At 44.2% G+C, this 128,556-nt stretch overlaps 6 protein-coding genes across 14 annotated transcripts; 2 read left to right on the top strand and 4 right to left on the bottom strand.

The window, feature by feature from the left end:
• Window positions 1–4,487: 4,487 nt before the first annotated feature.
• On the bottom strand, window positions 4,488–35,252 carry LOC139625729 (NACHT, LRR and PYD domains-containing protein 12-like). The gene is made up of 24 exons (XM_071485909.1): window positions 35,194–35,252; window positions 34,785–34,904; window positions 33,964–34,083; window positions 33,143–33,262; window positions 32,322–32,441; window positions 31,501–31,620; window positions 30,680–30,799; window positions 30,437–30,556; window positions 30,000–30,196; window positions 26,005–27,793; window positions 24,883–25,059; window positions 21,366–21,539; window positions 19,478–19,654; window positions 18,810–18,983; window positions 17,536–17,709; window positions 13,755–13,931; window positions 12,798–12,974; window positions 10,319–10,495; window positions 9,360–9,536; window positions 8,402–8,578; window positions 7,811–7,984; window positions 7,215–7,391; window positions 6,261–6,434; window positions 4,488–5,307 (listed from the first exon to the last, which is right to left on the bottom strand). Exons 1-24 carry the CDS (start codon window positions 35,250–35,252, stop codon window positions 5,298–5,300), a joined length of 5,181 nt encoding a protein of 1,726 aa, XP_071342010.1. The 3' UTR covers window positions 4,488–5,297.
• Window positions 34,985–39,824, bottom strand: LOC139624901 (serine-rich adhesin for platelets-like). Its single transcript, XM_071484298.1, has 7 exons — window positions 39,564–39,824; window positions 39,133–39,271; window positions 38,890–39,009; window positions 38,069–38,188; window positions 37,248–37,367; window positions 36,427–36,546; window positions 34,985–35,725 (listed from the first exon to the last, which is right to left on the bottom strand). Exons 2-7 carry the CDS (start codon window positions 39,261–39,263, stop codon window positions 35,602–35,604), a joined length of 735 nt encoding a protein of 244 aa, XP_071340399.1. The 5' UTR covers window positions 39,264–39,271; window positions 39,564–39,824; the 3' UTR covers window positions 34,985–35,601.
• A 3,777-nt stretch (window positions 39,825–43,601) lies between these two features.
• On the bottom strand, window positions 43,602–46,998 carry crygn2 (crystallin, gamma N2). Its single transcript, XM_071484302.1, has 5 exons — window positions 46,863–46,998; window positions 45,864–45,955; window positions 44,839–44,995; window positions 44,297–44,442; window positions 43,602–43,826 (listed from the first exon to the last, which is right to left on the bottom strand). The coding sequence occupies exons 1-5, from the start codon at window positions 46,881–46,883 to the stop codon at window positions 43,691–43,693; spliced, it is 552 nt and encodes a 183-aa protein (XP_071340403.1). The 5' UTR covers window positions 46,884–46,998; the 3' UTR covers window positions 43,602–43,690.
• Window positions 46,999–48,547: 1,549 nt separating this feature from the next.
• rheb (Ras homolog, mTORC1 binding) lies at window positions 48,548–56,311 on the bottom strand. 6 transcript variants are annotated; one of them, XM_071484293.1, is made up of 9 exons: window positions 54,260–54,377; window positions 53,821–54,227; window positions 52,718–52,789; window positions 52,579–52,646; window positions 52,269–52,351; window positions 51,861–51,903; window positions 51,250–51,297; window positions 49,719–49,800; window positions 48,548–49,494 (listed from the first exon to the last, which is right to left on the bottom strand). In XM_071484293.1, exons 2-9 carry the CDS (start codon window positions 53,870–53,872, stop codon window positions 49,202–49,204), a joined length of 741 nt encoding a protein of 246 aa, XP_071340394.1. In that variant the 5' UTR covers window positions 53,873–54,227; window positions 54,260–54,377; the 3' UTR covers window positions 48,548–49,201. The 6 variants fall into 6 exon arrangements, 5 of the variants coding, with proteins under 5 accessions (XP_071340394.1, XP_071340396.1, XP_071340395.1 ...); XM_071484295.1 differs by lacking the exons at window positions 53,821–54,227; window positions 54,260–54,377 and adding an exon at window positions 55,390–56,311; XM_071484294.1 differs by lacking the exon at window positions 54,260–54,377 and having other exon boundaries at window positions 53,825–54,202.
• On the top strand, window positions 54,742–61,510 carry eci2 (enoyl-CoA delta isomerase 2). Of its 3 annotated transcripts, none has more exons than XM_071484286.1 (11): window positions 54,742–54,893; window positions 56,350–56,411; window positions 57,238–57,341; window positions 58,183–58,281; window positions 58,517–58,708; window positions 59,170–59,239; window positions 59,475–59,574; window positions 59,681–59,801; window positions 59,873–59,962; window positions 60,248–60,391; window positions 60,503–61,510. In XM_071484286.1, the coding sequence occupies exons 1-11, from the start codon at window positions 54,838–54,840 to the stop codon at window positions 60,656–60,658; spliced, it is 1,194 nt and encodes a 397-aa protein (XP_071340387.1). In that variant the 5' UTR covers window positions 54,742–54,837; the 3' UTR covers window positions 60,659–61,510. The 3 variants fall into 3 exon arrangements, with proteins under 3 accessions (XP_071340387.1, XP_071340389.1, XP_071340388.1); XM_071484288.1 differs by lacking the exon at window positions 54,742–54,893 and adding an exon at window positions 54,995–55,163; XM_071484287.1 differs by lacking the exon at window positions 54,742–54,893 and adding an exon at window positions 55,019–55,156.
• A 36,231-nt stretch (window positions 61,511–97,741) lies between these two features.
• Window positions 97,742–122,565, top strand: inhbaa (inhibin subunit beta Aa). Of its 2 annotated transcripts, XM_071484271.1 has the most exons (3): window positions 97,742–100,829; window positions 101,216–102,023; window positions 117,900–122,565. In XM_071484271.1, the coding sequence occupies exons 2-3, from the start codon at window positions 101,474–101,476 to the stop codon at window positions 118,718–118,720; spliced, it is 1,371 nt and encodes a 456-aa protein (XP_071340372.1). In that variant the 5' UTR covers window positions 97,742–100,829; window positions 101,216–101,473; the 3' UTR covers window positions 118,721–122,565. The 2 variants fall into 2 exon arrangements, with proteins under 2 accessions (XP_071340372.1, XP_071340371.1); XM_071484270.1 differs by having other exon boundaries at window positions 97,742–102,023.
• Window positions 122,566–128,556: the final 5,991 nt, after the last annotated feature.

Genomic DNA, 128,556 nt, shown 5'->3' on the forward strand with positions numbered 1-128,556 from the left:
AGACAAGACAAGACAGACATGGGGAGATGGACATTGGGAGACAGGCACGGAGACAGACAAGACAGACATGGGGAGACAGAGTCTGTTGTGCTCCTATATTGTACTGGTACATGTCCTTCCTGTAAAGTCAAGTGACTTCAACATTGAGTTATTGAAAGCAGAGATGTAGTTTTTGTAAAGCAGTGGTTCTCAACCAGTGGTCTGGGGACAACATTGGTCTTTGAGGGGGTTCCAGTTCCCAACTTAGCTAAATGATAGAGAGTTAGTTGGACGGTGCAGGTTCATTTGGTTACAGTTTTAATGATTGTTAATAAACACTGCATCTGCAACATCTGCTGTCCTCTTATGATCCCATTCATTGTATTTGTTCTTATAGGTGTTTCTGCAGGCTTTATAAAACACTGTGGTTCTAAAAGCAAGCACATCAGTGCAGGTGGTTTCAAAGAGTTAATTCTCTGAAACAAGACTTAAAAGGTCCTTAAATTCATTTAGAAAAAATTATAGTAATTCATTGATGTGAAAAATAAGAAGTTTACTCTTACTCTTACTCTTACTTTTACTTAAAGTAAATTTAAAAGCATGTACTTTTGGATACTTAAGTACCTTTAAAAGCAAGTACTTTTTTACTCTTACTCGAGTAACATTTAGACTGAGCTACTTTTACTTGTAACGGAGTAAATTTTGACCGGTAGTATTTGTACTCTTACTCAAGTACTGAGGTCGAGTACTCTGTCCATCTCTGGGGGGGGGGGTTGACATGAGCTGCAGTCAGTCTGGAAAACACCAGCTGAGAAATGACCTGGACTTGTGGCTGGAGCCTGAGAGGCAGAAACATCTGCTGTCTGTTCAAATGCCACTTAAATGCAGTTAAAGACACAAACAGCCCCATGTACTGAAAACACAAGATGAACTGACAGTTAGTGTGATGAAGAAACTTTAAACACAAACTCAAAACCTTCCTCTTCAGTCTGGCTTTTAATTCAATCTGGTTTTTAGTCACGAGTCCCTTTGTTTTATTCACAGTTAATTTATTGTATCTGTGTTGTAAATTGTTTTTTATTCTATTTTTTAATTAATTTTCTTATATGTTTTTGTTGATTCTTATTTGTAAATCTATTTTATTGTATCTCATTGTCAGCTTTCTTATTTGATTTGCTCTTTTCTTTTAGCTCATCAGGCATCTGAAGCACAAACCTGTATGAAAAGTGACATATAAATAAAGTTTGATTGATTGATAAACTGTATTCCCACCATCTGACAGTGGATTAAAGGGGGGGGGGTGGGGGGGGGGGGGGAGGATGCGTTTACTGTCATTTTCACTGAGGCCAGAACATGGTTCATCAGGTCCGTCTGCTCAAACCAGCTCCAGGTCATTAGATGACATCTGCATTTAGAGAGACAAACCCTTCAGACCGTCAGTATATTACACATAGAACAGGACACACAGTCACGATTACTTCACTCAGTGTTCCTCAAATTACAGCCTCATCTTCAACTGTCCTGCTTTTACTGTTTACTGTGGAAAACAGAGAAGCAAGAGAATCTAAAACCAGAGAACAGTTTCTGCTTCCTGCCTAGAAAATGACGTCAACCATGAGTGGATAATCAAAGCAGCTGCTGATTTTGTCAAATCGATTAAGTTTATAAACCCTTTGAATCTTTTACATTATGCTGTCACTATTTTTACAGAAGTAAATGATCTGAACACTTTTTCCTCCTCAAAGTGTCCTGTCTGACGTGCCTTTATTTTGAAATCTGCAACAGGACGTGTTGTTTTTGTTGACGTTAACTCGTCGTGATCCTGAAAAGAGAAATAAACGTATTTTACGTTGGTTTTAAAGCAACATTTTCTCCCGAAAGCTGAAGTTTTTCTCCACGAACTCGAGACTTTCCGGCTTTTATTCCCAAAAGAAATCCGTTTCCGGTCGAACGGACTTTCTTGCCGCCACGAGTCTGACGCAGGTAACCGGACTTCCGCTCACCTGTCCTGAACAGCAGCAGCTGAGTCTGTCTCCTCCGTGTCTCTCTGCTGCTCCTGTGTCTGAGCAGAGACACGTCCATGGTCCTGCTGCTCCTCCTCCTCCTGCTCCTCTTCCTCCCTCCTCCTTCCTCCTCCTCTGCTCCAGAGAAACAGAGGCTGCAGAACTTCATAGAGAAAACTCCTGTTTTTAAGTTTCCTTCAGCATCATGAGGGGCTTTGGGGGCGTGGCTGAGGGCGGTGACTGCTTTGTTGTGACATCACAAAGTTGCAGAAGTCCTGACGGCTGGTTTTAAGGCTCAGTGTCTGAATACAGGCTGTGTGCATTTCTCTGTGGACTGAGGCTTTGATACTTTTCACAGTATTAATATAGAACCTAGACCTGCTTTATAATCACAAACACATGGACATCTGCCTTTAGACTGTGTGGAGCTCTAATGTTTCCATCTTTCAGATCAGGAAACATTTTCTCACTAAAGTCAAGTTTCACACTGAGCTGATAAAATGCAGCTGAAAGGAGAAAACTCATGAATCTGAATCGGTTTTGTCTTGTAATGTTTACATGATTGAATTAAATATGTGAGATTTTTCCTGTGACTCACTGAACATAACATTATAATAATGAATTATTTGACACATCTGGAAACTTTTATTGTAACTTTATGATAAAAACAGCAGCTTTTTCCTCATGAATACCAGCTGCTGTGACATTTACCTGAAAATCATGTGACCTTCAGGTTCATTCAAACTCTCTGCTCATATAAATCAGGAGTGTGTGTGTTGTGTATTAAAAGTGTGGAGTTTTTACCCTCCAGCAGCCCCCGCTGGGAGTCACACAGCAGCATCAGCAGCAGCAGGACATCCTGTTGGCATCAGCAGCGTCACACCTGCTGCAGGTGTTTTTATTCCCTGGTCAGTGAACCCAGCATCCACTTCCTGCTCCATATGGACTGAACGGTGCGTTTAAAAAAAGCTCCATCAAAATGCATCCAGACTGGGGGAAGGCTGCAAATACGACGATGTGGAGGAGAAAAACGTGGCAGACACGTTTCTGTGGCGTTATCGTGTCAGACAGGAAGCTGGACTGATGAACACACACACACTCTGACTGATTGGTGTGTAAACAGTGAAGGACAATGTGCTGCGTTGACCTTTCTATTCACACAGTCACATCAGCTCGTTTGACCTGAGTGAAGAACACAGTGAGACTGAGGTGAAACTGGATCATACAACAGACTGAGGACTGTGAGGCTGCAGCAGCAGGAGGAGCAGGTTTCACCGACTGGCTCTACACACCAGTTTACACCAGTACAGACCGGTCTACAGCAGCTCGAACCAGCTCATATACTGTGTCTGCAGACGGGTTCAGAGTTTTGTGAAGCGTTTGTTTGAGGAAAGTGAAATGACGTCTGTCTGAAGGCAGAGAGCAGGAGGATTTCCCAGAGTCCTCAGAGTGAAGGGAGAACAGCGACAGGATCTCTGGCAGCACCGACACCTCCACTCATGACTCCTGTGGAGCTGGAGGTGGAGGAGAGGTCCCACCCTGCTGGCAGCGGCAGGGTTTCTCCTGCTCAGAGACCTGAGGTCCAGCTCTTCTTCTCTCAGATCATCAGCGTCAGTGTTCACGTCAGTAGAGCTGGAACCACCTGCATCGACAGAGGACTTCATCTTCTGTCGCCTTTAAGGCACAAATGTCAAATATCCTCTGGTTCCAGCTTCTCAAACCAGTTTTCTTCTTCTTTGCTCTGAAAAGTGTTAAATACTGTTTTCACTAAAATCAATGAATCAGTCAAATAACGGGCAGATTAACTGACATGAACAGACTCAGCTTGAACTTGTGTCAGAGACAGCGTCTCCATCACGTCGTCTCTGACAAGTTAGTGTTGAGTGTAAAATGTCCCGCTCACTGCAGATCTGAGTCACTGCTCTTAACAAACACACCGACAGGATGTGGATCAGATCATCAGATTCAATCTGTATCCGACATGAAAATAATACTGAAGGTCCTGATCAAAACTATGACACGATCAGATTCAATTATTGATCAGATGCAGATCAAAGTGTAACTGGAGAAGTGAAAGATAAAAGTGAAAATCTGAACATCTGTGTGAACATCTGGGTGACATCAACAAATCAATGAAAAAGTGGAAAAGTTCAGGTTTGAAGTTCAAAGACAGAAGGAGAGACGTGGGCTAAATACACTGAGGTGACAGGGACAGGTGTGCGCAGGTGTTGTAAACAGGAAGTGAGTTATTGTAGTTCAGTCAGATCATGAGGAGAAAACTTCAGAGTCCAGACTGACACAGACCTGAACATGCTGATCTGGTCCAGTGTGACATCACTTCCTGAGGATATCGTCATCTCTGATGTCCCTCCAGAATAAAGCTCCAGAGGAAGAACAGGCTGCAGAACTTCACTGAGAATCCTCCTGTTTTGAAGTTTCCTTGACGATCACAATGATCCAGTGCAAACAGGAGGTCAGTTCATACTCATCAGAACCAGTCAACTGTTGCATTATTCATTACATTATTTATTATGATTTATTACACATTGATTTGAATATTTCACACAGAGAAAAGGAGGAATTCAGAGCGTTTGAGGCAGAATCTGATCTGATGCAGAAAACGAGGAGAGAACGAGACAAACAGGAGAAAACATCTGAATCCATGAGGAGAGATTTTGGAAAAGAGTAAATACAGAAAACTACTGGGAACCATCTCTGTCAACAGGGCTCTGCCACCTGAAGGGGGGGGGGTCTGGGGGGGGGAATCTAACATGAAACAGTTTGGTGGATGAATTGTTACTGTTCCCTCTGAAACATGAACACACTGTTTGTCTCACTGTAGTTTCAACAGAAGAAAGAACCAAAGGTACAAACTCAGTTTTTATGAATTTTCCATTTTTATGCCCAAAAAGTAAATGTAAAGAATATGATCAATTCTCCACTGGTTCCACTGGTGTTGAGGTCACTGAGGGTGGAGCAGGTGGTGGAGTGAGGAGCAGGAGCGGAGGAGTCTCAGTGTCTCTGCAGAGACTGTGCAGAAGGACAGAGGAGCAGCAGAGACACTGATGATGCTCTGTCAGATCCAGAGGAACACACAGGGATGACGGTGGAGCTGTTCTCAGATCAGTTCAGATGCAGCACTGAGAGTCATCTCCACCTCTTCTGGTTCCTCTGTCAGTCGCTGCTGGATGAAGCTCTCCTCTCCTCTCCACCTCCCAGTAACATGGACCAGTCAGAGCCTCTCTACACACAAGCTGCTGCTGCAACATCTGGATCATCAGGACACAGCTGATCCTCTCAGCTTTAGAAAGATCATCACTTCCACCTGTGCAGAGAAGAAGAAGATTAGAGGTGATGGATCAGTGTTCACAGAGACTCACTTCAGCAGCTGTCAGTCAGTGATGCAGCACATCAGGATAAAGAGCAGCAGGGACTTCGGTCCTGTTCAGAACAGATGTGCAGCAGCTGCTTCCTCTCAGCTCTCATGTTAACGTGTTGGAGTGAACACACTGAGCTGGAAGCTCACAGACCTGCAGAGACTTTTACCATCAAGTCTGTTCACTCTGCACATTTCACTCAGTCCACATGGAAATAAACTGAGAGTCATGAAGCTTCATTACTGCAGCAACACTTCAGTGATGGACTCACTGTTGTTACATTTAAACAAAGAGTCTGTGTGTTGATGAACATCTGATCTGACTCTGAAACATCAGCTGACAAATCAACATGGAGGCTGTCACTGAGAATATCTGACAGGTGGACAGATACAGATGTGAGGACTGGACTTCAGCAGAGCTCCTGGTCTGTATAAAGACCACATGGTCACAAACTGTCCTGATGAGTCTCTGAGATAAGAAGCAGTGATGTGCAGGCTTCAGTCAGACTGATCTCAGAGCTGTGACAAACATGAAACTGATCAAAACTGAGAGAACAAACAGTCTCAGATCAGATTGGACAGTTTGATGAATGAGGACACTGTCTCTGTCCCTCTGTGAGGCTGTCAGCTGGAATCAGCTTTATTTCCTGTTCACATGAACCAACAACAGTCGTCTTCACATCAACTCAGACACATGATCACAACAAGCTTCTGGCTGCTCTGATTGGCTGACTGTTGTCTCTCTGTCTTTCTGTCCAATCCTGAAGCCTGTCCCCGTTCTCCTCTCACAGCTTCACTGAGGAGGTTGGAGGTTCACAGGAAACACTGGATCTTTGCTCTGATACTGAGTTTAGTACAAAACTGATGGAAGCAGCATGGACAGACTCCGCCCCTCTACTGACCTCAGAGTCTCCAGTCTACAGTCTGGACTCTCCACAAGGTCACACAGATCCTTCACTGATGGATCCTGCAGCTTGTTTCCACTCAGGTCCAGGTCTCTCAGATGGGAGGGGTTGGACTTCAGAGCTGAGACCAGAGAAGAACAGCTGATCTCTGACAAACTGCAGCTCTTCAACCTGAATAAAGAATAAAAGATGTGAGTTTAGGAGACAAAGCTGCTGCTTGAAAGCGTTCAGTGTTTCATCATCTGTTCAGAGCTGAAGAAGGTTTAGAAAGTAGAAGTTTAGAAAATGAAAGTCAAACACCTGAACCAACAGGAAGCAGGTTAAAAACAGTCAAATACAAACAGTGACAAACAGTTCTCATTAACATTAATGACAACAAGCTGCTGCTTCAATAAAGACGTAGTGACTCCACCTCTTAGACTCCACCAGCTCCACCTGTGGCTCCATCTATACAAACTCATGTTTATTAGAGATTCTACTAAAGATCCTTAAGTTTCCAAAGACAACAAAAATGTCAGACTCAACTGTGGAGAAAAGTCAACACATGATTCAACAACATGTGAAACATTTTCCCTTCATTCAGTGGTGACCACGTTTAACACACGGAGAGTTTGGTCTGAACATCAGTCAGTCTCACTTTGGTCACGTGACTTTAGAGTCGTGTTGGAACAAGAAAACACTGAATATATATTTGTTCATGTCAGTGTGGAAAAAAGCTTCATGTGATTCAAACAGTGAAGGATTTTTCTTGTTACATGAAAGTTTTCAACCTGTAGCTCAACATTTCTCTGCCACAGTCACTGGACTAAACCAGAGAAGAAGAAAACAGACTTTACCATGAAGATCCTCAGTGTGGATCAGTATAATATCAGCCTGATGTCTGCAGGTTAGAGTCAGCACAACTTTAACATCAGATTCATCTCAGCACAGAAATAAAACATGGAGTCTGACCTCAGAGTCTCCAGTCTACAGTCTGGACTCTGCAGAAAACCACACAGCTCCTTCACTCCTGAATCCTGCAGGTCCCAGTTTTCAATCAGGTCCAGTTCTCTCAGATGGGAGGGGTTGGACTTCAGAGCTGAGACCAGAGAAGAACAGCTGATCTCTGACAACCTGCAGCTCTTCAACCTGAATAAAGAATAAAAGATGTGAGTTTAGGAGACAAAGCTGCTGCTTGAAAGCGTTCAGTGTTTCATCATCTGTTCAGAGCTGAAGAAGGTTTAGAAAGTAGAAGTTTAGAAAATGAAAGTCATACACCTGAACCAACAGGAAGCAGGTTAAAAACAGTCAAATACAAACAGTGACAAACAGCTCTCATTAACATTAATGACAACAAGCTGCTGCTTCAATAAAGACGTAGTGACTCCACCTCTTAGACTCCACCAGCTCCACCTGTGGCTCCATCTATACAAACTCATGTTTATTAGAGATTCTACTAAAGATCCTCAAGTTTCCAAAGACAACAAACATGTCAGACTCAACTGTGGAGAAAAGTCAACACATGATTCAACAACATGTGAACACAGAAATAAAACATGGAGTCTGACCTCAGAGTCTCCAGTCTACAGTCTGGACTCTGCAGAAAACCACACAGATCCTTCACTCCTGAATCCTGCAGCTTGTTTCCACTCAGCTCCAGTTCTCTCAGATGGGAGGGGTTGGACTTCAGAGCTGAGGCCAGAGAAGAACAGCTGATCTCTGACAAACTGCAGCTCTTCAACCTGAATAAAGAATCAAAGATGTGAGTTTAGGAGACAAAGCTGCTGCTTGAAAGCGTTCAGTGTTTCATCATCTGTTCAGAGCTGAAGAAGGTTTAGAAAGTAGAAGTTTAGAAAATGAAAGTCAAACACCTGAACCAACAGGAAGCAGGTTAAAAACAGTCAAATACAAACAGTGACAAACAGCTCTCATTAACATTAATGACAACAAGCTGCTGCTTCAATAAAGACGTAGTCACTTATATTTTAACATTTCTCTGCCACAGTCAATTGACTAAACCAGAGAAGAAGAAAACAGACTTCACCATGAAGATCCTCAGTGTGGATCAGTATAATATCAGCCTGATGTCTGCAGGTTAGAGTCAGCACAACTTTAACATCAGATTCATCTCAGCACAGAAATAAAACATGGAGTCTGACCTCAGAGTCTCCAGTCTACAGTCTGGACTCTGCAGAAAACCACACAGATCCTTCAGGTCTGGATCCTTCAGGTTGTAGTTTCCACTCAGGTCCAGGTCTCTCAGATGGGAGGGGTTGGACTTCAGAGCTGAGACCAGAGAAGAACAGCTGATCTCTGACAACCTGCAGTCACTCAACCTGAATAAAGAATAAAAGATGTGAGTTTAGGAGACAAAGCTGCTGCTTGAAAGCGTTCAGTGTTTCATCATCTGTTCAGAGCTGAAGAAGGTTTAGAAAGTAGAAGTTTAGAAAATGAAAGTCAAACACCTGAACCATCAGGAAGCAGGTTAACAACAGTCAAATACAAACAGTGACAACAGCTCTCATTAACATTAATGACAACAAGCTGCTGCTTCGATAAAGACGTAGTGACTCCACCTCTTAGACTCCACCAGCTCCACCTTTGGCTCCATCTATACAAACTCATGTTTATTAGAGATTCTACTAAAGATCCTCAAGTTTCCAAAGACAACAAACATGTCAGACTCAACTGTGGAGAAAAGTCAACACATGATTCAACAACATGTGAAACATTTTCCCTTCATTCAGTGGTGACCACGTTTAACACACACGGAGAGTTTGGTCTGAACATCAGTCAGTCTCACTTTGGTCACGTGACTTTAGAGTCGTGTTGGAACAAGAAAACACTGAATATATATTTGTTCATGTCAGTGTGGAAAAAAGCTTCATGTGATTCAAACAGTGAAGGATTTTTCTTGTTACATGAAAGTTTTCAACCTGTAGCTCAACATTTCTCTGCCACAGTCACTGGACTAAACCAGAGAAGAGGAAAACAGACTTTACCATGAAGATCTTCAGTGTGGATCAGTATAATATCAGCCTGATGTCTGCAGGTTAGAGTCAGCACAACTTTAACATCAGATTCATCTCAGCACAGAAATAAAACATGGAGTCTGACCTCAGAGTCTCCAGTCTACAGTCTGGACTCTGCAGAAAACCACACAGATCCTTCACTCCTGAATCCTGCAGGTTGCAGTTTCCACTCAGGTCCAGTTCTCTCAGATGGGAGGGGTTGGACTTCAGAGCTGAGGCCAGAGAAGAACAGCTGATCTCTGACAAACTGCACCAACTCAACCTGAATAAAGAATCAAAGATGTGAGTTTAGGAGACAAAGCTGCTGCTTGAAAGCGTTCAGTGTTTCATCATCTGTTCAGAGCTGAAGAAGGTTTAGAAAGTAGAAGTTTAGAAAATGAAAGTCAAACACCTGAACCATCAGGAAGCAGGTTAAAAACAGTCAAATACAAACAGTGACAAACAGCTCTCATTAACATTAATGACAACATGCTGCTGCTTCAATAAAGACGTAGTGACTCCACCTCTTAGACTCCACCAGCTCCACCTGTGGCTCCATCTATACAAACTCATGTTTATTAGAGATTCTACTAAAGATCCTCAAGTTTCCAAAGACAACAAACATGTCAGACTCAACTGTGGAGAAAAGTCAACACATGATTCAACAACATGTGAAACATTTTCCCTTCATTCAGTGGTGACCACGTTTAACACACACGGAGAGTTTGGTCTGAACATCAGTCAGTCTCACTTTGGTCACGTGACTTTAGAGTCGTGTTGGAACAAGAAAACACTGAATATATATTTGTTCATGTCAGTGTGGAAAAAAGCTTCATGTGATTCAAACAGTGAAGGATTTTTCTTGTTACATGAAAGTTTTCAACCTGTAGCTCAACATTTCTCTGCCACAGTCAATTGACTAAACCAGAGAAGAGGAAAACAGACTTTACCATGAAGATCTTCAGTGTGGATCAGTATAATATCAGCCTGATGTCTGCAGGTTAGAGTCAGCACAACTTTAACATCAGATTCATCTCAGCACAGAAATAAAACATGGAGTCTGACCTCAGAGTCTCCAGTCTACAGTCTGGACTCTGCAGAAAACCACACAGATCCTTCACTCCTGAATCCTGCAGGTTGCAGTTTCCACTCAGGTCCAGTTCTCTCAGATGGGAGGGGTTGGACTTCAGAGCTGAGGCCAGAGAAGAACAGCTGATCTCTGACAAACTGCACCAACTCAACCTGAATAAAGAATCAAAGATGTGAGTTTAGGAGACAAAGCTGCTGCTTGAAAGCGTTCAGTGTTTCATCATCTGTTCAGAGCTGAAGAAGGTTTAGAAAGTAGAAGTTTAGAAAATGAAAGTCAAACACCTGAACCATCAGGAAGCAGGTTAACAACAGTCAAATACAAACAGTGACAAACAGCTCTCATTAACATTAATGACGACAAGCTGCTGCTTCAATAAAGACGTAGTGACTCCACCTCTTAGACTCCACCAGCTCCACCTGTGGCTCCATCTATACAAACTCATGTTTATTAGAGATTCTACTAAAGATCCTCAAGTTTCCAAAGACAACAAACATGTCAGACTCAACTGTGGAGAAAAGTCAACACATGATTCAACAACATGTGAAACATTTTCCCTTCATTCAGTGGTGACCACGTTTAACACACATGGAGAGTTTGGTCTGAACATCAGTCAGTCTCACTTTGGTCACGTGACTTTAGAGTCGTGTTGGAACAAGAAAACACTGAACGGGTTTTTCAAGATGGCGGCGGGAGCGAAGGTCATGTCCGGGAGAGCTGGCGCGCTAACCCGCTAATTTCCTCATTTAACCCTGAAAAACAGCACTTCAGCCCCTTCTTGATGCTTCATCAGTCTAACATGAACATGGACAGCTATTTTCTGAGACGGTCCGACGCCATGCCACGTAAGAAAAACAAAGCTGCTGATTCTGACTGAACAGCAGGCGGTGCTGGAGCTAGCCCCTAGCCACCAGCGCAGATGCTACTAGCTAACCGGCTCTTCGTGAGGCCGTGAGCGGGACTACAGCCAACACCTCCAGGGTTATCCACGAAGAACTCAGCCCATCAGAGCTCTTACAATACATCGGGAGGAGCTCGACAGCCACGACAAGCGCATCACCGAAGCCGAACAGAGGATCTCGGTGCTGGAGGACACAACAGACCCGGTGGACGGGAAATTAAAGCGCGGGAGAAGGTGGTGAGTGAACTCAGGGAGCGGGCTGACGACCCGGGGACAGGGGGCGACGGAAAACATCCGGATCGGACTCCCAGGAGAGAACCGACTCAGTTCTTCCAGACCTGGCTCCCTGAAAGCCTTCACACTGAAACGGAGTCGGGACGGGTGAAGTTGGAGGGAGCACACCGCTCACTGGCCCCGAAGCCCCCGGCCACCCAGGGGCCACGGCCGGTGCCGGTTCCATAACTACCAAGATAAACAGCTGTGATGAATGGTGGAGATGGGAGATCATACACCTGTCAAACGGAAAAAGATCCTAACTCATCTTCAAAGGGAATGTGTTGACATAGCGCTGCTGCAAGAAACACACTTAAATGACTGAACATTTGAAATTACAGCACTGACTCTTTTAAGAAAGGTATTTTACTGCAGTCTGAGAGAAGCGCATGTCTGTCTCATTTTAAAAAAGGGCAGAATCATAGTTTCACTCTCAGTGTCAGCAGCTTCATGTTGTCAGTCACTGAAGTTTGTCTCCACAGTTTAGAAGCTGCAGACCTTCTGCACATGTGCAGTGTGATGACTCAGAGATGACATCACATCCCAGTCATGTGACTTTAGTCCAAAGCAACTTCAACATCATCAACCTCCTTTGTTCACAGATTAAAGCATTGCATTCTGGGACTCCTAACAACTTCAGAAGCCCCTCCCCCCACACCTTTGTGATGTCAGACCGGGGGCGGGGTCTGCCGACAGTCACACCCAGCTCCCTCTGCGATTGGTCGGCTGTGTGGAGGTGAGAAAGGAGCCAGGGTGTGAACTTGTCTCTGCTGTTTTCATGTGTGACACAAACCTTAGTGTCAGTCTTCATGTGGACACCTGAGTGTGACACTATGAACGTGTTCCAGGAGAGACTGTGTGAACACGTCACCTCCAGGTTTCAGTGAGGATCCCGTCTCCTCTCTGACAGCAGCTTTTCTCTCTGCCTCTGACTGTGGCTGTTGGAGCAGCTATGAACACTTTGCCTTCAGACCTGCTCACAACATGTTGTACTAATGAGTTCATGTCAGAGATCCTGATCTCACTCAGACTTTCACAATAAAAGAGCCTGAACTAAGTCAAACTGTGAACATTGTAAATGGAAACTGTGAGTGTGAAATTCAAATGTCATTTTCAAATGATTCAAAATCAGGTTTCAAAAATTACTTTCAACCATTGAACAGTTTAAATGTTAAAAACCTGAAGAGGATTTTACCTCAAATATCAACCTGTCTGCAGGTTAGAGTCAGCACAACTTTAACATCAGATTAATCTCAGCACAGAAATAAAACATGGAGTCTGACCTCAGAGTCTCCAGTCTACAGTCTGGACTCTGCAGAAAACCACACAGATCCTTCAGGTCTGGATCCTTCAGGTTGTAGTTGTGACTCAGGTCCAGTTCTCTCAGATGGGAGGGGTTGGACTTCAGAGCTGAGGCCAGAGAAGAACAGCTGATCTCTGACAACCTGCAGCTCTTCAACCTGAATAAAGAATAAAAGATGTGAGTTTAGGAGACAAAGCTGCTGCTTGAAAGCGTTCAGTGTTTCATCATCTGTTCAGAGCTGAAGAAGGTTTAGAAAGTAGAAGTTTAGAAAATGAAAGTCAAACACCTGAACCATCAGGAAGCAGGTTAAAAACAGTCAAATACAAACAGTGACAAACAGCTCTCATTAACATTAATGACAACAAGCTGCTGCTTCGATAAAGACGTAGTGACTCCACCTCTTAGACTCAACCAGCTCCACCTTTGGCTCCATCTATACAAACTCATGTTTATTAGAGATTCTACTAAAGATCCTCAAGTTTCCAAAGACAACAAACATGTCAGACTCAACTGTGGAGAAAAGTCAACACATGATTCAACAACATGTGAAACATTTTCCCTTCATTCAGTGGTGACCACGTTTAACACATGGAGAGTTTGGTCTGAACATCAGTCAGTCTCACTTTGGTCACGTGACTTTAGAGTCGTGTTGGAACAAGAAAACACTGAATATATATTTGTTCATGTCAGTGTGGAAAAAAGCTTCATGTGATTCAAACAGTGAAGGATTTTTCTTGTTACATGAAAGTTTTCAACCTGTAGCTCAACATTTCTCTGCCACAGTCACTGGACTAAACCAGAGAAGAAGAAAACAGACTTTACCATGAAGATCCTCAGTGTGGATCAGTATAATATCAGCCTGATGTCTGCAGGTTAGAGTCAGCACAACTTTAACATCAGATTCATCTCAGCACAGAAATAAAACATGGAGTCTGACCTCAGAGTCTCCAGTCTACAGTCTGGACTCTGCAGAAAACCACACAGATCCTTCAGGTCTGAATCCTGCAGGTTGCAGTTTCCACTCAGGTCCAGGTCTCTCAGATGGGAGGGGTTGGACTTCAGAGCTGAGACCAGAGAAGAACAGCTGATCTCTGACAAACTGCAGCTCTTCAACCTGAATAAAGAATCAAAGATGTGAGTTTAGGAGACAAAGCTGCTGCTTGAAAGCGTTCAGTGTTTCATCATCTGTTCAGAGCTGAAGAAGGTTTAGAAAGTAGAAGTTTAGAAAATGAAAGTCAAACACCTGAACCAACAGGAAGCAGGTTAAAAACAGTCAAATACAAACAGTGACAAACAGCTCTCATCAACTTCAGTCAGTACAAACAGTCACAGTAGGGCTGGGCGATATGGCTGAAATCTGTATCACGATATAAGTGTTTCATATTGGTCGATATCGATAATTATTGAAACATTGTATGACCTATTTAATTAAGGACCAGGAGGGAAAAATACTAAATTTAAACATTTTTATTTTAAACGTAACCTTCTGTTCAATGTTACAATCACAATGAAAACTGTACTGTACAGGTGAGCGCGGCTAAGATGGTAAAACAAATTGGTGGTATTACCACTCTTGGTCGGGACCACGTTCTTGCATAATTTGCAGACAACATTTGTCTGACTACGATCAGATTTGTAAAATCCAAAAAACTCCCATACTGGTGAGCCGACCGTTCCGTTCTTATCCACAATTTCCTCCTCGCTCGTTGCAGCACTCATTCTTCGTTTCTTGACCACGAGACGAGATTGCGCAATCAAACTGATACTGTTACATGATTGGCTATTAGCCTGTCACTCACGTCGTTGCTAGGCACCAGAAGCTTGCTTCGCAACAAAGATTCAAGCGGAGCTAAACTTACGCTGGTTTCTTGAGGAAAAAAAACATTCCATCGAACGCATTTTCTATTGATATCGAGTACGTGTCTATTGAGATCAGAATCAGTTTTATTGCCAAGTATGTTTTCACATACAAGGAATTTTTTCAGGTGATTGGTGCAATTGATCAGCAACAGTGGGGCTCTCTAGCCTTGTTGATGAGGCTAATAGCAGATGGGAAGAAGCTATTTTTGTGGCGAGAGGTTTTGGTCCTGAAGGACCGCAGCCTCCTGCCAGAGGGGAGTGTCTCAAAGAGTTTGTGTCCAGGGTGGGAGGAGTCAGCTACAATCTTCCCTGCACGCCTCAGAGCCCTTGAGGCGTACAGGTCCTGGAGGGACGGAAGATTGCAGCCAATCACCTTCTCAGCAGAGTGGATGATACGCTGCAGTCTGTTATTGTCCCTCTCTGTGGCAGCAGCGTACCAGATGGTGATGGAGGAGGTGAGGATGGACTCAATGATGGAGGTGTAGAAGTTCACCATCATAGTCCTTGGCAGGTTGAACTTCTTCAACTGCCTCAGGAAATACATCCTCTGCTGAGCTTTTTTGATGAGGGAGCTGATGTTCAGCTCCCACTTAATGTCCTGTGTAATGGTGGTTCCCAAGAAGCGGAAATGCTCCTCGGTGGCCACGGGGGAGTCGCACAGGGTGATGGGGGTGGGTGGGGCCGGGCTCTTCCTGAAGTCCACTACCATCTCCACTGTCTTCAGAGCATTTAGCTCTAGGTTGTTCTGCCTGCACCAGGTCACCAGACGGTCAGTCTCCCACCTGTAGACAGACTCATCGCCATCAGAGATGAGTCCAATGAGAGTGGTGTCGTCTGCAAACTTCAGGAGCTTGACAGACTGATGGCTGGAGGTGCAGGTGTTGGTGTACAGGGAGAAGAGCAGAGGAGAAAGAACGCAGCCTTGTGGGGATCCAGTGCTGATGGTCTGGGAGTCAGACACAGCTTCACATGCTGCCTCCTGTCAGACAGGAAGTCGGTGATCCACCTGCAGGTGGAGTCAGGCACGCTCAGCTGGGAGAGCTTGTCCTGCAGCAGAGCCGGGATGATGGTGTTGAAGGCAGAGCTGAAGTCCACAAACAGGATCCTGGCATAGGTCCCTGAGGAGTCCAGGTGCTGGAGGATGAAGTGGAGAGCCATGTTGACGGCGTCATCTACAGACCTGTTGGCTCTGTAGGCGAACTGCAGGGGGTCCAGGAGTGGGTCAGTGATGGATTTGAGGTGGGACAGGACAAGGCGCTCAAATGATTTCATGACCACAGAGGTCAGGGCAATGGGTCTATAGTCATTTAGTCCTGTGGGCCTTGGTTTTTTGGGGACAGGGATGATGGTGGAGGATTTGAAGCAGGCTGGCACGTGGCAGGTCTCCAGTGAGGTGTTGAAGATGTCCGTGAACACTGGAGACAGCTGATCAGCACAGTGCTTCAGGGATGATGGAGAGACAGAGTCAGGGCCGGCTGCTTTGCGGGGGTTCTGCTTCTTAAAAAGCCTGTTGACATCTCTCTCCAGGATAGAGAGAGACGTTCCTTTGGTAGGGGAGGAGGAGGGGGGTTCTGATGTGGCTAGTTGTGGAGGTTAGTGTCAGGCTTGTCCCATTGTCTTTCAAAGCGGCAGTAGAACTCATTCAGATCGTTGGCCAGACGGAAGTCGTTAATGGAGTGGGGGGGTTTAGGTTTGTAGTTAGTGATCTTTCTGAGCCCTTTCCAGACAGAAGCAGAGTCGTTGGCTGAGAACTGGAGCTGAAGTTTCTCAGAGTACAGACGTTTAGCTTCTCTCACCGCCTTGCTAAACCTGTGCTTGGACTCTTTAAACGTGTCCCTGTCCCCACTCCTGAAAGCTTCCTCCTTTTGCCTCCTGAGCTGAGTGAGCTTAGCTGTGAACCAGGGTTTGTCATTGTTATAACTCACCCTGGTGCGTGATGGGATACAGCAGTCCTCACAGAAGCTGATGTATGACATCACAGCCTCTGTGAACTCATCCAGACTGTTGGAAGCAGTACATATACATATCGAGATATGTATGTGTATAGTATCTCAAAGATATGCTTTGAGATACATATCGTTATCGTTTTATCGCCCAGCCCTACGTCACAGATCATAAAACAAATAGTGAATCAATATTTGTGACTGTCTCAGTGAGGAACATTTTGTTTGTATCTGAAGAAATATGAGGATATATTTAAGGTGGAAATGAAACACAAGGAAGCAGGTTAAAAACAGTCAAATACAAACAGTGACAAACAGCTCTCATTAATATTAATGACAACAAGCTGCTGCTTCAATAAAGACGTAGTGACTCCACCTCTTAGACTCCACCAGCTCCACCTGTGGCTCCATCTATACAAACTCATGTTTATTAGAGATTCTACTAAAGATCCTCAAGTTTCCAAAGACAACAAACATGTCAGACTCAACTGTGGAGAAAAGTCAACACATGATTCAACAACATGTAAAACATTTTCCCTTCATTCAGTGGTGACCACGTTTAACACACGGAGAGTTTGGTCTGAACATCAGTCAGTCTCACTTTGGTCACATGACTTTATGGTCGTGTTGGAACAAGAAAACACTGAATATATATTTGTTCATGTCAGTGTGGAAAAAAGCTTCATATGATTTAAACAGTGAAGGATTTTTCTTGTTACATAAAAGTTTTCAACCTGTAGCTCAACATTTCTCTGCCACAGTCACTGGACTAAACCAGAGAAGAAGAAAACAGACTTCACCATGAAGATCCTCAGTGTGGATCAGTATAATATCAGCCTGATGTCTGCAGGTTAGAGTCAGCACAACTTTAACATCAGATTCATCTCAGCACAGAAATAAAACATGGAGTCTGACCTCAGAGTCTCCAGTCTACAGTCTGGACTCTGCAGAAAACCATACAGCAGCTTCACTCCTGAATCCTGCAGGTTGTTGTTGCTCAGCTCCAGTTTTCTCAGATGGGAGGGGTTGGACTTCAGAGCTGAGGTCAGAGAAGAACAGCTGATCTCTGACAAACTGGAGTTCTCAAATCTGAATAAAGAATAAAAGATGAAAGTAAAAATCACTGTTAATCAATCAGATGTTCAGAAGCCTTGAAATCCAAGAGAGAACAGATGTTTGTGGATGTTAAAGTGTTGATTTTGTGTAATTTCAGCCACAAGAGGCTGAAGTTCACCACCACCCTCAGTCTGAATTGGAATCATGTTTTCTACCAGGTGGTTTTTAATTTCTTCAGTATTTCAGTAGAAACACAAGGTTCATATGATTCATTGTGTGATGGGAGTTGCTGTGTCACTGTTGTGTCTTTGTTTTGGTTAGAAATGTATTTGAATCTGAATTTCATTGTGTCTTAAAGTGTAGTTGTGGTTGTTTGTTGTGTGGTTGTGTAAGGTCGTCGGTCACAGTAAGTGTGTTACCTGTAGATTCAGATCAGCAGCAGGAACACGACACGCTAACAGAGCCACGAGCTGCTGCGTTCATGGTCAGCAGGAAAAAACAGTTTCAGACTCTTTTAAAAGACGCCACTGAAACGATCCAACATCTGTTTAAATGTTTGCTTCATGTAGAAGATTTTCAGAGCTTCATCTTCCCGTCAGTCAAAGTGAAGTTTAGCTCTTTGTGATTCCCTCAGCTGACCTGAGGCTGCAGCTTCAAACAGTGAGCCCTGTAGGTGCGCTGGTGCGTAGGAATACGGTAGTTCAGCGGCTGAGAAAAGTAGTACCAGAGTAAAGTGCTGCTCTGACGGGTTTGCAGAAGATCTGAACCTACTGCAGGTAACACACTGACTATGACTGACAACCTCACACAACCACACAACAAATAAGCACAACTACACTTTAAGTGAGGTCACTGTGCTGCACGTGCACTCTGCTCAGTGCAGGGAAACCCGTCCTGCTGTGGTACAATCCATTAGAAATACTGGGTTTCAGAGCACAGTGGTGCCACAGTCACGTTGTGTCTGAAAGCCCCATGAGGGCTGGGGTCTCAACAACCTGTTGTCCAAACCACCTCACAGTCCACACACAACTGACTCAGGTCCTCAGCTTCGCACCCTCCAGGTCTGAAGACATTTATAGGACATTAGAGTCAGTGGTGGATTAAAGACAGAAGATCTACAACAGTGAACTGACCTCAGAGTCTCCAGTCGACAGTCTGGACTCTGCACAAGATCCAGCAGATCCTTCACATCTGGATCCTGCAGGTTGTTGTCACTCAGGTCCAGGTCTCTCAGATGGGAGGGGTTGGACTTCAGAGCTGAGGCCAGAGGAGAACAGCTGATCTTCGTCAACAAGCAGTTCTTCAGTCTGAATGAGGAATAAATCATGCAGATAAAACGATTGATAATGACGTGTAGACAATGATCAATAATCAATCAGATTAAAAAACAACCACCTCAGAACCTGAACCCTCCAGAAACCCTGAACTGATTCATTCTGAACCCTGACCAACCAGCCTGTCTTCCTGTTACTGGTCTGTTTCCCTCCACTCTGACAGCAGTATACAGTCCTACTTCCTGCAGTAGTGTTGTCATGGTGATGGTCAGAGCTGTAGTGACACGGGTTGTACAGACAGAGTTTGTCCGTCATCAACCTGGAGAACTTGTTTGCTTCATTTACTTCACTGCTGCAGGAAAGATGGAAGTTTCTTCATCCCTGAAAAAAGGTATTTTTTAACCTCTGACCTTTAACCTCTGTTCCATTGAAGGTTTGATGCTGGAGCTGAGCTGCTGAAATTAAAACTGTTATAATGGAGGTGATTGAAACCTCTAAAGATATCAGATCTACAGCAGTGAACTGACCTCAGAGTCTCCAGTCTACAGTGTGGACTCTGCAGAAAACCACACAGATCCTTCACTGCTGAATCCTGCAGACCCCAGTTTTCACTCAGGTCCAGGTCTCTCAGATGGGAGGGGTTGGACTTCAGAGCTGAGGCCAGAGAAGAACAGCTGATCTCTGACAACCTGCAGCCACTCAACCTGAATAAAGAATAAAAGATGCAGATAAAATCAGTGATAATCAGTCAGACATGTCCTGATCCAGTGGTTCTCAACCTTTTCCAACTCATGATCACTTGAAAACCTCAAAAATGTTGGGGGGTGATGTCAGACCCCCAGAGGTCAGTGCCCCCTATGTTGGATATGGTTAACTCATTTTCAGATATATCTGGATACATCTGACACACACACACACACACACACACACACACACACACACACACACACACACACACACACACACACACACACACACACACACACACACACACACACACAATGTCTCCTGAATAGTCTTAAAGGAAATGAGAGAATAAGTAGGAAAAGAGCCCAGTGGCTAAAGGTAGCACTCACTACTGCTAAGAGAGTCATACTGAGACACTGGGCAGGAGGAAATAACCCGACCCATTTGTATTGCTTTTGTATAGAAATATTTGTACCTATTGGTTTGCTTTCTGTTCTGGAATCCATTTGCTGTGTATTTTTCAGCCATTCATGAGTTTGATCCATGGTTTGAATTGTTGGACATGTACATTCTTGTAGATATTTATTTCGTTCGATTGTCTTGTTGATTTTTTGGTTGACTGTTTCTACTGCTGTTTTGTTGTTTTATTTTTTGGTGTCTGTTTCTGGTGGGATCAGTGCTGATGTGGTTTTCTGTCTGAATGCGACATTGTGATTTTTGGTTTTGGTTTATCTCCTGCAGCTTGTGTTTGAATGGGACGTTTACACCTGTTGTAGACTTTACTGATTTGCCATCTTTCGCTGATATGAAGGAATCTAAAAAAAGTATAATTCAAAAAAATAAATAAATAAATAAATATTGCCGGCCAAAATCCGACCCCGTAACAACACAGAGGACAAATAATGACGTGTTTTCGTGGCCCAGCAGTGGGCCCCGGTCCACAGGTTGGGAACCACTGTTCTAATCAAAGATCTTTTGTCTAAATGAGCAGAGTGACTTTGTCCTTCAGTTGTTGTGGATCATCATCATGTCAGACTTCTACACACATCATCCAAACACCAGCACAACATTCATACAGCTGTTGAGGTCCACACAGGTTCATCACCTGCTGCTGACCTCAGAACAGTCTGAACTGGATCAAACTTTAACCTCCAGTCCTGATCCAGCACAAAGGTCTCACTTGGTCCTGGTCTCTGTCCTGCAGATCAGCTCAGGAAAACTAAACTAAACATAAATTCAACTGAACAAAAACTGTTTTCATCACAAATGACACAACTTTTTGCAGAAAACCACGTGAGCTCTGACAAACGAGGCGTCGCACTGCAGGACACACGTCACTGGTTCGTCTTGTGTGTCGGTTTCTGGATAAATCGACACACAACCCTAACACCCGGCACTTTGTGGGTTGTTGTTGCTGGTAGTTTGATCCACGAGTCGTCAGTGTTGAGTTAGTGGCAGCAGAGTTTGGTTTAGTGGATTATTTAGTGGAACCTGAACTAAGTCAAACTGTGAACATTGTAAATTGAAACTGTGAGTGTGAAATTCAAATGTGATTTTCAAATGATTCAAAATCAGGTTTCAAAAGTTACTTTCAACCATTGAACAGTTTAAATGTTAAAAACCTGAAGAGGATTTTACCTCATAAATATCAACCTGTCTGCAGGTTAGAGTCAGCACAACTTTAACATCAGATTCATCTCAGCACAGAAATAAAAGATGGAGTCTGACCTCAGAGCCTCCAGTCTACAGTCTGGACTCTGCAGAAAACCACACAGATCCTTCACTGCTGAATCCTGCAGCTTGTTGTCACACAGGTCCAGTTCTCTCAGATGGGAGGGGTTGGACTTCAGAGCTGAGGCCAGAGAAGAACAGCTGATCTCTGACAAACTGCAGTTCTTCAACCTGAATAAAGAATAACAGATGAAAGTAAAAATCACTGATAATCAATCAAATGTTCAGGAGCCTTGAAACCCAATTGAGAACAGATGACAGACAGACAGACTTTAGTTTGTTACAGTTTGAACGTCTGTGGCTTCAACACTGACGTGAAAACAACAGTAACATCTGTTGTCAACGACAACTTGGAAACAGCTGTTTTTAAAGGTTGTTTGTGCTTCTGTGTTAAAGGCGACGTCGTAGCTCACGGCGGCTGTGTGCAGAGACTCCAAGGTTACGCTGCAGGCTGTAGCGTACGACTCAAGTACAATGTGCACCTCCTAAAAAACGTAGCTACATGTCGGGCTCCAGCGTTGGTGGAGACACCGTGTGGGGACAGCACCAACTGTGATTGGCGCTCTGAGGAGCTCTGTGGACGTTTCTCTTATAATTGTTTGCAGCATGTTTACGTTTGTTTTCAGCTCTGTTTGGATCCTGAGTCCTGACAGGAGCTGAATCAACCAATCAGCTACAGGTACAGGTGTTCACGCCGGCTCCTCAGCAAGCCTCTGTGACCAACGATTACCCATAAGACCGTTGTGTGTGTAGGCCTGTGGTGGCCTGTAGGTTCGTCTTCAGGAGCGTAGCTCCACGGTGACAGAGCAGACGAAGCCGTAACAGGTGGACAGCAGATGCACAGAGGATCAGACTGGAAACTGCTGCACTGCTCAAACAAGGACACAACTGAAGCCGAGCTGAAGTCGTCTCTCAGTGGGACTCAACATCTGGAGACTGAACCTTCAAGTTTCAGTTGTTTAACATTAGAACTCATCAACTGTTCAGTATCAGTCTAATGAACTCTGTGCTGAATTTACCTGAATTAACGAGGTTCAGTTTTAATAGTTAGATCTCTGAGTGTGAAGGGTCCCGACTGTCACTTTAACCATGAACCATTGTCTCACTGTCCCAGGTGACAGGTGTGTTACTGAGATTGAATTATCATTAAGCTCTGATGTTTGATTAAAACTGTGTGGACTGCAGAATGTTTTATTCCAATTAACATGACCAATGAAAACAATAATAACTTAAATATTGTACAAAATAACAAGGAGCTCTCTGAACGACTGAAGGCGGAGCCTCGTTTATCTGCAGAGACAAATTTTATGATAATGAGCTCATGTTTTATTCTGGTGTCACAGCTCTGTTCAGTGCAGCAGTGTTCAGCTCCTCCCCCTGTAGCATCAAGTCAAACCTCCTCAGCTTTTTGTCTGCAAGTCTGCGGAAAGTCCAGTCTCACAGCAGACCAGGTCCAGGTCCAAGTCCAGGTCCAGGTCCAGGTCAAGTCCAGGTCAAGTCCAGGTCCAAGTCCAGGTCCAAGTCCAGGTCTCAAGTTTTCAGCTCAGTTCAGTTTCGAACCATAAAATCTTATTAATTAATTTTGGAGCCTCAGCTTTGATGGTGTGGTTCATGATCCTCACTGATGCCACTTTAACAGGTTCAACACCTGTTTGTTGGAGAGTCTTCAGGTGAGCAGCAGTCCAGAAGATCTGAGAGCTGTCGCTGCAGGTTGATCTTCAGACTGTGGTAAAGATTCACTGACATGTTCATGAATAACTGCTGAGTCACTGTTCAACTGCCTTCAGTAAAAACTCCTCAGCTCATGACTTCAGACGTCCAGTCATGGAGACCGTAGAGGCTCAGTGTGTGAGGTTTGCTGATTGTGAAGTGTTCCCACTGGACTCTGTTGTTTAGAGAAGAGACTTTGACCTTGTCCTCATTTCAGTTTGGTGGAACAGGCTGGTGGGGACGGACAACTTGATGTCTCTTATATGTAGAGTCCAGAATCAAGACTTCCATTGAACTCAACAGAGACTGATCATTATAGATCTTTTCAAACTTTTCCTCTATGGTCTCCTCATATACAGTCATGTGAAAAAGAAAGTTCACCCTTTTTGAATTCTATGGTTTTATCAGGACATAATAAAAATCATCTGGTCCTGAGCAGTCTCAGTCTTAAAATGAGGTAAATACAACCTCAGGTGAACAACAACACATGACATATTACACAGTGTCATTATTTATTCAACAAAAACTCGGCCAAAATGCAGAAGCAGTGTGTGAAAAATGAAGTTCACCCTTACTGCTACCACAGGAATTAAGAGGGTAAGTAGCAGCCAGGTGCTGCTCATCAAATGTCCTTGATTAACGGATCATCAGCAAGTGTGACCACTTCTATAAAGGCAGAAGTTCTGGCAGGTTGCTGGTCTGGAGCACTCAGGTGGTTGTTAACACAATGCCAAGGAGGAAAGACATCAGCCATGATCTTAGGGAAGCAGTTGTTGCTGCCCATCAGTCTGGGAAGGGTTAAAAGGCCATTTCCAAACAATTTCTCCTCTGGATACCAAAGTCTTCTAGAGTCAAATGTGAGGCCGTCTGTCCGACAGCTAAAGCTTAACTGGGTCATGCAACAGGACATTGATCCCAAGCACACCAGCAAATCTACAACAGAGTGGCTGAAAAAGAAAAGAACCAAGGTGCTGCAATGGCCCAGTCAAAGTCCAGACCTCCTCCTGATTGTACTGCTGTGGCGGGACCTTAAGAGAGCTGTGCATAAACAAATGTCACAAACCTCAATGAACTGAAGCAACATGTAAAGAAGAGTGGGCCAAAATTCCTCCACAACGATGTGAGAGAGCGAGAAAGTCAAACAGAAAACGATTACTTCAAGTTATTGCTGCTAAAGCTGGTTCTACAAGCTAATGAATCATGGGGTGTACTTAGTTTTCCACACATGGCTTCTCCATTTAGCTTCATTTTTGTTCAATAAATAATGACACGGGAATCTGTTGTGTGTTGTTACACCTGAGGTTCCATTTAAATAATTTTAGAACCTGCTGAGGACCAGATGAGTTTTCATTAGGTCCTGATACATAAAACCACAGAACTGAAAAAGGGTGTACTTTCTTTTTCACATGACTGTACTCCATGTTTACTTTCTCAAAGATGAAGAATTTAGATGACTCTTAAAGTTTGATTTGTCAGGGAACAGAAGCTTTTTATAAACTAAATCCAGTGTGTAGCTGCTCTGAATCACAAACAGAACTTTCTCCTGTCCACAAGCTGCAGGAGAATTCATGTCCCTCACACACTCCACAGCCTCATCAGTCCTGACTTCATCTTCACTGACTGATGGACGACATGAACCTGTGGAAGCTGGAAATCTGTCAATCACGTCCCTGTCATGACTCTGCTTCTGTCGGCCTCTGAATAAACCCTGCTCCAGTCTTTAAGTTTCATTTGGAGCAATAAAAAAACTGTCAATGATATGAATTATCTAAAAAACTACACCAGCTCCAGTCAGTGAACTGACCTCAGAGTCTCCAGTCCACAGTTTGGACTCTCCAGTCCAGCACACAGAAGCTTCACTCCTGAATCCTGCAGGTCCTTGTTGTCACTCAGGTCCAGGTCTCTCAGATGGGAGGGGCTGGACTTCAGAGCTGAGGCCACGACTTCACAGTGAGTCTCTGAGAGTCCACAATCAGCAAGTCTGTGATGACACACATTACACAATATGTCATTATGAGACGACACTTTATATTCACTTCAAGCATTTGATGACAAACAGTTTGACACGTGTTGATGAATATTTTCTCTTTTTCAGTGAATCTGATTTCACTGATTTTGAATGAAACAATAATTCTCATCACTCTCTCTCACACCTGCAGAGTTTGAACCATGGTTCAGGTGAAGACAGAGAAATTTGGTCACAGTTAGTCTTCCATTACGTCCTCAGTCTGTCAGTGATCTGATCCCTCTGTCTCCACACAGTGAAAAACTTCTTCACTTAAAATGATGAGGTTGAATTATCTTCAACATAATGTCAGACAGATGTTCTCAGTCTTTAGGATATCCATCTCCAGACTCATATGAAGGGTTATTAAGTATTCCATCATAAAAACAATTAACACAGGAATTCATGAAAGATTTTACAAACGAATGAATGAATCCTGAAATAGACTCAATTAGTAGATTTATTAGAACAATTTCATGAACTGATATTTAAATTAAAACAATTCACTGATGATTATTAATCCATCAGTAAATCAGTCAAATTAAAAAAGGATTCAGAAAAAACAACATTAAAACAAACCAATCATTTAAAGTAGATAAAATGCTGCTGTGATAAAACCTCAACCAGTTCTTCATTTGTTTTAACAGGTTTGCATTTTGTCTCCATCACCCAGAGGAAGATGAATAAAAAATCTAACAATTATTAGACATAAATAAAATAACTGTTGATTAACTTGACGACTACAAACACAGCTAACTGAACATTTAGCTCTCAGTGTCTGAAACAGCTCAACAACATCTGTGACTAAATACAACTGACACAGTGGAACATTATTTTATTTAGAAGGATTTTATAGTGTTTATTAGAAAAACTTCACCACTAATCTACATAATGACTCATGATAATCACATGTGGACTCACCGAGCCTTCCTGCAGTTCCTCACAGATGGGATCAGTCTCAGTCGTCCCTCCTCTGATGTGTTGTACTTCTTCAGGTCCAACTCATCCAGAACCTCCTCTGACATCTGCAGCATGTAGGCCAGAGCTGAGCAGTGGATCATAGAGAGTTTCTTCTTTGATCTGGTCTCTGACTTCAGGAACTCTTGGATCTCCTGATTAACTGAGTGGTCCTTCATCTCCATCAGACAGTGGAAGATGTTGATGCTTCTGTCAGGAGAGATATTGGTCTTCTTCTTCTTCTTCAGGTTCTTCATGGCTCTCTGGATAGTTTCTGGACTGTTCTCTGTCTGACCCAGCAGACCTCCTAAGAGTCTCTGGTTGGACTCCAGAGAGAGGCCATGAAGGAAGCGAACAAACAGGTCCAGGTGACCATTTTTACTCTTGAGGGATTTCTCCATGGCTGCTCTTAGGAAGACATCCATGGTTGAATCAACATGTTTTCTCAGGAAGTTCTTCAGGACCTCTGTCTTCCTGTTGGTGTAACAGTGGAACATGTAGACTGCAGCCAGAAACTCCTGAATGCTCAGATGAACAAAGCAGTAGACAGTTTTCTGGAAGATCACACTCTCTCTTTTGAAGATCTCAGTACAGAGTCCTGAGTACACCGAGGCCTCTGTGACATCCAGACCACACTGCTCCAGGTCTTCTTGGTAGAACATGATGTTTCCTTTCTCCAGATGTTCAAACGCCAGCCTCCCCAGCTTCAGAAGAACTTCCCTGTCAGCCTCCGTCAGCTCCTGTGGACTCGCCTCATGTCCCTCATCATACTTGAGCTTCTTCCTCTTTGTCTGAACCAGCAGGAGTTGTGAGTACAGGTCAGTCAGGGTCTGGGGCAGCTCTCCTCTCTGCTCTGTAGTCAACATGTGCTCCAGAACTGTAGCAGTGATCCAGCAGAAGACTGGGACTTGACACATGATGTGGAGGCTCCTGGACTTCTTGATGTGTGAGATGATTCTGTTGGTGAGCTCTTCATCACTGGATCTCCTCCTGAAGTACTCCTCCTTCTGGGCGTCATTGAAGCCTCGTACCTCTGTTACCCTGTCAACACATGTAGGAGGGATCTGATCGGCTGCTGCAGGTCTGGAAGTGATCCAGACCAGAGCCGAGGGAAGCAGGTTCCCCTGGATGAGGTTTGTCAACAGCAGGTTGACTGATGACGTCTGTGTGACATCAGACACAACCTCCCTGTTGGTGAAATCCAGTGAAAGTCTGCTTTCATCCAGGCCGTCCAAGATGAACACAACTTTACAGACAGCGAGCTGCTCTGCTGTGACCTTCTGTAATGTTGGATGGAAAACATGGAGCAGCCTGAGAAGACTGCACTGCTGCTCTCTGATCAGGTTCAGCTCCCTGAACGAAAGCAGAACCAGCAGACTGACATCTTGGTTCTCCAAGCCCTCTGCCCAGTCCAGACTGAACTTCTGCACTGAGAAGGTTTTTCCAATGCCAGCAACGCCGTTGGTCAGAACCACTCTGATGTGTCTCTGTTGGTCAGGTAAGGCTTTAAAGATGTCCTGACACTTGATTGGAGCGTCATGGAGGGTCTCCATCTTGGAAGCTATCTCCAGCTGCCTAACCTCATGTTGGGTATTAACCTCTTCACTCTGTCCCTCTGTGATGTAGAGCTCAGTGTAGATCCTGTTGAGGAGGGTTCCACTTCCTGTTCCATCAGTTCCTTCAGTCACACGTTCACATCTGCTCCTCAGACTGATCTTATGTTGATCTAAAACCTCCTGCAGACCACTATCTGCTGCAAGAGAAGAGACAATGTCAGACTGAAGACACAGAATCTGAGAATCTGCTGATTATTTTCATCAGCTACAGAAAAACTAAAAAGCTTTTTAAACAGAATCACAACTGTGTCTCCACATTGTCACGTGCACAGGCCTCCTACATTTTCCTCCTGTCAACACCAACATGTGGCTTGAGTTACTAAACGAGGTGGGGGTGTGGCATTAATCTCTAAATCTATTTCAGTTTAACCTCTTGAAGTTACCTTTAACTCTTCTGAGGCTCTTGTATTTAAACTATCCTCACACTTATGACTGAATGAGGTACTCTACAGACCACCTGGCCCTGGTTCACAACTTTCTCTCAGGTCTCTACACCACGACCAGGTTCTAACTATAGATGACTTTGACATTCACCTGGATAAGGCCTGTGATCTTCAAAGTAAAGCCTTTCTAGCACTTACTGATTATTTTCATCCAGTCTGTGGCTGAACCTTCTCACTGCAGTGGCTTTTGCACATGCCTGATGAAAGCATTGTCTGGGCTGCCTTCACAGCAGCCAGGGCTGGATAAAGGAGGTTCAATTACAGTAGAGAAGCAGTGGTAAAATAAAAGTAAAGTAGAATCACCAGCTCAGAAGTCGCGAGTGATGACTAAAAAGTGATTTGTAAGGTCACCGTGACCTTCGACCACCAAAATCTAATCAGTTCATCCTTGAGTCCAAGTGACTCAACTCAGGTCTGACCTGTAAAGAGCCTGGAGATAATGTCGATTATGATTTGGTGCTATACAAATAAAACTGACCTGAACTGAATATGAATGTAGTTAAACTACCAGTTTAATTAACACTGCAGCCACAGGGCAGTGAATGAAACACAGCTCTGACTGGTCTGTTGGATTCAGTTGCTCCTCTCACCACCAGAACTTGATGGTCAAAGAGGTCTACACCCTGGTTCACTGAGGAAACTCAGGCTCTGAACTGAGTGTGAGAGTAACTGAGTGTGTGTTGAGACAGAAGCGTCCTCTCTCCACTGCTGGAGCAGCCCAGTTCTCTAACTTCACAACCTCACAATAAACACAATCCTAGACTTTTATTTTGACGCTGTAGCCACACTTACTTCCTACTTACAGTTCTGGGACCTTCAGTGCTGAACATTATTAATTATCATTAACTACTGAACTGTCCCCACTGGCTTTAAAAATGCTGTGGTTAAAACTTCACTGAAGAAACCTCCCCTTCATCAGCCAGTCTCAAACCTTCCTTTCTATTCTAAAGTACTGGACAGAGCTGTGTCTCAGCAGCTTTCGTCTCACTTGTCCATCAATAATAACTCTGGACCTGTTCAGTCAGTCTGCAGGGCCCCTCAGACTCCACCTCTGTGCTCCTCTTACTGGACCTCAGTGCAGCTTTTGATACCACAGATCATTATATTCTCCTTTACTGACTGGAAAGCCAGTTCAGCGTCTCTGTTCCTGACCTGATTCAAGTCTTACAGTGTGTCTCCTGTAATAACACTATATCAACCTATTCTGATGTGAAATATAGAGCACCCCGGGGGTCTGCTCTCGGCCCTCTGCTTTTCTCTCTTTGTGTTTTACTTCTTGGCCAAACCACCTGCAGTCATGGAATTAATTTCCACTGTTACACTGATGATACTCAGCTGTATGAGCCTATAAAAGCTGAGGCTTCCTCTCAAATCCTGAAGCCAGAGATCTGTTTGTCTGCTGTGAAAAGCTCTGTGAAAATCTGGGTGTCACATCTGATCCTCCCCTCTCCTTCCATCAGCACATTAAAGACCTCACAGAGACGTCTTCTTTCACCACATAGCAGCTAAAATTCTGTCTTTTCTATAAATTTATATGTTATATATCAGATCAGACATTAAGGTTCTTTTAATGACTCTTCTAAATGGACTTGTTCCTTCATACCTGTCTGATCCTTAAACCTTATTTTCCATGTCCTGCTCTCTGTTCTCAGAGTTAAAAAGATGTCAACCGGCTGCAGAGTCTTTTCTTACCCCCTCCCTGCTTACATCAGACTAAACTTTCTGAAAACCACTGTATCACTCAACCTCTCTCTCTCTCTCTCTCTCTCTCTCTCGTCTGGATCTGTGACTCCAAACCACCTACTGCCCCATGATCCTGCTCAACACCTGCTGCTACAATTATTGTTAGTTGTCTTGTTAGTTTTGTAACATTAATAATAATTATTATTGTTATTCTTACTATTGAATCTGGGTCTTTTTCCACACTGGGGACAGGAGGGGACTCCTGAAGAACCAGACTGGTCCCAGTAAGAGGTGAAGCACTGTCTGCAGAACCAGTGTCCACAGCTGGTAGAGACTGGATCCTTCAGGACGTCCTGACACAGAGCACAGCAGGACAGCTGCTCCTCCACATAGACATGGCTCCTCCTCTTCTTTCTGTGAAGACGTGTCTGTGTAACTACAATGATTTGTTGACTGTTGTTTTAAAAGGTGAAAATAGGTTTTATTAGAGAAATAACATCAGTAGTTTCTGGTGATAAAAGCCTGAAGATCCATCTTAGTGTGAAACAGTATCTGCACTAATGGTTCAGCATCATGAATATAAATTTATTAGCAGATTTTTATTCCCAGAGCATCGTCTTCTATCAGCTCAGTTTACAGTAGAGACTCTCTTACTGTGTGACTGAAGGTCCAGGTCCTTTACTGAAGAACAGAGGGTCATCTTTGGACTGGTCACTGCTCAGAGACGGACAGACTGATCCTGGAGACTCTGCTCTCAGTCTGTGGCTCTGACCTCTGCAAACACAAACATCATTTATTCATATCACATCAATCACTGATGAATCTACTCATGAAAACCATTTCTGTGGCTCTAAAGAAACAAACAGGTACGTGGTGAAAATGAGTTTGTTCTCTTACTGTGTGACTGAAGGTCCAGGTCCTTTACTGAAGAACAGAGGGTCATCTTTGGACTGGTCACTGCTCAGAGACAGACAGACTGATCCTGGAGACTCTGCTCTCAGTCTGTGGCTCTGACCTCTGCAAACACAAACATCATTTATTCATATCACATCAATCACTGATGAATCTTCTCATGAAAACCATTTCTGTGGCTCTAAAGACACAAACAGGTACGTGGTGACGTCTGAAGGACCGGGTCCGTTTGTCAACGTGCTTCCATGTATGTGTGAGAGAGAGAGCGAGCAGTAATTAAAGGTTGAGTGAATCAATGCGTTGCTTTCAGCTCCACAGTGAAATCAGGTTCTATCCATTAGAAATAGTAAAATATTTCCTGTTTACTATGAAACTGTGACGAGACTCATCAGACTGTGTCAGAGACGTCAGTAGAGGAGGCCGTCCTTCAGTCGGACCAGGACGCATTTGCATGGACACTGCTAAAAGAATGTGTCCACATGTGGCCCAGACCACCTCCCAATGTGGTCTGAGAGATCGGATCTCAAATGCTTCCTGAACGCGTCCTGGGTGCCCTCACACCTGAAGCTAGAGCTGAACACCTGTGATGGGATCACCTGAGACAGATGTTAACACCAGGTGTGAACAGGGCCAGAGACACTAACAGGAAGATGAGCTGAATTATTTCTCTTTGTCTCCGTCCAGACAAGTTTCTTAGATTTTAGGTAAAAAATAGATTTTCGTAGAAAGTTTACAACACAAACACAAAATTAATTTGAAAAAAGTGTCACTGGCAGCGGGAACTGAAAATGAGTTTGTTCTCTTACTGTGTGACTGAAGGTCCAGGTCCTTTACTGAAGAACAGAGGGTCATCTTTGGACTGGTCACTGCTCAGAGACAGACAGACTGATCCTGGAGACTCTGCTCTCAGTCTGTGGCTCTGACCTCTGCAAACACAAACATCATTTATTCATATCACATCAATCACTGATGAATCTTCTCATGAAAACCATTTCTGTGGCTCTAAAGACACAAACAGGTACGTGGTGACGTCTGAAGGACCGGGTCCGTTTGTCAACGTGCTTCCATGTATGTGTGAGAGAGAGAGCGAGCAGTAATTAAAGGTTGAGTGAATCAATGCGTTGCTTTCAGCTCCACAGTGAAATCAGGTTCTATCCATTAGAAATAGTAAAATATTTCCTGTTTACTATGAAACTGTGACGAGACTCATCAGACTGTGTCAGAGACGTCAGTAGAGGAGGCCGTCCTTCAGTCGGACCAGGACGCATTTGCATGGACACTGCTAAAAGAATGTGTCCACATGTGGCCCAGACCACCTCCCAATGTGGTCTGAGAGATCGGATCTCAAATGCTTCCTGAACGCGTCCTGGGTGCCCTCACACCTGAAGCTAGAGCTGAACACCTGTGATGGGATCACCTGAGACAGATGTTAACACCAGGTGTGAACAGGGCCAGAGACACTAACAGGAAGATGAGCTGAATTATTTCTCTTTGTCTCCGTCCAGACAAGTTTCTTAGATTTTAGGTAAAAAATAGATTTTCGTAGAAAGTTTACAACACAAACACAAAATTAATTTGAAAAAAGTGTCACTGGCAGCGGGAACTGAAAATGAGTTTGTTCTCTTACTGTGTGACTGAAGGTCCAGGTCCTTTACTGAAGAACAGAGGGTCATCTTTGGACTGGTCACTGCTCAGAGACAGACAGACTGATCCTGGAGACTCTGCTCTCAGTCTGTGGCTCTGACCTCTGCAAACACAAACATCATTTATTCATATCACATCAATCACTGATGAATCTTCTCATGAAAACCATTTCTGTGGCTCTAAAGACACAAACAGGTACGTGGTGACGTCTGAAGGACCGGGTCCGTTTGTCAACGTGCTTCCATGTATGTGTGAGAGAGAGAGCGAGCAGTAATTAAAGGTTGAGTGAATCAATGCGTTGCTTTCAGCTCCACAGTGAAATCAGGTTCTATCCATTAGAAATAGTAAAATATTTCCTGTTTACTATGAAACTGTGACGAGACTCATCAGACTGTGTCAGAGACGTCAGTAGAGGAGGCCGTCCTTCAGTCGGACCAGGACGCATTTGCATGGACACTGCTAAAAGAATGTGTCCACATGTGGCCCAGACCACCTCCCAATGTGGTCTGAGAGATCGGATCTCAAATGCTTCCTGAACGCGTCCTGGGTGCCCTCACACCTGAAGCTAGAGCTGAACACCTGTGATGGGATCACCTGAGACAGATGTTAACACCAGGTGTGAACAGGGCCAGAGACACTAACAGGAAGATGAGCTGAATTATTTCTCTTTGTCTCCGTCCAGACAAGTTTCTTAGATTTTAGGTAAAAAATAGATTTTCGTAGAAAGTTTACAACACAAACACAAAATTAATTTGAAAAAAGTGTCACTGGCAGCGGGAACTGAAAATGAGTTTGTTCTCTTACTGTGTGACTGAAGGTCCAGGTCCTTTACTGAAGAACAGAGGGTCATCTTTGGACTGGTCACTGCTCAGAGACAGACAGACTGATCCTGGAGACTCTGCTCTCAGTCTGTGGCTCTGACCTCTGCAAACACAAACATCATTTATTCATATCACATCAATCACTGATGAATCTTCTCATGAAAACCATTTCTGTGGCTCTAAAGACACAAACAGGTACGTGGTGACGTCTGAAGGACCGGGTCCGTTTGTCAACGTGCTTCCATGTATGTGTGAGAGAGAGAGCGAGCAGTAATTAAAGGTTGAGTGAATCAATGCGTTGCTTTCAGCTCCACAGTGAAATCAGGTTCTATCCATTAGAAATAGTAAAATATTTCCTGTTTACTATGAAACTGTGACGAGACTCATCAGACTGTGTCAGAGACGTCAGTAGAGGAGGCCGTCCTTCAGTCGGACCAGGACGCATTTGCATGGACACTGCTAAAAGAATGTGTCCACATGTGGCCCAGACCACCTCCCAATGTGGTCTGAGAGATCGGATCTCAAATGCTTCCTGAACGCGTCCTGGGTGCCCTCACACCTGAAGCTAGAGCTGAACACCTGTGATGGGATCACCTGAGACAGATGTTAACACCAGGTGTGAACAGGGCCAGAGACACTAACAGGAAGATGAGCTGAATTATTTCTCTTTGTCTCCGTCCAGACAAGTTTCTTAGATTTTAGGTAAAAAATAGATTTTCGTAGAAAGTTTACAACACAAACACAAAATTAATTTGAAAAAAGTGTCACTGGCAGCGGGAACTGAAAATGAGTTTGTTCTCTTACTGTGTGACTGAAGGTCCAGGTCCTTTACTGAAGAACAGAGGGTCATCTTTGGACTGGTCACTGCTCAGAGACAGACAGACTGATCCTGGAGACTCTGCTCTCAGTCTGTGGCTCTGACCTCTGCAAACACAAACATCATTTATTCATATCACATCAATCACTGATGAATCTTCTCATGAAAACCATTTCTGTGGCTCTAAAGACACAAACAGGTACGTGGTGACGTCTGAAGGACCGGGTCCGTTTGTCAACGTGCTTCCATGTATGTGTGAGAGAGAGAGCGAGCAGTAATTAAAGGTTGAGTGAATCAATGCGTTGCTTTCAGCTCCACAGTGAAATCAGGTTCTATCCATTAGAAATAGTAAAATATTTCCTGTTTACTATGAAACTGTGACGAGACTCATCAGACTGTGTCAGAGACGTCAGTAGAGGAGGCCGTCCTTCAGTCGGACCAGGACGCATTTGCATGGACACTGCTAAAAGAATGTGTCCACATGTGGCCCAGACCACCTCCCAATGTGGTCTGAGAGATCGGATCTCAAATGCTTCCTGAACGCGTCCTGGGTGCCCTCACACCTGAAGCTAGAGCTGAACACCTGTGATGGGATCACCTGAGACAGATGTTAACACCAGGTGTGAACAGGGCCAGAGACACTAACAGGAAGATGAGCTGAATTATTTCTCTTTGTCTCCGTCCAGACAAGTTTCTTAGATTTTAGGTAAAAAATAGATTTTCGTAGAAAGTTTACAACACAAACACAAAATTAATTTGAAAAAAGTGTCACTGGCAGCGGGAACTGAAAATGAGTTTGTTCTCTTACTGTGTGACTGAAGGTCCAGGTCCTTTACTGAAGAACAGAGGGTCATCTTTGGACTGGTCACTGCTCAGGGACAGACAGACTGATCCTGGAGACTCTGCTCTCAGTCTGTGGCTCTGACCTCTGCAAACACAAACATCATTTATTCATATCACATCAATCACTGATGAATCTTCTCATGAAAACCATGTCTGTGGCTCTAAAGACACAAACAGGTACGTGGTGACGTCTGAAGGACCGGGTCCGTTTGTCAACGTGCTTCCATGTATGTGTGAGAGAGAGAGCGAGCAGTAATTAAAGGTTGAGTGAATCAATGCGTTGCTTTCAGCTCCACAGTGAAATCAGGTTCTATCCATTAGAAATAGTAAAATATTTCCTGTTTACTATGAAACTGTGACGAGACTCATCAGACTGTGTCAGAGACGTCAGTAGAGGAGGCCGTCCTTCAGTCGGACCAGGACGCATTTGCATGGACACTGCTAAAAGAATGTGTCCACATGTGGCCCAGACCACCTCCCAATGTGGTCTGAGAGATCGGATCTCAAATGCTTCCTGAACGCGTCCTGGGTGCCCTCACACCTGAAGCTAGAGCTGAACACCTGTGATGGGATCACCTGAGACAGATGTTAACACCAGGTGTGAACAGGGCCAGAGACACTAACAGGAAGATGAGCTGAATTATTTCTCTTTGTCTCCGTCCAGACAAGTTTCTTAGATTTTAGGTAAAAAATAGATTTTCGTAGAAAGTTTACAACACAAACACAAAATTAATTTGAAAAAAGTGTCACTGGCAGCGGGAACTGAAAATGAGTTTGTTCTCTTACTGTGTGACTGAAGGTCCAGGTCCTTTACTGAAGAACAGAGGGTCATCTTTGGACTGGTCACTGCTCAGAGACAGACAGACTGATCCTGGAGACTCTGCTCTCAGTCTGTGGCTCTGACCTCTGCAAACACAAACATCATTTATTCATATCACATCAATCACTGATGAATCTTCTCATGAAAACCATTTCTGTGGCTCTAAAGACACAAACAGGTACGTGGTGACGTCTGAAGGACCGGGTCCGTTTGTCAACGTGCTTCCATGTATGTGTGAGAGAGAGAGCGAGCAGTAATTAAAGGTTGAGTGAATCAATGCGTTGCTTTCAGCTCCACAGTGAAATCAGGTTCTATCCATTAGAAATAGTAAAATATTTCCTGTTTACTATGAAACTGTGACGAGACTCATCAGACTGTGTCAGAGACGTCAGTAGAGGAGGCCGTCCTTCAGTCGGACCAGGACGCATTTGCATGGACACTGCTAAAAGAATGTGTCCACATGTGGCCCAGACCACCTCCCAATGTGGTCTGAGAGATCGGATCTCAAATGCTTCCTGAACGCGTCCTGGGTGCCCTCACACCTGAAGCTAGAGCTGAACACCTGTGATGGGATCACCTGAGACAGATGTTAACACCAGGTGTGAACAGGGCCAGAGACACTAACAGGAAGATGAGCTGAATTATTTCTCTTTGTCTCCGTCCAGACAAGTTTCTTAGATTTTAGGTAAAAAATAGATTTTCGTAGAAAGTTTACAACACAAACACAAAATTAATTTGAAAAAAGTGTCACTGGCAGCGGGAACTGAAAATGAGTTTGTTCTCTTACTGTGTGACTGAAGGTCCAGGTCCTTTACTGAAGAACAGAGGGTCATCTTTGGACTGGTCACTGCTCAGAGACAGACAGACTGATCCTGGAGACTCTGCTCTCAGTCTGTGGCTCTGACCTCTGCAAACACAAACATCATTTATTCATATCACATCAATCACTGATGAATCTTCTCATGAAAACCATTTCTGTGGCTCTAAAGACACAAACAGGTACGTGGTGACGTCTGAAGGACCGGGTCCGTTTGTCAACGTGCTTCCATGTATGTGTGAGAGAGAGAGCGAGCAGTAATTAAAGGTTGAGTGAATCAATGCGTTGCTTTCAGCTCCACAGTGAAATCAGGTTCTATCCATTAGAAATAGTAAAATATTTCCTGTTTACTATGAAACTGTGACGAGACTCATCAGACTGTGTCAGAGACGTCAGTAGAGGAGGCCGTCCTTCAGTCGGACCAGGACGCATTTGCATGGACACTGCTAAAAGAATGTGTCCACATGTGGCCCAGACCACCTCCCAATGTGGTCTGAGAGATCGGATCTCAAATGCTTCCTGAACGCGTCCTGGGTGCCCTCACACCTGAAGCTAGAGCTGAACACCTGTGATGGGATCACCTGAGACAGATGTTAACACCAGGTGTGAACAGGGCCAGAGACACTAACAGGAAGATGAGCTGAATTATTTCTCTTTGTCTCCGTCCAGACAAGTTTCTTAGATTTTAGGTAAAAAATAGATTTTCGTAGAAAGTTTACAACACAAACACAAAATTAATTTGAAAAAAGTGTCACTGGCAGCGGGAACTGAAAATGAGTTTGTTCTCTTACTGTGTGACTGAAGGTCCAGGTCCTTTACTGAAGAACAGAGGGTCATCTTTGGACTGGTCACTGCTCAGAGACAGACAGACTGATCCTGGAGACTCTGCTCTCAGTCTGTGGCTCTGACCTCTGCAAACACAAACATCATTTATTCATATCACATCAATCACTGATGAATCTTCTCATGAAAACCATTTCTGTGGCTCTAAAGACACAAACAGGTACGTGGTGACGTCTGAAGGACCGGGTCCGTTTGTCAACGTGCTTCCATGTATGTGTGAGAGAGAGAGCGAGCAGTAATTAAAGGTTGAGTGAATCAATGCGTTGCTTTCAGCTCCACAGTGAAATCAGGTTCTATCCATTAGAAATAGTAAAATATTTCCTGTTTACTATGAAACTGTGACGAGACTCATCAGACTGTGTCAGAGACGTCAGTAGAGGAGGCCGTCCTTCAGTCGGACCAGGACGCATTTGCATGGACACTGCTAAAAGAATGTGTCCACATGTGGCCCAGACCACCTCCCAATGTGGTCTGAGAGATCGGATCTCAAATGCTTCCTGAACGCGTCCTGGGTGCCCTCACACCTGAAGCTAGAGCTGAACACCTGTGATGGGATCACCTGAGACAGATGTTAACACCAGGTGTGAACAGGGCCAGAGACACTAACAGGAAGATGAGCTGAATTATTTCTCTTTGTCTCCGTCCAGACAAGTTTCTTAGATTTTAGGTAAAAAATAGATTTTCGTAGAAAGTTTACAACACAAACACAAAATTAATTTGAAAAAAGTGTCACTGGCAGCGGGAACTGAAAATGAGTTTGTTCTCTTACTGTGTGACTGAAGGTCCAGGTCCTTTACTGAAGAACAGAGGGTCATCTTTGGACTGGTCACTGCTCAGAGACAGACAGACTGATCCTGGAGACTCTGCTCTCAGTCTGTGGCTCTGACCTCTGCAAACACAAACATCATTTATTCATATCACATCAATCACTGATGAATCTTCTCATGAAAACCATTTCTGTGGCTCTAAAGACACAAACAGGTACGTGGTGACGTCTGAAGGACCGGGTCCGTTTGTCAACGTGCTTCCATGTATGTGTGAGAGAGAGAGCGAGCAGTAATTAAAGGTTGAGTGAATCAATGCGTTGCTTTCAGCTCCACAGTGAAATCAGGTTCTATCCATTAGAAATAGTAAAATATTTCCTGTTTACTATGAAACTGTGACGAGACTCATCAGACTGTGTCAGAGACGTCAGTAGAGGAGGCCGTCCTTCAGTCGGACCAGGACGCATTTGCATGGACACTGCTAAAAGAATGTGTCCACATGTGGCCCAGACCACCTCCCAATGTGGTCTGAGAGATCGGATCTCAAATGCTTCCTGAACGCGTCCTGGGTGCCCTCACACCTGAAGCTAGAGCTGAACACCTGTGATGGGATCACCTGAGACAGATGTTAACACCAGGTGTGAACAGGGCCAGAGACACTAACAGGAAGATGAGCTGAATTATTTCTCTTTGTCTCCGTCCAGACAAGTTTCTTAGATTTTAGGTAAAAAATAGATTTTCGTAGAAAGTTTACAACACAAACACAAAATTAATTTGAAAAAAGTGTCACTGGCAGCGGGAACTGAAAATGAGTTTGTTCTCTTACTGTGTGACTGAAGGTCCAGGTCCTTTACTGAAGAACAGAGGGTCATCTTTGGACTGGTCACTGCTCAGAGACAGACAGACTGATCCTGGAGACTCTGCTCTCAGTCTGTGGCTCTGACCTCTGCAAACACAAACATCATTTATTCATATCACATCAATCACTGATGAATCTTCTCATGAAAACCATTTCTGTGGCTCTAAAGAAACAAACAGGTACGTGGTGAAAATGAGTTTGTTCTCTTACTGTGTGACTGAAGGTCCAGGTCCTTTACTGAAGAACAGAGGGTCATCTTTGGACTGGTCACTGCTCAGAGACAGACAGACTGATCCTGGAGACTCTGCTCTCTCCTCCTCTTCCTCCACACGACCGCTCATCTTCTAGACTGAGAGGGAAACAGCAACTGACTGTAACTGACTGTGAGCTCTCTCTCTCTCTCTCACACTCACACACACACACACACACACACACCAGATAACAGGGTATAATATAATATAAACCTGCTGCTCAGTTGTGGGTCTGTTGTGTTGACTGAGAACAGGAAGAACCACACCTCATGTCGTTCCTCCTTCTCTGTCTGTGGACAACTTCACTGTGACTCCTCCACGGTCCACAGGGACAAACCCACTCACACTGTGACGGTGAAATAATCACAATAATGTTGTGTTAACACTCACCTGCCTCAGCCCCGTTTCCCGCTGCTGCTCCGTCCAAGATGGCGCCTGAACCACAGACTGTTTATAAGACTCCTGAAAGTTTCACTTTCACTTAGAAAAGTCTGTTTACGTGTCGGAGCTACGGTGGGCGGGTTGGTCCAAAAAGCCTAATTTGATGTCCGCGTCTGTAAATTCCGTCTGAAGACGATAAAACACCGTGTTGATCATAAACCTGTAAATAAAAACATGCGTCGACACCAGCTCCGGGAAGTGAAGCCGGAAGAGCCTCAAACCTGCATCCTGTGTACTGACCATGGATGTATTATAATATAATATATATTATATTATAATATATATTATATTATAATACATCCTGTGTACTGACCATGGATGTATTATAATATAATATATATTATAATATAACATATATTATATTATAATACATCCTGTGTACTGCCCATGGATGTATTATAATATAACATATATTATATTATAATACATCCTGTGTACTGACCATGGATGTATTATAATATAATATATATTATAATATAACATATATTATATTATAATACATCCTGTGTACTGACCATGGATGTATTATAATATAATATATATTATAATATAACATATATTATATTATAATACATCCTGTGTACTGCCCATGGATGTATTATAATATAACATATATTATATTATAATACATCCTGTGTACTGCCCATGGATGTATTATAATATAACATATAATATAATATAATATAATATAATATAATATAATATAATATAATATAATATAATATAATATAATATAATATAATATAATATAATATAATATAATATAATTTATATCTTACTGACCCTCAGGGCGGCCCCACTGGCTGCAGACAGAAGTGCAATTGTATGGAAGCCTGTGAGGAAATGACCCCACTTCTCACCTGGTCTGTGGCCCAGGAAACGTTTTCATAACGAGGTTACGGTCTCAGCCGCTGTCAGGTCGACAGCTTAGGGTCAGTGAGATGACTATTTACCCTTTGTACAAAGTGTGTGTGTGTGTGTGAAACTACTTTGACTTTGTTATTCATGCAACACCTGAACACTTAGAAATACACAATAAAAACAAATCAGGCGACAGTCAAGTTCCATGCAAAAGCTTTTAGTGCAAAATATTATAATAAAAACATTTTTAACAATACAGAAAAACTCAAAACAATATTTTAAAATGATATAATAAAGGCTTATAATAAAGATTAAAGTTGTTGGTCAGTAACACTGTGTCTTGTTTTAGTGCAAATTTTAGAGAAAAACGTTTCACACAAGAATATTTTGATAGAAAACTCAAAAACAATAGTTCAAGTATTAGAAAAATAGATAAAACTACAATAAATTATCAGAATCGGAATCGCCTTTATTGTCATTATACATAGTACAACGAAATTTGAGCGCTGCTCCCTTGGTGCAAACAGTGGTAATTAAATAAAATAAATAGAAACCTAAAGAGAACACAAAATTAAAATAAAGGAGGTATAAAAAGGCAAGTAATATGTACAGATATTTACACGTGGTATGAATGAAAACCCGATTATTGCACTTTAGGCCCAGTTTTATTGCACAGGTAATTGGTAGTTATTAGAGAAATGTGCATACAGCCCACTAGTACCACTAATACAAACTGTACAATGGACTAGTGAGCTGTCCTGAGGTGCATACAGTTGCTTTGTAAAAAAGTAAAATAAAAATAGAGCTCAACCCTGAGGAGGACTCCTGAACTGTCCTCGGGTGAATAGTAGCCTGTACCTGACCTGCAACAACAGGAGATCAGCCCCTTTACTCTGAACCATAACCCCAAGAACAAAATAAAGGGTCAACAAAAGAAATGACACTCCCAAAGTAATAAAGCAGTTCCATGCTTCATGGCCTCTGCTTCTTGTCCTTCGGCAAATTTGCATTGAGGAAGACAAGTGATCTGTCTGCCTCGAGCGAAAGGTGCATCCAATGCTGCTCCTCCCCCTCCTCCAGGCTGCTGCCGACTCCGAGGCGCTCAGGTGAAGGGAGCGTGCACAACTCATAAGACATTTGCATATGAAATCAGCTCCTCCCCATGCTCCTCCCCACGCTCCTCCCCACGCTCCTCCCCATGCTCCTCCCCACGCTCTCTCCGCCTCTCTCAGGGGAGGAGCAAGGAGGAGCTTGTGTGAACCACAGGTGTGAACTCAGGGAGAGAGAAGAAAGAACGGCTCTCAACCATGGATGTTTTATCAGACCTGGATGACGGATCTAAAAATGGCGCCATTCAGTTCAATACAAGTTGCTCGCCTGGTGCATAAAAAAAAAGTTTCTGGCTTCCGGGTTACTTCCGGGTTATGCGGCCCATAGAGACTGCGCAGTAGCGTCTCTCCATCCCGTGGTTTAAAGGCCCGGAGCTTTAAACACGCATTAAACAGCAACAACATTCAGCCTGAAGCTTCAGAGCCTAAAGTCACACTGGATCAACATTTAAAATAATCATAACCAGGCAAAAATATTACGATTAAATTGTCTTTCAGGCAATTTTAATATATTGATGCTGCATGTGACAGAAAACTACAACTCATCAGATAAAGTTATCACGTTTACTTTCTGTCATTGAGGAGCAGATTTATGCGGCATGTCTTCTTTAAAAAGCTTCATGTCCCGTCACTGCTCTTTCTGTGTTTCACTGTTTCACAGATACTTGATCTGAAAATGAAAAATATATCAACATTATTTTCTATAAAGATGTAATCTAAATGAAGAATGCCTCTGAACATTTACTGCACCCTGAGCTCACACTGAGGGAGGTAGAGGCGGTGATGAGGACGGTTCCTCCCCCAGGGACAGAGAGGGGCCGCGGGCTGCAGCGGCTCAGGCCCCCGCTGCTGACCCGGAGGACGCTGCGTCCAGGCCGGACTCAGTTCTAGTTGAACCCGCTGACACAGTGAAGGTCCCTCATCTATAAATAATGAGGCGGTGGTTGTTGATGACAGGTGGTGACCTGCAGTCAGGAGGAGACACTGCTGCTCACACATCACACAAACTATCACAGAAGCTCAGGGACTTAAATTAAAACACCTGAAGAAACTGGAGGAAGTGATGAACAATCATGGCGGCGTCTGAACCCAGTGATGAGAACATGTCGATTAAAAACTACTTTCCTGAAAAAAGTGGAAAAGTGACGAATAAATGCGACAAAAATCACAAAATGAATGAACCTGGTTTGTGTAGAAGAAAACTCGCCTTTGTGTTTATTCACTTTTCATTAACTTAAGAAAACCATGAGTCTGTTTATGTGTGGGAGCTACGGTGGGCGGGTTGGTCCAAAACAGGAAGTGCCGTCTGTATTTCCAGTTCTGTCAGCTCTGAACGTCCTCAGGTTCGGACCTGCAGCCTCTGTACACCTGTTTGCTGTGATGAAAACACCTGGTTCAGTCATTTTACTCACAGGCAGACACAGCGGTGCTTTTATCACCATCTGCTTAAAGCTGATTGGTTAGAACACCGGAAGTGTGAAGGTCCTCAGTCGTAGCTCAGCAGTGAAAGATAAAAGTCCAATGTGTTTATGATAAAGTCTGAAGCGTTTGAGAGGTGGTGGAGGGTTAGAACAAAGTCAGAGCCGATCTCTGGCCTCAGCCGCTGGAACAGTCTCCACAGATCATCGGACAGAGCTGACAGCGGAACTGACTGGAAATATCTAGTGTTCTGCTCTTGAAACACACAGAGGGTCTGATCAGTTTTCATCCAGGACAAAGTTACAATCATCGTGGAAATATATGAATATGATCTGTTTTTGGCTTTGACTCATCACCATCTGCTGCAGAGTCTGACTTCTTTCCATGATAACTTTAAAAGTTGTCAAATTATTCAAATATGTACAAGAATAAAACAGAAGAATTAGAGGGAAGTGTGTAGTTTTCTCCTCTTTTGCTCATTAAAACCCTTCAGATTTATCTTGCAGCTCCTTGTTGGGGTCCTGACCCTCAGGTTGGGAACCAGAGGTCTAAATATCCAGTGTACTGTGGCCACACAAAACAACACACACTCAGAAAGTGTTTGATAAAAAACCTGTTTTCTTATTTTAGTTTGGCTTTATTTATTGTACATGATTACAGCGGGGGTCAGAGGTCAGAGGCGGGGTTTTAGAAGTAGTTGACGACTCTGCGGATGGACTGGATGTTGGGGTTCTGGGCCTGCCACTCGTTGTGGCTGCAGTAGTCTCCACGCTCCACGATGTACATGCGGCCGCGGAAGTTTGGCTCCTCGTACATCACCCAGCTGAAGAGAGAGGTTGGAGAAGTAAATCTGTTAAATGTTGTAATTATTGATTCATCTGATTTTCCTGATTAATCGTTTATTTGTTTGAGCTGTAAAATATCAGAAAATATAAAAATGCCAAACCCATTTTCCCATCATCCAAGTTACACATATAAGACATATTTAAATAGATTTTGTTTTCTGGGCAACAGTCACAAAAGACTCATCAGTGAAAGAACCAGAGAATTTGTGACACTTTGTTTTGCTGAGAAAAATGAGGACAAATCAATGATTCAAACTGTTCCTGGTGAACTAACTGATGAAATGTTTCAGCTCTAAGTCCTGAGGATGTGCAGGGAGTTGACCCAGTTGTTCTGCTGGATTTCTGGCCTGTTCTCTGTGGATGTGTCACTGTGCATCACCTGTGTGCAGCAGGTCCACAGACCTGGACCCACGGTCGTGTAATAAAACTGTGTCTGTGTTAAACTCACGCTCCGTCTCCGTAGACCTTGACGGAGTTGATGCAGTTCTTGGAGAACCCGCGGCTCTGCAGGAAGGGACAGTCATCGCAGATGTCCACACACTGACCGGAGAAGTTACAGGCCTCGAACAGCTCGATGCGGTAGTGCTCTCCGTGCTGACGGAGACACAGGGAGGGGGACAGACACGCAGCAGGTTAGTGTTCAGGACAGAGAAGGACCATCACTATATTCAGCTGTTTTCTCTGACATGCAGGAGTCTGGTAGTTTCCTCCCAGGGAGCTCTGCCTCCATCACTGTTTGTCCTCTGTCTGTCTCTGGTGGATGGAAAAGACTCATTTCCTCCTCCAGTTCCACCACATTCAGATGGAGATGTGGGGCAAGTTTGAAAAGAACTTTATTGAATTTGTTTTTTTTATTTGCGATATTTTGCCTTTTTTCTCTTGCTGGTATCTGACGCTTCCACTCACACAATGTGCATAAAAACTGGTGCCGAGGAAATGCGTGACCCGACAGGCCGAACATTACAAACAGACCCTGTCAGAGGTGTTTACCATGCGGATGGGCTTGCAGGATCCCATGTGGTCGTTGTGGGAGTTCCACCTCTGGAACTCTGGGTACTCTCCGTGCTCCAGGATGTACTGCTGGCCCTTAAAGTCGGGGTGGTCGTAGCAAATCCAGGCTCCGCTCTCCACACGGATGGAGTTCACCCTGAAAATACACCAAAGATGAGGCTCCAGAAACTCCCACATCTCCTCCATTCATACGAGCTCCCACTGTGTTCACCTGCTGTCTTCATAAACTCAGAACAACATCCGTGTCCACGGCACTAACTCGTCGCTGCTGCAAGAGGCAGGTTTCACACGTTTTCTCAGAATGAGGAATCTACACTTTTCACAAGTCCTGTGGTGTTTCCTTTATAAGCGGGCTTTTATTGTGAAAAATCAGTGTCTTCACATCCACCAAAAAATAAAATATAATATGAAAATGTTATTTCTGTTCTAAATGTGGAGTGTTTTGAGCAGAGTGGTGAGTATGAACAGGACTGTCAGCTGTTGTAGGAGGCTGCAGGTAATCCCACCTGCCTCAGTGTTGTTTTATCATGTGTTTCATTATTTGAGGAGCGACAGAGGTGAGCTGTAAATATCATGAGGAAATAACCAAACACCAAATATCCTCCAGAATATTTCTGTTGTTCAGATGTGAGGCTGTCACATGTCAGATTCAGGTTGAGTTTGTCAGTTCTATTTGAAACCAGATCACATATTTACAGTGTTCAACTCCACTTGTGTGATAAATCTGTTTTTTTCGACTGTGACAACAGGGAAGTGAAAGTTCTTCATTTAAGAAGAGAAGTGTGTCGCTGCATTGAGTCAGACACTGAGGTCGTTAATGCCACGTAACTGCAGCGAGGCTGGTTCTGCATTAGGTTTTGATTCTGTTGCTGAGAGAGTAACACGAACCTCTGCAGCTCATTAGCAGCGGAGCCTCTGGACCACAGCTGAAAATCCCTGCTACTGTTTTCATGACAGTCAGGAAAACATGAAGGAAATAAAATGGTATTTTATTTTTCTGTCACCTGTTCATGAAGCCGCGGTCCTGGAAGTTATCACAGTCTCCTCTGACCTCCAGCTTCCTGCCAGTGAAGCACTTCCCCTCATAGAAGGTAATCTGGAGGGAAAATAAAGACATACGTGATCACTCACCTGTGGCTGCTGCCTCTACAGGTAGAAATCCTCTCACGTGAGGAGATGTGTAGATTTACTGAATTGATTGTGGAGATTTAGAGGCAGAACTGGATGATTGAGTTGAAGCCAGATGTCTAATGAGGTCTACATCTCAGTGAGTTAAGCAGGATCAACTCATTCAGACAGTATCTGTGTCAGACCAGAAACACACAGGACTCAGCAGAAGTCCGGACTTAAGACTTGACGGGGATCTGCTGCCTCCCACCAGGTGGTTAAATAACGCATCATTGAATTCAGTTTCATCCTGACAGAGAAAACAGTCTGTAAAACACTGGGCAGCATCCAGCCCTGTTTTCAGCCTGTTGCACCTGTAACCACGCCCAGCAGTGATGTCACAGTGTACTGCCACACCCTAAAGTACACGTCCACGTCACTACAACATGGTGAGAAGGGTCACCCTGACTGACTCCAACTCATCATCATCTATAAACTTTAATCTGTTTTTCTGTAGAAGAGAATAAAATCTCTCTAATTTCATTTTTCATTCTCTTGTGTCTTGAGGACCTTTTGAAAATAAAGTGACGTTGTGGCTCGACCAGTCAGTGCAACAGGAGCATCGCACCAAACTCCATTCAAAAGTCCAGCAATTTAAATGACTAAATTTGAACAGAATTTCTGAATTGATTTCCAACATCAGACCCATAAAAAGTAAACTTTAGAATTAAATCAAATGTTTGGCTCAGTCCTGTATCAGATGTAGCAGAGCACCCTGTTGATCCACAGACTGTAAAGTCCTGAAGTCTCAGTCTCCACACGATCCACCGACCAGCTAAATCTCCACACTTTCAACTGTAAGTTCTGTGGTTTTCACCAGCGGCCGTCTTACTCACCTTTCCAGAGTACTGTGACATTTTTGCCCACTGGATGTCGTCCAACCAAGCCCACAACCACACACACAGTGTAACAGAGAAAAAGTTGGACACCCCAATATATACGGCAGGGGGGCAAGCGAGGGGCGAGCGAGGGGCGAGGTCCAGGCTCAGAGGACAAAAGACGAGGCTTTAAAGGTTTCTGCTGCCTCGACGCTTTCCCTTCATCCTGATGTGTCTGCTGATTCTGCTGTGTGTGTGTGTGTGTTGTCTCAATAGAATGTGCTTGGCCTGAGCTTTGCAGGGTCAGTGATACTGCACATACCACGTTTCTATAGAGACACAGAGACAGTGACAGGATTCATACAGAGCTCCGACTGTCACTGCTTTGTACAACATTTCTCACAGTTACACTTCAGCTAACGGTGTAGACGGGAAACATGAGGATCAAGACAGAGGCAGAGAGGAAAAGAGTGACACCTCAAACTCTCTCACAGTAACTGGTTTCACAGGTTTTCCTCGAGCCGGGATCCGAACCCCTGATACTACTGTCAGTGTGAAAATCATTTACATCATTATTCACAATCTCATGTTCCACCAGTGGTAGAAGAAGAAGAATCTTTCACTTAAGTAAACACATGAATGTAAACCTACTCCATCACAAGTAAACGTCCTGCAGGTACAGACGTATTATCAGTGAAATGAGTGTGAGAAGTGACTGATCTCTGATCAGGTCATTGATCCTCTGGTCATTTTACTGCATCACATACACTCAGAGAGTTAAGTCCACTGGTTCTGGACTAAATCTGAGGTGACTGATGGGGGGGGGGGGTTAAAAACAGAACTTTGTTTCTTCTCCTTTCCCATGAATCATCTGACGACCCCTCAGGTTTACCTGAGGCAGGTAAAGTATCTACAACAGAATTCAAGGTACTTCCAGCTGATTGTACTTGGACTGTAGCACTGACAGTAAAAGCTCTAAATATATCAGTTCACTCATCACACCACCAGGTCCTGATGCTGCCGTCTGCCCTGATGAGGCGGCCCTCTGCTGGGCGCAGTGCTCCCAACACCACCACCTGTGGAGCTGCAACGATTCATTGATTCATCGATCAAAAAATAAAGAAATGAAGTAATGAAAAATAAATTAATAATAATCAGTAAATGGAAGATTTCACTGTAGCCTCTGAGAAACTGTGAATCCCATTTTTTTTGTAGACTGAACAGTTCATTGAGAATTTAACTGATAATGAAAATATTCATTATCAGAACTGATGAACTGAGGGGGGCTGCAGCGTACATTCCTAAACTGTACGTGAATAAAAGTGTTTCTCTTTAGCAGCTTCAATGAAAGACACAGAGCAGATTTTTAGCCAAACAATAGAACACAGCTTTAATGAGAACAGTCATAAAAACAGAAATATTTATTCTTTTTCTTCTTTCAATTTTTTTCTTTTTTTTTAACATATAAAAGTGTTTTTTATATAGAAGAGTGATCAGTTGAGGGGGAGCAGCAGACACAGTTGTTATCTTCAATATGGAGTTATAGACCATCTCTAGTTGTCTAATTAACTGATATAATAAACATGGCAAATGTATTTATTGTGATACACTGAACAAAATGAAAATCCTTTCTAAAATCCATATTTTAGCAGATGATCTAAGAATCACATTCCCAGTCAATAATGACATTTTTTTCTTTCATCTTTTGCAATAAATTGATTTGTTGTTCATGCCTTGTTTTCTGCTGCATCTCAATTATTTCTGGTCTCTGATTCATCTGATGTACCGGTCGAATGTTTGATTCCAGGTCCACCTCGACATACAGCAAATGTTATACCAAACCCCATTTGAAAATCTGTTCATTTAGTGTTGTCTTGCAAATTAGCCACTTTACTGATGTTGTGGAAAAAGACTTGATGCCTTTTCAGAATCTTACAGTAATTTCATCTTAACAGCAATTCACAAAAAATGTATTTGTTTTAAATAAAACCAACTTTCACATGTGCTCGCTGCTGCCCTCCAGTGTATTTTCAAGGTGCTACAAGTTGTGAGAATAGAAACACTGCTGCCTCAAGTCCAATAAACCCTCAGGCACCTAAATTTCCCTCCAGCTCACGGTTGATGTTTTGAAAATCTACAGTTCACAGTTCAGTTTTAAACATCAGCTCTGAGATTAGAGAAGATTTGTGTGTGGAGGGTTCTCTTTGAAAAGGTGAAACACCCTCCTGAGGTTTTCTGTCCATCTTGTATTACAAAGAGAAAACAGTGATTCATTTGTTGGTGTTTAACAACTACATCTCCCATGAGGCTTTAACAGTGTTTCTTTGGGCTCATGGACAGAAAACCAGAGTCGTGTTCTAGTTTTCCAATATGAAGATCAACATTAAATCAGAACATTTTTGAACAGAGTTTGGTGTAAATATCAGGACTAACATGGAAGCTAACAGTAACTGGACCTCACAGCTGTTCGGTCCTGCCTGCTGAGCCGTCAGTCGCTGCAGTGGATGGTGATGGGGGTGTTGGGGGTGTTGGGGGTGTAGGACAGAGTTTTTGGAAGCTACATCATAGAGCAGGGTGTCCGACTCTGCGGCTGACCCGCCTCCATCTTCTCCACCTCCAGGATCATCCTCCTGAACACCTCCACCGCCGTCTGAGGAGGAAGAGACACCAAAAAAAGAGTCAGTTAGCATCTTAAGCCGGGTTCATCTGACAGACTCCGAGCAGCACAAGTGACCTTTGACCTTTCTCTCTGTTCAGTCTGAAAACTTTGAACCCTTTTCCTGACTGTGCTGCTCCTGCAGTGACGCTGTCTGCCTGCAGAGGGCGGAGCTGTGGCTGGTATCAGCCTCAGACTCCACCCCTGTTTGACCTCACCTGGTTTTCTTTGGCTGAGGACTCGAGGAAGGCTGCGTTCCACGACTCGGCCAGAGCTTTCCCCTCCTCGAAGCTGATCACCCTACACAACAGCAACAACAACAACAACAACAACAATGCATGTCTTACAGATTTCTGCAGGAGAGGGATGTGAAACATTTTAATCACAGTGCTGTTCCTCCCTCTGAGCAGCTCCGCTCTGAAAGCTTCACTGATCCACCTTTTCAGGTACAACTGTGCAGAAAGCTTCGCTGGCTGGTGAAGCTTCTCCTCTCCATCACAATCTCCAGACACCTTCTCTGTCAACGCCAGGTGATCGGATCTGCCTGGACCTTCAGGACGAGGTCCGGCTCACACTGTGTTTCAGGTCTCAGATAGATGATGCATTAAAATAAACAGGTGTAAACACAAAGGTAACATCGAATCCTTTATAACCTGGATAATGTATCACAGTTTAATACTGGATGTAAACAGGGTCTCACACACACACACACACACACACACTCCCTCTCTCTTTCCTGCTGTCATTTGATCTTCTCTTATTGATCTCCTCTTTTCCTCTGCACTTTGATTGTCCCTCATCCACTTCATTCCTTCACTCCTCTTCCTCATCTTTTCTCACTTCCCTTCTCCAGACCTCTTTTTTAACCTTTCTCTTCCTTCTCTCGTCTGTCACTCTCCATCACTTCTAAAACACCTTTCTGCTGTAAAAGCTTTTTCTCTGTGCTCTAATTAGATCTCAGAGCAGCCTGCAGTTACACACACACACACACACACACACACACACACACACACACACACACACACACAGACGCAGTAGTAATTGGAGCTGCAGTGTCAGCCCTCAGTAAGTGGACAGTGCTGCAAAGATCAAACTGCCACAGTGAGTGTGTGTGTGTGTGTGTGAGAGTGTGTGTGTGTGTGTTTGGACCACACCATCTCATGTGAGAACAGACTTTAGACATTAATACTGTCCACACACACACACACACACACAGACACACAGACCGGGGGTTAGATGCATTGACCTACACTGATGCATTGGGTGTGGTTGTTCTTAAAGCGCCTGTAACACAGATTTATCACATGTATCATCAGTGCTGAAATGATCAATTATTAAGATAATCAATAATTCATCTATAGCATCGTTATCTAAAAGTGTCTGTGATTGAAGCTTTACTGCTGTGCACAGTTAAAAACCTCCTGCTCCTTCACCTGCACAGGTCTCTGATAAACTGTGTGTATCCTGGTCTGAGGTCTGTGTGATGAGTTCAAGTCCTTCTTTAATGTGGGAAACATTAAAACCCTTCCTGCCTCTGCTTCAAATTAAATGACTGAAGCTAGGAGGAACTTGCACTTCTTCTTGTTTTTGAAGCAGCAGCAGGAAGCTGTGGTGCGGTTGTGTTGAAGTATTCCTGCAGCATGTGTGTAAAATCAATTCAATCAATCAATGATTATTTACTGTAAATTGTGCAGTCAGTCAGATCAAACAGCCCATATAACCTGCAGGGTGTGTGTGTGTGTGTCTTACCTCTCCATGTGTAAGTCTTTCTTGTTTCCAACTAAAATAATTGGTACTCTGAGAGAGAGAGAGAGAGAGAGAGAGATTGAGTCTGACAGGAGATGACAGATTAAGTCTGAAGGTAAAGTATCATGTTATTCAATGGGAGCTGTGTACGTCAGTATATTTAAACATCATTTGACTGTGTCACTATTGGATTTTCTTGGTTTGAACAAACTGTTCAAATATTGAGTCTGGTGCTGCGTTCATGTCATGTTTCAGTTCCTGTAATTACCAGTTTCTGATGTGTGAATAGTTTTCAAATAAACAGCTGAGTCATGATTCCAGAGAAACTGATCTCCCTGAGAACCTGAATACTGTCTGCAGCTGAAAAAACCATAAATCACAGATCCACTTAGAAAGCAGAGAATAAAGACTCTCCTGCTGCCTGCAGAACGTCAGGGATGGGCGACAGTACATCCTCTGGTACAACAGGAAGTGCTAACAGTAAAAAACCTTCTTCTTTACCTGATGCCTGAACCCAGAAAATAAAACACTGGTTTTGATAAATAAATATTATTGACATAGTGTGTGTGTGTGTGTGTGTGTGTGTGTGTGTGTACATACTGCACGTTTCCCACCATGTCCAGCAGCTTCTCGTGGATCACTCTGACGACCTCGAAGCTACAGAGGCACAAAAACAAGACACACTCCATATATGGTCAGGGTAGGAAAAGAGCAGTCAATCACCAGGGCAACAGTGTTAACGAGCACCTCCCTCAAGAGCTCGTTAACACTGTCAGAGAGAGAGAGAGCCACAAAAAAACTATAATATATATTAATGTTATTAATAATAATCCAATTCACAGTGTCTGCTGGGAGAAAGGTCCAGTGGAGAGAGGGAGGGAGGAAGGAAGGAAGGAAAGAAGGAAGGAAGGAAGGAAGGAAGGAGACAGAAGCAACTAAAGAAAGAGAACGATAAAGACGTCAAGACAAAAGTAAACGAAGAATAAAAACAAAGACAAAGGGAAAGAAAGTAGTTTTTTTACCTTTTGTAGGATGTGACGGAGTAGATGAGGATGTAACCGTCGACGTCGATGGTGTAGCTCTGAGGGAAGATGGAGTACTCATCCTACAACACACACAGGGCCACAGAAAGTCTGGCACCTGCTTCATACTACAGAGAAATGTCCAGGTACATGTACAGGTGCGGTGTAACACGCAGGTCAGTCACAGGTACAGGTGTGTGCAGGTGGGGGGAGGTTTCAGTTGTTCCACGCAGGTGTTGGACTCTCACAGGTGTGGGACACTGTCAGGAGTAAATAAAGCACGAGAGCAGTCACCTGAAGAAGAGCTCACCTGGCCGGCCGTGTCGACCAGCTGCAGGTTGTACTCCTGACCGTTCACAGTCATGGTCTTGGTGAACGCTGAGGGACAGACAGAGACCGGGTTAGAGTCTTAAACGTTCAGACCCCCCCCCAGTGAAGGTCAGACTTACTGTTCTCTATGGTGGGGTCATAGGAGTCCACAAACTGGCCCTCCACAAACTGGATGGTGAGAGACGACTTCCCTACAAACACACTCAGTTCAGTGGAGCATCGTTCATTTCACTGTGACAGCATCAAAGTCCGGCCCACATGATGACATCACACTCAATAACACCACAGAAAACACAGCATTAACTGAACAAATGGAAGTGATGGAGTTCAGAAACATGATTACAGACACGATTAATCAATGAATCCACTAGAAAATGAATAAGCAAATATGTGATAAATGATTAAATCAAATCTTTCATTGCTTCAGAAATATGAGAATTAGCTGTGTTTCCTTATGTTTACAGCGGTTTCAAGTGCAGACTCTTTATTAATGATGTCTCAACATTTACTGCGGGTCTCTGCTGTCAGACCGGTCCGACTCTAACTGGACCAGTTAACACGTGTGTTTCTGCCATGATCCGTCTGTGGCTGTAAACCATCCGTTTCTAGATGGAGGTTGGTTCCGATGTCCTGCAGCCCTTCTCCAGAAGGACAAAGTGTCTGCTGGAGGAGGATTTTCCACAACCTGGCAACCCAGAAGTTGCTCTTATTAATGGCTAATAACTGATCTACAAATCATTACCTCTCAGCCATTAATAAACCACTGATTACAGCTTATGAAGCCGTTAGGAAGTTCAGTTTTTCTGGACTGCTCTCGTCGGGAGGTCCCACTGGTAAAACCCTGACCCTGAGTCGGTGCCAGGTGACGGTGTGCTCCACACGCAGAGGGCCTTCCCGCCACCAGGCTCTCAGCCGCAGCATCAGGACCACACCTGCCGCACTATCTGATTGGCTGTCGCTGAACCAATCCCCGCTTGTACCCAATTATGGCTGCAGAGATGGCTTCAAGTTTGTAAATTCATCTTCCAGTGCCTGAGGAGGGGGGGCCCTCCCGCTCCGTGCTGCCTGCGTGTTTCATGTGGGCTAAGAGCAGGACGGACGCTCTTCATGCTCCTGAAGGACGAAGCTCTATATGAACTGTGGCTCCTGGCTGACATGCACCGCGGGAAAAACCCGCCTAATGCGGTCATGTGCGGCAGGAGACGACATGACGAGGACTTACCCACCGATCTGTAACCCAGCACGGCGATTTTCCGGGATTTGGGCTGCGGCATGGTTTTATTTGGAGCATCCAGGCAGGCGCGCAGAGCATCGCAGCTCCTGCAGCATCGCTTCCCGGAGCAGCCCGGAGCTCAGGAGCGCCTCGAGCCGATTGGCTGCGCACACGCACAGGGGCGGGCCTTCGACGTAGGGATGCGTTCCGATTGGTTTGAAGAGGACGCACGGTTCTCAAGGCCTTCGTTCATTGGATAAATCTGATTGCCAGACGCTTCCTTTCAGCCAATGGGAGAGCAGAAGACGACAGAGTGGGCGGGAGCAGCGGAATAAACAGCAGCTCTTGCTGTTAGCTCCGCTGCGGCTAAGCTAGTTAACTCTTCACCACCTCAGTCCGTCCCCGGCTCTCTGGACCTCCGGCTCTCTGGACCTCCTGCCCTCTGGACCTCCTGCCCTCTGGACCTCCTGCTCTCTGGACCTCCTGCCCTCTGGACCTCCGGCTCTCTGGACCTCCGGCTCTCTGGACCTCCTGCTCTCTGGACCTCCTGCTCTCTGGACCTCCTGCTCTCTGGACCTCCGGCTCTCTGGACCTCCTGCTCTCTGGACCTCCGGCTCTCTGGACCTCCGGCTCTCTGGACCTCCTGCCCTCTGGACCTCCTGCCCTCTGGACCTCCTGCTCTCTGGACCTCCTGCCCTCTGGACCTCCTGCTCTCTGGACCTCCTGCTCTCTGGACCTCCTGCTCTCTGGACCTCCGGCTCTCTGGACCTCCTGCCCTCTGGACCTCCTGCCCTCTGGACCTCCGGCCCTCTGGACCTCCTGCTCTCTGGACCTCCGGCTCTCTGGACCTCCTGCCCTCTGGACCTCCTGCCCTCTGGACCTCCGGCTCTCTGGACCTCCGGCTCTCTGGACCTCCTGCTCTCTGGACCGCCTGCTCTCTGGACCTCCGGCTCTCTGGACCTCCTGCTCTCTGGACCTCCGGCTCTCTGGACCTCCTGCTCTCTGGACCGCCTGCTCTGGGCTTGAATGGCCGCTGTCGCCCTGCAGTGCTCCGCTCCCTGGCGGTTTGTCAAGTTAAGAAGGTGAGAATATCAAACTGTCAGTGTCCTCTTCCCGCTGCTATCGCGGTGTTTGGGTGTTGGTGGAGTCGACGCCGACTTTAACTTTACCGACTGTTAAAGTCGGTTAAAAACATCTCCAGGTCCGCTGCTGGTTAGCTTAGCTCCATTAGCATCCCCGGAGAGCCTGTGCTGTGGGTCAGCAGATCCGTCTGTTAGCTGCTGCGGGTCACAGCTCAGGAGTGGGGCAGAGACAAGCTGCCAGGGCAGCATCAGTCTTTAAGGGTGTAAGTGGTAAATATGAGCCCTCTCTTAGTGTAAGTAGTAAAACTCTGGTTATTTGTCGTTGAAGAGGCCTGGTCAGCTAAACAAAAGCAGCTAAAGTTAGCTAAGGTTAGCTAAAGTTAGCTAAGGTTAGCTGAGGTTAGCTAAAGTTAGCTAAAGTTAGCTAAGGTTAGCTGAGGTTAGCTGTGACCTTTGCTCCACTTTCCCAGAGGAGGATCAGAGGTGGCGACATTACCTGACTGGATTCACAGGTCTGGGACTGACAGAGCAGCAGCTGCGGTAGGGGTAGGGGTAGGGGTAGGGGTAGGAACAACTGCTGCACTAGTCGATTAATCGATTAGTCCATTTTCAAGCAACAGTGCCAAACATCCAACAGCCGCTCAGCTGGAGCGTTTGCTGCTTACTGGGGATGAAAATGTAAAAATGAATCAGTCGAGAACTACAGTAAATTCAGTTAAAGACTATAACAGAGTAGAGACCATCTTGTGTTGGGATCAAACCAACCCCAACGTGTTGACTTCAGACCAGAAGTCATTACGTTATTACATCATGATCTGTAGTCATGACGACATTACTACGTCAGAGCTCATAGGTCAGACTACACACATCTTTGAACTCCACCTTCATTTTAATCTCGCCTACACACCTGTAAAGTTTAGTGACTGATTCTTGCAGGTTGTCTGCAGGGCCACATTCTGCCATGAACACACACACACACACACACACACACACACACACACACTGAAAACACCATCCACGCTGTAGCAGCTGGTAATAAAATTGATGAGAGGGAAACGTTATCTTTGGTCGACATTTGAAGACGTCATGGGAAGAAACGTTTCCTTGATTTTGATTTTGCCTGATTCTTTATTTTCTTTTATGTACACATTTTTCTCGTGATTTCTTATCAGCTGATTTGGTGAACTGTTGAGTTCATTTTGTGTGTTTTGCTAAATTATATCATATTTATTAGTCTGGTTATTTTTTTCTTTGCTGTCCTCCCATCACATCTGTTTTATTTCTTTTATCCGGTTTTGTTGATATATTTGTGCGAATTAAACTAAACCAGCCTCTGAAGGCAGCATAATGTTCAGTGTCTCAGTTTTCAGTTGGATTGATGTTGCATCAGGTTTGGCTGCGTGCAGCTGGGGAAGGTTTCTCTTCAGTGCACTGACTGTTTCTCTCCTGTCACCAGCTTGGTCAGATTCTCCACCATTCCCAGTCTCAAGTTCCACGCCACAGCCTCTCCTCTGATGGGTGAGTCGCAAACAAAGATCTGCCCAGATTATTATTTTTTAATGATAAATCCACTGAGGAGCAGAGATGATGATGTTTTCTTACACAACACCACAATTTGTTTGATTATCTGTCTGTCAGTAAATAGACCAATCAATGATCATTTTAGTCATTTAGCAACAAAAATAGTGAAAAATGTCCAGATTTCTCTGGTACATCATCATAGAGTTAATATCTGTGATTAGTTTGATATAAAACTGTCATTTTTTCTTTTTTTTTTTTTCTTTTTTTTTGACCTTTCGGGGACTAAATGCATAATCTTTTTTCTCTACATAAACTCAAGATAAAACATGATCTAAAAATGTTTTGTAAAATAACTGAACTTCCCCCTGTACCTATGGCTGTATCCACAAGATCGCACCACAAGCTCAGCTGTGATACACACCCGCAGCAGCAAACAGCAGCTGTTGAAGAGTCTCACTCACTGTTATTGGTTAAATAAAGAATCTTTTTAAATACATTAAAGCAGCTCTGGTTGTTAATGCCCAGAGTCAGATGGTCATAATAATATTGCAACAATGAACAGGTTTTATTTTGCATTTTTGTGGAGTAGAGACGATGGTCTGTGGTGGCCTGAGCCGAAGCGTTTCCACATGATGGAGGAAAACCAACTGTTTTCTTTGTTCTTACTTCATCAGCTGCCGCTCATGACTCTGTGCTGCAGGAAGCTCATATTTAACCACATTAATGCGATTATGGCCCGGGCCTCCCTGACCGATGAATCACAAGGAGCTGATGATGGAAACGTCAGTGATCATCAGTGATAGTGATGTCAATGTGTGTGCAGGTGCCACTGTGGAGCACTTTGAGCAGGCGAAGAGCAAACTGGCGATGCTGAGGAACGACCCAGGCAACGAGGTCAAGCTGAAGATCTACGCTCTCTTCAAACAGGTGGGAGATTCTCCAGATGCTCCAGCTGTTCCAGTCACTTGAACTATGACACTGTTAGTTCTTGGTAATCTGGTTCACCGTGTGACCCTGTGGAAGAGTCTGTCAGCAACAGCAGCAGGTTATAAAAACACTGACACACATCCAAGACCTTACCAACCCAGTTGGATCCAGGTCCAGTTCAGGTCCTAGGTGGGTTGTTGGTTTGTCAGCACTAAGTGGACCCGTGATGTAAAGTAACTACCTCAGGGTTTCTGCAGGTCGGAACACGTTTCCTCAGAACAGAACCTTTAAATCTCATTGGCGAGGGTCTTGAATAGTCTTTGAGTCCGTCTGAGGAAGTGATGTCACTTATGACATGTTTGTGTTTGCTGTTGCTTCAGTGGCACCGGCTCGATTATGTTTCATAGTAGGCACAAGAACCAACCATCTGCTTGTAGACTACACACACACACTAACAGACAGGCCAGAAAAACAGCAGCAGCAGCTGAACAACAGGCTACAACACCCTGTTATATACCAACATCCCAGGTCAACATGGAGCAGGGAACAGGTTCCCTCCTGTAGCTGTCAGACGCAGAAACCAGCTCTGAACCACATCAGTCCTCACAGAGACGTCTCTGCTTCGACAGACTGTAATCCTGTGAGAATCTACTGAAGACAAAGTAAACGTGACTCAGAGGGAACCAGCTCAGCCACTCTCTGCTGCACCTGCATCAGCTGCCTAATGAGCTCCCCTGTGCTCCCGTCCTCCTCCGCTCAGCAGTCATGTGTCCTCCACTTCCAGCCCTGCTGATTACCAGTACTAATTCATATGACTAATTTAATGGTCCTCCTCCTCCAGGCCACTCAGGGTCCCTGCAACACGCCCAAACCTGGCATGCTGGACTTTGTCAACAAGGCCAAGTGGGATGCGTGGAAATCTCTGGGCTCCATATCACAGGTACAGGTTCTTATTACTGTGAGCTCTTTTTATCCAGCAGCACCTGAGAGAGGAAGATGTGATTTAAACAGGAACGATCCAGAAATATCAAACAATAATCATTTGACCAAGTAAAGGCCCTCATCACTTCAGGTGATGGTTGTTTCTGTGCATGTCTTCAAGTTGTCAAATCCTGTAGACCTGGATCACCGAAGGTCCCTGTGGGTCCCTTCACAGAACCTTTAATATCCCACAGGATGAAGCCAGGCAGCAGTACTGCGACCTGATTGGCTCCCTGGTGGAGGCAGAAGGTCCGAGCTCCGCCCAGGAGGCTGCGACACCTGCTGAGAGTGGAGCAACGTACAAGACGCTATTGGTCACCACGGAGGATGACATCACCACCATAAAACTGAACCGACCGGCCAAAAAAAACGCCATCACTACTGAGGTGTGTGTGTGTGTGTATGTGTGTGTGTGTGTGTGTGTGTGTGTGTGTGTGTGTGTGTGTCAGGCTAAGCCACCTACAGAGTAAACTGTCTGACTGTGTTACAACTGCTGCCAGATGTTTCTATGGTCAAAATCTCTGCTGCCGAAAGGAGTCATCAGTATGACGATGCTGGTTATTTTATTATTATTATTGTTGTTGTTGTTGTTGTTGTTGTTGTTGTTGTTGTTATAAAACAGCTGATTTCTCCTTTGCTGGTCTGGGAATTAAAACAACCTTTCAGCAGCTGTGGAACAGAATCTATGTTATTGATAACATCCTGAAAACTACCCAGATGTTTTTCCAGTCACCATGACCACGAGGATCCAGCTGTGTCTGCCCTTCACTCTGTTCTTCCTCACTTCCTGTCTGCACAGGAAGTGGTCAGTGAGTCCTCCTGTCAACTCTCACGTCTCTTCTTTCAGATGTACAGTGAAGTGATCGCAGCTCTGGAGCAGGCAGCTAAAGACCCTTCAGTCATCACTGTTATTACTGGTACACACACACACACACACACACACACACACACACACACACACAGTTTTACCAGGCTGAGTCAGTTTCTGTCCCCTGAGTTCAGACTGTCAGGCACAGACACAGAAACAGGCTCCAGCCGTTTCAGGTCAAAGGAACATTCCACCAAACACACTGAGTCAACCAATCATCTGTCGATATTCTGTTAACACACACACACACACACACACACACACACACTCTCTGTTCACTGCAGGTGCTGGAGATTTCTACTGCAGCGGAAATGACCTGACCAACTTCCAGCTCAAAGAGGGGGGAGTGGAGGAGATGGCCCGACGTGGTGGAGATCTGCTCAGGTGATCACTGATTGATTAATTATCAATCAGCTGACTCATTAAACATTTTCTTTTTTGGTCTGAGGACTCTGTTCACTTCCTGTTGTGTTCTGTCTTCTCTCTACAGGAAGTACGTCAGAGCCTACATCGACTTCCCGAAGCCGCTGGTCGCCGTGGTCAACGGGCCGGCTGTAGGAATCTCAGTCACTGTGCTGGGACTCTTCGACCTGGTCTACGCCACAGAGAGGGTACACACACGCACGCACACACACACACACAGCAGATGTTTGTTTTTGTTGACCCCCTCTCTCTGTCTCAGGCCACCTTCCACACTCCGTTCAGTCAGCTGGGGCAGAGCGCTGAAGGCTGCTCCTCCTACACCTTCCCCAAAATAATGGGTGCCGCCAAGGTACACACACACGTCACACACACGTCACACAGTTCCTCTACCTTACACATGGTACAGCAGTTTACATAACATTTCCTCCAGAGCTCACAAACACTGTGACTCCTTCTCCTGCCGTTGTCTTCCTCCCCTGAGCTGCAGCTGCACTCAGCCTCAGGAGGAACTGGCTGAACTCTGCTGCTGTAGTTTAACAGACAGAAGGGCCAATCTCTCTCTCTCTCTCTCTCTCTCTCTCTCTCTCTCTCTCTCTCTCTCTCTCTCTCTCTCTCTCTCTCTCTCTCTCTCTAGGCCAGTGAGATGCTGCTGTTCAATAAGAAGCTGACAGCAGCTCAGGCCTGTGAACTGGGTCTGGTCACTGAGGTTTTCCCTGACAGCAGCTTCCAGTCGGAGGTCTGGACCAGACTGAAGGCCTACGCCAAGCTGCCCCGCAATGTAAACACACACACACACACACACAGGTACTAATCTGTAATAATTAGAGGATTATTCTGATATTTTTTAAATGAACGGACGTCCTCTCCTCTCTGAATCTGTCTCTGTCAGTCTTTGGCATTCTCCAAGCAGCTGATCCGCTCCGTGGAGAAGGAGCGTCTCTACGCGGTGAACGATGCCGAGGTCGAGTGTCTGATTGGCCGCTGGATGTCAGACGAGTGTTTCAACGCTGTCATGAGCTTCTTCCAGGCCAAGGCCAAGCTCTGAGGGAGGGGGGAGTGTGTGTGTGTGTGTGTGTGTGTGTGTGAGACAGAGTGTGTTTCTGATGAGAACAGCTGAGGATAAATAATCGTTAGATGTTGTAAAGTGGTGGCAGCAGGTCAGTCCTGCAGCTGAGGCCGTGGAGGATCAGGATAATTCTTGGTCGTAGATTTTACTGAGGAGCTTCTGAGACTTTAGAGAACGTGCAGCACACAGGTTCACAACCTCACTGTTGATGAAATCCAAACATCTGATTCTTCGTCCTCCAGCTCACAGCAGCTGGGCCTCATGTTCGGGTTCAGATCAGCAGTTCTGGATCCAGATCCGTGCTGAGACCAGGACTCACTGAAGCAGTCTCTGAGTCTTAGCCGTGTTAGCAGCTCTGTGCTAACGTTTCCTCCACTTTGCTGCTCTTGTTTCCCTGAGGATGAACCGTCCTCTGACCTTCCCTCTGGCACCACCTTCAGGTCACATTTGAATTTGTTCAGCACTTTGGTTTGTGATCACACACCTGCAGAACGACTCACATTCCCATCAGCCTCAGCTGGACTCAGTGCTAATGTTAGCATGCTAACACGGTTACACCTGCAGACGTGAACGTGTCAGATTTTTCAGACTAAGCTCTTCACTTCATTAACAAACCTGCCGTCGGTGTGTCGAGATTATTTCAGTGTTGTTGTCATGATCGAATCTTTGTAATGTTTTTATTGTTGGAAACATTAATGATTCAGTTTGTGTTTTGTTAAAGTGCCTGAAACACTTTGTAACGTTTTCACAGACAAAGCTGCTCCTCATGTCTCATTAAACTCATCATGGTTTTTTCTCTTTGGTCAATAAAAGCAGAATTTGTAATTTTTACTGTTGTGTTTCATTTCAACATTTGGTTGGTTCCAATTTGTGAAACAGAGCGTGTGATTTTTAAAATCTGCTTCAGTGAAATAATTAAATCCAACAGCTTCGCCTTAATGACCTTTGTCATTATCGCTGACATCTTCAGAGGTCTTGTTTTTATTTTTCAACATACAGTAAAATTCAGGCTGAAGAGACGAAATAACAAAAATCTAAAATCAGTTACAGTGGCTTCAGAAAATTTTCAGACCCCTTCACTTTTTACACAGTTCACTGCTGTAGATTTGAGTTTAAACGGATAAAAACAGCAAAAACCTTCACCTGTAGAGCTGCAGCAAGATCCTGCAGCTGTTTCATTTAGGTCATATTTCATTCTTTTTATTTCTCGTTTGAGTTATTTGTCCGTGTGGTGGGGGCTGAGTGATCTTCCTGCAGGTGTTGATAGATTTAAAATAAAAATGAATTTAATTAGGTGAGCTGCCTTTTTTTCTCTCTCAACAATATTTTTCTTTTTAATCATCTCTTTATACAAAGTGAATAGAGAAATATATAACTACAAGTGTTTCCCACTTCTGTTATAACAGGGACGTCCTCCAGACCAAAACACTGTCTATATGAAAAATAACAGTAAATTATTGTGTACAAATATATCAAATAATTATGAATAATAATCTTTGTAATATCTAATATGATTAAATAAAAAGTGAAAAATGAAAAGTATATAAATGACCAAAAGAATAAACAGAAAGAAACTTTGTGCGGGGGGAGAGGAGATGTATGTTCTATATATAAAATCAGGTCGGAGGGTGTTGAGTGTGACTAATAACAGGCTACAACACACATGGGCACATGTAAATACGAGACACTAAATACAGCAGAGGACAGATGTGACACATGTTGTACAGACCATATAATATAAAACTGTATTCAGTTGTTATGTGTGTATTATTTAATGAGAGGTCACTGAGCAGGACGTGTGGGTTTAGCTTTAGTGTCACTGAGGAGCTGGATGTGCTCATCCACCAGGTGGCAGCACTCACCTGAAAATAACAGCAGAGCTCAGCCCTGTCGCTCAGGACCCGGGTCGTTTCTCCGGTTTACTGCCCTGCTCTGTGAAAGGAGAGGAACCCTCCTGCACTCCGAGTGGAGACAGAAAGTTGTTTTTCTTCCAGGTTTATTTGTGTGTGACTGACAGCTGGAGGTACGGCACGCTCAGAGGCTGCTGGTTCACTCTGTCACACCCACTGTGGACCTGCTCATCCGTTCACAAAGCATCAGGCTGAAACCTGAAGCTGCAGTTCCTCTGACGACCACTAGAGTCTGGCTGCAGCAGTGAGTCAGTCCCTCCCATGTTAATGTCCAACTTTACAGCAGAAGGAAACATGTTTACAGCCTGGTACAGAAACTGCTCTGCTCTCTAGAGATCATTTCCTCCTTCATGACACCTGTACGGCTGAATTTATACAACTCACCTGTTTATGTTTTAATAAGGACTAAAGGTGTGGAGGATTGAGGGCGTGGCCTCTTTGAGTGACAGGTCCGTGAATGGGAATGAACTGAACCAGAATGTGAATTGTACGATGACAGTCGGGGGTCAACTATTTCTCCAGGGTGAAAGGAACCCAGTTGAGTACAGACAGGTGCTTGGACACACGACTTTCAACATGGTTCAGTGAGCCAACAGGTAAAACTCCTGAATTCCTGAGTGAAAACAAAGGAGGCGTCTGTGATAGAAGCTGATGTCAAAAGGTCAAAGACTGAACCACAGACACAAAGACTGTTCACATGAAATAATAAACTTTATACTGATGTCAACACGTATCTGTCCAACAGCTGATCCTCCGCCGCTGCTCAGGACTGAGCTCCAGTGTTTCTAACTTTACATCATATATGACGTTTTATACTGGTGATGAAAAGACACACTGGAAAAGACAGGGCTCGCTATCAGCTAGCTAACATCAGTTAGCTTAGCTGTGACTCAGGGCTAAAGTTAGAAACTAGCTAACATCAGTTAGCTTAACTGTGACTCAGGGCTAAAGTTAGAAACTAGCTAACATCAGTTAGCTTAACTGTGACTCGGGGCTAAAGTTAGAAACTAGCTAACATCAGTTAGCTTAACTGCGACTCAGGGCTAAAGTTAGAGACTAGCTAACATCAGTTAGCTCAACTGTGACTCAGGGCTAAAGTTAGAAACTAGCTAACATCAGTTAGCTTAACTGCGACTCAGGGCTAAAGTTAGAAACTAGCTAACATCAGTTAGCTTAACTGTGACTCAGGGCTAAAGTTAGAAACTAGCTGACATCAGTTAGCTTAACTGTGACTCAGGGCTAAAGTTAGAAACTAGCTGACATCAGTTAGCTTAACTGCGACTCAGGGCTAAAGTCAGAAACTAGCTAACATCAGTTAGCTTAACTGCGACTCAGGGCTAAAGTTAGAAACTAGCTAACATCAGTTAGCTTAACTGTGACTCAGGGCTAAAGTTAGAAACTAGCTGACATCAGTTAGCTTAACTGTGACTCAGGGCTAAAGTTAGAAACTAGCTGACATCAGTTAGCTTAACTGCGACTCAGGGCTAAAGTCAGAAACTAGCTAACATCAGTTAGCCTCATTTCGTCTCTTAAGCTGTTGGTACCCCACAGGTCTGTGCTCAGGGGCCCCGCCGTCTCGTTATCTGAGGGAAATGTCACAGCGATCTAAAGGAATGTGTGTTTGGATGCATTCGCTCGGCCGCTGCAGAATTTTAAGAGATGAGCCAGGTTCAGCTTCTTGGCCTGAGCCGTCTGCACGGACAGACTCTTCAGGTGTTCTGAGTGCAGCATGTGAAAGTGAAAGTGAAAACCCTGGATGAAGTGATTTTTAACACTTTGAGAGGAAATTTTATCCAGATTTTCAGGCAGATTCTGGACAAGAACTCTTGAGTTCTCATTTTGAAACCTTGGTCTCTTTGACCTCCTCTGCTTTGAAGCCTGAACAGGAAGCAGGATGCTCCGTCTCTGAGTTGTGGCCCCTGCGGATTGCCATATTGTTGTCAGATTTAACAATGCTGTCCTGAGCTTTGGGACGTCCTCTGGGGTCTGCAGGGGCCTTTTCGCTCTTATTTATTTATGAGGGACGTCACTGAGCTTTTCTTTTTCCCCTTTGGTCTGAAATGTGTTGGGGTCTGCAGCCTCCCCAGGGGCCCGAACACAAACCCCTGACGTATAAATCTGCCTGGAGCTGGACTGGACGTGGAAATCAGACACAGAAACCAGTGACTGTCTGTGTCGCTGCTCTGACAAACAACACCGAGCTTTTCCTCCGACCGAAGGTCTGCAGGAAGAGAGCGGAGGTTTCACCAACCGTTCCCAGAAGAATCCGTCTGTGGAGTCACATTTATACAGTGAAATGAAACTAAATGTCCTGAGAAGCCTTATCTGTGCTGTTTGAGATAAAATCAAAAATCTGAAATCAATTAATTTGATGATGATGATGATTTTTTTTTGATGGTTTAATTTCCTGTGTGAGTGCCACAGTCTCAGTGTCTGCAGTTTCATACAGCACGACTGTGGTACCAAATAACAACAGGTACAAAACCACACACCCACAAAACCTGTGTAGAAATCACACAAACACGAGCAGGAAAAAGAAACAGCTGGACTTTCTATTATAATGACAAAAACAACTGAAGAAGTGTCAGTAAGTATCAGTGACGCAAAAAGCAAAAGTCAAACAAAGGAAGACGTGAAAACCCAGGCGAGCCAGTGTTACCCAGGTGAGCCTAACCCGTCTCGCTGCTGCCACTGTGCTCCTCAGGGACACGACGATCCAGTTCCCTCTTTCAGCTCCGTGTTTGGTCTCCACCAGCCGCTGAGGGAAACAATGGTGACCAGATAATTGGGATTTTAAAGCGATCTGCAGCTGTGGGACACATTCCTGTGTCTGAGCGTCCGTTTGGAAAAGTTTACGACGAAACTTTTGCAGGTTAAACATGTTTTTATTAATTTCTCAACCTCTTGAGGAGCACATGAGCAAAAGCAGCTGCTGGGCCTGGTCCCACAGTGTCTTCAGAGGGAGAAATGTAATATATTCCTGCACAACAGCCCTTTCAATCCAGGCGGAACATTTTCTGAGATTACAGTTTGGGGAATAATTACTCTGTCAGAGTTCGATCACGTACGCCTCCAGTTCCGTTAAACATCAGTACAGAGAGAAGAGGAGAGTGTTGTGGACGTGGTCTGTGTGCTGTCTGTCAGTCAGTGTGTGGCCTGTGGGGGGGGGGGGGGGTGGGGGGGGGCATCCTTCAAATGAAATCCTAGACAGGTGCCTGGAAAAACCTCTGCTGCCAAGTCTGCACTTTCACCATCCGCTCATCCCCTTCCTTCCTCCTGCTCGTCTTTGACCCGTCAGTCACTCCGTTTCTCTTCCCTCTTCTCAGGCGGCCTCCACCTACGCCCTCACAGCTTTTTCCTCTGGTTCCTCCACTTCTTTTCTTCCACCCATTTTCTTCTACATTTTAACTTTCTTGGTTTATTTCACTTGTTGGTTCAATTCAAAGTGTTTCTCTGTCGCAGTCAAAGTTTTCTTGTGTAAATGACTTTCAAACCTCTGCTGCTCGAGTTCAACGAGGAGCCTTGTTTCTATTTAAAGGTCAGGATCTGTCATTGCTCAACACTGTAGTGATTCTGAGCCGGGGGGGACTCAGTTCTGTTGTAAAGTGTTAACATCAGGACTCAGACATCTGCGTCCGATGAGGAGCCTCGTTTCTAAACACAAATCTGTCTCCCAGCTCTCTGTGGGTGTGTTAAAGCTCAGCTGTGAAGGTTCAGATTTGGAGTCTGAAACCTCAACAGTCAGTCAGGGATCAACTCTGTCTTCTACAAATTACATTTATATCCTACTCAGCTGTTTCGCCAAATCTGTCTCGGAGGAAGCGTAACTGCTGCCTGGCTGCCTTTGCTGGCGAAGCGTTTGGTTCTCGCGCTCGGTCGTATGTACGAAGGTGGTCGGTGGATGTTGGATTCACATTCTGAGTCCTGCCAAACCAGAGCTACTGAATCCCTTCGGTCAGAGGTTCAGGAAGGATCCGCAGCAGAACCATCAAAGTGTTCATCCACGCGAATGTTTGACAGATACAGGCTGCGTCTCCAGGTGGCTTCAACAACACGGCGACAGGTAAAACTCAAACTGCATCACAGCAACATCTGGTGGAGACACACAGCTGCTAACATCTGTATTTTATGACCATGACATCGTCTGGTAGCTGGATTTCTGGCAGGTGAGAGTCCATCTTGCCAGGGTTGGTTTGAATTGCATCATCTGAGGGAGGAGCTACCTGTCGCAGGTGTAACCACAGCGACTGCTCGTTAACAACAAAGAGGTTAGCGTAGATGCTGTGATATCATTGGTTGTGACTCATCTCCTGACTGACTTCAGAGTTTTATTTACCCACTGGTAGTGATAGAAATGTGTGGGTTGCAGGATCTGATTGGTTGAAGTTAGCCCGTGATGGACAGATGATTCATCCAATCAGCAGTTTCCAGTACTTGAGTAGTTGAGTAAATGGTTCCTGTGAACTCCGATCGAAAGAAGCAGTTAAATATTAAAGAATGAAGCTTTTTCACTTGTGATTTGTTTCATCAGTGAGTTTTTCTTTCTGGAATAAACTTTTTAGACAGTGATGGGAAGAGCTCTCTCTCTCCCCTCTCCCTCTCTCCCTCTCTCTCTCCTGTGGTTTGGATGTAACTGTAGATCGGCCGAGCGGAGGGGAGATTTCCCTCAAGCTGTCATGAGCCAATCACACAAGCCGGATGATGGGTGCTCCCCAAAGGGACCAATCATCCATCAGTCGCCGTGACATCGGCCTGATGACCCGCCATCTGTCAGAGAGAGAGAGAGAGAGAGAGAGAGAGAGAGAGGAAATGACAGTGATTGGTTTTATTCTCATGTTTTCTCATGTCTCCTCCTGTTCACTCTTTCTTAGTCACCTTAATATTTCAGTTTGATTTCAATGAGCGAGGGATAAAAAGAGGGGAAACAGAGAGAGAGATGATAGATGAGGAAGAGAGAGAGACTGAGGAGAGAAAGAAAAGAGAAAAGATGTTTTCTGGAAACTTTCCTCACGATCTTTGTAAGAAACTCTGACGTCTGCTCATGAACCGTTTCTCACTTATTTACCTTCTTTTGTTTTTCTTGCAAACTCAAATCCTCTGAGTGGAACCCAACACGTTCTCCTTTTCCACTATCATCAGGACCAGAGGCTGGAAATATCCTCGTGATTAACGGCTCATTGGAGTTAACTGGAAAATACCAGAGGCTTAAAATAAACACAATCTACAAGATGAAAAGCAAATATAGAAGAAAAAATAAAGTGAAAGATGATGAAGATGATGAAGGAGCGTGGGAAGAGAAAGAGGGAAACATGTCGATTAAGAAAAAAAACGTGAAAGTTGGGAGGAAAACAAAAACAGAAAAGAGAGAAAGACCTGAGGAAAGAAAAGAGGATGAGAATGAAGTGGAGAAAAAGAAGAGAAGAAGAAAAAAGTGAAGGACAGATGAGGAAGAGGAAGAGAGTCGTCCGTCTTCATCCTCCATTAGCTGAGCTCTCCATTAGCTACTGATAGATCGTTGTCAGGAGAGATGCCGGCCTTCAGAGGTCAGAGGTCACCAAGGTTTAAAAACACAAAACTGAAAACCTCTCAGAGACCCTGTCTTCATCTGCTGTATCTGTCCATCTTCTCATCTTTTCCTTTTTCCATCCTTCCTTTTCCTCTTTCTGCTTTCTCATTCTGCAAAAAAAAGTATTTCTGGATAAAAATGTGTCCACGTCAGAAGCACCAGCTGAGCTTCAGGAGCAGGGGCGGGCTGCACAAAACACCTGAAGGTTTTCCTTCAACTCTGACTTAAGGGTTCCTTAAAATAAAAACAGTTGGGGAAAACACCCTTAAGTCTTCTCCTTAAGGTTTCCTTAAAATGTTCACTTAAGTATTTGAGGTTTTCTCCTTATGTTAGTCTTACACTTCAGGAATCACTTAAAGTCAGTGAAACTGTTGCAGAAAAGACCTTAGCAACAAGCTAAGGTAAAAACTACAGATTCCTCTGACCCTGGTGGCGGCAGTCAGAGCTGATGTGTCCCGTGCAACACTGTGAGCAGTCAGACATAAAATCAATCACAAATTGTCATCAATGAAACAGATTCATTTCATTATATGTATGTAAACACTGTGACTGTGTATCATGAGCAGTTTGTGTCAGCGGGCTGGAAGGTGAGCGCTTAAACACAACGCGAGGAGTTCAGGTGAAGTTCATCAGAGACTGTATGTAGGACAGCTTACAGGGGAGATGTTGTTTTCCTGCCAGGGCCCGGTACGACGAGTGCAGCTCCGACACGGACTGCTTCCCCCATAACATCCACACATAACCTCATAGATCAACACTAATGTACAGAGCGGCCCTCAGAGAGGCGGGATGCTGCAGGGGGGGCAGGGGGTGAACAGGTTCAAAGCAGAGAAGCACACCACCAGATGATGCTGCGTTCAGGTCCGCTGGGAGCATCTGTCGGAACAGCTTCGCCGGTTAAAAGCGTTGGCTTGGAAGAGTGTTTATGTTTGAACTCGTTTGAAGCGTCAGACTGGAGGTTTCTCGTGGTGTTGGAATTATTCTCAGCCTCTTCACACTTTGTTGAACCCACTCCTCCTCAACCTGTGGAAACTCCACCTGTGATGGAGCTGTGGTGCTTCTCCACTCTTCAGATAAAATATCTCAACTCAAGTACAACTTACAAGCTTGTTTCTAGAGCTTGATGTAGTCAGTGTGAAGAAAGAAACAGCAAACTGGAGTGAGGTGATTTCACGTCAGTCCTGCACCGAGAACAAAACTCCTCACAGCGATCCCAAAGACTCAGGTGTGTCACACAATAACACACACTGCCTGGTGTGTGTGTGTGTGTGTGCTTCAGCTCTACACAGTTTGCAGGAGGTTTACAGTTTACTGTGATGTTGTTTTTCTCCTCATTATAAATGAAGAACAAAGAAACTCCACTGTCTCTACATGCAGCTGCTATAATGGTTCAAAAGCACATTTATATTTTTCATGTGTGATATTCAGGTGACAGTTTTACATAATGCTGCTGGTATGATCATTGCCTCTCAGGTTTTATTCTCAGAGACAAAAAAAACTAAAACTTGATCAAAAAAAATAAAAAATCCTGAAAACAAAAACAGAAAGATTCCGTAGGATCTTGAAGTGAAAGATTTTATGGTGGAAACAACCATGTCTGTGAATATTTAATGGATATGTTCAGTTTTAACATATCTGTGACTTGATACGTTAAGTAACGTTTCTTTTTTAAATTATTTTTTGGGCTTTTTAAGCCTTTATTATAGCTCAGTGTAGACTGACAGGACAGGGGGTAGGGAGGGGAATGACATGCAGGAAAGAGTCCGACTACCGGGCCGCCCACGTTAAGTAACACTTCTTCATGACATTAGGAGGAAACATAGGAAGAATTCTTTCTGAAGATCAGTGTAGATTCACGTGAACCGAGCTCTGCTGTGATGTTTCACCTGCTGGCTGCTGCTGCTTCAAACTTCATCCTGTCACCAGCTGAATAAAGAGCAGCTGCTGCTGTGACTCTTCTTCCTGCGGAGGTGATGAGAATGAAGCAGGTTCAGGACAGAAGAGGCTGCTTCCTCTTCCTCTCTTCCTTCCTCTCTCTGTCCTCCCTCCATCATTTTATACGTCTCTCCTCCGTCTCTCTGAGGTAATAAACCGTTTCCTCTGCAGGTGGAGTTTGATTTAAAGGACGAGCAGGTGGTGAGAGAGAGGACGGAGCTACACTCATTTTTTTTTCTTCCTCCATCTTTTATCATCCCCTCTCCTCCTCTTTCTCATGCAGACTGAAGGAGGAGACAATGATAGACAGATTTAAAGACAGGAAAGGAGGAGAAAACAAAAAGAAAGAAAGATAAACATGAGAAGAGGAGGAGAAAAGAATAGGAAAGACAAGTGGAAAGTGGGAGAGAGGAGAGGGAGGGAAGGGAGACATCTTCCTGTCTTTTTTCTTTCTGAATCATCACAAATGTGGAAGGAGGGAGGAGGAGGAGAGAAGAGAGGAGGAAAGTATATGAGAGAATGAAGAAAAGAAAGAAAAGGAAGAGGCAAGAGAAGAGATGAAAAAAGAGGAGAAGAGAGGAGAGGAGGTAGAAGGAAGGAAAGGGCGCAATGAAGAGAAGAGGAGACAAAGAGACAGGAGAGGAAATGGGATGAGAAAATGAAGAGAGGAAAGTGGGAAAGGATATTAGGAGAGGAAACAAGGAAAGGAGGCAACAAGGAAAGGAGAGGAGTAAAGGAGATGAGAGATTGAAGCAAGAGAGAAGAAAGAAAAGAAAAGGGAGAAACAGCAGAAGAGAGGAGATAAAGAGGAGAAGAAGGATTTAGTAGAGAAAATGGAGGAGAGGAATCAGCTTAGAGGACATAAGGAGGGTTAGAAAGGAAAGAACGGAGGAGAGGGGAGGAGTTCAGCAGGAGGTGGAGGAGGTGGAGAAGCAGATGATTTATGGATGGATGATTGAAGGAAGAGGGCGGGAGGAAAAGGAAAAGACCGACAGAGGTGAGAGGTGGACGAGAGAGGTTGGGAGCTGTCAGTCTTAGAGGAGAGAGAGGGAGGACTTTGTTTTTACAGTGTTGAAATAACAGGAGCGTCAGAGGAGGACAAGAAGAGGAAAAGGTGTAAAAAAAAAAAAAGAAAAAGACGGAGGACGGGAAAAGTGAATGAGACAAAAAGAACAAACTTCACATTAAAAAAAGTTGTTCTCTGAAACGTCCAATCAGAGAGCTCCAGATTCTGTCTCTGGCAGCTGATGAAATGTTATTACAGTGATTCTAGAGGCAAACCAGGAGAATGTGTGGGGCCCCCAGAGGGAAAAGGGGGCCCTGGTGGCCCCTCATATTGGCACATTTTGCACTGACAACTATAAACTGTCCATAATGTGCACTGCTGCTGTGCCAGCCCCCCCTCAGTGGGGCCCCTGATGATGTGTGCTGTAGCTAGCATCTACTTTAGCCTGCATGTGAGGCGTTGAGGGAACATCAGTAAATTGCACTGTCTAACATACTCTGCATGTGGTGGTGGTGGGTTGACAATGGGCCCCTGGACACAGACATGTAAGGGCCCCCACCTCTATATATGAGCAGGACGTCCAGACTGTGTCCAGTTTGTGTCTGCTGGTCGTTTTTTGGCATCTTTCAGTGATGTTTTACAGGCGAAGCCCAGGGGCCCATTCCACGAGGTCGTGAGGGGCCGCTGTGTGGACACGCAGCCCAACCACAGTGACTGTCCACACTCCAGGTGTTTTCCTCTGGTGCTCCAATATCTGAACCAGCTCAGGTTGACTTCAGGTTGGTAAACAAAAACTTTCCTGTTGTAAAAGTTTGTGGTGATTTGAGGCGACCGCAGTCCGTCCTGAGCTGACTCAGTCTCTCTGTACGGAGACGCAGTCCACAGCTCGTCCCAGGAGGACGGAGGTTATCCAGGGAGAGAGACATGTTTTCTGTACTAAGAGCATCGGGGCAACTCACCCACTGAACCAATCAGATCAATGCATTTCTGGGTTGAGTTCCTCCACTGTTCAACGGGGGCAGGAGAAAAACAAACAGAGCTGGACTCACCTGAACCGACCTCCAAACCTCAAACCAGGACACTGAGGAGGAGGAGGAGGAGGAGGAGGAGGAGATAAAAGACAGACCGTAAGTCCTTGATTCATTGATGAAGAACAAGAAAAGAGTGAGAGAGAGGAAATGAGAGAAGAAAGAAGGGAATGTTTTGCTGGAGGGATGAAAACACACTGAGACGATAGTTTCACAGCAGGTGTTGTATAATAACACAAATAAATCAGATGTTTGTATGACAATCTTTATTTCAATAAAACACATGAACTAGGCTGCACAAGTGAGAAACACAATAAGTGTAATGAAGAAAAATACAAAACACAAAAACTATAATAAATTCACAAATACAGTATACAAAATTAAAATTAAATGTAAAAGTAATTATACAATTTTATTCACATGAAATAATTTAAGAAATACAAAAATATAATTGATTAAAATTAATTAAATTATATACAAAATAAACATATATTAATAAAAAATTAAACACTTAAAAAATACTGTAATTTTTTTTTTCAACTTACAAAATCTGTGGTTTCTAGTAAAATACTAACAATAAAAGTGAACACAAAGTACAGACGAACAATAATTTTAATCATACAAAAAATAAATAAATACACGACTAAATAAATAAATCAATAAATGGAATAATACGCAATATAAAAGTATACCAGGTGTAAATAAAGAGCTGTGCAGAGTCAGTACTTCCCTCAGTGCTTCCTGTGCAGAGCTGCTGCTGGGGTCCGTTTCAGGTTTTTTGATGACCCTGCTGAGGACATGCTGCCTGTTTCCTCACATCACAGAGATCCTCCTCCCACCGGAGGCTCCGCTCGCTCTGCAATCAGCTCGACATTTACATTCAGACGAGGCTGGAATACAAATGTACCCAGAGATCAGCCGGGGACTCGAGCAGGTCCAGGAGGGAGGAGGAAGGTGATAACGCAGCCTCACACTTGTTCTCACATGACATTTCAAACCACAATCACCAGGGTTTAATTAGAGACGAGGTCACAGGGTGAAGAGCGCCGCAGTTCTGAAGTTGGTCTGTGTGGAGTATCTGACTCTGCATGCATCCTCCAGCCGGGTCTTACAGCAGAGCTTCAGTCTGGATGTTTGTGGTCTCCAGAGGATGACTCAGGACAACTCTGGTGACCTCTTGACCTTTCTTCTAGCTCTATGATAAGGTCAAACCTCCTTCCTGTGAAATATCAACATCTCCAACAGCTTTTCAGCGTCTTGAGCACATTTCTGCTTCATTTGAATGATATGATTTATGATATTCATCATTTTTGTTGGAAATGCTCAGAGGAGTTGATGGTTGTCAGAACATGTTACTGCTGTAAACACTGATGTGTGAAATATGGACTTTTCTGTTCTTAGTCTTTCTCATGAGTCACAAAGCTCAACACAAACGTCTCTGCTAGTTTCAGACCGACAGTTGTCGGATCCTGTCAGCTTCTAGATCCGCCCCTGGTCAGCGCCCACATTGTTTAAATAGCAAATACACTTACACCCATAGAAATGAGGTGTGGTCAGGAGCTTTGTTGGTCCATTGTTATCTAGGAAGTGATGCACCTGGTCTGAGGTCAGTGCTGCAGTACCTCACTGTTATTTCAAGGACACATCGTCAAGAGTTGCTTTGAAGATGATTATGTTTGGAGGCGTGGTTACCTTGATTGATTGACAGATGTCTCAGCCTATCAGCTTCACCAATTAGGATTTTCTGAGGTCTTAGATTGTGAATCTTCCAGAAGGTTTAAGGTGACAACACGAACCTCCTCCAGTGTTTGCAGGCCCTCAGCTGTGTGTCTGCTGTGGACCTCACACTGACCTGCTGGTAAAAGAAAAGAAACAGCAGCAGTGAGACGGCGGTTGTCTCAGGTTTCACGCTCATCATGGAGAAAAAGAGAAACCTTCATTGAGATTCAGGAGAGAGGCTGGACTCACCCCGGCGTGACTCCTCTCTGCAGCCAAACCCACTGACCCGGAATCAGCCTCTTCAGACGGCAGATTCCCCCTCGTCTCCCTCCTCCTCCTCAGGCGTACGGAGGGAGCGGTGACTCACAGTCGTGGTCCCCACCGGAGGATGGGTGGTGTTTGAGAAGTGGCTCTGCGGAGCTGCCGGGTCTGAGCGGGGATCAAAGTGTGATCTGTCACTGAGTTTGAAGACTGGGAGCTCAGCAGTACACGACAGTCCCCAACACGTCGCTGCATCCTTCAAATGTCCTTCGTTTATCACTAAGGTTCGTTCTTCATTAGAAATAGCACATTCAGACAGGAGGGGTTGTGATGATTTAATGCATTTCAGCAGGCTGCTGAGGAGGGATTCATGTGGAAGATGCTTTATAATTATCCATGAAATGATTCCTGATCAGCTGACAGGTTCTGTAATGATCACCAGCCTCTCATCAGTCACACCTCCAGCCTCCGTGTGGCCCCCCCTCAGCAACACTGACAGTTAGCCAGCTAGCAATAGCAACATTTGCTGAACTAATTCACAAGTTGGGTGAATATATAACTGGTGGTTGACACTTTGTGAGGACTTTGTTCACTGCAGTGCGACTCTCTCAGTTGTTCAGCTCGAGTGCGTTTGTTTGATTTTCCAGTCATGGTGGTGACACCTGTGTCGAGGCGCACCTGAGTGACCTGAGCAGATGTAACCCACCCGCCTGCCCACCCCCGCACTCCTTCATTAAAGCCGGTGAACCGCTTCAACGAGTTCACATCGACTCCACAGACGGCTGCAGCCTCCACGGGGTCTCACCAGGACACACACACACACACACAGGGCGAACTTTTGAAGTGGCTGGAGGTGTTTGATTTCATTTCTCATTCAGTCCCTGTATTTGTGATGGAGGCCTGCTCTGCTATGCATAAGGGACATTTACATTTAACGCAGCTATTTGACCTACATACAAAATGACTGGAGAGAGAAAGAAAGAGGGGAAGGATGAGTGTAAAAGAGAGGGAGATGGAGAGAGGTGTTGAAAGGAGATGAGGGAAGAAGAGGAGGACTAGAACAAAACAGAGGAATCAGATGGAGACTTGCTGTCGGCTGGATATGAATATTAAGGCGCGTCTTCTTTCTGTGCTGCAGCCTGAAGGTGCAGCACTAACAGGACGACATGAGTTCACACCATGAACTGAGATGAACTGAAGTCATGAAGAAACGCTCTCCGGTCCAGCTGAATCTCTCCGCTGCTCTCTCGTTTGATATGTGATATGCAGCATAAATATTTCCTCAGATTTTCTGGGATCATGATTTTTAATTTTGCAAAAACGCCCTGACCTGATTTCTCTCCCAGAACTCCGACATGAGCGACTGTCATGCAGCCAGGAAGTCAGGCGGGCAGAAGAAAGTCAACAAGCAGCTCTGTCGTGGACACGTGGGGGCCAGGAAGCAGTGATCATCGACGCCTGAGGGTCGCCATTGTCTCTGCAAGGACACCTGGGAGATGTTACTGTTACCGTCTATCCATGCACACCTGGAAGCATCATCTCTATGTAAACACCTGGGTGTCGTTTGGAAACCTAGTAAGTGGACCTAGAGTTAAGATTGTTTCACATTTTAAGGGATTTACACAGATTTATTTTACCGTGGTTGAGGGACAAACAGTCATTGTGGGGATGGGAACGTGGGTCATGAGGTGTCTTAAAGGGGAAGATCTGGGTTAATGGGGTTTGAAATACAAAATCGCCAAGCTACAAACCATCCAGCAGCGGCTGCCTCTTCAGCCATGTGTTGGTGCTGAGGAGGAGGACACACAACTCTCTGCTCTCCGCTGGTCAACCAGCAGCTAAAGCCACAGAGCGAGACGTCCCCAAACTCATCTCATCTCCATAATGCATCAGAGCTTTTTATGACGGGCAGAGACGTCTTCAGAGCTGCTGGTCGACGCAGAAATCAGCTACATTATGCATCACCGTAAAAGCTGCTGAAATCTGACGAGTTTAGGGAGACGAGGGGATGAAGAGCTGAGGACACACTGACGAACAGACAGATCAGCAGCTGATCGCACAGGCAGCGTCGCTTCTTATCGACAGGCAGGTTTCTGCCCGGGGCCAAGAGGAGCCCACTGATGATGTGAGGAGGAGACGATGACAGGCAATGGGCGGAGTCTTTACTTTCCTCACCTGCTGAAGTGAACAGGCCTTTATTTCTAATTCCTCTGAGTATAAATGGTCATATTTTGATCTACTCACATTTTCAGTTAAAACGACTGAATTGTGCTGTTAATACAAACTCAACACTTCCTGTAAGCATTTCAAATTAAAGCTGTCCAGTGTTTCTGTGGACAGAGACCTTCCCCATCATCACAGCTGCCTCCACGGTCAGACATGTTGATCGGTTTAATGGTTTAACCCTAACTCCCCCGCTTCTCTGCACCGCAGCGTTTCGAGTGTCATCATATGGTTTAGGTTACAGTGAACGGCGTCTCCAGTGTTTGTGTTTCTTCTTCTTCTTTTGACAGTTTGTGTTTGAACCTCTGAAGTACGTTGGTCTGATCCTGTGGATGTGAAGGGGGTCAGTGTAGTTCTGGTCTCATCAGGCTCTTATTTGCGGAGGGTTACTTGTGTTTACTCTGTGTACTCAGATATTACCCAGACGCTGCTGTAAAAACCTGCTTATCTAACGCTTGGCTGAAGTGTGTCAGCGTTTTATTAGACCTCATACACAACAACAGAGCTCACCAACATGCAAACATTTAATTCAGACCCAAACCTGAGGCAGAACGAACCCTGGTTCCAGTTAAAAGCTCGCTGGATTTCTCCTCTCTAACCTGTGATGTCGTGAAGACACCAAAACTTGAGCTCGTCCGTCAGCCGTGAAATTGAGACGCTGCATCACTGCAGCGCTCACAGTGATGAAGCAGGAAATCAGCTCATACCCCTGAAATCCCTGCCGCGCTTCACGTGACACAAGCTCCGCCCACTCTCCTTTAACCTTTACTCAGCTGGTCCGCAGCTTGTCTGACAGTCCACCAATCAGAAATAAATATCTCCTGTTGATAATTACAACGATCAGCTCATCAGTGATTAAAAACGAGGTGCAGAGAAATGTGCTCCTGGTGTTTGTGGCCCACAGGGTCAGACTATTATAATTATAATAATTATTATTATTATTATTAATAAAATAATAAGGTATATTAACACAGCAGACAAAGTGCTTTACAAAATGTCAAGAAAGAAAAACAGAAAACAGAAACAATATAAAAGAGGAAAAGCATTTTTGAAAAGTAATATATAAAAAAGACTGTTTCAGAGAGGATTTAATTAAGATGCTGATTTTGCAAGTTGCTGAACTAAGCAGTGTCATGATTCACCTGAGCGTGACTGTTCCAGCTTCACTTCTGAATGAGAGCTGCTCCGGGGTTAGAAAGTGACCTGTGTGATTCCTGTGTTCACCAGCTGATTCACTTTTAACTGCTGCAGCTCCCAGATCAGTTTTTCTTATTAATGCTCTTCTCACAGCCGGCGCTCTGCAAAACAAAGAGATTATTATAATGACTATAACCAGCAGTGACATCCAATCAACACAACAACCAACAACACAACAACCAACAACGCAACAACCTACAACACAACAACCAACAACACAACAACGCAACAACCAACAACACAACAACTAACAACACAACAACGCAACAACACAACAACACAACAACCAACAACACAACAACACAACAACCAACAACGCAACAACGCAACAACCAACAACACAACAACCAACAACACAACAACACAACAACCAACAACGCAACAACGCAACAACCAACAACACAACAACCAACAACACAACCAACAACACAACAACACAACAACCAACAACGCAACAACCAACAACGCAACAACTCAACAACACAACAACGCAACAACACAACAACCAACAACACAACAATGCAACAACTCAACAACCAACAACACAACAACACAACAACGCAACAACACAACAACCAACAACACAACAACTCAACAACCAACAACCAACAACACAACAACACAACAACTCAACCCAACAACGCAACAATGTAACAACCAACAACACAACACTGTGGTTAAACTCTCCCCGATGTTCCTGCTTTCCTCTGTGTGTGTGTGTGTGTGTGTGTGTGTGTGTGTGTGTGTGTGTGTGAGACGTTTACTTGAGTACGTTGCTGCATTGATAATGAGTGTGTGTTTGTGTGTGTGTTGTGGTGAAGCAGCCCATCTCAAACAAGAGTATCTGCTGAATCATCACACACACACACACACACACACACACACACACACACACACTGAGCCAGGACAAACAGCCTGCTGGGTGCTGACTAATCATTGCTGGAAGATTTTACAGGTGTTAGAAAAAAAAATACACACACACACACACACAGGGGCAGCCCTCACACACGCCTCATGGCACACACACTTCCTGGATGTATGGTAACTCCTTTTATGGTCATCATTGTCATGGAAAAGTCCTTTTGAATGATGACATCATTCTTTTCACCTCCTAGCGCCCTGACTGTCATAATGACTGTTTGTCTGCATCTGTGTGTGTGTGTGTGTGTGTGTGTGTGATTTACTTGCTTCAAACTTTGATTCCTCATGATGAAACTTTTCCTTTTTAATCATTTTCAGGTGTCAGGATTTTTTTTCTCATTGTCACTGATGAGCCAAAACTTTACGATCACCTGATCACCTGATCACCTGTTGGTCCTCTGTGCGTCGCTCAGCTCCGACCACCGGGGGCTGAAGGTCTCTGTGTGTTGATCCTGTCAGATCCTGGGAGGTGTAGCTCAGACCATCCTCCAACCCTCCGCTCACCGGCTCCAGGTTTGTCCTGTCGGTAAAGATGCTCTGACCCAGTCCTCATGACTCGTGATGATCTGGCCCAAAGTGGCTCAGGGCTACACCTGCACGCTGCTCTCACATCCACCACCTTCACCACGAGAACCAGCTGTTCACTAATAAAGCCCAGAGCCTGACGAACGCCGTTGTTACGAGATAAGTAACATCATTCTCTTCACCTGTGAGTCGTCGTAACGTCTGGCTCAGGATTGATCTTTGTTGCTTTTGTTGCATGTTTTGTCAAATTCAGGGTTTAGTGATATTCAGTATTTATTCCTGGTACAATCACGGCTCCATCCATCACCCATACTGCTTATCCATACAGGGTGGTGGGGGGCTGAAGCCAATCCCAGCTCACACTGGGCGAGGGTGGGGTTCACCTGGACAGGACGTCAATCATAGGGCTGATATTGAGACAAACAACCACACTCACATGAAAACTCCAGGCCCGACCTGGACCCTTGTGTCTGTGAGGTGACAGTGCTAACCACAGAAGTTTTCTATGACTCTTCATCCTTTTCTATATAATATCTATAATATATGCAAGAAGACATACAGTGCAGCATTAGATAGCTCTGTGCTCTCTGTCAGATCTGGTTCAGTCTTGAGTGACATGAGTTTCGACTGCAGACTCAACTGTGTGAAGGAGGCAGAAACTGAAATAAGACAAATAAGGAGCCAAAGTAAACCCGGAGGTTGAGGGTGTTCGAGGTGTTCGGAGAGGACGTGTGACCTTTCAGACCACTGAAGAACCAACGGGCTGCAGCATTCTGGACCATCTGTAGGGAGCTCTGTCAGAGGAGGTGAGAGGGAACCATGGTCTGGACCAGGAGCTGGGTGGAGGACTGCGTCAGGTCAGACCTGATTTCTCTGATGCTGGACGGAGCAAAGAGTCAGGACCTGGAGACGGATGCAGCATCATCATCAGACGTGACAGCGGGTTTCCTGTGAGCCTGGCTGGGGTCAGAGATGAAGGTGGGTTTGATGTTGGTATCATGGTGGAGAGCCTGACTGTGACACTGAACCTGCATTTGCAGAAAGGTAACGTAAAAGCTGATGTCATCTGCATAATGATGAGTCATCTTTATCATTAGACCATAATTTGTCCTGATGGAAGTGTGTAAATATTAAATGAAAGAGGACTGAGCCTCGCTCGGAGCTTTATTTGTCCTTTCACTTTCTTAGAAACACTGTTTTACTGAGATACAGAGGCTAGACAGGAAGTGATGTCAGGATCCGTGCTGCTCCCTGTGTGGTAGCATGTGTGTGTTGTCTGATGTGTGTCGAGTCATCAAAGCACACATCAGATGTACTGTGTGTGTGTGATGCCGTTGTGGGAAGTGTGTGTTTGATCTCTGCTGAGTCATTACAGAAAGTGACTGCAGCCAACACTTTGTTGTGGCCACAGGCTGATGTGAGTCCAGGTGTGTGAGTGTGTGTGTGTGTGTGACCTAATGACCGTGAGTGTGTTCTTAACATCTGTGTTAAACCATTCACAACACTTCAAAGACTCCTGTCTGGTCGTGCAGTCACTGTGGTTATTCATCAAACACACACTGATGATACAAACTGACAGATTCAGGGGAAGTGGAGAAAAATCATCAGGAGAATTTGAGTCAGATGAGAATCAGAGTTTGTTGGATTCTTCTCTTTCGATGGAACCGGATCAGCTCTGGATCAAATCTGTTCAGAAGTCACAGGGAACAAACGGTGCTCCTGATAACCTCAGATCAAACAGTAATCATCAGCCTCTTCAGGATCAGAGTCATTTGTGGGTGTAGTCTGTCAGGTGGAGGGAGAATTCAGATCCTGTAGTTAAGTAACCGTTCTAACACCACACTGTGAAAACACTGTGACGGGTAGAAGTCCTGCATGAAAATGTCACTTCAGTAAAAGTATAATAAGGAAAATACACTTGGGAACGGGGATATTTTATGATTATATCATTACATCGTCATTACTGATGCATTAACGTGTAAACAGCACTTTACTGTTGTAGCTGCAACTACTGATTGTTTTCATTATGGATTAATCTGCTGGTTATTTCCTCAGTGAATTCTCTGATTGGTTTGTAAAATAAAACCTGTCAAACTTACTACACATAAGACAAAAAATTTAAACAGTTTAACTGTATGATTATAATCATTATATTTTTTAATTGTATTTAATATTGTGAAGTTTAATCTGTAATATATAAATATTATATTTATTTTATATTATATTATATATATTATATATTATATATTTATATTATGACATTTTCATACATTTGGCTGCAAAAATCTTGATTTGTGACATAACTGTCGGATAAATGTGGAGCAGTGAAAAGAATATAAAGTATAAAAAAAGAAAATAAGTAAATTACAAGGACCTGAATATCTATTTAAATACAGCACTAGAGTAAATGTACTAAAGAAGGAAACTCTACATATCTGCAGAACATCATAGAGAATCCTCCTGTTTTTAAGTTTCCTTCAGTGTCACAGTGAAACAGTGATGTTGTCTGAACATCACGATTCACTGCAGATCACAGCTGTGATCAGCTGATCCAGGACAGCCTGGCTAAAGGGAAACAAATATTGGCTAAAAAACTGCCTCACTGAAACCATGGCAACGGTACAATTTTTGTTTACATGCCTCAAAACATGGGAACAAACTGTGCTTTAAATGTGAAATGAGTGTTGTTCTCTCTTCAGTTTGTTCCAATATGACCCCCAACAACACACAATCTGCCACACACACACACACATACAGACACACACACACACACACACACACACACACACACACACACTAATGCCTCAGTGTCAGTAAAAGTGATCCGTGGTGTAGCGGCTGAGTGTGAGTGTGTCCTGTTTGATCCATACAAAGTCATCAAAGACCAGGATTAAAGCCTCAGCCTTGTTGTGGTCAGAGAAAGGGCTGACACACACACACACACACACACACACACACACACACACAGCATGAACAAGAGAAAGGTGAAAAGGACGGCAGCGAGAGGAGGAAATAATAAAGAACAAGAGCAGGAGAAACGGCTGCAGCTCTGACAGAAAGCAGACACGACAGATGTCTTCAGACGGCAATAAAACGCAACTGGAGCCAATCTGTGACTTTCTGCTCAGACCTGAACGTTTCTCTGTGGAGAGACGAGAGTGCCGCGTTCATGTCATTCATCTTCAGCTCCCAGCCTGTGCAGGACGGTCTCATTTGTCCTGGAACAGGTTTTAAAACAGGAGCTATTGGTTTGTGTTCAAAAATAAAGAAAAATATAAGATATAAAAAACTGGTGTCAGTGAAACGGATGAACAGACTGAGCCACAGTTTTCCTTTGTGCTGTGACATTGTGATGTGACTCAGGCTACATCCAACCTATTCTTTTAGTTTTAAAACACATCGCTCATGACGGAGCCTTCTCTGATTTGTCACAATCCTATCATGTGACCCTTTTCTGGATGAGAACTAATACAATCAGTGGTGAAAGGAACATGGATAATGAACAAGTGTCACTGACCTTGTTGTCTTTGCCAGCAGCTGCTGTTCAGTTCTGGATTTTATAAAGCTCAGAATCTCTGGTCTTACTCTTAGTTGAATTTTCATAGAAAAACAACCAACTACAGAGTAAACAATCTGCTTCAATCATATGTTTCTGCAAAGCATGGCCCCCCGGGGCTGAAACGTGAAGCTAAAAGCTGCAGTTCCTCTAATGACCACTAGAGTCTGGCTCCAGCAGTGAGTCAGTCCCCAGAGACTCCCATGTTCAAATGTCCAACTTTACAGCAGAAAGAAACATGTTTACAGCCTGGTACAGAAACTGTTCTGCTCTCTAGAGATCATTTCCTCCTTCATGACTTAGACCTGGACCTGGATCTTGATCTGGAACGAGAGTGGGACTTGGCCTTGGTCTTCTTGCTCCTGGGAAACTGTACGGCTGAATTTATACAACTCACCTGTTTATGTTTTAATAAGGACTAAAGTTATGGAGAATTTAGGGCGTGGCCTCTTTGAGTGACAGGTGGGTGAGGGTATGCACCAAAGTCTCAGCTCCACACATGCCCCACCTCTTTGACCATATTTGGATTAGCTGGGAGTCAGGCGCAGGTTAGGTGGAGCAGGTATGTCACTTCAGATGTGGTAGTGTGGAGGGAGATGATCTCAGGTTGTTCTCCACAGTCCAGATGAGAAAGATCTGAATTGATAATATGCTCATTAAATCATCTGAATCTCCTTCAGTTACCACAACACAAACTGAGAGGAACACAGTGTTTGTTAAAATATGTTTTTATGTTACATAGAGTCACAAGAGATGAAAGCCTGTGAAATAAAGTCATCAAAAATACATAATATTACATAAACTCTTCTCAAATTACATGTGAGGATGAATAATTCAGCATGTGGTCATTAAACAGAGCGCTTACAAGATGAAATCTAGAGAGAATCATCTGGAAAAGGAGGCGAGAGATGAAACAGCCAGAGGAGACAGTAAAGGAGGGTTAAAGTGTGTATTTGTGTCAGAAGTTGAAGCTGTTTTTCTCAGTAGTATAAATAGGATGAGAATTAAACAGAGAAACCAAACATTGGTTGAAATGTGGAGTTTCTAACAAAGCCTCTGTGCAAAGCAGCAATTAGAGGCAACACTGGAGAACCAGGTTCCTCTTACACCCATAAACAAAACCTCTGCTTTATATAACCTGTCAGTCTGCGTTACCTCACACAATGACAAATCGACTGCGTGCATGCAAACATATTTTGTTTTTGGATTATTTTAAAATAATTGAGTTTAATATGAAATTTTAGAAAATGTGGGTTCAGAGCTGAAAGTCAGAATCTTCCTGTTACACTAATTATTTCAGTGTTATTCACACATAACATATCACATGACTCATATAACCCAGTTTCCAGCTGTCAGCGAGCCAAGAAAGACGCATCACACACTCACTCACACATGGACTCCACACACTCAATAATATGACACATGTAGACGTATGTCCCAGGAACACAAAACATCACATCCTCTAGAGGCTGTAATATTTATTACACAACAATCTGAAAGTGTTGGACAAAACAAACAGAACCCAGAAATTGTCTGTTCTTAACTGTAAGTTTGCCCAGAGGGTCAATAACATCGGAAGGATGGGCCATCTGGATTTGAAAATCTTCCGTGATATAAGGTTTTGCAACATTTTCAAAACCAAGTACTTGTCGTGGTGTTACAGGGACACTGATGTCCAGGCAAGAGGACAAGACCCCACTGCAGCACTACAGAGGTGCTGGTATGACAGGGACATTTGCACAGAGGTGCTCCCTGTCATACTACAACCTGGAGGGTGCTGTGAGTACAACAATGGAAACTTCACGGAACCATTTCCCCAGCAGCCTGGACTCTCCTTTTGAGTTGAAACTGGCCTCGTTCTCAAGCTGCATCGCCACCAGTTCTGTTGAGGACAGCCAACTTCCACAATGTAGCAGCGCTTCTCGACTTGCTCACCAGGGATCCAGCCTTTCAACAGACAAGGTCCTAACATACCTGAAGAACACCTTGAGAGGTTTGGAAGGTGCTCTGTCTGGAGTCAGTCTTCTCTGGGTTCCCTTTGAGATTAATGGACTGCTTTGTTGCTGTGAGTGTTGGGACAAGTTAGAGCCATGAAAATAGCCTCATAACCCACATTCACCACTCCACCTCCAAACATCTGATGAGGACCAACACAGTGTTTCATCTTTCAATGTCCATGACCGTCCCACCGGCTTCAGAGTCATTTTAGGGGACCTCTTGACAAGAAGTGAAAACATGGGGTTCTCGAAGGTTTGCTTACATCCATGACCCACTGATGAAGAACCTTCCCTTCCCAGCCCCCTACACGCTGGCCAGGATCCAGGTCCTTGTGTATCTGATGGGCCAGAATGTCACTGAGACCTTGAGGCTAAAGTTTTCTGGACTTTGGACCAGGACTGAAAACTGACTACACATCTCAACTGTGGCGTTCCCAGAGGTGGTGCGACGAAACTCTGTTCCCACAACTTATCCAGCATTCATCTTGATGTTTGTTTTACAAATGTGCTTATTGGTCCTCACATTGTCAGTTAGTGTGATGCAGATAAATCAATATCAAGACCAGGACTGAGCAGGACCCAGGTTTCAGTTAGAAGGCCTGTGAAGTCTGGGTGACCATGGACCATTATGTTTCAAATTATGAGAGGCCACAGGCCAAAGAAATCATGCAGTCTCCTCAACAGTGTCACTCCACCCTGGTTTTTGCCACTGCAAGAAAACAGACATTATACTCACACAAAGGTCTCTTGTTAGGAAAATGTAAACTGAGGTTTTTTTAAGTGTTTAAACAAATGAGCAATGCTGTTGTCTCCCTGGTGAGGACGGGCTCCTACTGGGAGACGAAATGTCAGTTTGGATCAACTGTGGTTAAAGAGCTATTTTAGATCAATTGTACTTTTCTTCTTAAAGCTTTTGTGCAGAGAGCAGACGAGAGGGAGAAGCTGTTAACTGTGGGCGAACAGCTTCATGGAAACCTTTGTGAAAAAATGACATTAAATTTATGTAATGATCTCTCCCAGTGCTCTGCCTTCTCCTCCACGGCCCCAGAGAGCAGCTCAGCCAGCTCCTTTTACTTTTTATCTACAAGTGAAACTATTTAAGCAAGTATGTGCGTCCGCCCAGAGGGCTGAGCTCAGATGATGAGGAGGATCAGGAGCTTACAGCAGATGTTTGGACACACAGCACACACCTGCAGTCAGCTCAGGTCACGTCTATTTTAGATCTCCAAACATTTCTTCATATTCTCCTCAGCTATTCCCCACTTTTCCAGAATATGTTCAGCCTGTTGTGATCTTATTATCAAAGAAGTTTGTGGTAGAAAACACGGACTTCAAAGCAGCAGTAAAACAGGTGGAATTTGACATCTGGATACGTCTCATACCGTCAGCTTTAATGATTTCTGCAGCACATTCTTCACCTTCCCTCTGCCTGACGACCTGAGGCAGCATCTTCACAGATTCCTTAACAACGAGTAGTATCTGTCCCGTCTCCAGTTCAGATGTCAGGATAAATCATCACCAGTGCTGAGCACAACATACACATTACACCTACTCAGTAAATGAGCAACAGCAGAGTAACCAGTGACTTTACCTGCTGCTTAACTTAACACAGCTTCAAGTCTCTGCGTCCACATCTTGTATTTAACATGTGTCTAAAAAGAAAATGAGACATTTTAAGAAGCAGCCAGACCTTCATCATGCTCCAGGACCAGGGGACCACATGTGCACAGGCTTCCATACACGCCACAATCAGGGCTGTGCAAACACAGCGTGCACTCTACACATGCATGTTTGGCTGTAAACTGTAGCATCTAAGAATTGTCTGCATGGGGGGTTCTTGGACAGGCGTCTTTGTCTGGGGCCCCCCTCAGTCTAGGATCGCTACTGCCAGAGCTAAGAAGACTGAACATATAAATACGACCAGAGTCTTCTCTTTTGGTAGAGGCTGCCCACCAGTCAGTTAGCAGGTCCCAGACCAGCTGACCAATGAGATCACAGAGACCAAACTAACATCAGTCCTCATTAAACCTGTGGTGAGAGAACAAACAGGCCCAACCACAAACGCAGAAGTGGAGTTGCATTAACGGACCTGCAGGCATCCCATCACTGCGGCTTCCTCTGATCATTACAGAGACGTGTTTCTGTGATGACGGTTTCTGGTCTTTGCTGCAGTTTCAACGTGAACAGAGTCACAGATCTCAGGTTCAGGTGAACTTCTGTAAGTACGGCAGAGCCTTCGATCAGAGTCCACACTGACTCACCTTTCTCCGTCTGACGGCTTCAAAGAGTCAGAGGCTCAGTAAAAACCTGGATCTGTGTGTGAGTGTGTGTGTGAGTGTGTGTGTGTGAGTGTGTGTGTGCATGACTCACCCATCATCACCCTCTGAGCCAGAGATCAACAGTGAAGCTTTGAACCTAAAGGCCTGAACCTCAGAGTCCTTATAGAAAATGAACACCTGTATGTGTGTGTGTGTGTGTGTGTGTGTGTGTGTGTGTTGCTATCAGATCATTGGCTGTATGCATCAGTGTGTGTGTTGAAGCGGAGCAGTTACATAAAGCACTCAAAACTCTTCAGAGAGAGAAGACAAATGTTAAAACACACACACACACGCACACACACACTCACACACACACACACACACACACACTCTCACACACACACACACACACACACACACACACACACACACTCTGGGGAGCGATGATGCAGTTAATGAGAAAAAAACTCAGATGACAGACGAAGCTTCAAAAACTTGTAGAGACCTGAGGAACTACTCTGTCTCTCAGCTCCCTCCAACATCTGTGGAGAAGTGTGAAGAAAGGATGAATGAAGAGAGAGAGAGGAAAGAGTTAAGAGGAAGAAAAGTACAAGGAAAAGAAAGAAGGAGATACAGAGTTGTAGAGTTAATGAGGCTGAGGATGGAGAGAAGACAGAAAGAAAGAAAAAGACAGAGAACCAGAATAAAAGAATAAAAGCACATAGAAAGAAGCAGAACAACAGAGAGAAAAAAACGAATGAAAGAGGAAAGAAAAAAAAGAGCGAGCAGCAGATGTGAGGGAGCTGACAGGTGAAGACGGGCGATCGATGCCAGCCGAGATCACAGAGACAGGTGGATCATACCTGCAGTGAGTCATCGCTCTGCCTGTGTGTGTATGTGTGTGTGTGTGTGTGAGATGAGGTGAAGTGAGGAAGAAGGAGGGAAACCTGTTGTGCGTCACTGCTTTACATCCCTCTTCCTGTTTCATCTCTGTCTCCAGGGAGACAGCGGTTCATCTGCAGCTCAGCAAACGGCTCAAGTTTTCCCCCTCAAAGTTTCTGACAAAGAAAAACTGATTAAAAGATCAGTTATATTTCAGAGTGTGCGTGTGTGTGTGTGTGTGGGGGGGGCTCCTAGTAAAATATTTATTTATGTCATTTGTGTAATTATTTATTCAGACAGCTGCAAACCACTCACACGGCTCAGTCTGAATGATTTTACACAACGAGCTGATGTTTGTGAAGTGGCTGCAGCTCACTACTGTAACACAACGTAAAATCAGCTACACAAAGCTGGACAGAGACATGTCCCCCCACCTTCAACTACAAGGGAGCCAGACATCCAGACTGAACAGAGACACAAAAACTGCAATATATTGTGTCTCTGTTGTGGTTTTGTGTCTCTCTTGGGTCCTTCGCATGTCTTTGTGGTTGTTTTCTGGGTGATTTGTGCGTCTTTGAGATCATTTTGTGATTTTATCTGGTTTTGTGAGTCTTTGTAGTTGTTTTGTGCCTATGGATGTTTTCTGACCGTCTCGGTGTTATCAGTACAACATGTTATAGATCATAATAAACAGACTGTAGACTGTTTATGTAGATTTGTGTTTTCACTATAAAGCTTCACTAAACTGTGAGAACTTGCACAAAGAAAGAAGTCAGCGATGTACAATATGACCAGTCTGTAGGTGGACTGTGCTCATAAGGCTCTTTAGCAGGACACTAGCTGGATGTCGGAATTAAACCTGTGACCTTTTCCCTGTGAGGGGTTTTCACAGCTTCACTTTCGGAGCCAGAAAGAGGCAGATTTTGTGTTTTCACACAGTCTGAGTGCCCAGCTGTGAAACCACATCATTCTCCTCATGGTTTCCTAACTACAGTTTGTCTTTCCCTTCTCCACCCTCCCGGTTTCTCACATAATTTCCCCTGTTCCTTGTCATGTTTGGACAGATCGCATACGGCGGTTTGGCCTAAATTTACGCTGTGGTCAGGAGGTTTCTCAACACTTCTCCCTCTCCACCAACAAGTGCTGCTTCTGAGAACTGCGTCAGTGCTGAGAGGATGAGCACGCTCACACACGAGACTCTGATGATGATGATGAAGATGGTGGTGGAGTGCAGTGACACAGGAGAGGCTCAGTACAAATATGAGTTAGTGTGTCCAGAGCATCCTGCAGAGTCATGGTGGGTGTGGAGTTTCTGACGGTCCGGCCAAACCACGGAGGTGGGCGTTCAGACTGTGACGGGACCGAAGCAGCACTGGGAAAACCAGGACCTTTGACTCAAACTGCTGCTGTCACACAAACTGAGCTCATGAGCAGCAGAGAAAGAGCCTGTTCTCACTGAGAAGTCCTGAAATGAGCTGGAAGACGATGGGAGTGAAAAGGAAGTCAGAGGTGTTTGAACGTGGAGGCTGGCGACAGGTCACCTGAGGATGTGAGCTCAGCGAAGCTGGAAGGTCTACGTGATGTTGATTTCTGTCCATACTCTACTGACAACTTGTTTTCGAGACATTCTAAAAAAACAGATGAGATTTGACCTAAACACAGACAAACCAAGACCAGCCTGAAAAGCCAGTGGTGAGCCTGAAAAGTCAGGACTAACCTGAGAAGATTGACTGGTGACAGAAATAAACATGAAATGTCTTGAATTACCTTGAAAAACAGACTTTTTAATAACACTGTGATGCTGCTGCTGAGACTGAAGCACAGAGGCTGGTCTCTGGGGGTCTTCACCTTAATTTGTTCCATCCATCCATCCATCCATCCATCCATCTTCAGTAGATTATCCAGGGTCATGTTGTGGTGGCAGAAGGTCAGTCAGTGTCGTCCCAACGTTCAGCAGCATTTTCCAGCTCCCCCTGGGGTCCTGAGGTGTCCCAGGCCAGAAGAGATATATAATCTCTCCAGTGTGTTCTGGGTCTACCCCAAGGTCTCCAACCAGCTGGACGAGCCTGGAAATCCTCCACTGGGAGCTACCCAGGAGGCATCCTAACCAGATGTTCAGACTACCTCAATTGGCTCCTTTCAATGTGAAGGAGCAGCAGCTCTACTCCGAGCTCCCCCCGGAAGTCTGAGCTCTATGCCCTAGCTCTCCAAGGGTTTCCTCCACCCTGAGGAGGAAACTCATTACAGCCACTTGTATCTGCCGTCTCATTCTTCTGGTCACTACCCAGAGCTCATGACTGTAGGTGAGGGTTGGTACGAAGGACGACTGTTTTTTTCCTTCTGGCTCAGCTCCACAGTCTGATGAGTCTGTTGCCATTAAAGTATTGTCTCTAACTTTATGGGACCCCAGGAAGAGTAGCCACAGTTACAATGCAGCAGTTGATTGAAATTTAATAAATAAATAAATCAAATAAATAAAAAAAGGAGGGTGTCATCAGCGAAGACACTCATCCAGGCCGGCGTCTGTTTACATGCTGACATGTTTACATTGTTATTAAAGCCTGAGCAACATTAAACCCTACAGCAAACAGCTTTTCCCCTCAGGCGACACCGCTCCCTCTTTCATAAATAATGTTGTAATGTCGCCACTGACACATCTGACTTTTTAATGTGCAGCATCTTCACTTTCTACATACAGTTAACTTATTTATGAGTCGTTCTAAAGTTGCTCTCATTTATGTTTTAATGTGCTGTGTATTTGACTTTTAATGTGCTGTTTACATTGAGGAGAAGTGTTTTACTGCATTTTCCTTAATGAAAATGACTTGAAACTGGGCTGAAAGCAGGAGACACAGTCAAACTGAAAGCTACATCACCTACATGAGCACCAGCTGGAACATCCTGAGACATTTATAAAAACAGATTGTGTTAATTATTGGGAGGTTTTTCCGGTAGTTTACAGTGTTGACATTCAGTTAGTCACTAACTTACCAAACCCTCCTGACCCTGACTGTAAATGACAGAGGCTTGCTGAGAACTGGATGAGATAGCACTTAGATAAACAGTGATACTTGTAAATCAACAGAGAAAAATTCTCAGAGGTTTATGTCTTTTCAACGTTTCATTCCCTTAAAAAGGCAGAAACTGCAGGAGGATGTTGCTTCATATACTGGAGTCAGTGGTAGATGTGTGTGTATAAAAACACACTTCGATCTGCATTAATCATACGCTGATGTGAGGAGCAGAGCAGACTGTCCTCTCTCGTCTGAACTGAGTCTCTAGTTTGTTCAAACACTCAAATGCCGAAAGTTTCTCCTAAACAGCAGCAAATCAGAGAGAAGTTAACAGGTCTGAGAGTACAATCTTCCATCTGACCGCTTCTCTGTTGGTTTCTAAGACAGATCGATGAACTCACCTCCCACTTCCTGCTGCTCCGGGGGGGTCCGGAGGTGTTTCCAAGGTCTTCTGGGTCTGTCCTGGAAGAAAAACTGTCTAATATGGAGAGCCCAGGAGATATCCTGATCAGGTAATTACAGCAGGACATCACTAAGGTAATGAAGCCTGAATAAGACCATATCCACACTGACACATCTTCATTTCAAAACTCCACTTTACAACCAAAATGATCTCTGTCCCGACAAGTATTTCAGCTCCGTATCAGAAATAATCTCTGTCCATACTCAACATATGACCAGTGACTGGACATGATGGTGTAAACAGGAAGAAGACTGTTTTTGCAGTTGGTTGCTTAGTTGTAGAAAATATTACGAACAAGAAACAGCAGCAGCAAAAAATAAGAGTGGAGATAAAATACAGAATTTAACGGGACAACAGCTGCTCACAAAGACAACAAGTCAGTGACACTTGTGATTCTCCATGTGGTAGTCGAGGTGGACGCTGTTTGTTTTCATCCAGAAAATGGTCACGTGACGGTCATGTGACGAATTGGGGACGCACTGATAAGACCCAATCAGGAGGCACGTGCACAAGTGATGTGTTTTAAAACTAAAACATAGTCGTGTGGAGGTAAAAAAAAAAGAAGACAAAAGGAAAAATAGCTACAGATGAATGATAATTAAAACCAACATAGAGTGTCTCAGTAAGGTGCTGGGCTCAGGTCTCTGTTCTCCACTCGTTTTTCAGGGTTTTCTTTTCATGTGTCACCGTCTGTATTAATATGAAAATTTGCTTTGCTCTCCATCTGAGCTCATCTTATGATTTCAGTGTTACTACTACTAGTACTAAAGTGTTGGGTGCACCTTTGAGCTCCTCTTGAATTCAGCAAACATGAACGATAGCTGGAGTAGATACTCCAGGTTGTATTTATGTCTGGTTCAGAAGGTCACCAGGAGTTCCATCATCAACACCTACAGAGCACATTGAGATTTATGAGCTGTGTCCCAGTTCAGGGGCCACATCCTTTGGAGAACTACATGGTCTACAAAGGTTTGGCCCTTTATAGCCATCGTAGACCGGCGAAGGCCGAACTGGAACAAGACGGTCTGGTCTACGGAGGAGTTTCACTTCATGTCACCAAGTGTAACTCCTCAAAAACCTGAGGTTTTCAGGTCCTTGGTTTTAACAGTTGTACTGTTACTGTTGAACTGAGCTGAAACACAACACTGACATTTAACAGTGTGATCCTCAGACTCTCTGCCTGTGCTGTTTGATGACAGATGATTTTCATTACTGGTGTGCAATGAAACTTGGGATACGTTGGGCCACAAAGGATCCACCTGTTGGAGGAAATAGGATGCATTCAGTCTTCATATGCAGCTTCTGAAGGATGGAGCCTCTCAGTTGGGACACAGCTATGGTTGACTGTCAGATTTCTCCCCTGATAACATCAGCATTAGACCAGACAGAGGCATCATACAGGATCAGGCCCTGTCGTCCTTTAGTCTTCAGGAAGGTCCAGCTTCCCTCTGCTGAACATGACTGTGTCAGAGAGCGGGGGTCACGGCCAACAGAGGGTCTGCAGTGGAAGTGCTGGGTCACTTATCAGCCCTTCTCCAACATGATTCATGTTGTTGGTGTGTGGCCCCGCCCTCAGCTACATTAACACTGAGTGATCACGTAGTGAATGATCAGCACATTCATGTGGGTTGTAGCTCAAACCATTTAAAGACCGACCGCTCGTCTCTGATAGAGTCATGATGTTGGTTTGTTGCCAAATAGTTGAAGTCTGACACAGGGACACTGCCAGGAACCACAGGGGAATTTAGGATGAGAGACCCCGAGAAACACTCAGAGAGAGAGAGAGAGAGAGAGAGAGAGGGAGAGAGAGAGAGAGAGAACAGCAGCTGAGTGTCTGCATGCAAGGGCACTCACACACTCACACACGTTGTCTTGATTCATACAACTTGTTCTTGCAGATTCATACTGTATGTTGTATGTGTGTGTGTGTGTGAGTGTGTGTGCTGGAAGCTTCCCTGAATCACTTCAGATGCTTTGAGATGTCATAATTCTGAGTCTGGAAAATGTCCCGATACTTTAAAACACACACGAAGCCTGAAGACGAGGAAATGGGAAAAGAAGAGGGTATGTGTGTGTGTGTGAGTGTGTGTACAGTTATACTGTCTAAATACCAACAATAGTGTTCAAACTTTAAACTAAACTTGAATTAATTGTACATACGTAGTCAGGGCTGTCCACTACAATTCAACAGGCCTCTGTCATCCAACACCATAAAGTATTTGACCCATCAGTTATTTTCAGAGTGAAATATATTTGGTTTACTGACATTATTAACATGTAGTTCATATTGTGAACACTAGGTGTCACTATGACAAAATGGGAGCTTGTTTCAGCTTCGTCACAAGCTTCGTTCATGAGGTGGTTCTGGAGCAGTTCTGTTCTCTGAGCTCTGAAACTAAGGTCGCAGCCTCGCTGAACCCAGAGTGGCGGGAAGATCTCGCTTCGTCAGCTGATCTCGGCCATCTGAGTGACTCAAAGTGGGAGAAGATGGGCTTGTGTCCCTTATGTGTGCAGACATGTATTCCACATGTTGTTGTCAGTGCCTGCACACGCCCATGAACCCGCTCTCAGAACCTTCCTCTGCTGTACAGGAGGATGTGCTGGTGGAGTTTTGGTTCTCCACCAGCAGGGACCACTGTCAGACTGATACAGCAGTTTAGAAAAGTCCAGATTTCCCTCCATGAGGCTGCATGCCAGTTTATCTGGCTCCACACACACTGTATATACATTCATCCTTTTCTCTGATGAATCTGAACCAGAGCAGACTGAGGTCCAAGACAACCTCCACGATGACCCCTCCAGTTTCTTCCACCATATCCAAGGTTGGGTCATGGTAGCAGCGAGGTAGTCCTGACGTCCGTCTCCCCAGCAACGTTTTCCAGCTCCCCCTGGGGGATTCAGATATATAATCTCTCCAGTGTGTTCTGGTCTATCCAGAGGTCTCCTGCCAGTTGGATGTACCTCGGAGACCTCAGTGGAAGCTGCAGAGGAAGCATCCTAACCAGATGCCCAAACCACCTCAGCTGGTTCCTTTTGACTCAAAGGAGCAGTGGCTCTACTCCGAGCTCCCTCTGTGACGAATGTCCTCTGTAAGAGCTCCATCAGTCCGAGGCCCAGCATCACTGTTCCCCCTGTGAGGGGCTAAGAATACAATATATCAGGGAGAGTCCTCACAAGTATAGATAAGGGTTAGAAGAAAGCTTAGTCTTTAGGGCTTTGTCTCTTGGACCTGCATCAACTTTTACAGAGAATCATATTGGACAACAACTTGGATCTTTTTTCCTCTGTTTGATTGATCTTGTACGTCATTTTAACTCAATTCAATTTTAATTATATGACCCAATATCACAATTTTGCCTGAGGGGCTTTGAAATGTGTTCAACATACGACACCCTCTGTCCTTAGACCCTCGAGTTGGACAAGGAAAGACTCCAAAGAAACCTCAGGAAGAGCAACAGAGGAGGGTCCCTCAGAGACAGATGTTGTCTTTACAGAAGACACAATGGCAGTAAACATATATGAAGATTATGATCCTGGAAGACATCAAACAACTTCCGGGTGACCTGATCCTGAGTCTTCCTGTGTGGCCACAATCTACGACTGAACATGGACACTGAACTCCCTGTTGGCTTTCCTCCATCTACAGTTCCACCAAAGAAGAAGAAAAAATAAGACCATGAAGTGGGCTGTTGTATTCCTATAAAATCACTGCAGTTTATTATGGATCTGTTGGAAAATTGGAAGAAAAATTTCTAAAATCCATCTGATTGCCCAACATTCAGATTGTTGGATAATTAATCAGCTGATCTGGTGGATGTTCAGCCCAATTCTAACGTGAATCAGCAGCAGTGGGTTAATTCAGGAGGGAACCCTCATCAACATGAACTCATGTAGTTTCATGTCGTCTGTCTGAACTCACCCACTGCAGCGATATCACCAGCTTCCTCTTGTCTGGTAACTGAGCATCATGGTTGAGGAGAATAACCACATCACTTAAACTGCTGCTGCTGTTTTCCTAAGAGTAACGCCTACACAAACGCACACATAACAGACACACCCTTACATGTGCATGCCACACAACATGTCCATTAAATCAGACATGTGGTGCAGAAATCCTTGAAATCCCCTCTGTGTGTGAGGACTGGAACGCAGCCTGTAAATAAACTAACCCACACACATTCATAAAGATGTTTTCATATTTCCAACAGCCTCAGTGAGACGAGTCCTCCTGAAATACACACAAAACCTACAAAAACATTAACGCAACAGCCCTGACACCATCATCATTTGGAGGTTTGTGAGTGACACCTTTGTCTTTTCCTTAGTAAAATAAAACAGACAGTTTGTGTCCTGAATTCACAGCTCACAGTGTGAACATGGAAGGTTTGTTGTTCTTTGACAGTTTGAATAATAAACTGTTTTTTCTGGCATCTTCAAGAACAACCGGACCCCGACTCCTCCGAGGCTCTATTTATCTGCTGGGGTTCACCAACCTACCTGCCAAGGTTGATTAACACCACAGAGAAAGTAAGAGTTGAGTAGGGTTTGTCTCAAAGAGAAGAAGAAGAAAAAACATGAAACATACAGTCAGACAGCCAGAACACATGGAACCTGTGTTTTCAGACCCCTTCACAGCTTTCACGTTCTGCTTTGCTGCAGCCCGATGCTAAAATAAAAAAGAAAAGAAGAATGCAATCTGATCAAAATCTAAATTGCAAATGTTTTAAAAAGGAGTAACTGAAATGTCACATTGACAGAAGTATTCAGACACTTTACTCAGGGCTTAGTTGAAGCTCCTTCAAAGCTGATTACAGCCTCGAGTCCTCTTGGGTCTGATGTCACAAACTTTACACACCTGGATTTTCTGCCGTTCTCAGGCTCCGTCAGGTGGGTGGGGGCCATCGGGGGACACACATGTTCAGGTGGACTGAGTTCAGATCAGGACTGGATGAGACACGAGAGGACAGTCTCAGAGTTGTCCCTCGGCCACTAAATGACTTCATCATAAAACTGCAACATAACTAAATGTGAAAAATCAAAGGGTCTGAAAACTTCCTGAACGTTCTGTACAACCCAACAAATTCACCCACATGCTTTAAATTTTACTTTTCACTGGTCATCGTTCCTTCCCTCCATCTTTTTACTGTCTCTGCCTGCTGTGGAGATGGAGTGACAAACCTCCTCTTCCTCCTCTTCTTACAGCAGTATCTCTCTTCCACATACCCGACTGTGAGAGGTCAGAGCAACACTATCCATCACACACACACAGCTGGAAGACCCCATCATGACCAATAAGACTGTGTGTGTGTGTGTGTGTGTGTGTGTGTGTGTGTCTGTCCTGATGCAGCAGGGCAGTAAATTAGTCTGCACCTCCAGAGTGGTTCATAAAGCTGCAGAGAGAGAAGAAGAAGAGGAGGAAGACATCATTCACCTTCAAGAGAGGAGGAGGAGAGGGAGAAATGTCTACAACAACAAAGAAAGTGAATGAAAGTGAATTCAGAGAGAAAGAGTCTGTAACAGCAGCCGAGACAAAAGAAACAAAGAAAGAATGATGGAGCTGGTGAAGGAACGAGGGATCAGCTAATGAGAGAGAAAGAAAGACAACCAGAGACAGAAGGAGGGAAGGTAAGGATGAGTGAAGATGCTCTGAGGTCACACAGGGAGGTTACAGCTGGTGTCCACTAGATGGAGCAGTTCAATATGCATTCAGGTGGTGTCGGTCCTGAACACTGGAGCCACAGCCAGCGTCTCTCCACCTGTTGGACCGTCATCACACATCAACACAACAACAACATCCACTCACTGAGCTCCAAGCCAAACACACACCACAGCAGATTATATGCATTTTAACAAGTTGAGGTGTGTTTGATTTCCCTCCCTGGACAGCCTAACCCTTCACTTCAACCTTCCACAATCAGATGTTCCCCTGCAATATTTGTTTGACAGTAACATGTGTGATTTATCTTAGATTAGACTCAAATTCTACTTTTTACTTTCTAATGCAGACTGTTGTGTGTGTTCTGATTCCATTCTTCTATAATGTTTCACCAGCTGTGACCTCTTCATGGTGTCTCCACTGAGGGAAATATTCAAACCCAACACATGTTTGCTGCGGCTGCATCAGATGAAAATATTCAACATGCTTGCAGCATCATCTTAGACACATTTCCCTAAAACTCAGCCTGACATTCAGGAACTCGGGGATCTCCACTGAAACTTTAAATAAAGGTTCTGTGGTTCTGAACAACACGAGGACATAAGAATGGAGTGGCAGGGTTGAAGAGGTTCATTTAAATCAAGCGCTCCCCCGTACTTTTCCAGCCATGTTCGATGTACTCTGGATGTGGTTTTTTTTTTGGGCCCCGGAGGCAACTTTAAAAACAAAGTGCATCAGTGCTGCTGCCGGCATTACGACAGGTTCATGACTCACAGGTTGTGAGTTATTTAAAGAAGCCACCAGTGCAGACAAGTTAATTTCCATACACACTGCAACGCCTTAATAAGGCAACTCAGCGAGCGGTGAGCTCACACAGGCATGAGCTGGAGATTTTTTTCTTTAAACTTGTAGACAAGCAGACAACTGACGAGTCACACACACACAAACGCACACTTTCCCCCGCAGTGATGATGTCACAACAGCAGAGGGTGAATCCCAGACGTCTGATTCGGTGTGTAACTCTACGTCTTCTCTGCTTCCTCTACAGTCAGATCTGACTCCGTTCTCTGGGTTCTCTATGTTATCGGACCACATGTTGGAGAAAGAGGGAGGGGGCCGAGAGACAGCATGATGTAATGGGAGAGAGAGAGAGAGAGGGGAGAGAGCAGATCACATGCAAACAAAACCAAGAACAAACAACTACACCAGAGTTTAACAGTTATATTATAGTGTCATAGACAGTCTCTAGAAAACATTTTTAATTCTGTTAAGAACACTGAGGTTTCCCTCTAAACCCACTACAACTACCTCAAAACATTAGAAACCCCTTATACCCCTCTTAGAACCCATTAAATCTTTTTAAAACCATATGTAGAACCGCTTATGTTCTCCATAAGAGAACCCTTCAAAACTTTAGAAATCCTTTAGAACCTTCTTAGACCTTTTAGATACTTTTGAAATCATATTTAGAATCACATTTTTCTTGTAAAACTCCTAAAGATCCCCCAGAACAAAAGGTTCACCTGTAAAATTCTCTTGAATGTACCTTCACAAAAACAACTTGTTTCCCTTTAGAAGCCTCCAGAACCCCCACAAAACACCGGAAAACCTGTAGAACCTCGCACCACACCCCTTCAGAACCTGTAAAACTGCCCATGAGATCTCCCAGAACCCATTAAAATTCCCTTCTGAGCCCTTTCAGCATCTCTTCAGATCTTGGTTGTAAGCCTTTTTTAGAATCCCATTAGAACACCTGTAAGAACCCAAGACCTTTTGGACTTCCTTAGAATCTTAAACTCACTTTAGTCCTTTTCACCACCTCTGAAACCTCTTTAAATTCTTTCACCTTTCAACGTTTGAGATTTTCAGGCCAGTAAAACCCCTCTGAACTTCATTAGATTAATTGGTGAACTCTTTAGAACCTCCTCAAGAATCCATGTTAGAGCCCTTTGAGCTTTGGTGGACCTTTAGGGCTCAGAATCATTTCAGATAGGAACTTTAAAGAACACCCATAAAATCTAATTCTTGGCTGAAAATTTAGGAAACTCCTCAGGAATCCCTTTAAAATCGTTGCAAAATCCAGTTGGAAATGCCTTCAAATACCCATTCAAGACCTCCTAAACTGTCTTCAGATTACCTTAATCTCTGTTTTTGTCCCTGAATCCCCTTTACAAACACCGTAAAGAAGGAGCAATGCAGCTGAGGATGTATTTGTAAGTTCTTGTAATTTTCCTGAGGCTCATTTCTCAATAAAACCAACCACAATGACAAACTTCTGTCAGTGGTGCAAACACATCCAGGAGAAATGAGTGGTTTGATGGGAAGGGAAGTGAGATGGTAATGGACTTCTAGAGAAGCTGTTGTTTGGGAAAACAGTTAGGGTATTTTCAGAATAATGACAGGATGATGATGATGATAACAAAGAGAAGATGACCACCTTGAAAGGTGGAAAGTGATTCATCAAGACAAACCAACGGGCGGAGACGGACAAATGACGGGCTGAATGTGGAGATTCATTGTGAAGTTCACTTACAAGCTTTTCCCCAAAGCTGTTGGCTTTCTCCAGTGAATGGAAGAAGTCATGATAACAGGTTACAGTCTGTGGCTGCTGGAGAGCACCAGCTGTTATCACATGACCAAAGTCCTATAGTTAAGAAGGCTGAAAACAGAGGAAGGCTTTAGATACAGTGGAAGGTTCTCGGGAAAAATGCTTTGTGTTTCAACCATTTATTGCCACAACAATACACATTTAGTTTTCTGGTGTATCTGATGTCCCTGAGTTCAAAGATGCACAACATTTGGTAAACTTAAATATGTTGAAAAAAGGAAAATTCACACAGGATTAAATGCTAACAGAGGTGGAGGGAGTTAGGTCAGTGAAAACAGGCAGCAAATGTTCATAGATGTTCATAGAGAGCTGGAACAGAACCAAGGCCGTTTAGGCTCAGCCCAAGGTGGTGTATTCAGATGTTACCCACTGTCAATGATATATGACAAAGAAAAGCATTAAATCCTGACATTTGAGAAGCAGGAACGAGCAAATGCTTGACTTTTTTCATAGAAATTATCAAAATAGTTTGTACTTTTTCATCACTAGCGGACTAATCGTCACAGCTCCACGCTCCTTCTAATATCAGCTGCTGTAGTGGAGCTGATTTATCGTAGTAGATGGAGTGTAAACCCCAGGAACACCCGTCGACTTTTCAGAAAGCCCCAAGACAGAAATGAGTGAGGATGTGACTTCGGCTCTTTGCATGGACTGTTTATTGTGACAGATCATAGGAACGTGAGCGTCAAACCCTTGACATTTGAGGACTTTATCAGAAAAGCTGAAGAAACTAAGAAAACGAAGAAGAAGAAAATGAGCTGGAGGAATCTGAATCTGCGACCGGTGTATGAATCTCCCTTATAGACCCAACGCTGTCGCCGCTTCGCCCGCCACAGTGCGACAAGGCGAGATCGCTCAGTCATGAACCATGACATCATGTTGACTGGAGCTCAGAGGCAACCAGACAAAACACATCCAGACTGACTGACTGATAGACTGTCAGACAGATGGACAGGAGAGTCACAGGCGAAGACCAAGTCATCCAAGATTTTCCCCTCAATACGTAACTCATTCACAGCCGACTGTGGGAGGGAGGGAGGGATAAAGGAATCCCAGCTTTGCTCCATTAACAGCCAAACAGAGGGAGGAAGGCAGGGAGGGGAGAAATAAATAAAGACAGAGAGAGAGAAAGAGAAGGAGGGTGAAGGTAAAAGTTGGAAGTGCTATGAGTCATGGAGTGAGATGGGAGGAGACTGGAGTGGAAGAGAGAGAGAGAGAGAGAGAGAGAGAGATGGAGGGAGGAGGGAGGGTGGTATAATTACGGTAGGAGGCTGCCAGGGCGAGAGAGAGGAGAGAGAAGCAGAGGGAGGGAAAGAAAGACGAGAGCGAGGAGAGAGAGAGTCCAGCCCACTCCGGTAAAACCATTCAACTGGTGAGCGAGGGAATGCATTCAACACACAGAGAGAGAGAGAGAAAGGAAAAGAGGTAAAAAGAGCGAGATAGGAACTCCCTTCGTCTGGGATAACTTAGTCAAACTGCCTCTCTCACACACACACACTCTGAACACACACTCTGCAGAGACTTCACCCCGGGAACGAGGATCCTCCTGCACTCAGAGTTTTTCCTTCTCTGCTTTTTCATCATCCATTCATCACATCTGAGAGTTTTTTCCTCTCCTTCTTCTTCTTTTTGTTTTGTTGTTTTTTCTTTTTCTTTCTTTCTTTCTTGTGACGCCTCCACATTTTCCAGCCATCTGTCCCTGACAAAAAAGATAAGGATTACTCATTTTCTCTCTCGGCGTTGTTTTTTTTTTTTCTTTTTTGTCCTCCTCTCTCGTTTCTTTACAGTTTTTTTTCCCTCCGTTTTCGCAGGTGGACTGTGAGCTGAGTTGAACTTTGCTGCTTCTGAGAGAACTTCTGAGAGAACGAGGGAGAGAGACAAAGACAGAGAGAGAGAGAGAGAACAGAGGAAGGGAAGACTTTTCTTTCTTCATCCAGGGCTGAATTTTTCTTCACACACTTTTGGCCAGAACTCAACTTTTCTTCATCTTTTCCGGCTCCATCTGTGCATCTGCATCTGGCAGCATCACCAAATCCAGCCCAGCAGCCAATCAGACGTCTCCTGCCATCATGTCTGTCTTACGTCTGCTCAGCTGGACCGTCCTGATCCTGGTCCAGAGCTGCAGCTCGTCCTCGGACCCGGCGTCCAAACTGCAGCCACCACCGCTTTCTCTGACCGTCCATCCTCACCACCAGCCGCTGCCAGATGTCACCTCCAGTTCCCACTGTCCCTCCTGCGCCCTGGCCAGGATGAGGAGAAACGAAGGGGGCACGGCGGCGGTGGACGACACGGTGGGACATGAGCGAGAGGAAGAGGAGGCGGCTCAGCAGGACGTGGTGGAGGCGGTGAAGAGGCACATCCTCAACATGCTGCATCTCCAGGCTCGGCCCAACATCACCCGGCCCGTGCCACGCGCCGCACTCCTCAACGCACTGCGCAAACTCCACGTGGGGCGAGTGGCGGAGGACGGCAGCGTGCAGATCGAGGGGGAGGAGGAGGCACGAGGGCGGGGAGGCCGGGGAGGAGGAGGGGGAGGAGCAGCAGCGGCGGCAGCGACTCGGATGGGAGACGGCGGTGATGCACAGGAGACGACAGAGATTATCACCTTCGCCGAGGCTGGTGAGTAAATACTGCTGGTGTTTGTGTGTGAAGACAAAAGACAGTATGTCCTGTGTGAGTGTGTGTGAGTGTGTGTGTGTGTGTGTGTGTGTGTGTGTGTGTGTGTGTGTGTGCGTGTATGTGTGTGTGTGTGCGTGTGTGTGTGTGTGTGTGTGTGTGTATGTGTGTGTGTGTGTGTGTGTGTGTGTGTGCAGCAGCAGTTCGACAGTAAATGACTAAATCTGCATTTGAATGTGTGTTAGTGGTGTCAAGGAATGTGTAACAGATACCTGTGTGTGTGTGTGAGTGTGTGTGGAAAGCAGCCAAGTCTACTTTGTGTGTAAGCACATATTTGCATGTGTTACAGTTGTGTGTGTGTGTGTGTGTGTGTGTGTGTGTGTGTGTAGAGAGACAAAAATGCAGCTTGTTGAAAATGATCACTGTGTCCACCTGCTTAATTCCACCTGCGTACTCACTCAGCTGAACCCGTCAGATACACACACACACACACACACACACACACACACACACACACACACACAAACCCCTGTAATCGCCTCCTGCTGTTTTCAAAGAATACCTCATTATCTACTGAAAGTCAGAGGAGATTCGTCCGTCACTGTGTGTGTGTGTGTGTGTGTGTGTGTGTGTGTGTGTTTGTGTGTGTGTGTGTGTGTATGTGTGTGTTGTAAGACTGCTGGAACACTTTTCTGACAGACGGTAGCGACAGAGAGCGAGTCAGAGAGAGAGAAGGATGTACTGAACGTTAGTGAATCACACCTCGTGGCACTGCGGCGTCACCTTTGACCTCCGGCAGGTCTGACTCCACCCCTCTAACACCTTTAAATCCAGGTCACGGTACATGCACTTGTGAGGTTTGCTGTTGCGGCAAAGTGGCTGAAAACACACGGCTGTTACCGCTGGAAAAACCTTGTATCTCCAGGTTGTGATATTTCTATTTGTTTTAACCATCAGCTACAAACTCTCCAGTGCTGCTGATCGTTTTCCAGAACGATCCATCAGTTTTTCCTCCAGGAAGCTGCTGGTTTCCGTTCACTCGCAAAACCTTGAAATTTACTGCAGAGATATTATTTATATTTCTTAATCAAATTTATGATTAAATGTGGTGATGTATTTAACAGCAGGGACTTGTGGATGTGTTTGCAGAGACTGAAAACCTTTTCATTGCTTTGTGTGTTTTTTTAGTTCTCTGAAGGTCAATTTGCAGTGGAAAACAAGAGGAAATGAAATTCATATTTTATATTATTCTTCGGATGATGTCGTGTTGAGATGGTCAGTGTCACTGATTTACAGTTGTTCGGTTAAATCATGTAAAAAAGTTAAGGAAGTTAACTCAGCTTTTCAAAATCGCTTCAAAAAAACTAAAAAATGTCTGAATATTTAAGCAAAGGTTAAATGTGTGGGCAGTGAATCAGATACATCACTGGATGAAGAAGATTTTACTGAGGTTCCAAAACTCCTGCATTCGTTAGAGCTCACCTGTCAGTCAGGCCGTGTGGGCGGGACTGTGACGTCGTCCTCTTCCTCCTCTGGATTTTCTGCTGCTGCAGTTTGAGTTTCTGTAGGCGAGAGTCTGGAAGAGCAGATGGAAAAGATTTTTATGGAGTGGGTCTGAGCAGACAGGCTGAGAGGAGCAGCTTCATTTTAAGAAAAACACTGAATTTTAAAGAGTTCCTCCTCCTGTAGGGGAAGCTGCATTTTCTGTGTTCTAAATATAACACGATGAGCTGAAAGGCCCCCAAAAATCAGGACTTTTGATTGGCTGGTGGCCACTAGAGGCTGGACCAGGAGAGTCCCAGCCAGAACTGGGTCCGAATTCTTTCCTCTAATGATAATAATAATAATAATAATGATAATCTTTATTTATTGAGCACTTTTCAAAGCTATGTTACAAAGTGACTGCTCACACACTCACCAGAACTACAACATTGTTAAAAATCAAAAGTCCCCCTCAGCAGTGTCTGTTCTGTGCATGAGAACCATTTTAGTACAATATCAGAGGGAGAACCTCATTAGAACCGAGTCTCCTGAACCTCCTCAGAAACTGAGACACTGGCTAAGATTTATTACCCTGAGTTTTGCCTCTCAGGTTCTTCTAATGCTGCTCCACCTGCTCCTCCTTGTTGTTATTATTGTAACCATGACAACAAAGATCGTCTAATGTTGAGGAAGTACTTATTTTAACCCAAATCACCATCTTTTCCTAAAACTAACCAAGACATGACTGTTATTATAGTAACCATGGCGACGAAGGGCGCTGCTTCAGGAGACACTGCTGTGGGTGGTATCAGAGGGTTGATGCTTTACTGTCCTGTAAAACCAAAACCAGGAGCTAAAACAGGCTAAAAGGTGTTGGTGCCATTTGAAAGAGAAAGAAAAGACCCTGTCCACTTCTGTAAGAAACGACAGAAAACCTTGTTTCTCTAAGATGTAACGCGACCCGCCATGAGAATACTTTGCACCCCGCCAGTCCTGTGCTTTGTTAGGAATAACTGATGCATTCAGGGACCTCGGTAATTATTTTGGGCAACAGAGATGGCAAGTAAGGGAGTGGAGGGACGACTGGATTCTTGGCGGAGGCGAAGTGTCAACCTCCGTTTAGCAGCTGCGGCACAATATCCATCTGTCTGCCACTTTCTCTCCATCCATCAGGCTGCTCTGTTAAATTCCTCTCCTCCGTCCCTGTTTATCCCCCCTCTTCTCTCCGTCTCTCCCCACACACAGAGGACAATTAGGCTAATTGAACTTAATTGAACACATCATTAGCGACATTCCACAATCCACTTTCATCTCCCTCTCTCTCCCTCTCTCTAACCTCGATCTACCCTTCCCTCCTCTGGCAGACAGAATAAACCAGTCATTGTTGGATCTATTCTGGTGGCCGGCTCTGTCTGGGGATTCAAACCAGCAACTCATTCGACGAGCTCAGGGGGTTAGGGTGGGGGTGGGGGTTCACTGACCTCCAACAACTGAGAGGAAGCAGCGAATCACAGCAGCAGATAGAAAGACAAAGGAAGACGAAAGTATCCGTCTGATATGAAAATAAACCACAATTAGCATGTTTCCTTTCTCTGTTTTCTTTTCTCCAACCCTCATTTTTCTCCTCCGTCTTCTCTTCTTCTCTCATCTTTTTCTTGGCATCAACTCACCTCCTCTCTGTTTGTTCTTCCTCTAATCCTGTCATTCTCTCTATTTTCTCTGCTGCTTTGGCTCTTTCCTAACTCTCCTCCAGCTTCCTCTCTCCCTGTCCGTCACTTCTTCATGTGACGTGGCCATAGCGTGTTTTTAGCGTGTTTACGGTCGTGTCCGTGCCGTCGTAAGGCTGCTGGTTTGAATCCCCCGGCGGCTCGTTTTAGCCAACGTCGTCCCACCACATCATTTTGGCTCTGCTTTGATGTGTGACCGGCAGCCAAAGATGCTCTATATCTGGGGAGATGAATCACTCGATAGTAAACAACTACAGATTGTGTCCAGACCTGCTGCACACAAACACACGAACCGACTGAACAGAATCAGGAGATACTGTCAGCGCTGAGGAGATTTCGCAGTTAGACGGAGGAGATTGTGTCTCACAGCCTGATGCGTCTTCTTCCTCTGAGCCACTGAAACACATCAGTGGGGACATCTTCCTTCATCACCATAAACACACACACTGTAGTTTATCATGACTCAGTCCACACACACTGTCCTGCTGCCACAAATACTCACTACAGCACCAAATGTGGATTAATCCACCACTAAAAATAGTCCCCAACGAATGCTCTGTTTCCTCCTATAAATCTCAGAGAAAACCTGAGACTCCATTTGTCAGATTTCTTTTGTCAGAACAAAAAAAAAAAACAAACAAAAAACAAAAAACAAAAGCCGGTATTACTCATATAATGAAATACAGAATTCAGTGCTGTTATTTTGGAAATTGATGCATCATTAGCGACGGCTAACCAAAGATAAAAATCTACCAGTGAGCTCATGTTTCCTTGTGTTCATTTCTGATCCTTCATTAAAACTCCATGTTTTTCAGTTAGTTGTGGAGGGAGCCTTCCACTTGTTTATCAAAGATAATCAGTATATAACCATGTAATAACTGGTTTAATAATGTCTTTGTTAGCAGCTCTCATCCTGCAGACACACATCAGAGGAGGCTGCTGTATAAACACATGATGGACGACAATGTAACAAAACACAACTATAATAATATTAAATATGACGTCACAGGAGAAGTTAGAACAAATACTGAACCTTAATAAACACATGAAAGTTTTCTTAAAGCTGCTCACACCTACATTATAGAACATTTAGTAATTAAAATACTGGCACCACTTTAAAACAATATTCACCTCATAAAGGTTTCATGATATTATGATTAATATATAATTTATCAATGCTTCATACGTGAGCTAAAAGTCTTCAGGAAGAGCATGTTTTGGGAAAGATGTTTATCCTTTATATTTGATAATTATATCACATTTACAAATATTGATGATGTCTACAGGCATAGATCTTAATTAGTTGTTAATAAATTGATTTCTTATACCCCATCTATAAAGAATAAAACCATTAAAAACAATGAGGATGTGATACTTAAAGCTCCACCCAGTCTAAAGGTAGATGTCCATGTGTTTGTGATTATAAAGCAGGTCTAGGTTCTATATTAATACTGTGAAAGTATCAAAGCCTCAGTCCACAGAGAAATGCACACAGCCTGTATTCAGAAACTGAGCCTTAAAACCAGCCGTCAGGACTTCTGGAACTTTGTGATGTCACAACTAAGCAGTTACCGCTCTCAGCCACGCCCTAAGCCCCGCCCACCTGGACCCACCATCCAACCTTGCAGGATTTGGTTTGTTTAACTGAAATCTGCTATATTTTTATTGGATCACTCAGAAAACAACCAATCAGAAGAGAGGCTCAGATCCTATGTTAATCCTACTAAAAGTTCTATTTCAGGCTTTTTATTTTAGACAAATGTAAGTTGACATTTGCATCTGTCTTCAGGGTTAAGTTTCTAATCTCAAATGTGACCTAAATCAAACCCTGCCATCATTACAAATAAAGTGAGCAATGTCCACAGTTCACTGAAATATGATGAGAGTGAGACATCCTTGTGTTTGCCTCCTCTCTGCCAGTCGCCTGCTGTGTCGTCCCTCTGGGAGGAATCAGGGAGAACAGGAAGGCAGCGAGCGGTGGCCTCGCTAAATACAGTAAATACAGGCGAGTTCAAACAGAGAGGGAGGAATGGGGGACGAAGGGGGGAGGAATCGATGGGAAAGAGACACAGGGTTGTTGGGGGGGGGGGGGGGCTAAACCATCTATCTCAGCACTGTTAACTGTCCCTGAATGACTCCTCCTGACTCAACACTCCCTGTTCGGTTCTTTTGAACCACACAAGGAGGCTGTGATCAGCTTTGGGTTTATTACAGCCTCAAACAGGAGCTTTCCCACTCAGTGAAGCTGGGTGTACTGGGAGGCTTCCAGTGTGTGTGTGTGTGTGTGTGTGTGTGTGTGTGTGTGTGTGTGTGAGAGAGCAGCTGTGTGAACATGACGGAGGAGAGCTCTGAGAGAGAACGGTAATTGTTAAATGTTAATGTGTTGGTACATTAACAGGAAGTTGTTACGCTAACAGTCCTGATAAGACTTTTCCTGCAGAGATAAAAAAACGAAGAGCGGTTCTTCTTCTTCTTCTTGATTAACTGATTTAGTTTCCCTCTGTCATCCATCCAGATTCTTTCAAATGTCTCAGGGTGGGAGACGTGGCATTTTAATGATCCTGATGTTTTAATTCATCATGAAATAATAGATGATGCAGTTGAACGTGTCCTGAGGGTGTGGTCGGGACAGGTGGAGCTGACGCAGATCACTCACTCCTCCTCAAAGTCGTAACTCTGAACACAAAGACATGAAACACATATTAATGTCCATACATCCTCCTAACTGCAGAACTTCACTCAACTTCACCTTCAAGCTTTTCAGTTTTCATCAGGATCGCAGTGATCCAGTGAAAACTGTCTGGACATCATGATACACTGCAAACAGGAACTGCTAGCAGCTCATTCAGCTACTGTTAATGGAGGCGGTTTGACCAAATCTGAACTCTCCAGACACTGAACTTTAACGTGTGAGTGAAACCCGAGCCGAGGCAGCAGAGTCTTTCTGGTATTTTGAGATGGGAACATTTGACTGTCAGATTGGACTGCTTATCTGCTCTCTCATTATAAATAAACTGGCCTGGGAACCCAGAGAGACACAGAGTCAGAAGCTGGCACTTCAACTTCAATTTAGCTCAAAACTTTATTGTCCCGAGAGAGAAATCTGGTTTTGTAGAAATGTTCTGAAAATGAAAAACACACCATAAAATCATTTTGTTAATACCCAGAAAAGACAATAAAAACATGTCAGATGACTGCAGGAGGAGATCAGCGCAGGACAGAGCAGCTGAGAACTTGTTTGAAGGCTGATCCAAACTCCGTTTCCCACAGTCTGTCTCGTTTTTGTTGTTGTCTTCATGTTGGAAACTGAATTCAGTAGAATTTCACAGCCTGGTTTTATATGGTACTAACAGCCAGAGCACGTGACAGGACACTTTTAGCAACTTAACAATACAAACTGACAGCGTTACAGCCCAGACTGCTACACAACCAGAAACTTTAGCTGTTTCCCTCCAGTTTCACTTCATTTCATCCCACTTTATTGTCCCTTCAAGGGAAAGTCGCCTGGCAGCAGCAATAAAAATACCACAGAATATGCACAGTACGTAAACAAATAGTACGGAAAATATATAAAAGTAAAGGGCAATTAACACCAACACCTCGCAGAAAATGTACATTTTACTTTTACAGGTTTCCTCAGATTTATGATTTATATCCAGTGTTCAGTAACGGTGTAGGAACTGGTGTTTCAGTGTGTAGAGAGGAGGGAGCTGAGGGTGTAGTGGTGGATAGATGTGAAGCTCGTCCACGCTTGTAAATTTTTTACAGACCTGTAATTAACCTGACCAGACATTAACTATAGTTTACATGTCACAACCAGGATCTTTTATTAACATTAAAGCTCCAGATTTGATCTTCTCCTGTGTTTTATCTCAAGTGTTGATCTCCATCAGAAGATATTTTAAGAACCAGAAACACTCAGTGTAGTTTTACATCTCCTCTCTCACTCTTCTCTCTGGAGCTCTAGTAACAACAGGTCAGAGCCTCTCTTCTGATTGGCTGACTGTTTTCTGAGTGATCCAATAAAAATGTAGCAGATTTCAGGAAAATACTCAGAGAAACCAAATCCTGCAAGGTTGGATGATGAGTCCAGCTGGGCGGGGTTTGGGGCGTGGCTGAGAGGGGTGACTGCTTTGTTGTGACATCACAAAGTTACAGAATTGATTTTAATACTTTTCTCTTTAGAAACTGTTACAGATGTTTAGCACCACATCCGTCCTTTAAAATCATCCCAGGTTTTGCAGCATTGTCCAGCTCTGTTTGTCCAGTATCTACACTTTGACACACACAAGATCGTATATTAATGTAAAAAAAAACTTTGCCAGTGAATAAAATCCAAGGAGCTCTGTAAAAAACAAACAACTAAATCTGCATGAGACCAAACATTTGAGCTTTGGGACGAACTCGATTCACATCCAGTTGTGTTTTTGTGTCGCGTGGCCTCTAATTGTGTCTTTGCATGCAGTCTGAACGGCTTCAGGCTGCAGTGTTCTTTCATCTATATTAAACACAGATCTCAGCTGTGATTGGTTACTGCACCGCGCAGGTGTCCTCGCCTATCTCTCGCTGTCTTCGACCCTGTCAGGCTCTTGAAAGGGGTTGGGTCTGCAAGTAATGATTCATTTCTCTCTGATTATTTCTCATCTAGTCAGTTTTCGGGTTACAATGTCAAAAAGCAGCAAAAACGGCCAGCCCAGTTTCCCAGTATCCATGGCAACATCTGAGATTGTAAAGACATTTCAGTTTCTACCATGCATGACAAGAAAAAGCAGCAAATCTTCACATTAGAGAAGCTGGAATCATCACATCTCTGGCTATTCTGCTTGGGAAATAGTTGCAGATTAATTGTCTTTCAATCGACTGATTGATCGTTGCAGCTCTGAGACGGTTCACTGCTCGGTCTATAAACTGTCTGAAGACACTGATGAATTTCCATCTTCATTTCTTCAGGCATCTCCTTTTGTCCTAAAACCCAAAGGTTTTCAGATCACGATGAAGACGTCACTTCATACAGAGGCTGTGGCCCGGGAGCCTCTGACTGCTCTGGTCTCCCTGGACCTGGAGGTACCCGCCCCTGGCTCCCATGAATCAGTTCAGTTTAATGATATAAATATATTAAAGCCCTTCAGTGACTTCATAGGACACGCCCCCACTGTGTTTGGCGTGGCTGTTCTGTAAACGCTGCAGAACATGACGTTGTCCTCATCTTTTCATTTTCATTTCCTGTTTGTCTCTTTGCTTTGATCCACCCAAATACAAAAGCTGAAAATGACTAAAACGTCTTCAAAGCTGCAAAAGCCAGGATTTACTATTTGAAATGTGTGTGTGTGTGTGTGTGTGTGTGTGTTCTGGTGAGTCGGGATGAGGCTCTCTCTCTCCTCCAGCTGACGATGAGCAAGTTTGGCATTCAAGACATTCCTCTCGTCAAGACGCTGACGCTGATTTAAAGCCTCCTCTCCACTTTTGTTTACCGGTCATTTGACAGCGTTACACAGATTTTGTTTCACATCTAGAGCTGCTCAGTGTGTGTGTGTGTGTGTGTGTGTGTGTTTACTAACACAGCCCCGCTGACTCACATGTGGTGCCAATAAGGCTGAGCAGGGCGTCGACGCTCGGAATCTGGAGCAGATTTCTGTCCCACGCCGCCTTACAGTCCTCACTGAGGGGTCCACATGCCCATTGAAGTCACAACTTCACTCCATTAACCCTGTCACCATTTACATCATCACTTAAAGCTCCATATTTTATCTTCTTCTGTGGTTTATCTGAAGTGTTGATCTCCATCAGAAGATATATCTGTGGTTTTAAGAACCAAAAACCATCTCAGTGTAGTTTTACATCTCCTCTCTCAGGCTTCTCTCTGGAGCTCTAGTAACAACAGGTCAGTCAGCCAATCAGAGGAGAGGATCTGGCTGCTTTGTTGTGACGTCACAAAGTTCCAGAAGTCCTGATGGCTGGTTTTAAGCGTCAGTTCTTGAATACAGGCTGTATGCATTTCCCCTGGACATCAACCTTTAGACTGTGGGGACCTTGAAACACTTTGGTCTGAGGCTCTTAAAGGAGCAGGCCGACATCTTTTGAGATCAGGGGAGTCATGTGACCAAAGATTTCTCTGTGAACAACAACAGCTGAGTTTATCCTGAAGAAACAGGCAGTAACAGTCACGATGAGGTGACTGACTGATGGAGGAGTATTTGAGGGAGGTTTTGACACCCTCTCTGCAGGTTTACAGTTTTATTCATGTGAAAAGAGCCTTCAAATCACATTACACCTCCCTGTTCCTACTTTGAACCTCTTCTTTGAAAAGTTTTTATATTTTGGTTTTATTATATCTTCAAACATATGTTTTGTTTTTCCAAGAATTTTCAGTAAATTTAACCGTGAAATTACTCTGAGGAGATTTAAAACTACAACTAAAAACAAACATGTTCCAGATCTTTATTGAAGCTTTGTGACGTTAAGTGAAATATTAAAACCCGAGACTGGATCCATGAAGTGAATCAGTCCCAGCGGGACCTGAACCTGGCACTCCACACACTGAACTTTGGGCGTATTTAAACTCCTGCAGGTTAATGTGAAAGCTGATTCTTCAACATTGTCAGGAATCAGCATGTAGCGTGCTGTGTGTGTGTGTGTATGTGTGTGTGATGGGGAGGGGGTTGACCCAGCCCACTGATCCCTCCTAATGTAAACTAAGAAGACAGAAGAAAGGGCTGACTGTGATCCTTTTAATGGTAAACAGGAGTAGAGACGGACCCCTGCTTACTCCTGTGGAGCACTGTGGAAAACATTCACCACAACAAATCAGCTGAAGAATTAAAAAAAACAAAACAGCTGCTCACTGTAGTTTTTAATCAGAGAAACAGGAGGAAACAGTGCGTTTGTTGGGGACTATTTTCAGCAGCAGATTAATCCACATTTGGTGCTGTAGTGAGTATTTGGATGTATTTTAGTGTGTAGAATTAACGAGGGAACAGTCAGTCAACTGTCTGGGGGTCGGTGTTTAAATTGTCTCTAACTCCTCACTGGTTAATGATATTTCTGTGAAAGTTTTTTTTTTTTTTAAACCCAGAACCGGCTCAGAACCAGTTCACTTAGTTTCCTTCTGCAAACCTCAGCTTTCCTTAGCATTGAGCTCACAGCACCAGTGTGTGTAAAGAACCCCACAGAGCTGCTGCTGTGCCTGCAGGTTTTAATGTGGGGGGGGTAAAATGAAACTTGTTGCACAGTGTTGTGCAGACGTGGAGCAGCAGAGGGATGGAGGGAGTCTGACCCTTTAATGTAAACCTGACAGATGGAGAGGAGATAGAGCGCGAGATGAACGCTCCCATTAAGCAGACAGGAAGTCCTCGAACGCTGATCTGTCATATCTGTCAGTCACGACTGTACCTTCAGATCCCGCCTCCTCCTCTAACTCTCCTCCTGTAAGTGTGGGAACGAGAGCAGAGGTGGAGAAACAGCTGTGCAAACTGTCAATCTGCTCTTTCTCTCCATCTTTCCTTTAATTTCTGTCTCTTTGAACGTTGGATGGTTAAAGGATAAAGTCAAATAAAAACTGACCACATGAGTAACTGCAGCAGGCAAACACACACAAACACACACACACACACAAACACACACACACACACACACACACACACACACACACACACATGTTCAAACAGACACAAATATAAAGCTGCTCTCACACAGGTTTGCTCTGACTGTTGAAAGCAGCTCATCCATTGAAGAAGGGATTATGATGGACAATGACGCACACACACACACACACACACACACACAGTGTGTGTTTGGACAGATGGGTACAGTGTGTGTTGGTCATTGTCATGGTCTCAGTAAACACAGACAACAGAGGATGGAGGGTGTGTTCATGTGTTCACTCGTTGATGTCAACAGTCAAATCCAGAATTAGCAGAGTCATGGTTCAGGCTCCGCCTCCTCCAGAGGGCACTGCCCACTAAGGTCAACCCTGCCCCTCCTCCTCCTCCTCCTCCCACAATGGGACGGTGTGTTCAGGTGCTCCTATCAAGTAAAAAAATTTGATCAGTGTAAATTGATAATGATACACCATTAAACGACTGGCTGTTCCAGTGCATTGTGGGATATTGAGGCCTAAAGCAGGCTGCGTGTCTTTAAACTCATTTTGTTGACGCCAGTGCAGATAGATTTTCAAAATGTGTTTACATGAGGAAGAAATCTTGTTGTTAAATCACTGACTACATTTGTCCTAAAAGTTGATCTGCAACCTAAACATTCGATGACATGACGATTTGATCGATTTATTTCAAACTAAGTCAGCGTGAGGTCAACTGAAATATTCCAGATGTTAAACTCCATGTTGAGATGGGGCCTCACTACAAAGTAAATACAGGAGCCATCTTAATATTTCAGTTTGCAATGATCTTCAGGGGCCGAACAAATGTGCAGCTAATGAAAATACCACACGGTGTTTTCCTCCTCTCAGCTGTTGTAAGAAAATAACAGACAAACGAAATGATTTGTTCACTTGATTAATTACTGTATTTGCACTGGTTTTTATATTTTTGTCTAACCTTTAACCTTTTGACCCAAACTCTGATGCTTTCAGGAAGCTCTATTGTCTGAGCTGCTGAAGAAATCCATGCGCTGCTGCTGAAACAGCAGGGCTGCAGTGTCGACTTCCAGGTGTCTGATAACACAACTTAATCTCTCAAACGTCTGTTCAACAGATGACTCTCTGCACTGTGTGTGTGTGTGTGTGTGTGTGTGTAAGGGGGATTACAGAGGATTTAATAAGATTTATAATAAACCAACAGTCCTTTTAACAACATACCGACCAGTGTTTGTGTCCCATGTTGGCAGGATCTGTTGTTTAGCTTTGTTAGCTGCTCAGAGAGGTTTTGTCTGATAAATCAAAGTCATAACACGCCCCAGGGGCTGATGGGAGAGTTTGGGAATGTCTGGAGGCTGCTGCTGCTGCTGCTGCTGCTGATGATGATGATGATGATGATGATGTCTGGCTCAGATGGCAGTTTATCATTCCTGATTTCTGCGTCAGAGGAGCTCTGACCTGCAGCAACATAATGTCACTGATGTTCAACGTGTGGTCTGATGATCCAGACTTTGGTCCAAACTGGGTTGTTGGTGGCCCACACTGGAGGCTGCGTCGATCTGAGTTGTGTTTTTGCTGATCTGATTGGCTGTTTGATCATCTACACTGAATATTTACTGGTTTAGACTGGTTTTTGATCACCTAGACTGGGTTCTTGGTGGTCTAAACTGGATAATTAATGGCTTTAACTGGATATTGGTGGATGTATGTTGGGAGTGTGATGGTCTAAATGAAGCTTTTTCAAACTGTTTCCCTCAGTAAATCCTGCGTTGTGGCGTTCTCCGCCTTGTTGGTGACTTTTTAACCAGATGTACTGATGGAAAGTAACAAAACAATGTAGATTTCTGCAGAGCAACTGTGTGTTTTTCAGTTTTCTACACACACACAAACACATACACTCTCCCTCACCACTGTCCAAACACAGACACTGCATGACAAACTGTGTGTGTGTGTGTGTGTGTGTGTGTGTGTGTGTGTGTGTGTGTGTGTGTGTGTGTGTGTTGCGGGCAGACGAAGGCCAGAAATCAGGTTTTATGAGTTGCTGAGACATGAGTTTGTAAAGACGGGTCCTCAGTAAATGGAGGGGGATTACAGGGAGAGGGATGAGCTGTGGGGAGAAGACTTGCAGAGGTCGGACAGACTCCAGGAAACAGACACTTGTTGTCTCTGAGTGTAAATGAGCTGCTGGAACTTCTTGTTTCTTACCTGCTCTGTTGAGGTTTTAACACTGTGACAACACATCCACCGAACCTCACACCGTCATCAGCGTTCAGCTTGATTCACCAGTTTCACTTCACTTCCATGGAAAGTCAACCCCTGAAACACTATATGGTCGACCGTGTTCCAGTTTGGGGCTGTGCCCGTTTGTTCCCATGAAGGGAAACATTGATGCTCTAGAATACGATGATGTTTCAGACGATAGTCTGCTCAGTAACATCACCAAAATACAAAACAACGTTAGAAGAAGCGACAGTAAATCTCACCAAACTCCATTCACCTTCCTTTCAATTTTAGTGGAATCTGTCAACACGTTATACTCTCCTGATAAAAATACAAACAGGGTTCAGTTTGTAAAACCAGATGAGGGACAACATCAAGTATGTTTATGGCCAGAAGTATGTGGACATTGTTCACAGACCTCACAGTCCTCGAGCCAGTGAAGGGAAACCTTATCGCTCCATTCAGATTTCAGACAAATGTTCCTCCAGTTTTTCTTCTAAAGTTTCCCTCCTGAACAAAGTCAGCTCCATACAGAAATGATTTCCCAATAATTTTTTGATGAATAACTAATTAGTTAATTGTTTGTCTCATTTTTAAAGCAAAAATGCCAAATACTAGCTGGTGTTAGGTTTAGTCTTTATTGAGTATCTGAAGATAAAGATCAATAAACCAAATAACGACTCTAGTAGCTGTGAACGTAGTTATTTGAAGCTCTGGTTTCACGAAGGACTCTTCACATCTGAGGATTAAAAAGTGCTGCGGAGCCAAAAAAAGCCTCATGGGAGTTGTAGCTTTTAACACAATAATCACTGTATGTCAGTTGTTGCAGACCAGTCGATACAAACACGTGTTGCTTTTCAGGGAGGAATTACAGTGCAGGAATGTTTTGGCTGTTTCTGTGCTCGTGGTGACTCGACTGGAGGCTGATGAGTTCACTATCCTGACACCACTGTGACTACATCCTGCACTGGCTGCTGCACAGTTGTGCACTAATTTTCCTGTGTTTGTGTGTGACACAACTGTGAAGTGAGACTGTAAATCACACGGACCAACAGCTCGTCTGTCATTACAGCCGTAATAACCGTGGACGCTCGGAGCCCGCTCTACACTCAGCTGCTAACGTGCTATTAGGATTTCCTCCGCCAGCGACCGAGGCTCCGAGCTGGACTTTGTGACCACAGCAGAGAAAATCCTTCCATCCAGCCGTTCTTTCCTGCAGGGCCTGTTCATCCTGCTGTGTATGTGTGTGTCCACTGTGTAGTTACTTGTGAGGGGTGTTCGTACACTGAAGTATAAATGAAGTATTTATCTGGTCGGCTGAGTCTTTGTTGGGTTTGACAGAATCTTAGTTTGAGTTCAGCTTCAAGTCTGGTGATTTTCCTCACAACACCTCCCATGTTCACACTAGAATCCACACCAACCACCTCATGGTGCTTCTTTTGCTTCCTAGGTCCGTCTCTCAACTCCTCCCCCCTCAGTCTGTGGCTCTGAGCTCATTGGTTCCTACTGAAGACGTAAATCTTTAAAAACACTTCACTATAGTTTCAGGCTCAGTAATTTACTAAAGACAAACACTACTTTTCTTCCTCTTCTTCTTCTTCTTCTTCTTCCTGCAGTCAGAATCAGCATCACACACTATTCTAAGAAACAATGAATGAACAACGCTTTCATTTTTTAGTGCTGATGATGTAAGTGAGATAATCGCCTCCGAATTGTCGCTTAAACGGCGTTAATGGATTCACTAAAGTGCTGACCGCCTCCACACACACACACACACACACACACACACACACAGTTTAACAGAGCATCACTGCTGCTGACATTCATAAACTCTCAAATCGTGACTTTGATTTTCTGTATGGACGCCCACGAGCGAGAGACTTTACAGAGAAAGAGAGAGAGAGAGAGAGAGGAAAAGGTGATGCAAAGATCTTATGTAACAGTGGTGGATGGTAACTGGTCATTAGCTTGCTGCCTGGCCTCCAGGTTTCTGGGAAATGTAAAATACAGGTCTGGATGTGTGTGTGTGTGTGTGTGTGTGTGTGTGTGTGTGTGTGTGTGTGTGTGCGTACAGTAAGAAGCTTCAAACTTTTTCTCCAATCAAAGTCGTTTATGTGGCAAATTTTTTTTTTTTTGTTTCGTATCAGCGTAAACTGAGAACCTTTGAGTTTATAACACATGACCCTGGGCTGAGGGAAACTGTGACACTTCTTGTGACACTTTATACCTATACTGAAAAATAATCAATAACTGAATGAGAACAAGCATCAGCTGCAGCTGATGAGAGCTGCCTGACAGACAAAACCCAGGGCCAAAAAGGCTCTGAACCATCTTCACCCGCCAACTACCTGCAGCCAAAATAAAACTCTCCTCTGGAAACACTCACAGCTTCTAAACTTTCCCATAATTCTTTGTGAGGCAACAGGAAAAAAGGTTTGTTGGTGTTTTCAGACGAGCTGCAGTGATGACGACGGAGCTCCTGCAGGGAACCATTTAAACACTGCCTGAGTCCAAAACCTCCAACCGCTGCTGCTGAGTCAGCAGGAAGAGCGAGTGTGTGTGTGTGTGTGTGTCTGTGTGTGTGTGTGTGTGCGTGAGAGAGGTCATGGTGGAGATGCTGTGTGTGTAGTTGAGTCTACAGCTCAGATGTGGCTCACACACACCCGCATGATGAGAGCCTGCATGTGTGTGTGTGTATGTGTGTGTGTAGGTCAGAGGTTAAACTGTTGATGTAAACTTTGTGTTTGAAGAGGACCTGCCAGCCAATCAGAGAGCAGCATTTTCTGCTGAGTCATCCTCACATGACATCATAGTTATGTGCTGGACACTGTCCTAACCTTGTCTGTGTCTCTGTGTCAGGTGGCTCTCCGGGCGTGGTGAACTTCGTCCTCTCTAAAGAAGGAGGCGACCTCTCTCTGGTGGAGCAGGCCAACGTCTGGCTCTTCCTCCGTCTGGCTAAGACCAACCGCAGCCGAGCCAAAGTCACCATCCGCCTCTTCCAGCAGCGCCGGCTCACAAGCGGACACCAGTCCCTGCCGCAGGACGAGATCCTCCTGGCGGAGAAAACGGTGGACACCCGTCGCAGCGGCTGGCACACCTTCCCTGTGTCGGTGGCAGTGCAGGCGCTGCTGGAGAGCACTGAGAGCACCACACTGAGCCTCAGGGTGTCCTGCCCGCTCTGTGCCGACGCCGGCGCCACGCTCGTCCTGGTCTCTGGCGGCCAAGAGACATCGCAACGCGCCAGCCAGCGGGAACAATCCCACAGGCCCTTCCTCATGGCTGTGGTCCGGCAGGGGGACGGCAGCGACTCGCGGCGGCGCAGGAAGCGAGGGCTGGAGTGTGATGGGAAAGTGCGCGTCTGCTGCAAACGGCAGTTCTACGTAAACTTCAAAGACATCGGCTGGAACGACTGGATAATCGCTCCGCCCGGTTACCACGCCAACTACTGCGAGGGCGAGTGTCCCTCCCACGTGGCGAGCATCACCGGGTCCACATTGTCCTTCCACTCCACCGTCATTAGCCACTACCGCATGAGGGGCTACAGTCCCTTCCAGAACCTGAGGTCGTGCTGCGTGCCCACCCGGCTACGAGCCATGTCCATGCTCTACTACAACGAGGAGCAAAAGATCATCAAGAAGGACATCCAGAACATGATCGTGGAGGAGTGTGGCTGCTCGTAAACAGAAAAACCTGAACTGGACTGGAGATGACCGGAGAGGGGTCGGACCTCTGAACCCAGAGAGACAGTGAGAGAGAGAAAGAGAGAGAGAGGAGATGGAGGGGAGAGAGAGAGATGAAGAGATCACCACATCACTTTTATCTACTGTGTCTCAGTCTTCACCTCCTCCCTCCGTCACTCCGGGTCGCTCCGGGTCGCTCTCTGGGATTAAACCTCCTCTCCGGACTCGTTCAGCAGAACTCAGAGAGAGTCTCAACGGCACTTTCAGAAAAAAAGAAAAAAGATAGAAAAAAAGAATATCTAATATATTTTTGTTACAAACGGAGGGAGCGAGGCTTATTTATGTGGCTCAGACGTTCAAGCACCTCTCGACCAGTCCGACCTTGGAGAGACGAGGTGCCTGAAAAACTACGAACACACACAAAAAAAATCTCAAAACTATGCAACTTGTTTCACGTATTACGATCTTATTGTATTTTACTTTGACTTGTTTTTGTTTCCTGTTTACTTTTTCAAAATGTACAAGGAAGAAAGAAGAAGACTCTTTTGTATTTTGTTTTGAAGTATAAATTTGTGTGTGTGGTTGTGTGTTTGTTTTTGTCCACTCGAGTGTGAAATACGTGCGTATGTTTGTGTGTTGAGAGATACTTGAAAGAAACAAGTTGGCTGGCTGCTGGAACCAAACACTTCTTTATGTTACCATGGTTACCATGTTGATGTTATAATTATTATTGTCAGTAAGTATATTAATAATATTATTGTTATTGTTATTAATAATATTTTGTTTGGCTGCATTTGTGTTGTTATGTCTGTGTTGTTTTTTTTTAAGAAGCGTTACGAACGTTTTCATGTTTTGCACTATAGCGACACTTGTGCCACAGACTGAAACGATCCAGATCAGACCGGAGCTTCCTGTTCGGGGTGGACTCCAGTTTAAATGTGTCAAAGTTCACAAGTTTGATTCCCTGTTGCTCTGGGCTCACAGTCACAAAATGTGTCACCTGTAGGTTTCTGAATGTCTCCAAGCCTGAACCGTGGGTTGCTGCCAGGAAATCCTAATTTGGGCAAAAGTAGCTGGACATTTTTGCTGTTGTAATGTACATTTTATTTCCCAACACTAAGGTCTGATGCTGTTTCACAACACTCTCCAAACTGCCATAAATAAAAAGTACATTCTAGCATAAGTGGATTCCTTCCTATTTATTATTGTTGGCTTCAAAGTAATCAAATCAACTAATTATTAAATTGAACACATCAAGCCTAAAAATACTGGACCAAGTTCTTAATCATAAAATGTAAACCTGCAGCGCCCCCAAGACTTGTTAGAGGAACTGCAGGTGAAGACACTTCAGACACTTGGAGGCTTCTGATTGGATAAATCAACAGCTAACATGTCGATGAAATGTAGCGACGCTAGCTGGTCAGTTAGCACTGAACGCTAGCAACTGTTACGTCTGTATCAAGGTCAATGTTTTAGCATTTTAGACTTGAGCTTGTAGAACATGGTGTTGACATCAGTATTAATCTGTTGAGTGAGACCCAGGGCACTAATTAACCTGAAGTAATATTACCACTGGAGAGCCCCACGACCCATCAGGAACTTCCTGTCTGTCCAGTCAGATGCTACGACGACTTTTACTTAAAGTGAGAACAAAAGGCACTTAGAAGAGAAAAAAATGTATATTTAGCTCATGATTAAAATTCTAAAAATGGACAAAAGAGTAGATCTCACAACTCCCATGAGTGGCTGTTTAGCAGCGGCCATGTCTTTTATATTAGCCTAAATATTCTAGCCAACAGCTAGCCAACAGCTAGCTGCTCCAGTCTCCAAAAACCACAACTACAAGACAAACTTAAAGCACCACAACAAACCCTTTAAAATGGTGTTTCTAGCTTAGTCTCTGGTGGATGTTTACACTGTGTCAGCTGTCTAAATGAAGGTGATTAGCATTAGCATTAGCATTAATCATTCATTTTTATACACTACAAACAAAAACACAACTTTTAGGGGATTTATTCACGGAGGCTCTATATGGTAGATGTTTTACAGACTCAGTAAAAGGTTGTCAATGTGATACTTTAATTCAGACTTGCCTTTAAGCGTCCCTCCAAAAATTATACGATTTAACTGACCCCAGACACCCTTAAAATAGTTAAGGTGGTAAGAATTTGAGTGGGAAAATGAATGAATTTCAAACTCCTTCACTTTTCACTGACGGGAACATTTTATTAAAACTAAATCTCAACCAGTCTCAATATGACCCTTATTTCAAAGATGAAGGTTTGATAAAGAAGCAGCAAAGCAGCAGCTGAAGGTAATCAGAGGAAGGGTGGCAACTAACGACTGTTTTCATTATCGACTAATCTGCAGGTTATTGTCTCAATAAATCAGTTTGTCTATAAAATGTCAGAAATGAAAATTCTCAATAATTTCATTATTTACTTGTTTGATTCAGCAAACAGTCCATAATGTTCAGGTAACAAGCAGCAACTTATCACATCTGAGAAGCTTCAATCAGCTGATTTGTTGACGATTAATTTTCTGTTGATCAAGTACTTGACAAATCATTGCAGCACTAATCAGCTGCTATGCACTTTGGGTAAATTTAAAGGTCTTTTTACCATTAAAGACATTTTTATCAACCCATGAATAAATCCCTTGAAAATCCTTTGAATTTATGTGGAATTAATGTTTTCATAGAAAATTGATGAAGACTTTTGGTTTGGTCTGATGAGCAGCTGAAGGTTTTCCATCAGAGACAGAGATTAAAAGTGTTGTTTCAGATCAGTGTGTTCACTCTCAGAAGGAAAGATGAAGAAATCGTCCCGTGTCCAGTTTTAGTTTGCTTTAGAAGACCAAAGAGTCCAACTGTACGTCTGTTTGTCTGAGAAACAAAACAGTTGAAGTTCAACTTATATTGAGAAGAGAAAAAAAATCGTATTTACAACATGATTAACGTCCATTTTGTGGAAAAGAATTCACTGAAGTTCACGATAAAAAAAAAAAAAAAATGGCGTCTTGCTTTTTGTAAAGATGATGACTGTTGTTTTTATTTATGCTTTATAGTTTTCACTTCATATTAGTTTTTCTTTTTTTTGGTCATTTTGGAAAAGAATTCTTCAGTTTTTCTTTGAGTTGTGATGTTTCATTTCTGACGTTTTCACCCTGCACACTAAGAACTTCATTTCATTTAATTTCATGATGGTTTACTCTTTAATTGTCTCATCACAAACTAAAAAAAAAAAGACAATCCACTGTCGTCTCGTTCTGTTTTTGGGAAGAAAACAAATGTTGTCCAATAAGATTTGAGTGTTTCTGTGTCGTATGTGTTGTTATCAGTGTTGTCAAATCGTTCACCAAAAGTTTCGGAGTATTGGTCCCTTTTTGATGAAGTCACACATGTTGCGTCTTATTTTTAGTTTTTTCTTTTTGTTGTTACTGTTTTCAAAGAGAGTGGACCCTTTTCTTCTGGACTTTTTGGGACGGACTTGTTGTCCATCCCGTGTGTTCATGGACACAAACAAAATGTCAGTGCAGAAAAAAAAGCCTCAAAATGAAGCAAAAAAAAAAAAAAAAAAAAGGAATAAAAGAAGTGGTTGTATTTGTTTAGATTTTGTTGTTTTTATCAAGACGAAAAAATACTGACACTGAACAAAGTGGACAAAGAATAAAAAGTCTATTTTTTATTCTGTATATATGGAAATCAAGATTCCAGTATGTTGCATTGCTTTGTTGTACAAATCAAATGTGCTTGTGGCATTTTTCTAATCTAATTTATTTTACGGTATTTTTTGTCTTTGTTTTCTGCTTCACCATTAAAGTTTAAAGGATGTACACAAAGGAAACATGTCTTTGGTCCTTTACATCTTATTTCTGTCTCAATCCATTTTCTGCAGTTTAAAAATAATTTTTTCAAAATCACCTAGTTTCACACATTAACTAATGATTCAGGCTGCAAGTAACATTTTTATTTACAAAGCACCCAAGGTGACATCTCAGACTCGATTTGTCTGATTTAACAACAGTTTCTCAAATGACCAACAATTATTCAATCATCAAAATACACAGGACAAAAATATATATGCAACACTTTTGTTTTTGCTTAGATTTTTTCACCAGTTGAAATTTAAGATCTAAGATCTAAGACTACACAAAAAGCATCTTTTTCTCAAATTTTATTCACAAACGTGTTTAAATCTGTGTTAAATGAGCATTTCTCCAAGATCATCCATTCATGCTGGTCACAGTGAAAAAGGCCAGTTTACAATGTGCACTTTTATGGAATAGAAAAAGAGTCAGTATCCGGGGCCAGTTTCACAAACATAGACTTTGACTATAGATGTAACGACAGACTTCAGATCAATGTCTAAATTCATCCGCTGGACAGTTGTGTGTAAATTAAGACTTTTCTCAACATTAAAAAATAAATGGTCGACCAAGGAACTGCATTCAACCACTTACCCCAGCTGACGAACTTTTACCATTGGAAGAATTCAACAATTACAAGGACATTTTACTTTGAAATTCAGCACAGAGTGAAACAATGAAAAGAAAAATCAGATTTCTGTAACAATGTCATCAAACCACAAGTTATGAGCCATGTTTTCCTGTTCTTTGTTGTTGGATGCTACTGGTCGGCACAGGTGTGATTGATCGTTACCATGGTAACACTAGCCTGAGTTAGCTTGGGGGTAAGGTGTCTGATGTTTTTGGCTCAGTCTTTATTTTTTAATTTTTTTAAAGACTGGACCGGCACCACAGACCAGTCTGAAATATCTTTGTGAACCCGGTTCCTGGCCAATGCAGAGCGACATGTCTCCGTACAGAGCTCATCAGGTTGTTGATTGGTGGACCGCTCCTTGTCAGCAGCACTGCAAAGTTGCTGGATACTGGCAGGAAGTGGATCACGCTGTCGTACACGCAGCTCCAGAGCCTCTCACACATGCTCAGTGGTTCACACGTCTGGTGACGACACAGGCCGTCTGAGGAACTGTGAACCTGATGCTGCAACGTGAGGTGATGCCGGCAGATGAACAGCACAACGACGGGCCTCGGGACCACATCACAGTATATCTGTGTAAGTGTGTGTGTGTGTGTTTATAGAAAAAGTGTTATATCTTATATTTCAACCTGTGAAAAACCGGAGTAAAGACAAAAATGCATTTATATTCTTGTTCATCATAACTGCAAATGGATCGTTAAAGCTCTATTAATCTGATTGATTCGACTCTTGTATAAGTTATACTGAGGAACATAAACGCAGCCTCGTTAAACACACATATTAGAAATGTGATTGCAAAAAGTGACGTTGAGCTTTTCCATCTTCAGAGGATGAACGTTCGGGGTCGAGGCCTCTGCAGCGACTCCAGGCAGTGAGGAGGAGACACAGCAGGAATTCATTTCCTCATGCAGAGGAAAAAATGCAGGATCTATTAAAGCTGTGATACACGAGGCAAAGGTCACAAGGTCGCCTGCAGTGCAGCGGTTTTCCTTCTCTGCACTGTTAAACTTTAAAGCTGCCAAGAGGTGACACGCCTGAGTGTTTGGTCCAAACTTCTCTTCAGCAGATGGAAACAATAGAGAAGTCATGATTAAAGATGATTAATCATCTTTAAATGACTGACGACAGATTCTGATCTCACACTTTCCTTAAGTTGGTGGGAGCCAGACACCTGCGGCAGGTGAGTTTAAAGGTCCCATGAGAAGGAAGAATGTCTTTTCCAGTGTTGGAGCTGCAGGTCTGAACATGAACGACTCTGCTCTCTCATCTATAATAAAACTATACACTGCATGCATGTATCAACTCAAAACCACAACTGTGAGCCTCAGGGTGGCGCTAGAGGAAGAGTCTGAGGATCACCAACATTAGCAGGATTCATCCTCATCAGTCTGGACCGACTGACCGACCTGCATCCCTGTAGCTGCACTGCTAACGTGTCTGAAAAGCGCTGTCTCGTCTGAATCAAAGTGTCAGCCTCTTCCTGAGAACTGAATCCTCCTGAGTAATCCTGGCGACTGTGACTCTGTGTGACTCTGTGGCCCTTCATGGAGCCTTTGGTCTGTCCATCGTTGGCTCTTTCAGTGCAGACCTCGTTACTGTATTTGTGGAATGGGACAGCTTTTAGTTTAGCGACTTCAGCGTCCTGACCTCATCTGCTGTTAGTGGTGTCAGTGGGGAGGAAGTGGTGCGGTGCAGGATGAATGAAAATTCATATAATCCAGTTCATCCATCAAACCAAAAGGAATGTTTTAAAATGGTCTTTCCCTCTTTCACGAGAGCAGACGGAGCAGAGGCAAATCTGAATCTCAGACTGGTCTCCTCAGTGGTAGCCGTCACACAACCACAGCTAATAGGGCATCTGTGGTGGAGCAGTATCTTGGTCTCCTTCCCCCGGGAACAGAAAACTTTCCACTTTTACTGTCACTGATACGTTTTCAAAACTAAAACCTTGTTAGTCCAGTCCCCTGAAGCAGGAACAGTAAAGACAGTTGTAGAGTTCAAATCCAGAACTGAACTGAACAACAGCTGCTGCAGAGACAACAAGGTCAGTAACACTTTCATTCATTCTCCATGTTGTTTCACCACTGGTAGTCCAGGCTGATGAGAGCCAATCAGGAGCCACCGTGGGCGTCTACGTCATCGTTTCCAAAGGTCTCTGTTTGTGTCCGTCCAGACTACAACACAACCTGGAGGTTTAGACTAAAACGGGTCCAGCAGCGTTTCTGAGAGTCTCTATTTGAGGGGCTGAAGACCTTGGAGGAGAGTGGACGGAGGAGGAAACAGACAAGAAGAGATGAGTTTAAAACTAAAATGTATTAATGTGGATGTAGCCCCCAGGTCAGGGACTGCTAGCTTCTCACAGACACACAACAATGTTTTTGGTTCTTAAAACCACAAAACCATCTCCTTATGGATATCAACACTGGAGAAGTTAAAACATGGGACCTTTAAAAATTGAGCATTAACTGCAGGTTTGACATATTTTTCTAGACTAAACCAAAATTAACCTCAAACAAGACCTCAGCAGGGGTCACAACCAGCAGTGAGCAGGACTAACTAACGGTGGGACCAGCCCTCCTAACATCACATGTGCGCCCACATCGAGTCCCACCAGTCACTGGTGTGAAACATCCAGGTGACACAGAAACGCCTCCGTGCTAACAGCTCATAGAGGAAACTCCCACTGACGCAGGAACGACTTGCTCACGAAAGAACATACTGCTAACATAGAAACGTCTTCTGAACACACTATTAAAATGCTTATATCCTGCTAATACAGGAGCAGCTGGCTAACAGAGAAACACATCTGTATTTACAATAATGTTTTTCTTACTCTATGTGGTTTGACAGGCATTCGCCCCTGTAGAGTATCTGCTGTTCTTCACTGCTGTCATCTGACTCTACTGTGACCCAGCTCTGTTAGTTTCTCAGTCCAAGTGTAAAAACCTGCAGGTTTGACCATCACAAACGTCAGCTGACAGAGACTCTTCAGCTCAGAGCGAGCATCCTTCAATCAGCCGGCCTTCGACTCCTTTCTGCTTTTAAAACTCGCTGTAACGTCTGCTGTGGCTTTGACAACCAGCACAAACCAGGAAACCCCAACAAACAGCAGCAAAACATGGTGTGTGAGGTAATGGAGTGAGGTTTGTGTGTCTGTGTGTGTGTGTGTGTGTGTGTGTGTGTGTGTGCACTGTTGTGAGGACACAGAAACAACACTCAGTTATTTTGAGGAGTGTGTGTGTGTGTGTGGTTTGGGTTCTCTCTGGTCTGGTTTTGGGGAGACTCGGTCCTGTCATGAACATGCCTGATGTCATCCAAGGACGTGGCACAAGTGAAATGAACACACACAATGTAATTTAACTGCCTATTCACATGCAAACGTTCATACGTCTCCAAACTCTGGGTCTGATGTCAAAACAGAATCCATGCAAACACATCAAAGCGCTCACCCACACACATGCACACAAATACAACACACACACTTTCAGTTGTTGCCACAGTAGCAGCTAAATCTAAAGAGAAGAAACCAGTTTTATTACTTTAATTTGACACAGACACAACATCTGCATTTTATGAGATACCTACGTTTTCATCATGTTGGGTGTAATGAATGACATCTGTATGTTTTTTTCAACTATACAGTATTAATTGCATGATTTATGTCAGTGTCTCCCCGCTCATGGCCTGCAGAGGTTTTATACACCACTGCTGTGGGTATTACAGCTGAAGGACAGAAGAAAACACTGACTCCCAAGGTGCATTTCACCAGACAAATGTCCAATCACAGAGCTTCAAATTCTGTTACATGCACTGAAACATTGGACTGAAAATAAAGAGCAGCATATATGAACAGCTACAGGCCAGACGGACGTGAAATATCCTGATCTCATTCCTGCTCGCCAGAGGATGAAGCCTTCACATTCTACTGTCACATGATCTCAACTTCAGCACCACCCTCAGGACATCTGATAAATCTATGAGCTTAAATTAATAAAACAACTTCCTGCCTGTATTTGTGTGTGTGTGTAGTATAAATAAAGTCTCTGTTAATGACAGGAGGACAGTAAAATAACTTGCAGATGACACTGTCCCGCCTCAGCAGTGGCACATCAAAAGATCAGTGACTTCTTGCTCTTCTATCTCCACGGGGACCGATGGGTTTTAACCTGCAGTGTGAGGACATTTCTGCAAAGTGAGGACGTTTTGTCCAATCAGTTCTTCCACAGCTGGGACCTGGTTTATCGTGGTTAAGGTTGAAGTTAGCTCTGTTGTAGGGAATCCATTGTCATTCCTGGTCCTCACAAGTATAGCAGTGTGAAGGTCTGAGTGTATGTGCGGATCAAAGGCCCCAGCAGACCACAGCAGGGTGTTTCCCTGCCAGTTGTGGTCGAACGCCGTTTGATGTTTGACTGTTTCAGGAGGTGACGTGTTTTTGGAAAAGATGCTGCGACTCTGTGTCAGACTTTATGTCACTGAGAGTGTAAATTTGAGATCTGGTGTTTAAGTGTTCAAGTGTTTTTAAAATTCAACTTCAGAACACTTTGACCAGTAAATGTAATTCATGTCGATTAGCTGCAGCTGATATAATCTGCTGTTGTCATTTAACCAGTGGAGGATAAACACGAGTGTTTCATTAATGGCTGTTACGCACTGACAAATGTGCCTCCCCCTCCTGCTGCTCCAACCTGATTGGCTGCTGTCAGGTTGGTTCAAACTGGGAAAATGAAGACACTTTATTTTATCACATAATTTTTTAAAAGGTCCCATATTTTACCTTTCACAGTGTTTTATTTGAAGTGTTCATATTCAGGAGAAGATGTATTAACCATCTCAATGTGGTTTTACATCTCTATGATTGTTTTTGCTGTTTTACTATTTACATGAGTAACATGCAATTTTAAATTGCAAACTTAAAATAAAGAACAGAAATGTGAAATTCATTTATGGATTTAAGCCAGATGACATGACATGAGTGGTCACATGACTTCCACAAACATTGTAGACTATGATCCCTGACACGTGGCCGCTGCCAGATATAAAGGGTTTGCCTTTCCATCATTACCTGCACCAGACACCCTCAATTAGACACAACAACAGCTGTGGATGCAATCGTCCCATCACTTAACAGAAGCTGGAAATGTTTAATCGGGACGATATTGTGAGGAAGAAACACAGACCATGATGCCGCTGTGTTTTGTTGATTTAAAAAAAATGAAATAAATAAAACTGATTCTCTTTTTGCGATGGAAAGTTTAGTGAAAGTGTTTAGTGAATGTTAGAAATCAAAGTGTTCTGAAAACTTTTATTAAGTTTTATGTTTTTTGTGCCTGCCGTC

The sequence above is a fragment of the Trachinotus anak genome, unplaced genomic scaffold (genome assembly GCF_046630095.1).
Source record: "Trachinotus anak isolate AG129_WGS33_773 ecotype Australia unplaced genomic scaffold, CSIRO_AGI_Tana_v1 ptg000009l, whole genome shotgun sequence".
Lineage (NCBI taxonomy): Eukaryota > Metazoa > Chordata > Actinopteri > Carangiformes > Carangidae > Trachinotus > Trachinotus anak.

What these genes read in the sequence shown, in the direction of transcription:
- inhbaa (XM_071484270.1), top strand. Translation starts at nt 101,474, where the DNA reads ATGTCTGTCTTACGTCTGCTCAGCTGGACCGTCCTGATCCTGGTCCAG. An exon ending in TATCACCTTCGCCGAGGCTG is followed by an intron (nt 102,024 to 117,899) that starts GTGAGTAAATAC and finishes TCTCTGTGTCAG; the next exon opens with GTGGCTCTCCGGGCGTGGTG.
- LOC139625729 (XM_071485909.1), bottom strand. Translation starts at nt 35,252, where the DNA reads ATGCAAATGCGTCCTGGTCCGACTGAAGGACGGCCTCCTCTACTGACG. An exon ending in TGTAGACTGGAGACTCTGAG is followed by an intron (nt 7,985 to 8,401) that starts GTCAGACTCCAT and finishes TTCTTTATTCAG; the next exon opens with GTTGAAGAGCTGCAGTTTGT. An exon ending in TGTAGACTGGAGACTCTGAG is followed by an intron (nt 6,435 to 7,214) that starts GTCAGACTCCAT and finishes TTCTTTATTCAG; the next exon opens with GTTGAAGAGCTGCAGTTTGT.
- LOC139624901 (XM_071484298.1), bottom strand. Translation starts at nt 39,263, where the DNA reads ATGAGCGGTCGTGTGGAGGAAGAGGAGGAGAGAGCAGAGTCTCCAGGA. An exon ending in CCTGGACCTTCAGTCACACA is followed by an intron (nt 38,189 to 38,889) that starts GTAAGAGAACAA and finishes TTGTGTTTGCAG; the next exon opens with AGGTCAGAGCCACAGACTGA. An exon ending in CCTGGACCTTCAGTCACACA is followed by an intron (nt 37,368 to 38,068) that starts GTAAGAGAACAA and finishes TTGTGTTTGCAG; the next exon opens with AGGTCAGAGCCACAGACTGA.
- rheb (XM_071484293.1), bottom strand. Translation starts at nt 53,872, where the DNA reads ATGCCGCAGCCCAAATCCCGGAAAATCGCCGTGCTGGGTTACAGATCG. An exon ending in ACGAGAAGCTGCTGGACATG is followed by an intron (nt 51,298 to 51,860) that starts GTGGGAAACGTG and finishes TCTCTCTCTCAG; the next exon opens with AGTACCAATTATTTTAGTTG. An exon ending in AAAGACTTACACATGGAGAG is followed by an intron (nt 49,801 to 51,249) that starts GTAAGACACACA and finishes GCTGTTGTGTAG; the next exon opens with GGTGATCAGCTTCGAGGAGG.
- eci2 (XM_071484286.1), top strand. Translation starts at nt 54,838, where the DNA reads ATGGCCGCTGTCGCCCTGCAGTGCTCCGCTCCCTGGCGGTTTGTCAAG. An exon ending in CACAGCCTCTCCTCTGATGG is followed by an intron (nt 56,412 to 57,237) that starts GTGAGTCGCAAA and finishes ATGTGTGTGCAG; the next exon opens with GTGCCACTGTGGAGCACTTT. An exon ending in AAATAATGGGTGCCGCCAAG is followed by an intron (nt 59,963 to 60,247) that starts GTACACACACAC and finishes CTCTCTCTCTAG; the next exon opens with GCCAGTGAGATGCTGCTGTT.
- crygn2 (XM_071484302.1), bottom strand. Translation starts at nt 46,883, where the DNA reads ATGTCACAGTACTCTGGAAAG. An exon ending in TGTCACAGTACTCTGGAAAG is followed by an intron (nt 45,956 to 46,862) that starts GTGAGTAAGACG and finishes TTTTCCCTCCAG; the next exon opens with ATTACCTTCTATGAGGGGAA. An exon ending in CCTGCAAGCCCATCCGCATG is followed by an intron (nt 44,443 to 44,838) that starts GTAAACACCTCT and finishes TGTCTCCGTCAG; the next exon opens with CACGGAGAGCACTACCGCAT.